This window comes from Prinia subflava, chromosome W, assembly GCF_021018805.1.
Source record: "Prinia subflava isolate CZ2003 ecotype Zambia chromosome W, Cam_Psub_1.2, whole genome shotgun sequence".
Classification (NCBI taxonomy): domain Eukaryota; kingdom Metazoa; phylum Chordata; class Aves; order Passeriformes; family Cisticolidae; genus Prinia; species Prinia subflava.
In genome coordinates, this window is record NC_086282.1 from 8252366 (window position 1) to 8396544 (window position 144179).

Sequence of the window (144179 nt, forward strand, 5' to 3'; positions counted from 1 at the left end):
TGACAGTACAGAACAACTCGAGATGCCGTGATTCCCATTCACAAGATGATCCGTGAGCTAGAGAGCCAAGGAGTGGTCAGCAAAACCCACTCACCCTTCAACAGCCCCATTTGGCCTGTGCGCAAATCTGACGGAGAATGGAGACTGACTGTAGACTATCGTGGCTTAAATGAGGTGACTCCACCGCTGAGCGCGGCTGTGCCGGACATGTTAGAGCTCCAGTATGAGCTACAGTCCAAGGCAGCCAAGTGGTACGCCACTACTGACATTGCCAATGCATTTTTCTCCATTCCCCTGGCAGCAGAATGCAGACCTCAGTTTGCTTTCACATAGAGGGGAGTGCAGTATACCTAGAACCGACTGCCCCAGGGGTAGAAGCACAGTCCCACCATCTGCCAGGGACTGATCCAGACTGCACTAGAAAAGGGTGAGGCTCCAAAACATCTACAGTACATCAATGACATCACTGTATGGTGGAACACTGCAGCTAAAGTGTTTGAAAAAGGAGCGAAGATTATCCAGATTCTCCTGAAAGCTGGGTTTGCTATCAAGAAGAGCAAAGTTAAGAGACCTGCCAAGAAGATCCAGTTCCTGGGAGTAAAGTGGGAAGATGGACTGCATCAGATTCCCACTGATGTCATCAACAAGATCACAGCAATGTCTCCACCAACCAACAAGAAGGAAACACAAGCTTTCCTAGGTGCCATAGGTTTTTGGAGAATGCACATTCAGCCAGATTGTGAGCCCTCTCTACCTGGTTACCCGCAAGAAGAACGATTTCCACTGGGGCCCTGAACAGCAACATGCCTTTGCCCAGATCAAGCAGATCGCTCATGCAGTGGCCCTTGGCCCAGTCAAGACAGGAACAGATGTGAAGAACGTGCTCTACTCTGCAGCTGGGAACCATGGTCTGTCCTGGAGCCTTTGGCAGAAAGTGCCTGGTGAGACTCGAGGCCAACCACTGGGATTCTAGAGCCAAAGTTACACAAAGTCCAAAGCCAACTACACTGCAATAGAGAGGGAAATCTTGGCTGCTTATGAAAGAGTTCAAGCCGTCTCAGAGGTGATTGGCACAGAAGCACAACTCCTCCTGGCACCCTGACTACCAGTGCTGGGGTGAATGTTCAGAACAGAAGTTCCCTACAGCCACCATGCCACCAATGCCACATGGAGCAAATGGATTGCTCTCATCACACAGTGCGCCGGTATTGAAAAACTGAATCGCCCTGGGATTTTAGAGATAATTACAAACTGGCCTAAAGGTAAAAACTTTAGTCTCAATGATGAAGAGGAACAAGAGCAAGTGACACGTGCTGAAGAAGCTCCACCATACAACCAATTACCAGAAGCAGAAACACGCTACGCTTTTTTCACTGATAGTTCCTGTTGTATCCTAGGGATGAAACGAAAGTAGAAAGCAGCCAAATGGAGCCCCACATGACAGGTTGCCCAAGCCACTGAAAGAGAAGGTGGATCAAGCCAGTTCGCTGAACTCAAAGCTGTCCAATTGGCCCTAGACATTGCTGAAAGAGAGAAGTGGCCAAAGCTCTACCTCTACACTGATTCGTGGATGGTAGCCAATGCTCTGTGGGGTTGGCTGGAAAGGTAGAAAAAGACCAACTGGCAGCGTAGGGGAAAACCAATCTGAGCTGCTGATGAGTAGAAAGATATCGCTACTAGAGTAGAGAAACTACCTGTGAAGGTCCGCCATGTAGATGCCCACGTCCCCAAGAGTCGAGCTAATGAGGAGCACCAAAACAATGAGCAAGCAGATCAAACTGCCAAGAAAGAAGTGTCAAAGTTAAACCTAGACTGGCAACATAAAGGAGAGTTTTTCCTAGCTCGATGGGCCTATGATGCCTCAGGTCATCAGGACAGACATGTCACCTATAAGTGGGCACGAGACTGAGGGTGGATCTAACCATGGACAGCATTTCTCAGGTTATCCATGACTGTGAGACATGTGCAGCAATCAAGCAGTTCAAGTGGGTGAAGCCCCTATGGTATGGCGGGCGGTAATCCAAGTACAAGTATGGGGAGGCCTGGCATATTGATTATATTACACTACCCCAGACACGCCAAGGTAAGCACTATGTGCTCACAATGGTGGAAGCCACCACAGGATGGCTGGAAACCTACCCTGTGCCTCACACTACGGCCCATAACACCATTCTAGGCCTGGAAAAGCAAGTTCTTTAGAGGCATAGTACCCCTGAAAGAATCGAGTCAGACAATGGGACTCATTTGAAAAATAGCCTTATAAACACCTGGGCTAGGGAACATGGTATTGAGTGAATGTACCATATCCCCTACCATGCACCAGCTGCTGGGAAAGTAGAGCGATACAATAGACTGTTAAAAACTACCTTGAAAGCATTGCGTAGGGGATCTTTCAAAAATTGGGAGCAGCATTTAGCGAAGGCCACCTGGTTAGTGAACACCCGAGGTTCCACCAACAGAGCAGGCCCTGCCCAGTCTGAGCTCCTATTTACAGTTGATTCCCAGGTACACAAACAGATGACGGTAGATTTCCCAGGATGAGGCAGAGGCAGAGTGATGGCCGTGAGCTCTTCCTGCAGCGAGGGGCAGCTTGACTGTCTTCCTCAATGCTGAGAGCAAGAGTAAGCCCCCCTCCCCCAGCTCTGTCTTTTAACCTTTCCCAAAGCTCAAGTTCTCTCTCCCCTCTGAGGGACACTCCCAGAGACTTAAAACCAATAGGTGTAGCCTTGTGCTGCCATGTCCTTCAACTACTCTCTTTGTTCTGGCTAAGTACTGTCATTAGGGTTTCTTAGAAACTTATGGGAAAAAATCTGTAAGTGAAAAAGAGGCAAATCAAACCCCCAACACCCATTCAAAAGTTTCCTCCCAAATTTGCCCTAAACCAAGACAACCCTGAACTGGCCAAAGCTAGCCTTTGCTTAAAAGCACTGCTGATATCTTCTATCTTAAATACCTCTGGAAAACACTGGGCATACCCCTGGGAGCAGGGTTTTTTCCTGTTCTTTTGAGGCACTGGTGCTGTGCTGTGACCTTGCCACCGGCCAAATTCTACCTGCTGGTGAGAGTAGTTTTGCAGAGCTGCTGGAAAGTGCCCAAGAAGACAGCAAATGAAAATCACACTGCCTCACTGTTTCCTCTCTGAAAGTCTTCTTTGCCAGTCTTTGGTAAAGTATTTCCACTCTACTGCTGCTGTTTAGAGGATGACTGTTAGCTCACTAAGCTGCCCCGGGAGCAAGAAACATGAATGGTAGGTGCCAGGGATGGTGGGAGAGGGAAAAACTCAACTCCAGATGCCTGCTTGACCTCATTTTCAGAACTTGTGCTTTAAACACCAAGATAAATATTTATCTTAGCCGTAATTCAGAGGGAATGCCCACTGGCAGGTTTGCAGCTGCTGCTTGGGAAACACAGGAAGGAACACAATTCCCCAGTCACCTTTGTGCCCATGGTGCCAGTTTTCACCTAGATGCAACTGAGCAGGAAGCTGAAATTCTTAAGGGGTAGGGCACAGTTCAGAAAAAGAAAGGAAAGCAGCAGCATGCCTGTTGGTGATCCCTGTAATGTTTACCAAACCAGCCTCTTCTTAAGGGAAAACCGATTGATTAAATTCATTCTCTTCCTGTTTCTTTGCTATAGGCAATGTTTTTTAAATTAATACATTATTTGAGTGAAAGTAGGGATGGATCAGAGCAGGAGTTCTTTCTGCATGCACTTCAGATATTGTTTTAAAGATTCTTGCATTGATTGATTTTGGCGAAATTGTGCGTGGTTCTCTCTTGTGTAGATGTTAAGACTGAAGTTACTTCATGCTATTTGGAACTAAAGCAAGCTGCAATACAGCTATACCCAGCATCCTTGTTATTGTTTTATCCACCAGCAGAAAGCAATGGGAACTGTCCTCAAATAAACTTTTATTCTAGAGAACAGTACCACATGGAGATCACTGAACAGCCAGGAGCCACTGTTTATGAGACATTATTTGATTCTTTTATTTTGATTTCTTCTATTTCAAGCACAAATCTGTGAACCAGAAATCAAATAAAACTTTATTTCAGAAGCACCTGAATGCAATAGATATGAAGCAAAATATTTTACTCAGCAGCTGCTCCAGAGCTGAGTAATTATTTTACTCAGAGATTCTCCATAATATTCCTGTTGCTGGCCATGAGGTCTGTGAAGCAGCAAGGGAGTCCCTGGTGTGTTTGTCTCATGGGTATTTCTGCTGTACAAATTGATTCAGAGCAGCACAAAACTTCCAGCTCCTCATCTCAGCTCTCTCATGGGATCACTGGCATTTTTAGGAGCCCTATGCCCACCTCTTTCAGGATGTTATTGTTCTAGAGGTGGGAGCAGACTGTGGTCAGGTTCTGAACCTTGAATTCATTAACTGGGTACCCAGGGACCCAGAAGAGTGTTCAAGAAATCAAAATATCAAAGTAACTGGAGTAAAGTGAAATGTCAGACTTACTGTCTTCATTACTTGTTGTAAGGCTTCTGCAGACAGCATTTTAAATTATTTAGCTTGGAACAGAATTTGGATGCCACAAATGGGAAATATTTACAGAGTCTTAGACACATCAGGCATAACTTTTTATTTGCAGAGAGATTTATAAAACAAACCAGTTACCTCCAAACATGACACAGCAGTATTGATTCTGAATCCTTCCAACTCATGCCTAGCAGGCTTGACTTTGATTTAAAAGGTAATTCTGAAGAATGGTTTAATTTGGGTTTTCCTTCCTGTAGCTAGACTGCAGGTATATGACAAAAATATTCCTGAGGTAAATGTTACTACTCACAGTCCCTGTATTGTCACTGCAAATTATTCACCTTTGTGTATTGTGAGAGTGGTAAAAAACTGTCGGAAATTATATGGACATTTTCTTACAATAGCATTGTACATCTAATTCCTCTCTTCCTGGTGACATTCTCAGACCTGTAAAGTGACTGGATCTTTTCCAGGCCATTCCGCACAGCTTAGAGAAATCTTTCCAGCAACTCATTACTGAGTTACAATAAGTATGATACACTGATTAAACTAATAGTTGGCTTGTACTATAACTTACAGGCTTTCCTACTTTAATTTAGATATATGCAATACGAGGTGTAACAGCCACACAATTAAACAGATTCTTTCTTAGAATCACCTAACTTAGCTGACACGGCCGGTAAAATCCCACCTAGCTCTGACTCCTGGCTATGCCAAGGACCGATCCCAAATCTGCCAGCAGATTCAGGTAATGGTGCAGAACAAGGCTGTTCTTCTACGTCAACAGGTGTTGCGGTGCCTGGACTTCGGAGCAAGGACTAGAGAAGACTTTTTTTCGTACAATTTCTCAGAGACCTTTATTCCCCAAGAGAGGAGTACGAAAAGGAGCAGGAGACAAAGCCCACGCCCACTTTCAAAACTGAGGGGTGGGGGGTGTGGAACAAGCAGGTGATTGGTCCCAGGACAGATGGACAGGGGTTTTTCCATAACATAGGGCAGGGTCAGGGGAAAGACGGACAGCTGACTGAAGCTTCTAGGGACAGGGCAGGGGTAGGAGAGGTAGACAAAGAGACAAAAAGGGGGACATGCCTGGACAGCACCTGACACATCAAGTGGGGGGGAAACAGGGAAGAACCATTGAGATACAGAACTCAAAACAGCTTAACAAAAACCCACCACCACACTTAGCTTTTTTGATTGTGTTAAAAATTCGGCTATAGAGCCAAGTTGAATTTATAGTACACAGTAAGACTCAGAGATATAACAGTACTTATCTCTGTTGATGTCAAGAAAAGACCTGCAAATGCCATAGGACTGAATTCTGGGTAATTTGGGACCCATTCATATAGTTTTGGAAATTTCAAGGGAAGATCATAGTTTTAAGGATAAGAATTCTACTGACTCCATGATGTAAAACTGCTGCATGTTCTCATTCTTCAGATGATGATGTTTGAATATATAATTTTATTTTTCAGACTAGAATGTTCATAAGACAGCTAGCAAGTCTGCTTCCGATTGCTTTGACCTGCAAGAACATCTTTCACATATTCTTTATTTCATAGCTCAGGACATATTTGTTCTCTTCATCTTCTGGTAGTTTTCATTTTGGTTCTAGGCACAAATGAAGAAACAGTCTTCCACTAGAAAATCTGATGAGCCTGATATAATCTAGGGAGGGACTTGAACACCTAATCCTGAGCTCCCTGCATGGTCTCACCTGTGTATGCTTTCCCAGCTGAGCTGGACTTATGCTTCTAAACTATCAATGCAGAGCTGACATTGCCAAGAAACTAATCAATAATCTACAGGGGATGGGTGTCCCTTCCTTTTCTGTTCTTTATATACGGTCCCACATTTCAGTGATGGGTCCTTCTGTGATGTCCAGTACACGGTATCCAGTTTTATCTTTGCAGCAGTTACCTGGTTGATGATTTCCCATTGTTCTGAAAAGGCTAAGTATTTTCTTCTCTCTCCTGAGACACTTTTACTTATTATCTTTTTAAGCTGCTTCTTTGAGCTGAAATTCTCCAGAGAGTTCTTAGAAGATCAGGTCTAGTTTATTTTAAAAAATGCAGTATCCAGCTAATTCCCAACAGTTGTTTAACAGTTGAGATCTTTTTCTTTCCCCCTCCCCCCTCCACTCAGGCCTGCTCTGGCTATTTCTGTCACATTTAAGTCATGGGAATGCTGAAAATCTGGGCTTGGTTCTCAGGTTGCACCAAGAGTGGGTTGTGATATGGGTGTTCATCGGATGCAGATGATGCTCACAAAATAAGCTCTCTTCACCTCTTTTGGGATTTCCAGGCCCTGGAAGCATCTCTCTAGTGGTTTACACAGGTGATCTAGAGACAAATTGCCTTTAGCTGCTTATGTACCAAGCCAGCCACTTCAGTATCACAATATGACCGGGCCAATATGTAGCTGGGTCCTGGTTTTAACCCCAGTTACTCTTAAGAGTGTCAGCTTCTTCAGTTGAGGTTAAAAAAACCCACAAAACAAAACCAGCCACTGACAAACAGGTTTAAACTTTTGGGGGGTGACTCTTGCTTTTGTTTAGGCACATGAAACTCATTTCTTTAAGGTAAAATAAACTTGGGAATTTTCATTGTCTGCAGAGCGTATAAGACTGGAGTACATTGGGCAAGCAAATTTCTACTTCTAAGTCAAAACCAAATTATTTTAAAGACCTAACAGGTGGTCACAACTTGAGGAAGTAAAATGTTGCAGTGGTCTGTATTTTCATGCTCCATGATGGCATTTACAGACTTCAGGAGCTGGATGTACCTTCTGGTGTCCCAGATGGACAGACTTCAGGAGGAGTTAATGCATACTCCTGGACTAGGAACTTCGATGTTGACCTAGAGAAGAGTTTGGGCTTGCTTTTAAGTAGAGCTGTAATTGTGAATACAGCTCTGTTAGTAGGTTTGGCAGATAATGGGGTTGTTTCCCTCCTCCCCCTTCTCTTCAGTCGAATCTAAACTCTCAGCTTCTAATGAGCATCTGCTCGTTCTTCTTTGAACTCTGTAAAATGTCAAGGTAGGTACAAGTTTGCCATCGTGGCAGCTTCTGGATTTAATGAATTCTACTGACACAGACTGAGGTATCATGAAGGAAAACCCAGACAGACAATGAAAATATAAATTCCATGTGATGTCAGTGTTCTTTCTCCTGGTGTCGTCCTTTTCTTTCCCTAACTGCACTTCAAACTCCCACTCCATAGAGGCTTCCTCTGTGTGTGATTAGTCACAGCTTCTTCATGCCAAAATAAACCTACCTACATTTTTATTGTTATAGTATCTGAGTGCCCTGAAATTCTCTCTGACTCTTTTTTTGAGCAGTTCATCCCTTCTCATTTCTTTCCTTCTTGCTGGTAGAAGGTATTCATTACATTGTATGAGAGAACAGGAGAGGTCAGGGAAAGTTTTAGGTGCCCTTTCATACAACTGTTTAATAATGGTTGGTAAATTTTTTGCAGAGTTGTGCTCAATATGAAATCTTTTCAGGGCAGCTTTAGAAATTGTGCATCTTTTGTGAATTTTTCTTTGCAGAGCTATATCCAGAAAAAACGGAAATGACTAACAAAAATATTTCATCTTGTAACTCTGAAATTTCACCCATCATGTGATTTTGAAGACAGCTTATGGTTATGAAAATACTGCAGAGTCATGCTACCTTAGAGAATGCAAGAAAAAAAGGACCATGTTTAACTTAGGTAATATTTTCTTCTAAATATTATGAAAATTTCTTCTCACTTCCCTCCCAAGAAACAGCTCTGAGTGTTCCAACTGTAATTGCAAATAGTTGTTGGGCTGTAAGAGATGGAAAGGATTGACACAAGTAATAACACAGCTACAGAAGTCTTAGTGGTAGATGATAGAAAATTAATTGCATCCTCAATTGTAGATAGAGGTGGAATCTGCATTCACATTTTTTAGTTCATACATCTTTTTCTCAGAGGGGCTTATTGCTCAAAGGTCTTCCAAACTTAGGGAATATGATCTGAGGTTATTGAGCTTTTCAGAACAAAAATTCTCCTTAGAGGAGAGGAAGGGTGGCCCAATACAATCTAAGCAGCTCATCTGAGAGTACTGGAGACCTCTGGTTGTTGCAAGGCACTTCCAGATGACTGAATCATCCAAAGGAATTCTTAGACATGAATATTCTTGCTGCCACATCTCAGCTGGCCCAAAGGACTACATAGAGTCATAGAATAAGCTGAGTTGGAAGAGATACACAAGGATCATCAAGTCCAACTCCTGGCCCTGCACAGGAGTGCCCCAAGAATCACACCCTGTGCCTGAGAGTCCAAAGGCTTAATGAACTCTGTCAGGCTTGCTGCTGTGACCACTTCCCTGGAAATCCTGTTCCACTGCCCAAACACCCTCAGGGTGAAGAACCTTTTCCTAATATCCAACCTAAACCTCCTCTGACACAGCTTCAGGCCATTCTCTTATGCCCTACCACTGTGGCCAGAGAGATATATCTGTGCCTGCCCCTCCTCTTCCCCTTATGAGGAAGCTGTACACACTTAATGCAAATATTTAGACAGGGTGCATGCAGGAAAAATTGGTGTATTTAGTAATGATTTTGTCTGCTTATATCTTGGAAATAGGTGCGAAAATAAAGTGAGAGATAAATGTCAGGAATAAATCTTGTGCCTTTCTGAAGAGGATCTGTCAACTCTCAGTGGTAAGTAGAGATTTACCTACTGAGAAGTGGGGAGAGGGAGAGCTCAGTAAGGAACTTCCCGACATTGTGCCGCACTTAAAACCATCAGAGGTGCTCGGGGGAGGGCAGTTCCGGCCGCAAGGATGTTCTCCAGGCCATGAGCGTGTCCCATGGGGAAGCTGCCACCGTGCATCGCCACCTGGTGTCTGGTGGAGAGAGGAGCCCTTACACCCCTCTTTGCCACCTTGGCCGCTGCCAGGGCATCTTCCCCTCCGCTGTCACCCCTCTGCCAGCCCCGAGTCCCTCTCCAAGCCCGGCAGCCGGGAGTGAGAACCATCGGGTGTCACCCTGTTTTTGAAGACTTTTCAAGCCTTCTGAATTGTCCTTCATACTGGAGTCAGAATTTTTACTTTATCACACTTTCTACTAAAAGCAATAGCCGTGTTTTGCTAACTGTACTTCATTGTTTACATATTTTTAGGTAGGAGGAGAAAGCTGATTGACAGCTGGCTTGACCAATGTGGTTTGAGAGGTGAGATTCCATCCTCCAATCCACAGGCACCATAGGAAATGTATAAAATTAAGTTTTGTAAATAAACTCACCCCTTTCCCTGCTTTGCTCATCAGTGTGTCCTCGTGCAGTTCTTTTTCGTGTTGACTGTGACATTTGGTGACCCCACGTGTGTGTTATCTTAGTATCTTTGGTTCACTTGCATTCTTGTCTCCTGCTTTGGGTAAGCACTCTCCTTCTTATCAAGCATCCTTGCATTCCTACATATTTCTGTTTTTTCTAAGGGCAGCAATACATCATCTGAATGCCTACTTTTTAATGAACTTTTATAATTTCTGTGAAAAATATGGGATGTTAATTCATATTCTTATAGGTTATGACATATTAAAACTATGAAAATCACTGTATGTATGTGGAATATGAGAATATAAGTTTCAGTCTGCCTTGAAAATTTGTTAAGACAAAAGCAGGCACCACCCTGGAATTTAACATTCAGAAAAGAGACAAAGGGATTTACGGAAAACCGGTCATGTCTTCAGCACCAGGAGAAGACACATTAAGATAAACTATCAGTCTTCTCCTCCCTGGATGGCAGAGTCATCAGATCGTTATCTTCAGCCAACACCCTCGTCTGAGCATCAAACACCACCATTAGAGGAACATCAGCCATATCTGCAGAGATGGACTTGTACCATTCATCAGCCTGGGCTTCTATACACTCAGTAGAAACCAGAAATTGACACCTCGCAGGAGAGAAGGAACTCTTTTCAGCTAAGCCGGAGACAACTATGAATGTGAATAACTAGCTTGGACACAAAGGGACTATGAGGAAATTTTTGCCAGAGGCGGAATAAAGTGTATAAAAACTAAGCCCCAAACAAGGCCAATTTGTGAACCTAGGGGGGACGGCAGTCGGCCAGGTACTGCGTCCTGGTTCACCCTTGACGTTTTCCCAGGTAAAAATAGTCAAGTATCTCTGCTGTGGGTGGTTTTGCCGAAATTCTGTAATTCGATCTTTTTGTTAATAAACCAAAATTATAATTTTAATTGGAATATTGTGTTGGCATTTATAACAATTTCTATGATTAATATCCTCTAATTTCCAATATCATGTTTCAGTAGGTGGGGGGTTGGAGGAGGGTGCGGCTGTGGTGTCAGATGCGGGAGTTCTGTCCAATCTCGGTCTCCAGTCTCCGAGGTCGGAGGACTCCTTCCCTCCCCCTCTGGCTGCTGCGCTGGAAGGTTTCTCCCTCTCTGATTCGGATTTTGAATTTTTGGGGGCACGGGGGATCCTGAGCCTGCCGCTGCCGCTTGACCAGCGAGAGGGCGGGGCCTTGGAGTCGTCACAGCTGGCCCTGCCCACTCCCGCACCGCGGCACTGACGGACTGGGGTGGGATCACCTCCCCTTCAAGCCTTTCCGGCACTGATAGGCAGGGAGGAACCTGTGGCACGGCCTCTGCCTCTTTTCGAGCATGATTCCATTACCATGCTCTGTCTGAACTGTGGAACTTTCATGACGTATCCTCTGGATACATCAGGACCAGGGCCGCTCGCCCCGCCGCCCGAGTTGAGCACAGGGGGTCACCTCCGGCGCTTCTGCGCCTGCGCTGCCTGTAGAGTGCACACAGGGTGCGGAGGCCGCTGGAGGCAAGGCTTGTGTTGGCTTTTTGCTGGACCCCCCTGGTGGGCGAACGGTCCGCCCATACCCGCTCAGGTGGGCTGCTGGCTGCTATGGGCTGGTGAGCCCCTGGGGGAACATTACTTGAAACTGTTCCGGATCGCTCTCCCCCACGCCAGCTGTACCTGCGCTGTTGACCATGGCACGCGGCGAAGGTGCGGTCCCTCAGGCTGCACCACTGCACGCCCCTCGCCCCCCCTTGCGCCACTTGCACCTGTGCCTTTGACCATGATGCAAGGCGGAAGGACAGCTCCGCCAGCTCCCCCCCTCCCTGCACTGCGCAATCGCCCCACATTGGTTTCAGGGGCACTGTCAGTACCCACGCTTGTCGCAAAACCCTCTGCCCGTGCTGCGGCAGCGGCTGCCGGTACTGGCCTGCTGGTGGGTGCGGATGCTGCAGGGCCTGGAGCGGCCCCGGTGGTGGTTGGCCTGCCCTTGCTGCCCCCGCTGCCCCTGCCACCTCCGGTCCGGTCTGCAGAGGGTTGGCCGGCAGCGCCGAGAACCCTGCCGACTGCGGGACCCTCTGGGTGCTCCCCGGCCACCGGTGCCACAGTGCTTCCAGCGGGCTGCAGCCTGGCTGGAGCGGAGCTGGCGGCGGCCGCTCTGGCCTCCCCCCTGCAGCCTCCCGCCAGCGCTGCCTCTGCGATGGGGGCAGGTGCTACAGTGCTTAACTTCAGCGCAAGCGGCGATGCAGCTGGGGTGCGGCCAGCCCTTCCCAGGGGCAAAGAACCCTGACTCCTGGATCCTCCTCCTGGACACTCCCCCCTTTTAACATCACAGTGCAGCCATGGGACCACGGACAATTTTGGGGGGAGGTGACAGCCAAGGTGGTGGAAATGGATGAGGGTGTGTGTAGACATCACCCCCTGGAGCATGAAGAGAGTTTCTCTAGCTCTGCTGCTGCTGTTACTGATGCTGCTGGACCTCCAGTGTCTGGTGCTCAGCCGGCTCCCAGCCAAGTGTCTGCCCCTGTCCCTGTGGAGTCCACAGGATGGGATGTGGTAGCTGCTGCCACCCCGCCAGGAGGTCTCCAGGCTTTTCCTGTCCTTACAGGTGTTACCCATAACACCTACCAACCCTTATCTTAAAAAGCCATGTTGGAGCTCTGGGATAAGGTGGGGAAATACGGGCTGGGGTCCATTGAAATCATGCAAATCCTTTGCTTTTTTAATGCTAATTTATTAACACCATACGACATTTGAAGTCTGGCTCATGTTCTTTTTCCTCCTGTCGAATATGACATTTTTGAGTCTAAATGGACTCAGCAGCCAGAGCTGTGGAGCAAAATACTACATCAGGTCCAACTGATCCCAGGCGTACAGTTAATACCTATAAGCTACTGGGCATTGGCAATTATGCTGATGTCAATGGGCAAGTTGGGTTTGAGCCCCTGGTGCTTGAGCAGTGCAAGCAGACAGGCATGGCAGCTGTGGTTCAGACCATAGAGATGACTGCTCCAGAGGAGTCATTTGTTACACTTGTCCAGGGAGCTGATGAGTCTTTCCTGAACTTTGCAGGGAGGCTGACTGCTGCTGTGGAAAAGCGGATTGGTGATCCCGAGGCTAGGAAGCTTTTGCTTAAGCACCTTGCCTGAAGTAACTGCAATACTGATTGCAGGAAGATCATCGACACGCTTCCTGGCGATATGTCCATCCCTCAGATGGCGGAAGCCTGTGCAAAGATAGGCACCTCCAGGGCAGTGCTCAGGCCAGGAAGAAACAGGGGAAGAAGGTGCAGAGCCCACGGCTCCCTTGTTTTTGTGTGCTCGGTGTGGAAAGCCAAATCACACCGCAGATGTCTGCAAGGTGACGGCACATGCTAATGGCCATCCTTTGCTGGCTTCGGGAAACGTGAAATGGAGCACGAAGCAGAGATGTGGTCAGACACAAGTATCTCTGCCCCCAGCCGAACCAATGGAGGTCTGCTTAGCAGGCTTGCAGCCAGCACCCACAGCTCAGCAGGTGCTGATGTCTGCACAGCCAAATCTGTCATCATAGACTTTAACAAGGTACACAGGGTCTCTCTGGATGCCTTTGGTCCTTTGTGTGATAGCATGAGTACTTTCCTTATGGGGAGGTCTAGTGCTACCATTAAGGGTATCATTGTGCACGTGGGGCACATTGATACCGATTTCTGCGCACAGATTCATGCTATGGTCTCCACACTCACCCCCTGCTTTGACTATCCCAAAAGGGGACATGTCTTGCCCAACTTCTGCTTTAAAGTTCTCTGTTTACAGGACAGATGACCGCTCGAGAGGTGACAGCAGCTTTGGATCTACTGGGCCGCCTCAAGTGAATTGGACCGCTGTCCTGTCCAATGACCATCCCATGATGCTGTGTACCGTGTCCATGGCTGGTGCCCCACCATCAGAGATTTACCTCCACGGGCTTCTTGAAACCGGGACCAATGTGACCATTCTCTCCCTGGCCACCTGGCCTCCACAGTAGCCTTTGGACCCAGTGGGGACACCAGTTGCGAGCTTGGGAGGAACAAAGCGGTGCTACGTGAGCCAGTAGCCTGTGATCATCACACACCCAGTGGGACAGACAGCCATGGTTTGGCCTCACATCAGCGAGACCACTCATAACCTCTGGGAAAGGGATGTTTCGGCCACATGGAGGGTGCATTTGAGGATGGATTTTTGATGGGGGCCGCTGTGATGAAGGCCACAGACTGTCCCATGCCTCTGTTACGGTGGTTAGTGAACAAATCTGTCTGGAAGAACCAGTGACCCCTCCCTCATGAAAAATTAATCCCCCTTTGAGACCTTGTACAGGAGCAGTTGGACCAGGGTCATCTGGAACCATGTACCAGTCCCTGGAACACTCCTGTTTTTTGCATCAAGAAAAAGTCTGGGAAATGGAGGTTGCTACAAGACCTTTGAAAAGTGAATGCCACAATGGAAAGCATGGGAACATTGCAGGCAGACATGCCATCGCCTACCATGCTTCCCGCGGACTGGCTGGTCCTCATTGTGGATCTCAAGGATTGCATTTTTACAATCCCTCTGCATCCCGATGACAGACCAAAATTTGCCTTCACGGTGCCAGCAATAAACAATGCTGAGCCCACACAGAGACATCGATGGAGAGTTCTTCCCCAAGGAATGCGGAACGCACCCATGATATGCCAATGGTATGTGGCCCATGGCTTGTCTGGAGTCCACAAGCAGTTCCCTGATGCTCATGTCTACCTCTACATGGATGACATTTTTGTGGCTGCGTCCATCCAGAATGAGCTGCTGAGGATACAGCCTCAGTTGTTGAATGCTCTGCATTCACATGGACTGCAGGTGGCTCCAGAAAAGGTGCAACAACAACCTCAGTGGAAATATTTGGGGGTAAAAATTCTGGAACTGACAATCCGTCACCAGGAGATGCAATTTGTGCATTCAGTGAAGACACTGAATGATGCCCAAAAATTGGTAGGTATCATCACTTGGTTATATCCATACTTGGGACTGACCACCGCACAACTGTCTCCCTTGTTCGAATTACTGAAAGGGGACTCTGATCTAAAGTCACCTCGTGAATTGACCCCTGAGTCACTTAAAGTTCTGGAGGAGGTTCAGCAAGCTGTTTCTGCTTTCCAAGTTCACCCCATTGAACCTTCCATTGATATCACTGTGTTCATCACCACTCCGGATTTACATCCTACAGGTATCATCGGTCAATGGAATGAAGATTGGTCTGACCCCTTGCATGTCTTGGAATGGGTCTTCCTGCCTCATCAGCTGCATAAGACGGCGACTGAGATTTTGGAGCTGATTGCTCGCTTGATAATCAAGTGCTGGTAACAGGGTTTGCAATTGATGGGTTTGGATCCCTCAAAGATCATTCTCCGGTATAGCGGGAGGATTTTGATTGGAGCTATGCGAACAATGTTTTGCTGCAAAGTGCTCTAGAGGGTTTTTTAGGGCAGATCACTTACCATCTGCCTAGCCATAAGCTATTGCAAGTGGCAAAAGTTACTCAATTTTCTTTGCGACCCAAAAATAGCCAAGAGCCAGCGCAAGGACCCACTGTCTTCACTGACGGTACGGGAAAAACAGGGAAGGCCATTGTTACCTGGCAGGATGGATCTGAGTGGCAGGTTTTGGAAGGCCGTGAGGACGGGTGTGAGAGTCGGTCCGAAGATCCCTCATCTGCCTCACGATTGTCAGAGGCTGAGACCCCAAGAACCCCAAACCACAACACAGGAGTTCTGGCCTGGCTAAGGTGGGACCCAGGTTTCTCCCTGCAGGTGCACTCACTGGACCAAGACGCCCCCCTCAGAGACCCGTGCAGAAAGAATGGGGACTGTCACGGTATCTGGGCTGTGTTTGCGGAGACTGTGTTTGCTCCAAACTGACTGTGCTGACCAAGTCCAGCCTGCCCTGCTCCTTCATTCTGCAACACTCACGAGATCTCCCCCGCTTCCTGGCCTGTTGCCTCTCACCTCGAAAAAGGACTATAATAAGCACCCCGAAAAGAGAGCCTCTGAGGCCTCCCCAACAGACAAGACGGATCTATTGGCGTGCCACGAGGACTGTGAAGGTGGTCTATTGGCTCCACGCCACAAGGACTCACATCTGCTGTTGGTAGCTATAACCCCCCTTTTTCTGTTTTCTGCTTCTCTCTTTTCTTTCCCTTTTCCTCTATCGCATATTGTAGGTATCAATAAAAGATACATTGATTTTACTTAAACTAAGTTCTCTTTGCCTCTTTTTGCACTTTGAAATCAAAACGAACCATCATGACCGTCCATCAGATTGTGACATTAAATTGGCGTCACCGTGACAGGGTCCTGATAGACAGAGGGGTTGCAGGTTGTCTATAGTCTGTAACAGGAGGAGGAAGATATGCTCCAGCCGCACCTAACTTGTCACCATGGTGAATGACGCTAGAAAGCAAGGGGGGCTTTCTGAATCCTCACACACTGTAGACACCTAGGTGAAAAGCATCCTTATACTCTATTGAGTACTCTTTGCCTCTTTTTGCACTTTGAAATCAAAACGAACTATCACGACCATCTAATGGATCGTGACAATGGGTCAGCACAACTGGTTTAACTAAGGGCTGCCATCATAGCATTTGAAAAGTTTTCCCAGACACCCTTCAATTTGGTCACGGATTCTGCCTATGTTGCCGACATTGCACAGCGGTTGGAGTATTCAGTTCTGAAGGAGGTCAGTAATCCTGCCTTGTTTATTTACTGAAGACCTTGTGGTGTGCAGTTCAGTCCAGGGTTCATCGCTATTACATTCTGCACGTACAAAGTCACAAATTTGCCAGGCTTTGTAGTGGAAGGTAATGCGAGGGCTGACAAGTTGGCTAACCCAGCGTGGGTAGCTCCTCAGCCTGACACACTTGGCGCAGGCCAAGGCATCGCATGGGTTTTTCCACCAAAATGCGCATACTCTGCAGAAGCAGTTCCAACTGACGGCCACTGAAGCTCGTGAGATTGTCATGTGACGACTGTCACGCTCTTGGTGCACCATTGCCTGCAGGGGTTAAACCCCAGGGGGCTTAAGGCCTTGGAGCTTGGGCAGACCAATGTCACCCAGGTCGCCGAGTTTGGCCGGCTCAAGTATGTGCATGTCACAGTGGATACGTTTTCCTCTGCGATGTGGGCTTCAGCTTCCACTGGGGACAAGGCCTGCGATGTCATTGCCCACTGGAGGCAGGCCTTTGCCGTTCTTGGCATACCTTCTGCTGTGAAAACTGACAATGGTCCTGCTTACGCCTCTCAGCAGGTACGGCAGTTCTTACAGTTGTGGGGTGTGAACTGCAACTTTGGCATCCCTCATTCTCTGATGGGACAAGCCTATGTAGAACGTGCTCACGGTACACTCAAGCATGTTCTTCAGAAACAAAAACAGGGAATGCAGGGTGAAACCCCGCACAGTTGGTTGGCAAAGGCTCTGTACACTATCAACTACCTTATGGTGCCACAGAACTTGGGTAACTCTGTCTTTGTAAACCACCTCCTCTCGTTACAGACTTCGGATGACACGCATCAGCCTCCAGCAAAGATTTGGGTCTGGAATTTTTAGTCACCAAACAATGGGAAGGACCCTGTGACCTGATCGTGATGGGCCTTTGGCATGCGTGCGTGTCCACAGATACTGGGACACGCTGGATACCTTCAAAGTGTGTCTGTCCTGACCTGCTGCCGCAGAGGCAGAATCCAGCCAATAGGCAAGGTGGAAGCTGTGACCAAGCTGAAGGTCGTCAAGTGGATGAATGTAGCAGGATGGCTTATATCATAAGGTAGAGCTATCCCAAACTGGGCCTCAGACCAGGCCTCAGGCCTGGGCCTAGTAGGCCTCATACGTCCAACATACATAGTACCAGATAAGGTTATCTGGTATTGGGAATGTGTTAAGGTATGGACATTTACAGAATAGAAGTAATTGCACTGAAACTCCGTAGCTGCCTTAACTCTAGATTGTTTGCATATTTCTCTACTCTCACTGCCTATCAGAATGCACCTGTTCTTGCAAACCATTCTGTCTGTATTTAACCCGCCATCTCAAGGAATAAACCGGAGAACCTGCGATATACCCACATTGGGTCGGACCCTCGTTTCTCTAGTCCCCGATCTTATCTGATCCCAGCAACATACTGGCGCCTGAACCTGGGACAGTGTTTTCTCTTAAATGAGGGGTTTTTTTGTTTTTTCTCTTAAATGAGGTTTTTTGTCGCTTGAATGCGGAGTTTTTGCTTAGATGCAGAAAAGTCCTTGTGCTTGGAAAGTGATTAGTGTGCTTGCATACACCTGTTCTGAGCTCACAAGGCAGATCGGGGAGCGATTGCTGACTGGGTTTTGTTTGGAAGGTCTGTGGTGCCCCCCCCCCACTGCTGACGGGAAGAAGGTAAGCAGCGATCGCAGAAGGAGACAAAAAAGACTTTAGATAAAAACGATGGCAAGAGATTACCCTGCTGTTTTTCAGCTTGTAACCATCGGTGCCTCCCAGAGGGGTGAAAAGATAAGAACTAATATGGGACAGTTAACCCTATGGGTTCAGAAAAAACGAAGGCTAAATCAGCCATCGCTTCTTTTCAGTGAAGCAGGATGGAAGGAAAAAAGAAAATTAATATGGGATGCTGTGGTTTTACAAGGAAACAGAGCAAAGAATCATTCAGAATTAGGTGTAATTTGGAAAAAAGCGATAAATACCTTGCAAACATTCTCTGCGAACTGTAAAACTGCAATTTTAGTCACAGAAAAGACGTTTCCCTGTCTTTCTGTTTCAAAAACGTCCCTCTCTGAGCCAAAAGAGATGAGAAAGCTGTCTAAAATAATGAGGTTTTTTGGTCTGCATTCCGTGCATTCAGCGCATTCCGAGAGTGAGGACGTAGCTCCCTTTTGTTCGTCCCATGCAATCTGAGGGCAGGAAATGCCTTCTCCAGCTCCCAAGCAGAATGAAAGCAACCAGGAAGTGCCTCAGCTGCCAGACCCAAGGGGCGTGGTGATAGACGAGAAGGCAGGCGGGGCCGAAGGCGGAGCAGGGAGGGCGCAAGTGATGCAGCAAGGAGGTGGATCTCAGGGCGGTGCTGGAAGCAGGGTGGTGATAGATTCCTCCTCACAGGAAAAGGAGCTGACGTCATCACATGTGATCACAACAGAGATGGCTGCGCCTATGTCAGCCCCCGAGAAACCGGACCCAGCTCGATTGAAAGCTCCCGCACCCCTGCAGTCTGCATCAACGAAATCTATCACTCTGTCAATACTTTTCAACACGGGTGTGAGCAATCCTACTATGAATCAACTACACTGGCCGACGGACTGGTGTTTGAGATCTCCTTACCCCCCTTCAGTGAGTGCAGATCCTGTCAGTATCATCTTTGAAGACAAGCAAAGCATCGTAACTCGACCCTATGTCATGCCAATGCCCAGGGAGCTTCCAGGATTGTTAGGCAGAGATGGTCAAAACATACAGCAAGTGAACATTGCAAGAAAACACCAGAAAAAGAAAAAGCGGTCATCTGTCCCTCTGTTGTAAAGCAATCCATCATTGTGCGAGAAATGCAATGTGAAAAAGAAACATCCTATCATGAAAAAGATAAAGTGAAAAATGTAGTAGAGATGAGTTTTTAGCTAGTTATTAATTTTGTGTAAGTTTGAGTTATATTTTCACATTTTAATATTGGTGAAAATTGATTTTTGTGTGATTTGAGTTTGAGTTACTTATTGCTAAACATATAATTTTAAAGTTTAATTTTAAGATTTGGGCCCTGATAAGTTTAAGTTTAAGTTTATATTTAAGTTTTGAAAAGTTTAATTAGTAACGAATTTATATTGATTTACAACATATAGATTTTATAAAGTTAATGCAAGTTGTAGCTTTTGTTAAGATTTACTTATGTTAGATTTAAGAGTTAGTTGATTTAAAGAGTGATTTATAATTTATAAAAGGTATAGTTGTTTAATTTGTAAGGTTTAGTTATTAAAAAGGGAAAGAAACAGTTTTAACTGAAATGATAATAACAGAACATTGATAAAGAAGATTTAAAACGATACAATTTGTTAGATCCTTGATTTTATTGTTAGTTGTGAGTTGTTTTAGTATATGAGAGTTTTAAAATATAATTCGTTGACATGCTAAGTACACAAATTGGTAGCACTTGTAAGTTGATGTTATAGTTAAGGTTTTATGTTTTGTTATTTGTCTATAGGGTTTTCCAACAAGCATTTGTTATTATAAATGTTTCTATCTACTTTTTAGCCATTTAAATATTTCATAAATGTTATTAACAATTGTAGCTGTATTGGTAAGTGTAAGTTAGAATTTTTATTAAGTTTCATTTTAAGTATTTCCTTTATGCAAAATATTATAGCAGTTTACTGTATTTTAGGCATTTTGTGTTTATTGTTGTTAGAGATTGTCTTTAAAAGAGATACTAAAGAACACACTCCAACTTAAGGTTTGAGTTCTGGCCAAACTCTAATTTTAACTTGGATGGATGTGGTTTGTCAACAAAGCCCAGAGGTTTCTGCTCCAAAAATAATATGCAAGTTATCTTAACTTGACAATTTGATCCGATTAGAATGACAGCTAAATCAGCTTTGAGGTGAAACCTGGTATTCCTTGCCCGGGAAAGGGATATCAAGATTTTCACTAAAGAAAAGCGTTTCAGCAGTTTGCAGTCTCTGGGGTGATAGCAGAAATGATTTGATAATCACTTTTCACTTTCATTAGTATGCAAAACTTCTATTCTGTTCCCTTGCCTTTGAAAATGCTAATTCACATACCAGGTCTGTTTTAGTTTCTCTTCTGTAAGCTGTAGAATCAATAAGATACTAACAAAAGCTGCCAAAGCTGAACCAGACAAGGAGACAGCAATACAGACGCATCATTGCAGCTGCGTTTGCAAGAGGTAACATCAACTATCCCAGTAACAACAGAGAAGCTTGTAGCCATGATGCATCACCTGATGGTGAAGAAGAAAAAGAGACTACAGATATCTTGAGACTTTATATTCAGAACCTGTGTAGGAATGAATGGCAAAGACTGAACACTGTGCCTTTATCTTTTTGCTTTTAGTAGCTAGGATCTTAGGGTTTTTCCTGGGTAATTCAGATAGCGCTTGCTTGTAACGATATATGTGAAAGTAGCCAGCCGTGTCACAGACCCAGTTTGGATAGCTCTAAAGAAGAGAGGGGATTTGTAGCAGGATGGCTTATATCATAAGGTAGAGCTATCCCAAACTGGGCCTCAGACCAGGCCTCAGGCCTGGGCCTAGTAGGCCTCGTACGTCCAACATACGTAGTACCAGATAAGGTTATCTGGTACTGGGAATGTGTTAAGGTATGGACATTTACAGAATAGAAGTAATTGCACTGAAACTCCGTAGCTGCCTTAACTCTAGATTGTTTGCATATTTCTCTACTCTCACTGCCTATCAGAATGCACCTGTTCTTGCAAACCATTCTGTCTGTATTTAACCCGCCATCTCAAGGAATAAACCGGAGAACCTGCGATATACCTACATTGGGTCGGACCCTCGTTTCTCTAGTCCCCGATCTTATCTGATCCCAGCAACAGATGAATTGTCCGGTAATGACTTGGACGCAGACATGAGTGATCACTCTGATGATTCCTCCCCAAGCAATGACTGAACATTGTACAGTTTTTTCCCATTGTAAAAATTGTTCATTTTTCTTTTCCCGTTTTCTTCTTTTTAAAGATAAAAAGGATGAGATGTCACCCTGGTTTTGAAGACTTTTCTAAGCCTTCTGAATTGTCCTTCATATTGGAGTCAGAATTTTTACTTTATCACACTTTCTACTTAAAACAATAGTAGTGCTTTGCTAACTGTCCTTCATTGTTTACATATTTTTAGGTAGGAGCTGATCCATCTGTCAATCAAAGCTGATTGACAGTTGGCTTGACCAATGTGGTTTGAGAGGTGGAATTCCATCCTCCAATCCACAGGCACCATAGGAAATGTATAAAATTGAGTTTTGTAAATAAACTCGCCCCTTTTCCTGCTTTGCTCATCAGTGTGTCCTCGTGCAGTACTTTTTCGTGTTGACTGTGACAGTCGGGAATTGTTGCTAAAATGCCGTGGATAACTTTCCAAGGGGTATTACAGGTATTAGCTCTGGCCAAGGAGAATGATGGTCTTGGGCTCAAAACTGGTGTTGTTTGCTGCCCTGTCTTCCCAGTTTAAGGGTCTTTTTCCTCTGTCAGCTTTGAAGATGGTCTTCTCCACATTCATTCTGTGTCACCAAATCTAGTTTTTCCCTTAAAATGTAGGGGTAAAGTGGAGCTGGTGATCTGAGAAATATAAACATATATATACATTTAAGCATTTGGTAAAGCATTGCTTAATGTTGGAACAAATCCCTTATTTTCACCTACATGATCTTTTTAATTGCATAAAAAGGCATAAATGATGCAAGAAATTAAGTGAAATTAAGAAAAAACATGTCATTCTGCTCATGCATCACAGATGATGGCACTCTGTGCCAAGAGAGGAAGACAAAGCCCAAGTGAATTGAGACAATCTGACTGCAAGATGCTCAGTCTGACAGGGGTAGGTGGCTCATTCTGACTACCAAAATGACTCAGGATATTTTTTCTTTGTTCAGAAAAAGACAGACAAGCAAACAAACAATAAAAATAGAGCCCAGTACCTCAGCATATTAAAATAAAGAAATCATTTAAGCTTTGGGATGTCTAAAGGAATTGCTAGAACCAGAAAACACTCCTGAGATTGTGGATCTCAGAGATCTAAGATCTTAAATAGAGGAGCTGAATTGTTATTTTTGCCAAAAGTATCTAATCTTTTAGAATGAAGGAAAAACTCTCTGTGGGGTAAAGTTATTATCTGTTAGAAGACCAACAACAGGTATAAAATATATTTATACACTGATAATTGATTTTATCTACATTAAGAGCACTGTGAAAGCTCCTGGTGTTAACTACACTTCAATTTGAGCACATTAACTATGCTAATTAGAAAATCAGCATGATAGGTCTTAATAACAAGTGGCAACATGTTTTAAAAATATAGTAATATTTTATTTTTATAATAGTTTTGTATTAATATTTATTTTATTGAGTAAATAGTCATTTTTAAAATTTGGTCTGATCTTCATGTATGGTAAAGTTAACTATGAGTACAGATGTTTAGCTGGAAAGATTTCCTGGAAGTGCAACATTAGCAAATCGTCTCTCTTTTAATCTGGCTGAACGTTGTGTAAACACCTGCCAGTATAATGCTCAGTGCCCACTGCAGAAGAAGCTTAGAATAATGGTCATTGTTTCATACACCCTTTGGGAAATCAGAACAAAGGAAACCCCTTTGGACTAGTTGTATAAGCATGAGGCTACAACAGACGACAGTTGTACTGTGAAGAGCCAAACAAAAGAAAGATACTCTTAGGGGAGATTAATTCTAGACCCAAATGAACTAAGAAACCATCACCTGTAAAGAATGTTATTGGTTGAAAGAGAGGTGCATCAGTTCATTGTCTGAGGCACAAACAAGTAATATTGGTGGTCAAAAGTCTGGTTATATAAATAAAAATAATCACAGAGGGAGCAGTGAGGAAAGAGCCATGGCTTTTCAATAAATCTACATAGTCCTGTAATTTGTAAATATGCTGCTTAATTCTGTAAGTCCTAAGTCCTGCATTATTTTAATGGCAGTTAATGAACTCCATATGTAAAAGTAACAAAAAGCAAAATTATTTTTCATCCCATAACTTGCAAGTCTTTAAGTATTCAGAGCATTAAATTTCAAAGATGAATAACTCCAAAACAGCCTCTACTGAATTGAATGAGCTTTAAGTATTTGCAACTACACCCTCCTCTGTTTCTGTTTACAAGTCTGATTTTTATAACTAATTAGAGGGTACTTTTTTTCCTCTATACAGAAGATGACAAGAGAAATGGCTTCTGTAAGATACCTTCATGATTAAAGGTGAGTAGGATGAACCCTGTCCATGATGAAGAGTGAATCTGCTAAGTGAATGGATGATCACAAACTCAAGGAGGCTCCAGGGAGCTGGGTGAAGGTCACCAGCACATCATAGCTTGTCTTGCGCTAGGGCACTTTTCTCAAGATCTGTCTCCAAACATTACAGAGGTTTAGTAGAGTAAAAAAATTATTTTAAAAAAAGTTTGAAAAACAAAACAAAAAAACCCCACCAAAAACTCCTGCATGTAGTTTACGGAGAAAGTTTATCTAAACAGCTGAGCACTAGACTCAACAAAACAATATTGACTTTCAGCTTAAGCTTGTAAGGCTACAAGTAGCTGCAGACATGTACTGCTCGGTACTGTGTTGTATTTGTATTAAGAGTACAAGTCAGGTCCCTAAAATGTAGGCATCATCCAGTCCAAAGCACCTGTTAGGGTCTCCCTGTAACCAGTGTCCTTTCCATTCTTTGGTTTCACTGGCACTTAAGCTGTGGCTGAAGCATCCATGCACAGACATCCCACCTCCTCCAGAAGATAAAGTGATTACACACAGAAAGGCACTTTCTGCTCTTAACAGTACCCACAGTCTCTCATTTTCAGGTGGTTTTAGCTGCTCAATTGCCCAGTCATCATGAGCCTAACAAAGTGGCAGGGTACTTGTGTTCCCTGGGCAGAGCCAGATGTGCTCTCCTAGACCACTTGCTGTTCTCTATTTTGCTTTCTCAGTTGTTTTCATTTCACAGCTTTACTTTAAGTGTAATGGAGTTTTGCTCTCTTACTGCTGGGACACCAAGGAATGGAAAAGACATAGCAAAACCAGAATAAAATAGCTGTTCAGGAATGAGACTACAAAGTTTATTTTATTTTTCTTTTCCGTTCTCTCCTAAAAGGGGTTCCTACCAGGTAAAATTTCAAGAACAAAAGCACCAGCCTAATTGCACAAAAAGCAATTAGGGCTACTCTGTGAAAATACATGCATCTTAGAAAAACTTATTTTAATGTGTAGTGAAACTGTCATTTGAGCTGTTCATAGACCCATGACTCAGTTTTGCTGTTAGCAGGTTGCTTACTCCTGGTAGTTTTCTTTTGGAAAGACCAAAGGTACAGTATTGCATGGCTGTGTCATGGTGTGGCACAAGTCTTGGAACAGGGCCTGCAACCCTCACCTGGGGAAACAGCATTGCTGAGAAAGGATAGCTGGTGGATTATCTGTCTTTAAAAAGTCTGTGCAGATTACTACAACTAGGAAGACTGTAGTTTCTGTGACCTCAAACCTGCCTCGTCTTTGGGCTAGCACAAATATTTGTGTAGTCAGGTGACAGGTGAGACTCTGGGAGCTGAAAAATAGCCTTGCCAAAACCAACGAAAAGATTTACTTTTCAGTCTTCTCAGTACTGCAGAATACTCAAGAAAAGCTTGTGCTAGCACAAGGAAGGAGTATAGAAACAACTGGGGAGAAGGGCAGGATTGCCTCTTTTGGTGGCTGTGCTTGTTTCGGTAGGCTGCATGTGTTGTCTGAAGTACAGCCGAAGGCTACTCATCTGAAAATGTTTGAGTCACTGCACAGCCCAGATTGATTCCCTCTAATTTGGAAAACACGACTCAGGCTGTCAGACCCTCCTTGGTTTTCTGCATATCATGCTTCCACAATTGTTGATACTGTCCTGTACTACAGCTGTGCCCTGTCATCACTGTGTTGTACTTGGATCAACGGGAAGGAGTTACATGGGGATTTTGTCATTGCTTGAAAACCAGAAGAGAATGTAGGAAAAGTTGGGCATTTTCCTTTTTTTTTTTTTTTTAATGTGTTTTGATTAAGCAATAAAGGTTTTAGAGGCCCTTCTAACGTTAAAATAAATGTCTGAGGAAAAAAAATTTAAAAGAAATAAGAGGACTCTAAAACATTTTTGAACAGAGATGAGAACTACCTACAATGCTTGCACAAATGCAAAATAAAAAAACAAGTTCATATTTGGAAGTAAATATATCATGAAAAAAGATCCATTTCACTCAGAGGCTTAAACTTCTGTTTTTTTACACAGAAGTTAACTATATCTTAAACAAATTATATTTCCAGGCAGAAGGTGTGTCACAGAAGTAAAACTAACCAAGTGCAATTTGCATTTTGAACAGGTAACATGAAAGAAAAATTGCATTTCAATGGCTTATTCAACCTTTGTTAGATCTTTTGCAGCTCTGCAGACAGCATCAATGTAATACCATTATTTTCTGTAAATGTGCTATTATCCTCTGCAGTTACTACAGAACAAAATGATCTGAGTATGCCTTTTGCAGTCAGTGTTTTATTACACCATGAAGCTGCTCGCTGGGTATAGATGAAAAAGTGGGACTTTTGCTTACAGTGCATATTGAGCTTCTGTGATTTACCAGAAAACCAAGTAATTGCTTTTGTTTAACATATACTTAAATGCATGTCAAGCAGAGCAAAGAAAGCCATTCCAACCTCTCTGCTTTGAGGAACAATACAAAATCCTTGACCATCCATATATGGGGAGAGGATTCCTAACCTGAACTCTTGGTTGAAGGAGATAGGTAATTTGGAAAAAGCCAAGCTGATGACAGCAAGAATGTCACACTAATCTGCCCGAAAAATGGCATTTTATTTATAATACCTTTTATTTCAATTTTATTTGCCTGCTTATTCTCTTTATAGAATTTATAAATGTATATTCTTTATAAAATTTAATAATAATAATATTCTGATTGCTATTTATTTTAGTAAAAAAGGATAATAAAACTTGCACTAGGAGGATATTAAGAAGAATATTAGGAGATTATAGAATAATGATAAAGTAAAAATTGCTGCTGCTCAGGCAGATATTAGCCATGCAAAGGAAATTGGAAGAGTCTCATAGAGGAAAAAGAAAGAAAGGGGACAGTGGTGTAAAGAGACAGATTAAATTCAGCACAGCTGGCATCAGTGTGTTGGGTTGCAATATCTAACTAAAAATGTGTATTCTATTTGACATCTGTTGAAACCAGTTGAGGAGGTGATTTTCTTTATCTCTTGTATAAGTCATTCCTCATAACTCTGGGGTAGAGGGGGCAGGTGCTTTCTGCTAATGGGCCAGCTGTGAAAACCAAGGGGAGCAATGTTCCTTATCTCTTCCACGACCCATCCTCCCTCCAGGGGGATATCTGCTGTTAATGAGCCATTAAGGATCACCACATGACTGATAAAATTAAATTATTCCATTGTGAGATGCTCCACCCAGTGGGAGGAGCCAAGCGTTCCTACCAAGATAAAACCTGAGATTCAGAACAGCAGAGCATCCTCTTCTCCACTGGATTCTCAGAGGAAGATGGGACTCATCTCACCGCCACTGAACCTGTTTACAGTATCATCTCTACTCCAACAGAACCATGTCTGTCACTCCAGGAGGACTTATTTGGACTGCTTCCAACACCCTGGCCAGCAGGGTGGCAGGTCGTATGCCTGACTCCATCAGGGTTTTCTAGGACTTTTGTTTGTTTGTTTGTTTTTTTGTATTACTGCATTTGCATTCTTTAATATTCCTAGTAAAGAACTGTTATTCCTATTCCCATATTTTTGCCTGAAAGCTCCTAATTGCAAAATTATAATAATTTGGAGAGATGAGTTTTTACATTCTCCATTGCAAGAAAAACTCCAGTTTTTTGTGACAGGTGTCTGTCTTGCCAAACCAAGACAATCAGTTTTTAATGAAGATTGCAGCAGAGGCTTCTCTGGCCTAAAGAAATAAATAGTTGAGCATTGAACTGGGTAAAAAAGATTCTACAGGTTAAAAATAAGGGAAATAGGATATTCTCCATCCCAGAGGTCTGGCTCAAGGTGCCAAAGATTTATTTTTTTATTTTAAATGAACATCAAATCAAGATGCCATAAACACCATGACCATCAAAAAGCAAATTATTAGTTTTTCTTAAAGGGAAACATTTTTTTAAAAATTGCATAAACATTGCATCTTGTCATCTCACCTCAGAATGCACAAAATTCTGAAACCTGGCAGAGAAAAAGAAAACTCTTGAGCAGTGGTGTATGGCAGATTGAAGCAAGATCCATGAGACACATGATTTTTTTTTTAGAGATGACAATGTAGAACAGTTTTCATCTACTTACACTTGGAGCACAGAATTTGATTTTGTACCACCAGAAAAAGAATCACTATTTAAACTGAGGGAGACAAGATTTAACAAATATATATATAAAGCAGATAAACTGGTCAAAGGACAGAGGGAAATGGGCAGTCAAGAGACAGCCTGGTGGGGAAGGTAAAAAGAAAGGAGCAGGTTTGGGGATGATGTGTGTGGGCCTTTATGATTGTTCAGATGAGCTGCTGTCACATAACCTAAAAATTATTGCTAAGCATTTGGTACTGCATGACATGGACTCTATTTGTGTATTCCAGGTGCTCAGCACGCAGAGATGCTCCTGTAGCAGGTGGCATGTGTGGCTTCTCTGGTGGCAGTGCCGTGACTGGCCACATGCATGTTCTTCACAGAAGCCACACAGCTCAGTGGGACTTGCTGGCTGAGTCAGAGCAAATGCCGTGCTAAACAGCCAATCTCTTAAGCTCAGAGCCACTTCTTGACCTCCGTGGAGAAGCTGAGGAACGTGAACAGCCTCTGGCTTGATACAGGTGAGACACAGGTGGCTCTGAAACAGAGCAGGTCAGCAGTGTCACCATACCATGGAGTTGGACAGATTGCAGGGTCCACACTCAGCATTAAAGAAGTCTTTGTCTGTGCTGCTCAGTTATTAGCATCTTTGTGTGACTGGTGTCCCTTAACAAAATGAGACAAGCATCTCCCCATATATTGTCCCTTTTCCACACATTACAACAGAGTATGAGATTTTTACTAATCACTTAATGTGACTTAACAAGATGGTTCCAGTGAATGGTAAATAAAAAGACATAATATAACAAAGGAAGGATTCTGTAAAGCTATTAGCACTGAGTTTGAATTTTAATAAATGTAAAAACAAGGAAAGGCAGACTATTAATTCCATCTGAATGACTGGTTTGCTAAATGATGTGGGATAATTCGTGTTTATAATGTATGTATAATATAAATCAAGTTGTGCCCTTTAAAGTAAATGGTAAAAATTATTCGAGACTGGGGTAGACAGATTTGGGAATTGAAAAATGACTCTGCCGGGAACTGGGGAACGACCGAATTTACAAGAGAAAGGACAGAAGGTCCGAGGAAGATGGGTCTTCTCCAGAGATGAGACTGCAAATGACCCAGCCATTACCACCAAAATGGATCTTGCTCTGGCATCTGGGACACACATCTCAATGCGCTGTTCCCAGAAGTCGTAGTTAATATTCATCTCCCTGCAGAAAAACTATTCAACCAACTGGATGGCGAAGATGAATCTACATGAACATGAAGAAAAACTGAAGGGACAAAGAGAGTATGAAGTAATGCTCTGTCCTGCTAAAAAAACTGTATATAAACAGGACTCACAGAACCGAAGGTGTGAACAGGGGAGCTACGGTGCAATAGAGGCTGCAGCTAAGGTTCACCCAGTGTCGATCCTGGGATTCGACACTGATTCTCTGGTTGTTGACTTACCCGAAATTCTGTTCATTGATTTAAAAAAAAAAAAAAATAAAATCATTTATTAATTTGGAATTGGCTTTACATTCATTACAATTTTGGTGCCCAACGTGAGGCCAGTTTTGGGGTCTGTGGTCCCCCTTTTTCCGTCTGGGAGGCACCCCACTGATTCAGCAGCTAGGCGGAACGGGGAGATTTCGTAGAACCAACTGATCAACGAACCAATCAAATAGAAGCCACAATCAAAGGGGTTGGGATAAAAAGCTAACTTGGGGGCTCTCTGGAACTCAGGAAAGATCCAGGGAAGGGATCTTCGGGAACCATGGTAAATTTTCACTCATAAAACTCGAGGTTGCACAAAGAATCCATGCAGGAAAGAGGAACCGTAAGTACTGTGTGGTTGAGTGGGGAGTGACTGGGTGTGAATGAGACGTGATATTACCACAAAGTGAGTGAGGACCCCGAGATCACAGTTCCACTGTCCCGCGAGGGAGGCGGTTGGTCGACAGGAAAGCAAATGTTGTATATTTGTGTGAAACACCGAACCTTGGTAGGTTGGAAAATCGGTCACAGGGATGCTAAAAGGGAGGGTACGTCCTTAGGAGTTCAAGACTGGTAAACCTTTTAGCCTGTGACCAGGTAAGGTCCACGAAAAACAAGGGAATTGAGAGCCCATTGCCAGATGAAACCCCACTGGTCGGTCTCCTGCTGGGCTAGTAATCTGGTGATACCAAAGTTGCAACTTGAAGAATAGGATATTGACTAAACTCTGGGTTATCTAGGACAAGGACAAGCCATTTCATGGTAGTCTGGGCAAAATGGGATTGTACCAGAGTGAGGTTCAGGGAAAAGCTGTGGAAGAAACTGCTGAGGGAGGCATTCCCGAAATCCCATGGAGAAGCCCACTGGGGTGGCTGTTGGAATGTTGGGAGGAGTGTCCCATAAGGCGGAGAAAGTCTAAGGAGAGGATGGTGCATTTCTGCATGGAAATCTGGGGGGGGAAGGAGATAAGGAAGCATGTAACTTGGCCTATATTTGGCACATTTGAGCAGTGGACTTGTCAGACCTTGTGTGCTTATTTGGCAAACAAGGAGACATGGGAGTACAAGGAATATGAGTATGCTCAGATATGGGGAAGAATGCATATCAGGCTGTACCCGATAAGAACTAACAACCCCGTAGAAACTCAGGGGGACGAATAGGATCCCTTAGATAACCTCCCTCCACCATACTCGATACTTGTACCCCAGCCCGCACAAGTCTTGGTCCCTCCCCAGGTATCTTCAGGAGACCTACCTCGACCCTTGCAGACAGCTCAAGCTCCTCCGGTGGCAGCCTTGACGCTGCCGCTTGAGTGCCAGCCTCTGCAGGCGGGATGCCAACCCCTGCCCATGCCCCCTCCTCCACCCCGAGATCTCCCGCCCTCGGAAAAGCCACCTCCCGGGAGGGATTCAGTATCCCTTCCCAGCCCTAGCCCCCGCACACGCGCTGACTTGCCTAGACCAGCTGCCACCCCCCCAGTTAGGAGGACACAGTGGAAAGGGAAAAAAGTAAGTGAGGAAGACAGTGAAAGTGCAGAAGATAGGCACAACTTATTCCCCTTAAGGTAAGTGCTGACCGCCCCCAGTGTTATTGGATAAGTGAATGTGCCTATTAATACCACGAACGTGAGAGCGTTTAAGAAAGAGATGGGAAGACTGATGGATGATCCTTTAGGGGTCTCCAATAGGCTTGATGAGTTTCTAGGCGCAAGCATTTACTCGTATGATGATATAATGGAAATACTACGGTCATTATTTAATGATGAAGAGACGGAAATGATCAGGCAAGCAGGGATACGAGAGTGGGAATGCCAAAACCCCCAATCCTCACCAGGGAGTTTAAAATGGCCAAGTCAGAACCCGGGGTGGGATGCCCAGACAACGGTTGACGAAATATGAGGGATCTAAGGAATATGGTAATACAAGGTATAAGGGAGGCTGTACCAAGGGAACAAAATATTAGCAAGGTGTTCAGCAAGTGTCAAGAAAGGGATGAAACACCTTCGGAATGGCTGGACAGATTAAGGAAGAGCCTGCAGGTATACTCAGGGACAGACCCCAATTCTCCTGTGGGAGAGGTGTTGTTAAAGATACAATTTGTAGCAAAATCATGGGAAGACATAAGAAGGAAATCAGAAGATAGAGGATTGGCAAGAAAAAGGGTTGCAGGAACTGCTTATGGAAGCTCAGAAAGTTTATATGAGGAGGGAGGAGGCACAGCAAAAAGTACAAGCAAGGGTGCTAGTAGCGGCCGTCAGGGAAATGCAGAAGCAGGAGCAGCCTCACGAGTTCGGGGGGACAGGGAGGAATGGTACTAAGAGGGGACAGTCGCCTCCGCTGAGAAGGGACTTGGGAAAATGGAGAGAGAACCCTAAGTGTTATTATTGTGGGAACAGGGGGCACATCAAAAAGGATTGTCAGAGAAGGATCAAAGATGAAAAGATGTTTCAGGAGGATGCCTAGAGGTGCCTGGGGCTCTTCATTCTGGGGTCTAGAACATCTACAGAGCCTTTGATAAAGTTAAAAATAGGACCCCATAGGGAGGAAATATCCTTCCTGGTAGACACAGGAGCTGAGCATTCTACAGTTAAGAAATTACCAAAGCGATGCACAAAAAGCCGGGATACCATGATGGTGATAGGGGCTAAAGGGGAACCCTTCAAAGTTCTGGTGATTAAAAATGTAGAAATAGAATCGGAAACTAAGATTTGTTTGGGGAATTTGTTACTGGTACAAGAGGCAGATTACAATCTGTTGGGAAGAGATTTAGTCGTGGTCCTCAGAATAAACTTAATAGTTCAGGGACCGAACTTGGTGGTAAGCTTATACCAGTTAACAGAGGAGGATGAAAATAAGGTAGACACAATAGTCTGGCATACCCAAGGAGAAGGGGAGAGACTAGAAATGGAAGTGATTTCTGTTGAAATCCAGAGACTGGAGGAACCCATCAGAATAAAGCAATACCCCATTTCCATGGAAGGAAGAAAAGGACTGAAACCCATAATTGATGACCTAGTGAAACGGGGAATTTTAGAACTGTGCCTATCCAGGCATAACACCCTGATTCTGGCAGTAAGAAAAACTGATGGAAGTTTTAGGTTGGTTCAGGATTTGAGGGCAGCGAATCAGAGGACAAAAACCAGCTTCCCCGTAGTTGCTAAACCCTGCACCCTCCTGAATCAGATCTCCCCTGAGGACACTTGGTACAGCGTAATAGACCTCAAAGATGCCTTTTGGACTTGCCCCCTAGCTGAGGATAGCCGGGACTATTTTGCTTTTTAGTGGGAGGACCCAGAGACAAATAGGAAACAGCAGTTCCGATGGACATCCCTGCCCCAGGGGTTCCCCGATTCCCCCAACCTGTTTGGGCAAGCATTAGGGCAGTTGTTGAGCCAGTTCGCTCCAACGAAGGGAACAAAGCTGTGTCAGTATGTGGCTGATCTATTGATCACCGGTCCTAGGGAGAAGGATGTGAAGGAAAGCATGATAGCACTGTTAAATGTTCTGGGACGAAAGGGGTTGAAGGTGTCAAAATCAAAGCTACAGTTCACCAAACAGGATGTAAAGTACTTAGGACATTGGCTCACAAAAGGAAAAAAGAAATTGGATCCTGACAGGATCGCAGGAATTTTTGCATTACCTCCTCCACGGTCAAAAAGGGAAGTGAGGCAGCTGTTAGGACTCCTGGGGTACTGCAGACAATGGATTGAGGGATACAGTGAGAAGGTGAAATTTTTATATGAGAAGTTGACTACAGATAGAATAAAATGGACAGAGCAGGACGAGACACAATATGAAGAGTTAAAGGGAACCCTAGTTACAGCTCCAGTGTTGAGTCGTCCCAATTTAAAGAAGCAGTTTCAGCTGTTTGTGGATGTTAGCAACCACATGGCATACGGAGTGTTAACACTGGATTGGGCAGGAATCAGGAAGCTGGTGGGGTATGTATCAAAACTTTTAGACCCTGTGAGCCGAGGCTGGCCCACTTGCTTGCAAGCTATAGCTGCAGTAGCACTAATGGTAGAAGAGGCTAAGAAGGCCACTTTCGGGGCACCGTTGGTGGTGTACACCCCACACAATGTTAGAACTATCTTACAACAGAAGGTGGATAAGTGGGTCACCGATACCAGGTTGCTAAATTATGAGGCAATATTGATCCACTCAAGCGATTTGGAGCTACAGACAGCTGCTGCCCGAAATCCAGCTCAGTTCATGTTTGGTGAGACATGAGAGGAATGTAATCATGATTGTGCAGAGGTAGTAGAATTACAAACAAAAATAAGACCAGACTTGAAAGAGGAGGAATTAATGGATGGCAAGAAAGGGTTTGTAGATGGGTCTGCGAGGGTCATAGAAGGGAAAAGAAAGTCACGGTATGTAATAGTGGATGGGAAATCAGGGGCAGTCATAGAGTCAGGACCCTTAAGCACGAGCTGGTCAGCGCAGGCTTGTGAATTGTAAGCTGTTTTGCAAGCACTTGGGTGTCTGAAAGGGAAGCAAGGGACAATTTACACTGAGTCAAGGTGCTCCTTCGGGGTAGTCCACACATTTGGAAAGATTTGGGAAGAGCGAGGGTTGATTAGCACCCGAGGGAAAGGGTTGGTCCACCAAGAATTAATAAAACAGATTTTAAAGGCAATAAGGGGGCCTGAGGCCATTGCTCTTGTACATGTAAAAGGGCACCAAGTGGGTATACAATTCAGAACTCGGGAAAACAATTTGGCAGATAAGGAAGCAAAAAGGACAGCCCTCCTAGTAGTGAGTACCCCAGAAGTCAGAAAAGAAAATACCCAAGAGTACCCCTCCCATTTGTCCCCAAAAGAGATTGAAGGGTACAAGAAATTAGGGAGCCAGTGGGAGGAAGGAAAGTGGAAATTGCCAGATGGGAGAGAATTATTATCAAGGGAATAAGCAAGGAAGGTTCTGAATAGGCTTCATCAGCAGACACAGTGGGGAGCACAGGCACTGGCAGAACAGTTTTTGAAGTGTTTTGGATGCAAGGGGATTTATGAACTAGCAAAACAGGAAGTGCTGGGGTGTATGATATGCCAGAGAAACAAGATCATGGCAGACTCCCTTAAGGGATTGGCCCCTGGCATATTGACGGTTTGGAAGAATTCAAATAGACTTCACTGAACTACCCAAGGTAGGGAGATATAAATTTCTGCTAGTAATAGTAGATCAGTTAACTCACTGGGTAGAAGCCTTCCCTAATGCTAGGGCAACAGCTCGAACAGTAGCCCAAATTTTATTAGAAGAAATTATCCCTCGCTATGGGATAATAGATCACATTGACTCCGACCAAGAGACCCATTTCACCTCAAAAATTATCGGACAATTAGCAGACACCTTAGGAATTAGATGGGACTATCACACTCCTTGGCACCCTCAGAGCTCAGGGCGAGTAGAAAGAATGAACCAGACACTGAAGGCACAATTATCCAAGCTGATGTTGGAAAAAAAAATGTCCTGGGTTAAATGTCTCCCTTTAGCCTTACTAAATGTCAGGACTATGCCCCACTCCAAGAGCAGTTTATCACCCTTTGAGATGTTGTACAGAATGCCATATTGATGTGGTTTAGATTTAGGGGGGTCCCCGGGAGCCCCCCAGGCCTTATGTTCATTGGTATTTGCATGCAGGCAGGCAAGGAGACTCTAGACGGCTGGTGAGGTGCTGATGAGATGAGGGTTTATTTGGAGTTCGACCCCGGGAAGGCAGCATGGTCACTGAGGGAGAGGGGGAAGGGAAGGGGAGAGAGGGAAGGGAAGAGGAGCAGAGCCTTCAGAGACCTCCAGGACAAAGAGGGCAAGCCTTCTTCCCCCTACACTCTTAACACAGAGCTTCGAAATGGGCGCGGTAAGATTCTTCAGCCAATGGGCTTAGAGACATGATACTGAAGGGAGGTTACAGACTTGGGATAAACCATACACTTTCCAGGGGTGAGCCAGAGCATACCATTTAAATAAAATGCAATTCCACACCGTATGAACATGGAATGCCGGTTGAGCACCCAAGTCTGGAGGACGAGCAAACCCAGCCTTATTTAGTAGCAATAAATAAGAACCTGCAGGACCTTAGAAAGAAGGGAATAGTTATGCAAAGCACCCCCCTGGGGTTCGCAATTCATAAAATAAAACCAGGGGATGAAGTGTTAATAAAAGCCTGGAAAGGAGTTTCCCTAGCCCCACAGTGGGAGGGCCCATTTCTTGTTCTCTTAACCACAGACACTGCCGTGAGGACAGCTGAGAAAGGTTGGACACACGCTTCTTGGGTGAAAAAAACTGAAAGACAAGAAGAGAAGCCTGAGTGGAGAGTCACCTCCTCCCCTGGAGACCTGAAGATAAAGCTTCACCAACGCGATAATTGACCAAGGAGGACATGATAAGGTGTTCAAAACCGGTATGTCCATGCTACCCATTTATTCATTTTGAGTGTGGTTATTGTCAGGAGGTTTGGGTTGTGCATTGTAGACTAGAATACAGACCTAGTGGCTTGTGTGATAAGTGCCTAGAAACGGAGCAAGAAATGACTAGCTTGATCTTAGAGCTTGCCACAAATTTAGGGGTACTGGAATTAGATTCTATTGAGTGGTTTCGCATTTTCCAAAAGGGGATAGGGGGAAAATTAGATTCAAGAGCCCAGGTCCTAGCAGTCGAGTGCTGAAGGACTAATAAGGTACCCTGCAGCGCAGAGATGGTAGAGCTATCCATGTGGGGTGCCTTTAAGAGGAGGTATGCAGCTCGGCCCAACTATGGAACCCCAGAAGAATTTCCCTGCTGCCTAGAAGACGGATTACCTTGCTGCTGGTGGCAACCCAGTGGGCAGTGATGTAGGCAGAGGGATACACCTATGGGGGATCCTAGTGGTCCTGAGCCTAGTCGTGTGCCCAATGGTGGGTCAGCCTCAGGGAGCTCAGCTTAGAAGCAAAAAGGAGCAAAAAGCTGTGGAAACCACTGCATACCGAGCCCTGAATAGCTGCCAGAATGGCAAGGGAAATTGGTACTATGCCTTTAATGGCACTCAACACAAAATGTTTACATCAGGTGGGGAAAATACCTAAGAATGAGCGGTCAGACTTGCTACCGAAACAGAGACAATGTGAACCCTTTGGAAGACAATAATGAAAGAATGTGCTTAAAAGAAACCTTCAGCTTATCAGATAACAAGGAATTAAAAGGGGGAGCCCAACAAGTGAATAGAAATAAAAATTGGGGTAGTAAAGACTGGCCAACAGAAAAGATGTTACCTGCAACCTGGGCTCGAGATGGAAACGGGAAATATGAAACCCTGATCCATTTGCAAGATAGGCGCCTAAGGTTGCAGGCAGTAGTAGAAATCATTTCAAACCTTACTTTGGATGTCCTTGAATTACTGGCTAAACAGCATCCTCAAATGGGGGTTTTTATATATCAACACCAGGCAGCATTAGATTACTTGTTGGCTAAAGAAGGAGCCTCTAGAAAATTAAAAGGAATTAAATATCAGGCAGGGATTGACGGGTACGGGGAAACTATAAAGGACCAAGCCACAGAAATTAAAAAGGCGGCACAAGTACCCATACAAAAAGGGGACTCAAGGCTTCAAACCTCATGGTGGAATTAGCTATTCGGGGAAAGAACATGGTGGGAGAAAAAAGGACTCTTTCACTATGCCCCATAGCTGGAATAATAGTCTTGCCTTGCATAACACCTGGCCTCTTCCATTCAGTATATTTGATAGTACAAGGCATGCAAGTACTGAAAATAATGAATTTAAAGGGGAGAAAAGGGAGCAGGACAGCAACAGCATTGACTAACTTTGAGGCACAGGCAAGAACAGAAAGGGATAACCATAGGGGTAACCTTCAGCAAGGATACTAACAATTAGAAATCAGAAGGGAAAGAGAAACACAAATTATATGTTAAAATTATAAGGGAGGGGGATTGTGATAAATGATGTGGGATAATTCATGTTTATAATGTATGTATAATATAAATCAAGTTGTGTCCTTTAAAGTAAATGGTAAAAATTATTCGAGACTGGGGTAGACAGATTTGGGAATTGAAAAATGACTCTGCCGGGAACTGGGGAACGACTGAATTTACAAGAGAAAGGACAGAAGGTCCGAGGAAGATGGGTCTTCTCCAGAGATGAGACTGCAAATGACCCAGCCATTACCACCGAAATGGATCTTGCTCTAGCATCTGGGACACACATCTCAATGCGCTATTCCCAGAAGTCGTAGTTAATATTCATCTCCCTGCAGAAGAACTATTCAACCAACCAGAAGGCCAGGATGAATCTGCATGAATATGAAGAAAAACTGAAGGGACAAAGAGAGTATGAAGTAATGCTCTGTCCTGCTAAAAAAACTGTATATAAACAGGACTCACAGAACCGAAGGTGTGAACAGGGGGAGCTACGGTGCAATAGAGGCTGCAGCTAAGGTTCACCCAGTGTCGATCCTGGGACTCGACACTGAATCTCTGGTTGTTGGATTACCTGAAATTCTGTTAATTGATTTTTTTTAAAAAATTAATAAAATCATTTATTAATTTGGAATTGGCTTTACATTTATTACAACTGGCCTGATTTCTATTCTAAGAATCTATTTTAACTCCATGTAATCACAATATTGCATTGATTAGCTCACTGAAATGTAATCTTAGTGGTTCAAAAGGTTACATTTAATCTAGCTGATTATGCAAGTGCATCTCTGAATAGTTAGTTCTCTATTGCTATGGCTCCTAATGAACTGACTGTGCATTAGAATACAACAAAAAAAAGTTACTACCTAGCTTATTCTTATTTGTTCTAGTGTTCTGCACACACTAGTTGCTTGTCCTTTATTTGAAGTCTTATGTAAACTTTATATTGCTAAAAAGCCACCAAACTCCTTATAACATATGCTTTCTGTATTTCAGCATGTATTTGCAGTCTTCATAATTAAAAATAAACAGGTTTTCTTCCCCTGGATACCAGTGTAGTTTGTTTCTGCACTCACTCTGTTGATTACCTACTCAGTGAAGTGCCTGACTTAGTAGCTCCACAGTTCTATTTGCAGAAAGAAATTACAGCTTCAAGACAGGCTTTGCAGTGATTTCACTTTCTTTCAATGCTTATTTCTTATAATTATCCCTATTAAGACAACTAATTGTTTACAGAGAGCAGCTTTAATATCAGTGCTATTTTTTTTAACTCTGCCTTTGCTTGTGCATTGAAAGCCACTCAACTGTGAAAGATTACATTTCTATCTGGAGACTTGTGGTGAGAGAAAAGGAAGGTCATTGTTGTAGTTTAGATTTTGGGGGGTCCCCGGGGAGGGTTCCCCGGGAGCCCCCCGGGTCCTAGGGTCATGAGTGTTCACATGCTGGCAGGCAAAGAGACTCGGGACGGCTGGTGAGGTGCTGATGAGATGAGGGTTTATTTGGAGTCTTACCCCGGGAAGGCAGCATGGTCACTGAGGGAGAGGGGGAAGGGAAGGGGAGAGAGGGAAGGGGAGAGAGGGAAGGGAAGCCTCTGGAGACTTCCTGGGCAAAGAGAGCGAGCCCTCTCTGTTTGCACCCTTAACAGAGAGATTCAAAGTGGGCGCGGTAAGGTTCTTCAGCCAATGGGGTTAGAGACATGATACTGAAGGGAGGTTGCAGACTTGAGATAAACCATACACTTTCCAGGGGTGAGCCAGAGCATACAATTTCCATAAAATACAATTCTACAAATTCACCCTTTTTTTGTTAAAATGTGAGAAGAGAAATATGACATGACAATTAACATTTTAAAAATGAAACAGTAATTACACAGTTTTGCAGCATAAGAACAAATACAAATGCAGTAAGGATTATGTTATACTGTGAACTGTTTATCTGATTATGTAATTGCAGTAAACGGGTTATGTGGGTTTATATTACAAGATTTAAACAAATTAACAAATTTGTTTGAGCCTTTTCAGCGTGACTGGCCTAATAGTGTCTAGCCTTTTCCAACTGGCTTTTCAGACCACCACAGCCCCCACTTCTAGGCTGTGGCGCTGACTTCTGCTCCCACTCTAGGGACAGGAAAACACTTGGAGTTCCCCGGGCTCCACACAAGGCTTCAGATTCTCACCCATGGATCTGAGTCAAATTATTCCTTTCACTTTCCAACTGGTTCAACCAAAGGACCCACACTCTGCATGCAATTGTTTACATTCGTCCATATGTACCCATTGGGGATTTTTTTCGTCCATACTTGCACCAGAAGTGTCGGAGACCTAACAGAAGACCCCCAGTTTCAGGTCATCAGAAGAAAAACAAAAAGAAAAAAAACCTACAAAAACAGTCAAAATACTTTCTCAGACACCATTTTAGGTTATCAGTCACCCTCAGAACCTACTGAGGACAGCATAAACCCAAGAGTGTTACTGATTCAGTAGTCGAATACTGAATCACACTTCACAAGAAAACAATTCAAAAACTGCTTCCCATGGATTTACCCTTGTGACCTGAAAAGGCCGCGCCAGGGGGCGGCCGGGGCTTCCCGGCTGCTGGGGCCGCACAGCCTGTGCAGTGCTGCTGCGGGCCAGGGCCCCAAGGGGCTGGGACCTGGGCCCAAGCCGCGCTGGCTGGTGGTGGTGGGATGCGGGATCTCTGTGTGGTTGGGGAAAGGCCGCCCGGGGCCATGACTGCAGCCCCGGATGGCAACTCCGCATTGCCGGAGATGGCGCTGAAGTGGTGTTCCGCGGGGTTCTGTGCTGTGCTGGTGGTGCTGTGGTCAGTCTTTGTCTCAGGGTCGTTGGTGCTGTCGGGCCCCACGTTGGGCACCATTTGTTGTAGTTTAGATTTTGGGAGGTCCCCGGGGAGGGATCCCCGGGAGCCCCCCGGGTCCTAGGGTCATGGGTGTTCACATGCTGGCAGGCAAGGAGACTGGACGGCTGGTGAGGTGCTGATGAGATGAGGGTTTATTTGGAGTCTTACCCCAGGAAGGCAGCATGGTCACATGGTCACCCCTTCCACTTTCTGTGTGCATAAAAGCCATCCGCAGGTGGGTGATAGGGTCTTGGATTCCACCATGCGTTGAATAAACCACCTCTGTTCAACCGCCAAGACCCTTGCTTCTGTTCCATCTGTCCCTGTGCCGAAAGCATTGATAACCGGGACCCGCAGAGCTCGTAAGGGGGGTATGTCACACTCCGTTCAGTGCCACCTCAACTAAAGCACCCCTGGGGTACTGAGGTACCCCAGGAGAACGCTTTAAATGGTGCCCAAGTGGGGCATCCCTGCTGCTTCTCGAAAAACAAATGGGCAAATTTGTTGGCAAATCATCGGGGGGGCCCGCCTCACTGGAAAAGAAATAGGGAAAAAAAAGAACATCGACAACATTTCAAGCTTAGCTTCACAAACCTTAAGAGAAGCCAAGTGGAAATTAAGGCTCCTGGACTTCCTTTTGCCTTCGCTTTTAGCTCTTCACCGTGGGGTGAACTTACTCCAGGATGAAGGAAGAAAACCTGTCCGGACCAGACAGACTTGGTCAGGTGCCCTGAATGAAAGCGGGAGACATTTCTCAGGGCAGGTGTTCGGCTGGAGCGAATACACCAGGGACTGATAGTGGCCGCGTTCGAGGATTCTGGGATGAGCCTCGAAACACCGGGAACACCTAAGTCCCTGGAGGAGACAGGTCGTGAAAGAAAAAGTCCCCGGTTTATCGAAGTTCCATCTCAGAAAGCATGTAACTGATCTCCTGGCTGCAGAGACACGTTGGCATAGGATAACCTAGGCAGGAGAGGAAGCTGGACCACGGAGCCGGAGGTGCGAGTGGCCAGTCATAGTCGGAAGCCCGCACCCGAGGGTAAGGAGCTGAGCGGGAGATGAGGACTCCCGGTGGGTTGGGAAACCTTGGAGGGAAGGATCCCCCTCCTAGGGAATCGGTCTAAGTGCCTTGGCCAGGCTCTGAGACCATCGGAATTTCTCTCATGCCACAGGAGAGCCCTTTCTGTTCTCCACTCTCCCCCACCCTTAAGGTTAGAGAGGGTAGAAAACACGGAGGATGGGACAAAAATTTTTCACAGAACAGCAGTACATTTTTAAGTTTTAATTTCTCATGGGTGAAGATTTCTGGGATTTTTAAAATGAAATAGAGATGTCACGTGATCACGTGACTGTGTCCCCCTTAAAATACAAGCGGCTGGCAGCAGCGCGGGGGGGGAAGGGGCAGCGCGCCGCAGCAGTGGGCTTTGCTGGCCCCTCCTGCCCTAGTGCGGCTCTCGGAGGCGTGAGCCCTGCCTGCCCCCTCAGCCCGAGCGGCGGTGACGTGCGGGTCCAGGCCACTGGCTGCGGTGGCCCCGCGTGGCAGCGATAGATATGAGGTGGCAGAGCAGGGTGAGCACGTGGCGTGCTTTGTTTAAACCGGAGCCCAGCGCAACAGAGCGAGCAGCGAGCTCTCCCCTCCCCCCTCCGCCACGATGACTCGCGGACAGGTGCCCGGTGCAGAGGAGCGAGAGGCGCGTTTCCCCCCCACCCTCAGCTCCAGGAGGCACCTTAGCAGCAGTGGCGCCTGCTTGCCACCCTTAGCAGTGGAAGCACGGCGGAGCACAGACGGCGCAAGCTTTGTTCTAGCAACGTGGAGGGGCAACGCGCAGTGACACACCCCCCTCCCCCCCATGGGTTTTTCCTGCAGCTTCTGCGAAGCTTCCCAATCCCTCTAACCCTCAGACTTCCCCAGATCCTTCCCTGTCCTCCCTTGGGGGTGACTCTGGCCATGCCACCCCTGAGTGCCCAGTCGCTCACAGTCCAGGCCCTACGGCAATCTGTTGCCATGCTTGGACCCTATGGGGGAACTGCTGTGAGTGAACCCCCTTCCAATATGGCCGTGGCCACGCCATTTGGAGCCCTCCTCTCCATGCCAGTCATTCTTTTCCGGTCCCCCACTTCCTCGCTGTGAAAAATGCATATTATATGGCTCTACGCAGATATTTATTATATGTATTATGCTAGGTTGGAAAGTTATGCTGTATTAACATTTCAATAATATAGTAAATGTAGTGGTGTAATTAAAATCAAGCTTTAGTGGTTAAAATAGAAACTATGTGTGTGAGATATGCTTTTTTTAGCTCAAGAAAAGGAGAAGATAATCAAGAAATTCTTTGCACAGAGATAATTACAGAGACCCCTAAATTTTCCAGTGGAGAATTTATGTCTCTCCTTATCAACAGAAATGAACCTCTTCAAGCCTGACTTAGACTCAAAGGCGCCTGGGGATTAACAGAAAGTTTTTGACAAGTACCAGGCGAATTTCTTGTTTTAAATAAAATATGCATAATCATGAGGTTACTCCTCTTAAGGGGTAAATTCTCTTTTAACGGGGTCCTTTTCCTCGCTCACCTTGGTCCAGGAAGAGGTACCCAGCCCGGGCTGTAATTCTTTGCTGGTATTGTCTCATTAATTGTCCTAACTCTAATTGTTTAACCTTTATTACTATATTTGTATTATTATTTTTATAACCATTTTATTTTTATTAAACTTTTATAAATTCCAAAAACAAACGATTGGAGTTTATTACACTCGCCAGTCCCGCCCCTTCCTCAAAGGCCACCCTCCGCAGGGGAGGGTGGGCCAGTCCCATTTGAATGAAGACAGAACTGGGATTTCCTACATTCCTTCCTCCAGTCTCTTCTCTGAGGGGAGAATGGCCAGTGAGCACCTCCTGTCAAAGGGCCTCCCTCTCTAAGAAGCCCTTCCCCTTAACAGAGAGGTTTCTTTCCGAGGAAGGTGAAACTGGAGACCCAAACCCGGAGGTCACATCCTACTACCCCCCAAGACAGCGGCGCCCAGGTTAACCTTTTACCGGGACTTGTACAGATACCAAAGTTATAGTGCTAGTGTTAATATTTCCTCCTGTGTATCAAATTTAATTTTGATTTAATTTGCTTTTGATTTTTAGAAAAGTATACCAGAAAGCTTTTATACTTAAAAGCTTTTTGCAGAAGCTTTTCAAATCTTTAAAATTTTTCTATAATTGAAAATATAAGTAAACGGTAGTTAATATTGTTTTATTAAACTAAGAAGTATCTGCACAAGTCTCTATCCATTTCCTATCTGTTCCCTACCCTGTGATCATTTCAAACTTATACTACATTTATATATTAGTTTAAAGAACAACTTAACCATATTCCTTTGTATTTGTTTTATTCAGATTTTAGAAGCAGCTAACTCTTTATGCCCTGATTGTTATTCTCCTGCAATGGGCCCAGCAGAAGAAAGACACACATGGTTCCATCATAAAGACTTGATTTTTCTTAAACATGCTTTGTCACACTATTCATTTTAGTCTTTTATACTTAAGAGATTTATTAACAGGAATTTATTAAGTGTTCCAAATAATATATCTGTAAGAACTGAAGTGTTTTTTGCATTAGAAAAATTATTTCAAGTCTTAAGTAGATCTAAAAGCCTCATTTAATATGAAGTACTGACTTATTAAAATATGAATATTGATCTAATATCAATATCCAACTGTGACGGACAAAAAAACTCTCTAACAGTTGAAGTTAGAAAGTGTATATGTAGGAGATCAGGGAAATGCGGTTAGAAGATTTAGCGCTGTACGGGTAGATAGAGCCCCTCTCCCTCAAATAATCAATGCAGTTTAACCCCCTCAGTTACCTAGTGATGTAAGCAGACAGAAATTACATCCTAAACCTAAGCTATTTAACCCCCATACCGTCTGCTAATAAATGCCATTTTCTGTCCACCACATTGCTGTCAGCGAGCCGATGGTCCGAGCGGCCTGGGAAAGGCTGTCGTGCTGTTCCTGAGCCAGGTTGTCAAGCCTCAGAGAAGGCAACAAGTGGTGCCGAAACCCAGGAGATCACTCGGGTAACGGGAATCGCCTGGACGGGTGAATAGCGGCCTGAGGGGCCGGGCCAGCTCAGCGGGGAGGACGCTCCTGGACCAGCGAAAGAGAATGGAAGCTCTTGCGAAGGTCGTATCTCAGATTCATAGGCAATGGGGTATTGATTGTAAACCAAAATACTTCAATCTCGCCGTCACAAGGCTTTTGGAAATGGGGGTCATCGACAGGACGGTGGATATACTCCACCCAGAAATATGGGATAGATGTACTAAGGCTTTAGCTGAGGAGACCATGTCCTCAGGGTCGGGGAAAAACCTTAAAGCGTGGGGGAAAGTTGTGCAGGCTTTGCAAAAAACCTTCCAGGAGCAAGAGACCTGGAAAGCCGCAAAAAACTGCCTGTTGGCCATGCCGCAGCTGGGGTGTGGGCATCTACGCAAACTGAGGGCGAAAATGGTTCTGCCCGGGGCAAAAGCTCGCAAGAGCGAGAGCCCTCCCCAGAGCCCCCGAACCCAGGCCCGTCTGAAGAGGGCCGGGCACCAGGACAGTCGCTCTGGGATGAGCTAGCAGAGGAAGCCAGAAATGCCACCATTAATTCGGAAATTCGGAGAGCGGGGGGGGAGCAGACCTCCGTCCTATTCAGCTCAATATAGCGCTGGGCGGCAGAGGTGGGAGTGGGAGACAGATGCGGCCAACGAGAACAAAGGGGGTCTGTTAAATGTTGCAAACTCACTCAAGCTGGGAAGAGAGGGGGCCACACACGCCGTCGGCGAGAACAAAGGAGGTCGGTTAGAAGTTTCAAACACGCGCGGACCAAGAGGGGAGGAGAATTCGGAAGGGGGAGAAAAGGCCAACCAGAGGGCTCGCCTGAAAGCATACTCTTATATGGCAAGATCCTCCCCTAGCAGGAGGCGGGGCGAGCCTAGGGGGAAGGAGGAGTCCACCCACAGGAGGGGTAGGAGGGGTCGGGACCCGACAAAAAGGTATCAGAGCCAGGAAATGCTGAGTCACTCCACATCCGACACTGACTCTGACACAAGCGGCTCAGATGAGCTGTCAGAAACTGACACGGATTCCGAAAGAGAGGGAGCAGGTCAAGCGTGGTTTAAAGCAAAGTCAAATAAAGCCTCAGCCTACACCGAGAGGGAATTGAAATATGAACCCACCCAGCTTACAGACTGGAGGAAAATCAAGATAGCATGTGCGGACTGGGCTCCGTCAGCCAAGCTGGCATTCCCGGTCCGACTTGGGGGTCAAGGTGGGAACCAAAGGATTTATTTGCCGGTAAACCCTCTGGGAATACACAAGACAGAGAGTCAAACAGACTTGATTAGCATAGCTAGTTTGATAACCAAGATGCCATGGCAGGAACAAACAGAACTGTGAAAATTACAGGAGATGGGAATACACCTGCTTATGGGAAGAGAGAAGATTCAATCAACCTCTGCAAGCAAAGAATTACTGTAAAATTCATGAGTTGTCTGTGTGAGTTTTAACCTGATTATTGTAGTAGAAATCATTAACCTGTTTGAAATAGTATATAAGCTTTTGGGAAACCTGAGTAAAATCGAATTCTGATCACCGAATCAGTCTTCCCGTCTCTCATCAATCGCCAATAATTGGTGCTCCGTATGACTGGAGAAGAACCGGCTATCTGCTGGCAATTGGTGACGACCCTGGAAGTGATCGTGACGGTGAAAGAACCGCGTTTGGGCCTATAATCATCTGTACACCGGACGTGACAGGTGAGCCAGGGGAACTCAAGGTATGGGACAGGACGTGTCCGACGAGAGAGACGTTAACAAAACCATGCAGCGCTTGCTGAGCAAGCATGGATCCCCGACCCTTAAGCAGGACCTTAAGTCGCTCCTACCATGGGTGTCACGTATGTTCCCCAATACCACCCCTTCCTCTGTTCTTACTCTCCGCTACTGGGACAAGGTCGGCGTAAAGCTCTACGACCTGGCTACGCTGCCTGGCCATGAGCCAGAGCTGCGCCTGCTTTCTGCATGGAGGGCGGTCATGGAAGAAATTAAAAAAGGGGGGGGAGGGAGGCAGCCTGCGATACCACGGCAGAGACGGCCCCGGAGGCTGTGCCAGACTGAAATCTGCCCAGGTCCCGCTCTCCGTACACCGTCCCCTCCCCCTCCCGGATGAACGCCAAAGATAGAGCCCAGCTGCCAGCTGCACCCCCACTGGGATCCCACCAGCGACAGAGACTTTGATACTGCAGCAGAAATATTTGTAGTCCCTGTGCGACTCGGCCCGAGGGGGGGGAGTCCTCAATGGGAGCCCTTGGGCCACTCAGAAATTAAGGAACTGTGCTGTACGGCGGCAGAATATGGTCTGGGGTCCCCTTACTTCAGTAATTTGTTGAGAGCAACTTTCACTACTCACCTCATGACCCCTCATGATGTTAAATCCTTAGCAAACCTTTTGCTCACCCCAACGCAATATGCGATATTCATGGCACAATGGAAAAGGAGACTGAAGAACTTAATTGTAACATATGCAGGGCAAGTAAACCAAGCCCTGGTTGCTTTAACTATTGGCCACTTAGCGGGGGAGGGAGCGCATACCAATCCCAATGGCCAGGCTGCCTTGCCAAGAGAAACCCTGGAAGGGATCATGGAGGCAGCTCGTTTTGCATTTCTTAAAGTCCCTGATGCAAAAATCCCGCAACAGTCCTTCATAAATATTAAACAGGCTCCCCAAGAACCCTATATGCAGTTTGTGGACAAATTGAAACAAGCACTGGAGAGACAGATTGATAATGATCAAGCCAGGGAAGTTGTGCTCCTAAAACTGGCTACTGAAAATGCTAACGATGACTGTAAACGCCTCTTGAAAGCCTTGCCCCCTGTCATGGGTTTCCACTGGCCAGATGTTGATGCACCCATGAGTATATGTTTTTCCTAGCAACTACTGTGGGATGTGATGAGGAACAGAGCAGAGCAGGCTCAAAACTTGAAAACAGAAGACAAAACTTTATTACATTACATAAGAACAGAAATAGGAAAAAAAAAACAAAAAAAACCACCAACACCTTAAACACACACACCAAAAAAACAGAAATGAAAACTTCCCAGAGCATTTCTTCTCCTCCTCCCAATTTCCACCCCTCACACGTTACCCTCCATGGCACTAAAACCTTGGGTTTTAAATCAAACAATCACCACTCAAAAAACTAATCTTCAATTCAGCAAGGGAGAGAGGAGTCTTTCTCACACCACAGACTACTCCTCAGAAAAACACAGGTCCACCCTTTATGTGTGTTTGTGTCACTCGTGGCACCACCTGGCTGCCGTGGTGACACTCTCTTCTCCATGTCCAGTGCTCTCACCACTGTCCATGGGCCAAAGCTGCATACAGGGCTCTTTTAAGGATGCTTGCATGCCGGGCTCTCCCCATTTTTCCCCTGGGGCCGAGGGTTTCTTCTCTGAGGGCAGAGGGCACCACCACACCCTCTTCCTCTCTTCTCTGTTTGCTCCACTGCAGCAAGTCGAGCTGGCCACATCCACCCCAAAATGCAGTATATGTTCAAAAGAGACTCAAGTTCATTCTATGGCTAACATTATGCAAGAAAAGTCCAGCTCAAAAAGCTACTCTTCTTCATCCCTGCCCATCTGGGATTCTTTTCATCTTCTTTTATCATCTCAGTCCCAAGCTGTTTCTCTCTCCTGAAGCCACTAGCCATGAGAATCAATGTCTGGGCAAAAAGTTTCCTTCTGCCAAGAAAGGGTTAACAGTTTCTGGCTCCTGGCAGGGTGCAGGCTCAGGCACTCCCAGGCTCAGCAACTCCCATGCGGCTGGGCATCTTCTCCCGGAGGGGGTGGGGAGGGGGGGACGACACACGGAAGGCACCTCCACAGTTTTCCACCCCTCCATCCTGGATGGGGTCAGCTCAGCTCCAGTCCTGTCCATTCTCTCTCCCCCATCCCCAGGGCCCCAGCTAACTTCAGTTTGGCCGCGTGGTTCTCCTCAGGCCGGCCACGTGGCTCCCCTCCCGCACTCAGCCTAAAGCTGAGCAGGGGAGAGGAGATGTTTCCCTGCTGAAACCGGAACCCAAAAGAGGAGGTCCCTCCGTGAGTCCCTGCTTTTAACCCCTTCTGTCCTTGGAGGCGTATCCAACACCTCAGTGGCCACTGAAAGTGCCAACATTCAAACCTGACCATTGATTGGTTTGCCCACAACTCCCTGAAAAATTCACCTCCCCCTCAAACCGAGACACCCCCAGAACCTGAGCCCACATTGCTTCAAATGATAGAAGCCTGCAACCACCTGGGGACAGTGCAGCACACTACAGCAGTGACCTATCAAGCTGTGGGACAAGGCATAGCCGATGCTTTTGCCACTTTAAAGATAATACCCAAAAAGTAGTCTGTTTGTTTCAGCTCTGGGGAGCCCGGGCACATTAAAAAAGACTGTCGAAAGGCACAAAACCCGAGAACACCGAACATGTGCCCTCGCTGCCAGAAAGGTCCTCACTTTGCTAATTCCTGTCGCTCTAAATTTCACAATAAATGGCCAGCCTTTGCAGGGAAACTCATCTCACAGCGCGGGATGGCGACGCGTGAAGACACAAGTCCCACAGCCAACCCAGCAGCTGTCGGAACCGGAACCAACCTTCAGCTTCCAGCCAGCGCAGGCCCTGCCCTCCAGACCATCTCCGACCTATGTCCAGCAACCCCAGGGAGCGCCGGACTGGACATTTCAACCCGTGATACAGTAACATTGACCAATTCCTCAGTGTTTTGTCTCCCCACAGGAATTTACGGACCTTTGCTACCAGGTCACCATGCTTTGCTTTTAGGTAGATCTTCGACCTCAGTAACAGGATTGTTTGTTTTACCGGGAGTTATTGATTCTGACACGGTTGGAAAAATAAAAATCATGGCTTGGACCCCACAGCCCCCCTGCGTGGTCCCAGCAGGGACCAAAATGGCCCAGCTTGTACTTTTCCCAGCAGCCCCCTTATCCACACCCCCGATAACAAATCAAAGGGGAGGCGGGTTTGGTTCAACAGGGGTACCACAAATTTTTTGGACCCAGCGTATAACTCCTGAACGTCCTACGTGCCGATGCAAAGTGTCTCTGAGAGGGAAAGAGTTAATTTTAACTGGACTCATTGACAAGGGTGCTGATATTAGTCTTATCTCCCTAAATCAATGGCCTAATGATTGGCCATTAATGCCTGTCCCCCAGGTCCTCTCAGGGGTGGTTGGAAAAAGTCAAAGCTATCAAAGCCAACACCCGGTACAGATCACAGGGCCTGAGGGGAAGGTAGCAACTGTCAGGCCTTATGTGTTGTCTGCACCGCTGATTTTGTGGGGGAGAGATGTTCTATCTCAATGGGGAATTTTTATGCAGTCAAATTTTGTATAAGGGTCATTGGGGCACGCGACACCCCCAAACTGACTTGGAAATCCTCTGATCCAGTTTGGGCAGACCAATGGCCCATGTCATTAGAAAAACTGCGCATATTACAAGAACTTGTATATCACCGCGAGGCCTAACCGGAATTGAGACTGGAGAGACAGATCTGGGTGGACAGAGCATGCAGGGCAGAAGACCAAGTTTATTTACAAAAACCCACTTTTATACATTTACCTATGAGGCCTGTGGATTGGAGGATGGAATTCCCACCTCCCCACCACACTGGTCAAGGGGACTGTCACACAGTCTTGTTTGTCCCAGCATGGAATGTAAAAACAATGGCTATGTTTGTGGAACATAGCTGGTGTTTACATTAAAAGAGCGTGAGAAGGTACACACTTCTCCTTTAATATGAACGCTCAGGCAGCTAGGAAAAAACCTCATGGCAACACTTGTACAGGTACAGCTGGAAAAGGGACACATAGTCCCATCTAACAGCCCTTGGAATTCACCCGTGTTTGTAATTAAAAAGCGGTCTGGGGGGTGGAGGCTATTGCATGACTTGAGGAAAACAAACAAGGTAATTGAGGGAATGGGGCCCCTACAGCCAGGCCTCCCTTCCCCTTCTGTGATTCCTAGAAATTGGCATCTAACAGTAATTGATTTAAAGGATTGTTTTTTTTGACATTGCGCTGCATCCAGATGATGCACCCAAATTTAGCTTTTCTGTGCCGAGCATTAATATGCAGGCACCACTAAATCGATATCATTGGTTATCACTTCCCCAAGGAATGCAAAATAGCCCAATTTTGTGCCAGTGGTACGTGGCAAAAACCCTGAGCCCGATACGGGAACAAATGCCTGATGTTCTATTGTATCATTATATGGATGATATTCTTATCTCTGCAGAAACTGTGGATCGAGTGGAGGAAGCAGTGCAGACTGTCTGCCAAGCTGTTACCTCAGCGGGCCTCACCATTGCTTCTGAAAAGGTTCAAAAGACATCTCCCTGGAAATATTTGGGCTGGCGAATAGGCATGCATTCTATTTCTGCACAACCCTTGCAAATTTCAACTGAAATCAAAACTTTACATGATGCTCAAAAATTGCTGGGTACTATAAATTGGGTCCATCCCATGCTTGGGATTTCAAATGCAGATTTAGAGCCATTGTTTGCCCTCCTAGGAGGAGAGCCCAACCTCTTATCACCCAGAGCTTAAACAAAGAAGCACAAGTTGCGCTTCAAAAGGTAGCTGATGCTATCTCTCAGAGACAATCAGCCAGGTGGGCTCCTGAACTGCCGTTGTGGCTAATCATTCTGAATCCTAACAAACAGCCTTATGCCTTAATATTTCAGTGGGACTCAGGAAAACCAGACCCTCTGCTAATTATCAAATGGGTCTTTTTGCCTAACAATATGCCCAAGACTATTTCCATGCAAGATGAACTTATGGCCATGTTGATTGTCAAGGCTCATCAAAGACTGACCTCTTTGGCTGGGAAAGATTTTGATCGTGTCTATCTACCTCTCACAATGTTTTATTTGAATTGGTTGCTACAGATGTCTGAAAAATTGCAAATTGCTTTACCAGATTACCCAGGGCAGATATCTATCCATCTGCCTAAACACAAATTATTAAGTTCATCTTTAAATTTAATCCCCAAGCAAAAGAGAAGTGAGACTCCTTTGCAAGCTGTGGCAATATTCACAGATGGGTCTGGGAAAACCCATAAATCAGTGATTGTATGGAGGGACCCTGAAATTGGAACTTGGCAATCTGATATTGCTGTTGTTGAAGGGTCTCCACAAATAGTGGAACTAGCTGCTGTGGTCAGTGTTTCAGAAATTCAGCACACCTTTTAATCTGATTACTGACTCCGCATATGTTTCAGGTATTGTACAGAGAGCAGAGAATTCTGTTTTGAAAAATGTTAAAAATGTCATTCTGTTTTCCTGGTTAAAACTGCTGGTCTCCCTGTTAGACCAAAGGACAGCTCCTTACTTTGTGATGCATATCAGGTCACATTCCAATCTACCCGGCTTTCTCACTGAAGGTAATGCCCAGGCAGACTTGTTAACCTTATCAGTGCAGCATGTTTTGCCTAACAAAATAGAGCAAGCTAAACTGAGTCACTCCTTTTTTCACCAAAAGGCTGGGGCTTTGGTAAGACTTTTTAAATTAACTCAGCGCAAGCCTCTAATATCATTTCTATATGCCCTGACTGTCAGCATTGCTCCCTTCCTAATGTGAACACAGGGGTCAACCCAAGAGGTCTACAGAGCCTGCAAATTTGGCAGACAGATGTGACACACATTGCTGAATTCGGCCGCTTGAAATTTGTGCATGCTTCTATTGATACCTTTTCAGGTGCTCTGTTTGCCTCAGCTCACACGAGAGAGACAGGGAAAGATGCCTGCCGCCATTTCGCTGCTGCCTTTTCCACCTTAGGAATTCCACAACAGATTAAGACAGATAATGGACCCGCATACATTTCCTGTAGAGTTGCAAACTTCTCATTATGGAGTATCGCTCACAAAAGAGAGATTCCTCACTCACCCACAGGACAATCAATTATAGAACTGCCCATGGCTCTCTCAAACGTCTTCTGTTACAACAAAAGGGGGGAGCCGGGGACACTCCTGCTGAAAGATTATGCAAAGCCCTGTATGTTTTTAATTTCTTGAATTGTTCAATGACAGACTTAAATCCTCTCAAATTATTGAACTTGCTAGTTTTGTCAGAGGTATTCAAAAATTTTTCTCTTCCTTTTAATCTAGTAACAGATTCAGTTTATGTTGCAAAATCATGAAGCCTCAGCCCTAAAAGAAAGTGTAAAACCTGCAAACAGATGATAGATTTGAATAGCTGAATAAACTCCTAAGAAGCTAAAGACTCCATAAATAAATTAGAAATTTAGTTAAAATAAGATTATATGTATTAGACATTATATTATGTATTGTTACAATTATTCCTTATATTTTACAGTGTGTTTAAAGGTAGAATCTGGATCTTGGCTAGATAACCTGTTTAGTGGCTGGGGTTTGACACCTTGGCTAAAGGATTGTCTTAGGATAGGAATGCATGTAATGATTTTAATAATAATTGTATTGGTTATGATACCTTGCTTGCTTCAGTGTGTGCAGAGATTAATTAATAAAGCCATCAAGGGGGTGTTCTTGGTTAATACAGAAGGGGGAGATCTGGGAATAAACAAGACAGAGAGTCAAACAGACTTGATTAGCATAGCTAGTTTAATAACTGTGAAAAATGTAGTATGTTAATTCATGTTCTTATAGTTAATGAAATATTATTGAAAACTATAAAACTATATATATGTGTGTGTTGTATGAAAATATAAGTTTCAGGACACCCTGTAACATTTTGTTAAACCAAGTTATGAAAAGGCAGACACCACCCCAGAAACTCACATTCAGAAATAGACAAAAGGTTTACGGGAAAACCGGCAGTCTCCTCGAGCACCGGGAGGAGACCCATCAAGATAAGGCGGCAGGACCCTCAACAGCTCCCAACTACACCCTCACCGATCATCAAGCATCATCATCCATATCTCGACCATTCATCAGCCATGAGGATCTATAGAAACTGGACATTAAGATATGAACTGAGAGAAAGAACTCTTTTAGGCCTAGCCAGAGACAGCCTTGGATTTGAATAGCTAGCTGGGAAACAAAGGGAAATATGGGGAAATATTGCCAAGGGCAGAATAAAGTGTATAAAAACTAAGCCCTGAACCGAGCAAATTTGTGAACCAAAGGGGAGGCAGCAGACGGCCAGGTTCTGTATCTCATGGTTCACCCTTGGCATTTTCCCTGGAAAAAGACTGTCAAGTATCTCCACTGTTGGTGGGTTTACCGAAATTCTGTAATTCGATCTTTTGATTAATAAATCAAAATTATTTAATTGGAATATTGTATTGGCATTTATAACAATAACTAAGATGCCATGGCAGGAACAAACAGAACTGTGAAAATTACAGGAGATGGGATTACACCTGCTTATGGGAAGAGAGAAGATTCAATCAACCTCTGCAAGCAAAGAATTACTGTAAAATGCATGAGTTTTCTGTGTGATTTTTAACCTGGTTATTGTAGTAGAAATCATTAACCTGTTTGAAATAGTATATAAGCTTTTGGGAAACCTGAGTAAAATCGAATTCTGATCACCGAATCAGTCTTCCCGTCTCTCATCAATAGCCAATAAACCCCAAGGATGTGCAGGCAATTATTAAGGCAATTGCTGACAAAGATATTAACTCCGCCATGGTCTCCACCCTCATTGACGGGATTTTCGGGGGGAATGACATGCTCCCATTTGATATTAAACAAACCTGCAGACTGATTTTTGGCGGGGCAGGGATAATTGTTTTTAGACAAGAATGGGAGGACAATTGCACAAAGCAGCTGGCTTTAGTGACAGGGGCGGATCACCCACTGCACGGCTCCAGCCTGCAACGGTTGATGGGCATGGACCCAGAGTTGATAACGCCACAAGCGCAAGTCGAGAAATTACAGGCCCATGAAGTTATAGCAACTACTCGTGCTGCCAGAGATGCTATTAGCACTGCTTCCAGGGTTATTGCCAGACCATCCCCATGGTCCAAAATAAGGCAAGGCGAGGCTGAAAGCTTTACACAATTTGTAGACCGCCTCCAGGCAGAGGTTGATTCCTCAGCTTTGCCCTCAGAAGCAAAGGGCCCTGTTGTGGCAGAATGTCTGCGCCAACAATGTAATTTGGCCACCAAAGACATCCTATGGTCACTGCCAGCCGGGTCCAGTATTGCAGGCATGATTAAGCATGTCACAAAAGAAGAACAGCTAGCCCCAATTCAGGCAGCCGTTCGCACTGCAATATCCAGTGTAATGGCATGTTTTAGGTGTGGTCAGGCAGGCCACGCTGTGGGGTATTGCCCCCAGGCAGGGCATCCGCCAGCTGTAGTCCCCCTGAACCAGACGCTTCCGAGGGGGCCATGCTGGGCGTGCGGAAAAAGGGGCATTTTGCCAAAGAATGCAGATCTAAGCTTCAGGGAAACGGGAGGGGGAGGGAACAGCCGGGCCACACACAGCTCCCTCCTGCTTGGAATGCGAAGCGGCCTAACTATGCCAATCCCCAATGGGGTGCAGAGCCCCCGCACCCGCTGCCCCCCAAGGGTATGACCAATTTTGCAGCTCAACCAATAGCTCAATCAGATCCGTCTATGCTCCAGGAGCACCAAGAACAACCCCTCGGGAGCGAGATCCCTGGCTGGCCTTGGCCATGAAGGTGGGTAAAAACCCACTGATAGTGTGGGGGGTCTGATATCTCCACAACAGCTCTGACGACACTGCTATTAGTCTCCCCTTCTGGCTTGACACAGGATCAGATTTAAGTACTGTTCTGGAAATGTACTGGCCTCTGCACTGGAAAACAGAGGAGGCCCCCATGGTGGGCGGGATCGGGGGGTTGTCCCGAGCCCGTAAAAGCACCCAGTTGGTGGGGATAAGGCTTTACACCAAAAGGGGACCAGAGAAACCCATCACCCTTTTCCCATATTTTCTGTCAAATTGTCCACCCCTGTTGGAGAGAGATGCCCTAGCCCTACTGAATGTGAGAGTGACAAATTTATTCTGAGGGCCACTGCCACATACACGCAATTCCCTATCATACTAACATGGAAATCAACTGACCCAGTGTGGGTCTAGCAGTGGCCCTTGTCAAAGCCTTGAATGATTGCCCTCCTTGAGCTGCAGCGGAACCATATACAGCCCTCCACCAGTCCATGGAACATCCCGGTTTTTGTAATACCCAAGCAGTCTGGAGAAGGCTTTTGCCTGTTGCATGACCTGCGGGAAGTGAACAAGAAAATCCAACCAATGGGTCCCGTTCAAACTCTGTTGCCCATGAACTCAATGATACCACGGGGGCAACCCTGTGCTGTGCTTGACATTAAAGACTGTTTCTTTTCTATACCCCTGCATGATGAAGATAAAGAGAGGTTTGCCTTTTCTGTTGTCTTCCCAAACAACCAACGGCCCAACCTGCGCTTCCAGTGGACAGTTCTTCCCCAGGGAATGGTCAACTCAGCCACGATATGCCTGATCACAGTGGACTGAGCACTGGCGCCCATTCGGCACAGCGACCCAGCTGCGACCATCGTTCAATACATGGACGACATCCTCAACAGTGAGCCAGGTAGACCGACTAGTATCAGCAGTCTCAGAGACCCTGAAAACAAATGGGTTTGAAATTGCAAGCGCAAAAATAAAGAAGGGACCATGTGTGACCTTTTTGGGGGTAGGAATTACAAGTTCCTACGTTATCCCTCCCCAGATAAAAATCCGCCGAGACATTAAAACGCTCCATGACATGCAGCAGCTGGTGGGATCCCTGCAATGGCTTTGCAACATCATCCTGATCCCTCCTGAGGTCATGGACCCCCTGAACGAACTCTTGAAAGGGAAGAACTCATGGGAGCAGAAAACTCCAACACCAGAAGCGATAAGTTTGCTCGATTTTATCGAGCAGCAGATGTCCGTGAGTACGCTCGCCAGGTGGAACCCGGGCTCCCCACTCAATTTGTACGTCCACTTCACGAAGAAGGGAGGAGTCGGAGCGCTTGCCCAAGGGCCCCCCGCAGAAGCCCAGCCCATACAATGGGTAGTCTTGGAGAAACCGTCACGTGCTTTTTCCCCAGGAGTCAAGTGCCTTGGCAACCTCATCATGAAAGGCAGGAAACTTGCCCTCAATCACCTGGGCATCAAACCCACCACGATTTACCTGCCCTTCCGCAAACAGCTCTCCACGCAATCAACGACAGTTTCAGACCATCTAGCTCTAGCCCTTGCTGGCTTTGGAGGGGAGATCTGCTATGCAGCAAAACCCCCTTGGACTCAGCTGCTGGCAATTGTCGACATTGACCTCCCGCCAAAGATCATTGACCAATCCCAACAAGGACCAACGGTCTTCACAGACACGTCCTCAGTGACCTCAACCACGGAGGTGGTCTGGCAGTCGGGAGAACAGTGGCAATGCGTCAAAACAATCAACCCTACGCTTTCAGTCCAGCAGCTCGAAGCAGCGGCCGTGGTCCTGGCATGGGGTTTGTTCCCAGAAGAACACCTCAACATTGTAACTGACTCCATGTTTGTGGCCAAGCTTTGTCTAGCCATGTCAGGGCCTGGCGTCGTGACGTCCACGGCAGTCATGATGCTTGAAGAGGCACTCTTTTCGCAAAAAGGCACCATATCCGTCATCCATGTCAACAGCCACAATCTGATCAAAGGATTCTTTCAAATTGGCAACGACAAAGCAGACGCCACAGCCAAAGGACTGTGGACACTGAAAGATGCCCCACAGTTGCACGAATCCCTCCACATCGGAGCTAAAGCACTGGCAAAAAGGTGCGGGATCTCGACTGCCAATGCAAAGCACATTGTTGCTACGTGTCCTCACTGTCAGAAATCACCACTGTGGTCCAGCGGAGTCAACCCCAGGGGCCTCAAAGCCTCAGAAATATGGCAAATGGACTTCACACTGTCAGCTGCTGAAACCCAGGGCATGGCTTGCAGTGACTGTGGACACATACAGTGGGGTGATCTTGGCCACACAACACCTGCAAACTGACTCCAAAGCAACCATCCAGCACTGGTTGACAGCCATGGCATGGCTGGGTGTTCTGAAACAGATCAAAACAGACAATGGCCCAAATTTTGTTTCGAAATCGGGCCAAGCGTTTGTTTCAAAGTGGGGTATCACCTTAGTGCATGGTATCCCGTATAACAGCACGGGGCAGGCCATTGTTGAGAGAGCAAATCAGACCCTGAAAGCCAAGTTAGAAGTATTGGAAAAAACAGAGGGCTTTGCCAATTCCGTTCCCTCAGGAGATCAAGCGCGTATACTAGCAACCGCTTTGCTAGCACTGAATCAATTCCCTAGGGGAGATGAAACAGTCCTGTTCAAAAACACTGGGCCACCCGAGCACTAGAGGAGGGCCCAGAGGTTGTAATTAAAAATGAGCTGGGTGAATGGGAACAGGGCTGGAGACTGGTGCTCACAGGGCGGGGATATGCAGCTGTCAAAAAAGAGTGCAGAATCAGGTGGTGTCCACTTAAGTCAATCAAGCCAGACCTTCAGAATGAGACTAATGAAAACTCGTAATGCGTACACCCCTGTTCCAGAGGAAAGTGACGAACCGCCAAGCCGCCCGACAGCACCCAAGAGTCCTGCACCGGTGAGACCCAAACAACAACGGTGTTTTTGTGTGATTCTGCTGTTGGAGCTTGTCGCTGGAGGGTGAGCCAGCCCAGACTATTACCCCCATCAGCCATTCAGGTGGGTCATGCAACATCTTTCAAGTGACAAGGTGTTCAAAGAAATCACCACACCGAGCACCCCATTCTTTGTGTTCCACATCACCGACCTGTTCCCAGGACGACCAAAAATAGGCCCCTATCACCCATTCCTCATGCACATGTACCTATCCTACTGGTGCCCAGCCTCCAACCCAGGGAAAAAGTACTGCAACTACCTGGGGTGGGGGTATTGCAGGTGCTGGGGCTGTGAAACTACTGTTAAAGGTGCCAGACCATCAGGAGAGGGGTGGCCACCGCAGGAGCCCGATAAATTTTTACAGTTCATCTGGGCACCCACCGGCTGTAGAAAACCCGCCCTCAGGAGAGGATTCTATCGAAACTATTATAAAGACCCTGAACTTCGGAGATGCACTGACTATAACATGACCGTTTTGCAGCCAGATCACCCTAGTTGGGCCACAGGCAGAAGGTGGACTGTAGTCCTCAAAGCGCCAAAAGAGTGGGTGAATGTGTGAATTATCAGGCTCCAACTGCCAACGCCTCGAGCTGTCGGACCCAATTTAGTTGTTAAATTGAAAGGGATAAACACAACCAGCCCCAAAGCCTTGCCCACGAAGGTCACTGATATCCCAACCAGCCATGCGGATGCCCTCCAGATAGGCCGCTTAGTCGGGTCTGACTCGGACCCAATCTTTTGCATGCTAGAAGCTACCTTTTTATCTTTGAACGAATCCAACCCAAACCTAACTGATTCCTGCTGGCTTTGCTACTATGTTAAACCTCCCTTCTACGAAGGAGTTGCTTTAAACACCCCCTTCAGTTACTCCACAGCCTACGTCCCCCACCAGTGCAGGTGGGACACTCCCCACAGAGGAATCACTCTGAGTCAAGTCACGGGCCAGGGCAGATGTTTTGGCAATGCAACCTTAGCAAAGCAGAAAGGCAACATCTGCACTGAAGTTGTCAAGCCCAACAAAAAGATCAATAAGTGGGTGATCCCATCCGCATCTGGGATGTGGGTTTGTCAGCGATCTGGGGTGAGTCCTTGTGTGTTCCTTGCCAAATTCAATGACTCTGCTGATTTTTGTGTCCAAGTTCTAATTGTTCCTAGAGTCCTGTACCACTCAGATGAAGAGTTGTATTGCCTTTTTGAGGAACCCGGCTGGCTCCGCAAAAGAGAAATAATAACAGGTGTAAATATTGTGATGCTGCTCGGCCTGGGAGCAGCCGGCACAGCCACAGGTGTCTTGGCCCTCGTGACCCAACACCAAGGACTTTCTCAGCTGCAAATGACCATGGATGAGGACTTGCAGAGGATCGAGAAATCCATCTCCTTTCTAGAGAAATCAGTTTCCTCGCTCTCAGAAGTTGTCTTGCAGAACAGGCGAGGACTGGACCTCTTGTTCATGCAACAAGGAGGCTTGTGTGCCACCTTGAAAGAAGAATGCTGCTTTTATGCTGATCACACTGGAGTCGTGAGAGACTCGATGGCTGAATTAAGAGAAAGATTAGCCCAAAGAAAAAAGGAGAAAGAGGCTCAACAAGGATGGTTCGAGTCATGGTTCAACCAGTCACGATGGCTAACCACCCTGATTTCCACCCTAGTAGGGCCACTCGCCATGATACTCCTGACACTGATTCTTGGGCCTTGTATACTAAACCAAGTAGTGTCATTTGTTAAAAGCCGTTTAGAAAGAGCTAACATATTGCTGGTTGACCGCCAGCAACTGCTTTAATGCACAACTACTAACTGCATGTCATACTACCTTTTTAAAACTTGATACGTAGATTCTAATAGTTTTACATTTTATAGTTTTTTGTAGTCAACCATACTGGTCTTCTACTTTTGGCTGCTGTACCAATTTTATACCTCTTGTACTTTTATATAGCATTTATAGCATTTATATTTGTCACGAGCCAAAGGATGGTCGTGATGGTTCGTTTTGATTTCAGAGTGCAAAAAGAGGCAATGATAACTTAATTCAAGTAAAATCAATTGTATCTTTATTGATACACACAATTATGCGATAGTAGAGAAGGGGAAAGAAGAGAGAGAGAGAGAGAAAAGGGGTAAAGGAGGGGTAATAGCTACCGACTGGACAGACGTGAGTCCTCGTGACGCTGGTACCAATAGACCACCTTCGCAGTCCTCGTGGCACGCGTCAATAGATCCGTCGTCCGCCGGGGAGGCCTCAAAGTGTGAGTCGCAGGGGGAAGTTTTTATAGCCATGTCAGAAGCAGGGGGCACCCGGCCAATGCAGGCAGAAGTGGGGGGCACCCGACCAACATGAGGGGAGCACCCAAGAGTCACTGTGAGGAGGCCCGTTGCTCTGGGCAGGTAGGTTTGGGACAAGCAGGTCTGGGACAGCACAGTCGGTCAGAGCAAACACGGCCTCTGCAAACATGGCCCAGGAACCGTGACAGTGTCCATTGTTCCTGCACGGGTCCCTGAGGAGGGCGTCTTGGTCCAGTGGGTGCAGCTGCAGGGAGAAGCTTGGATCTCTCCTCAATCAGGCCAGAACTCCTGTGCTGTGGCCCAGGGTCCATGGGGGTCTCAGCCTCTGACAGTCGTGAGGCAAATGAGGGATTTTCAGACCGACTCTTACAATATTTTATAACCTTTTTAGTTAATCATGGGGGGGGAGATGTAGGAGATCAGGGAAATGCGGTCGGAAGATTTAGCACTGTACGGGTAGATAGAGCCCCTCGCCCTCAAATAATCAATGCAGTTTAACCCCCTCAGTTACCTAGTGATGTAAGCAGACAGAAATGACATCCTAAACCTAAGCTATTTAACCCCCATACCGTCTGCTAATAAACGCCATTTGCCGTCCACCACATTGGTGTCAGCGAGCCGATGGTCCGAGTGGCCTGGGAGAGGCCGCCGTGCTGTTCCTGAGCCAGGTCGTCACGCCTCAGAGAAGGCAACAGTATGTTTATTGCAACGCTGGGCAGCGTGTGGGATAGCTCCCTAATGCGCACTGCAGTCGTATTCTAATTGACAAAAAGGCTATTAAGCATGCGTAGTTTGTTCCCTGAAATGGGTTGATGGTTCTTTTGTGAGGAGTGGTCACCAAAAGGAGGAAGTAAAACCAGTCTTCCTTGTTCTAAACTTTCAACCTTTTCAATGCAGATGTGATTAATAGATGGTAGAACTCCCTGTTTCCTGTTTTCCAGGACTATTTCAGTGGGTTTCTGGAAACAGGAGGTCTGGTGTTGTATTGATTAGTTTCTCTGTTTGACAAGCAATGAGTTATTAAATCCAGGGTAGCTTATCTTAAATCCGGTTTCTTCTAACCATCCTCTAAATTTTAACTGATTTCAGCAAAGCTTATCTATTCATTTCAGCTAAATCAGCAACATCTATTGTTAACTGTAACCTTAGCTTTTCTCAAAGCTTCAAAATTAGTGTCTCACTACCTTGTCTTTAATATGCATAGATTAATTCAGAAACTTTGATCCTGTTATATTATTGATAAAGCATTTTATTAATCTCTCTCTCTCTGTTATGTTAACAAATTTCTTACATTCTAAATTTGTCATGCTATTTTATTTAAACTGTGACTGCTTTTATGCCTTAAAAAATCTTAAAATAACTCATATGATTTAGTGTTGCAAAAAAGGTATTCATTATTTTGCCTTGATAACAACATCCACTGCTAAAGTTGAGTCCTTTTGCTTCTCCTTAATAAGTATGTGCCTGCTACATGCATGTCTTAAGTAGCAAGAAAAACATTTCAAATGTCTTGTAAGTATAAGTGAATTTTAGTTCCTGCTCTGAAGAACAGTCAAAGAAGTAAAAAGCATCTTTGTTTTGTCATGTTATTATATGCTTCAATTTGCTGTACTGGTGTAGCCCTAGAGTCACTTGATTTCCTCTGTTCTGTCAAGATTGCCCCTCAAGTTATTCCATGTTATAATCTGGTTACCTCGAACTTAAAAGTACTAAGTTAGTTTAGCATTGTCAGTGTTCTTTCTGATGTTTTAAGTGAATCTCCATCTAACAATACTTATAGTCATTTTGATTTTCAATTTTGTAATAATACATTCTCCCTTTTATGTTCAGAATTCAGCTTCTAAATCTGTTTTAATAATTTGATAAAGCTTTTATAATTAATTTGTTCAATTTATTATAAAAATTTAATAGTGTTTTAAAATTAAGTGTAATAAAATTAATATGTTTAACCTTTTAAGTAGTTTTTTCTGTAGAAGTAGAAAAGAACTGGCCGCACAGAACAAGCTCTTTGCAAAGTACAGAAAGAAGATTGAAGCCTTTGTGAAGTCATCTACTATCCTGATGTCATCAGCTGCTGAACAGAACTTTTCCAGAAAAACTGTTGATTGCCTCGAGTCATCAGAAGACTTCTCATCAAAAAATAGACCAGAGTTTTATTGATTAGTGTTGTTGTATTGTCAGCTTTAATAAGTAAATTGTGCTTTGCAAAAAAAAAGGTTGTAGTATTCGAGAACAAATTAAAATATAGTCAAATTAATTAGAGAAAATTTTAAAGTAAAAAGAGTTTCTTTAATTCAGTGTAGTGAGTTTGAGCCCTGATCCTAAGTAATTAGCTTATAAAATGAAATCTTTGTAATTTTAATAATGTTCTCAAGTGCTAGAAACCTCACCCTCTTGTAAACATTGTTTCCTCAGATCCTTATATTAAGTACAGCACTGTCCTTCCCTTTTTTATACAGTAAAAGGACAGATGTTGCAGCCTGCTTTTTTTAGGTCATATTTATCCATATTCTCATTTTATGGTTTAACCCAGCACATCCCTGTTTCTTTCCCCAGTTTTTGGTCCAACCCAGGTGTTGCAATCCTTCCCTTGTCCAATTCATTAGCATATACCTACGTTGCTTCCCCTAATTACCCTTTCATGCTCTGCCATCATTGGGTAATCACCCTGATCCCTTCCACTTTCTGTGTGCATGAAAGCCATCCGCACATGGGTGATAGGGTCTTGGATTCCACCATGCGTTGAATAAACCACCCCTGTTCAACCGCCAAGACCCTTGCTGCTGTTCCATCTGTCCCTGTGTCGAAAGCATTGATAACCGGGACCCGCAGAGCTCGTAAGGGGGGTATGTCGCACCTCGTTCAGTGCCGCCACACCTAAAGCACCCCTGGGGTACAGAGGTACCCTGGGAGAACGCTTTAGCTACAAGTGTTAAAAGCCAGGACAATGGAGCTATGGCTGGTTAGGAGAAAGAAAATGTAGAACAAAAGCACAATTTTTGCCTGGTTATAAAGGAGGTTGCAACTGAAGCTGCTGTAATTACACCAGGGCTGAATTGAGCCATGCTGTCTTCAAAGAAACAAGCTGTATCTGGGAAGAATTTAAAAAGTGTCAATATTTGGTACTTCATCAGAAAAAGTGTATTTGGTACAGCCTTTTGAAAGTGCATTAGCTGAACAGTGACACCTTTTGCCATCCCTCTCTCAGCACCTAACACCACAGAAAGTTGGGAGAGTGCAAATGTATCCATCTTTCTGCTGCCCTCCTCACTACTGGTCTAATGTACTTTCCTGAAAAGGATGCACTTGCCCCTACCCTGGCCAGATGAGGCTCAGCCTTGCAGGTCCCTGTGAGGGGGAAGAGTGTTGTGATTCTAGAGCTGTGCAGTGATGCTTGCACACATTTTTCAGATGTTTATTGCTTGTCTGTTTAAGGGTGCATTTACTATGGCAGTTCCTGAAGCTGTTCTAGATATATCTGAGGGGATGAAGAGTTAGACATTTAAATGACAGTTTGCAGTTAATGAAAATGGAGAAAAAGAAGGACTTGGGGTAATGGGCTGGTTTTCAACCTCAACATCCACCTCCACCTACCAGTGTGAGATGGCCTAAACTGCTCAGCACTTCCTCACATTTCAGGGGAGTATTGATTATGAAACACTGCCAGAGTGATGCTCGGTGCACCCTCTGCTCACTTGCTAAGATGAGGTATCTGTTAGCATGAGGCCCCGTTGCCATGAGATTTTACTAGTTTGCTGAGCGTTCATACTAAAGTAGAAGCGTGCACCTTCTCACGCTCATTTCATGTAAACAAAGAGAGTGTATGTGTAAATATTATCATTGTTCGCATTCTTATCCTTGGAGAAGAATGACTGTGTGACAGTCCCTTTGACCAATGAGGTTGAGAGGTGGGAATACCACTCCAATCCATGGTCACCTTCCTAAAAGTATATAATAAGAAGTAATAAACAAGGCGGGGAGATTCTCCCCTGCTGTTCTTCTGCTCTCCCAAATTCTTAGCTCCGTGTGTCTTTTCGAGCGAGGCTCACAGGGACAAGGCCCAAATGCTTTGTGTCAACATACACCTGCATTTAGCACCACCAGGATGTGCTCCCATGCATGGTGGTTGTGTGGTGTTAATGTGCATTTTGAGTGCTCAGACTTTTTTCCATCCATCTATCAAATTGAATGTGACCAAGAAGGCAAAAATCATTACAGCTGTTGTTAAGGTGGTATAAACCTAGAACTAAAGGACATAAAATTGCTTAAATTTACTGCTTGTAATTATTTTGTACTTAAAAGAGATGCCTTATACTAAAGGGTGAATAACAATTTCATATCTGTGTGAGCCACCTCAGGCTAATTTTGTTTCTAGCTTATGGTGATGGGAATAAGCAGCCAAACCCTGCTTCCATCTCTGGGCCACCCTGTATAGATACTCAGTGAAAATACTCTCTCTTTCCCCCTGAGTGAGGAGGCTGTTAGAGCAAATGCAATATTATGATATTAGCTGTAAGCTGCCTCTGAGGTCACAGTTTCTTGACAACCTTACTGAATCAGAGGTTCTCTGTGCCTTAGGAGCAGCTTCAGATGTAAGCAGATAGCCCAGAGGATGGAAGAAGGAGCTTCTGCTGTGCCATCTACAGAGAAACAGCAAGTGGACACAACAATAACAGTAATAATCTTGTTGAACAACAAATCACAGAGTGGCTGAGGCTAGAAGGGACACATGGAGGTCATCTGGTCCAATCCTTCCTGCTAAGCAGGCTGCCTTGGATCACATCCAGATGGCTTTTGGGAATCTCCAATGATGGACACTCCACAAGCCCTCTGGGAAAACTGTGCCAGTGCTCAGTTGCTGTCATACTAAAAAATCTGTCAAACTTGGCTTCTGTGTAATGGGTCAAATATCTAATTGTATCCATCCTTGCAGCTGATTTAGTCTGCAGTCCACTCTTCTGCTCTGTACTGAGTCCTTTCAAGACTCTGAATCTGCCATTCTCTTCTTGGGGTGTTATGAACTGCCCCAGGCTGACAAGATGGATGGATGTTTTCAGAGTGGAAGGAAACTTTAATGGGTTTTTTCCTTCTTCCTACATGTTTTTGAAAAAAAATCCCTAAAAGTCATTACCCAAAGTCCGGGTGTCACAGTGCGATGCCAAGTGGGGAAACCAGCATACCCAACATTCCTCTTCTGCTGACTCCCTGTGGTGCAATTAAAAAAGGACAACAGTTCATGATCATGCTTCAGCTCCTGTATCCTCTTTCCAAGCTCCATGGGAGAGGGGAGCATTTATGGGACTATCAGATATATCAAACCCTCTGTTTCCATTTCTTCCCTTTGACAGCCCCTCTGCAGCAGTGCCGGGTGTTGGCGCAGCACCCGAGGAGCTGAGGTGTGCTCCGTATGTGCCTACTCTCCCTGTGGCTTCCCACTGCTCCACACGGGCTCCCGACAAACAGGAGCAAGGGAAGGTCTCCTCACAGTGAGCTACAGCTATGAGCATGTCTCTCCACCCTGATTAAATGCCTGCTTTTCATTCATAGCTCCTTCCTCTCTGATAAACATCAGAAAGAGACTAATTATGTTTTTCTCTCTGCCCAACTTGTATTCATTAATCTTATCTACGTGCATCTCCACATTATTCCATAGAGACTTGGAGTTAGATTTTTCAAAGGCTTTTAAGCACCTCATACACAATGATTTCTATCAACCATGACATGGGCAATTTCTATAAATTCTCATTTTCACCAATCAATGTAAAGAAAGCAAGCAGCCTAGAAAAACATAACACAAATCATCTGAGGAGAAGTGAGGTAGAGAATGGAAAGTCTTATTGTCTGGGTTTTTTCAGATTTCCAAATTAAGTTTCATACTGAACAGAAAAATGACCTTGAAACCAAATTGATTTAAACACTGTGTTCCTTTATACCATAGGAAATTGCTAAATAAAACAACTAAAACTAAATTCTTATGAAAAGTGGCATGTTGCATTATTGTAAAAATTCTTTCCCTCTCAGGCAGTGTTTTGCCAAATTAGTACCATTTCACAAAGTTCAGTTTCAAGAAAAACGCATTTCCAAGGGAAATTAAGATCCTGATCACAGCACAGCCAACCTCACCTGAACTGATATTTGTATCAGTTGAGCATGTCCATGAATTCTTTTCTGGGTTTCTAATGAAAACATGACTTAAGTCCTCCCTCTGGGATTATGTGAAAGTTTCAGCTCCAGTTCTCTATTTTGGTATACTCACTGTGCAAATATGGACACATGGGCCCTTCTTTTCTTTCGATGAAATCTTCATCAGTAGAAATACCCTGAATAAAGCTGACGTGAAATTTTTTTTAGTGGAGCAGCCATCAGGCTAAAGGTGCACATTAATTCCATATGTCAGTAATAGCCTAGAAAGCAGGTATCCTGTGTGCTGTCATATACACAGACCTTTCAACAGGGCCTGTTCCTATAGGACAAGTTTGGCTCTAAATGGTTTTAGTCTAGAAGAGTGTAGATTCAGACTAAGATATTAGGAAGAAATTTTCACAATGAGGTTGGTGAAACACTGGAACAGGCTGCCCAGAGCGGTGGTAAATGCCCCATCCCTGGAAACATTCAAGGTCAGGCTGGACAAGTCTCTGAGCAACCTGATCTAACAGGAGAATTTGACTAGGTGACTTTAAAAAGTCCTCTCCAACCCAAACCATTCTATGATTCTACATGCTCCAGAGATATGTGGCTGAGAAAGAAACTATAGAACTTCTCTCAGGCATGGCTGTCAAGATGATGAATATCCTCAGTTACAGAAATGAGGAGGATCACATGGACAAGCTGCTGCAATGTTCTTTTGCCAGATTGGAGAGGCTTTCCTGCACTGTTGTTAGTTTATATTTGATGTTCTGCTGGAAATCTGCTCCAGGAAGGGAGTTTAGTGTTACCAAAGGATATTTAGTAGCATGGGGAATATCCTGAAAATCCTGCTACCAAACATGAAAAGAAATAAACAAATTCATATTATTTGTGAAGTGAGATCTTCATGTAAGGGAAAAGCTAAAACCATCTAATACCACTAAGGCACTGAATATGGCAGAGATTATCAGAGTTATCAGTAATATTGTACCCTATGTCCTTTTAATAAATCTGATTGTCTTCACCTACTTAGAACAATTTTAGATTATTTACTATCTTTTGAGACAGCTGCATGAATGTTAGCAGACTTCTGTGTTCAAAGTGACTTTCAAAGCTAAAATGGATGAAATACTACGAATTATCAGTTACTACAGCTGAGGCTGTTTTCAACTGTTGATTTGTTGGAGGTTTTGTTTGTGGGTCTTTGTTTGTTTGTTTGGGTTTCTATCAGGGCAGTAGATGGTTTGTTTTGGGTTTTTTTTCAACTTTATATATTATTTTAAAGTTTTTATGTCAGAGAATCCAGAAGAAAAAAAAACCAGAAACAAAAAACAGGCACACGGTTTATAGCTATGTGCATTCTTCAGTGTTGAGGTAAAATGTGTATGTAATACTGAGTCTCATTTTGATAATAATTACATAAAATTACATAAACTGGGAACTATAACAGCAATTTCCTGAAAATTTGACACAGTGGTGGGCATAAGACAGGCTGTCTTTCTCCTGAAAGTTTACATTTGAAAAATCTATGTTCCTGCACATGCTGCTGTTATAAACTATGTGCAAAGTTAATCAATTGCTATTAATTGACAGTGTGCTACGTTGCATCCACCACAGAATTACCAGTGCAGAACTCTGGTTGGTAGTAACCCAAATAAGCAGATACTTTACACAAAGAGCTTTCTACAGCCCTTAAATTACTTTCCTGAGACAGTGTCTTGAGGACACACTCTTGAGGCAGCAATTTCTCCTAATGAAATCCTAGCTTACAGATTTTCACTCCTTTAGGTCCCTACGGAGTATATTTCTTTTTGCTTGAGTAATCCAAGGAGAAAACTAGCCTTTGTCAGGAAGCCAATAGACAATTTAATTTAAATGCGCCCCAAGCAATACTGAGACCCTGAGTTCTGCTTCATCTCAGAGCCATCTGCCCAAGCCTCTGTGTCTGGCAAGCTGTCATGAGCATTCAGGCTCTCCATGAAATTCCAGGCTGTGGCTGATGTGGTGCCACAGGGGAGAGGAACTTGCATGACCCATGACTGATTTTGTTCACAGACAGAAGCTGTGAGCTCACACCTCACACCTCAGTGCTGAGGCTTTAAAAGCTAAATTATGTGTTCAAGTAATATAATTAAATTTCCTCATGCTGTGAGTCAGGAAGCAGGAAATAAATTATATGCACACAAATCTCAGAAGATCCTTACCATGTTCAAAATATTACCACATGATGCCAGTAAGTTGGAAGGACTCTGCATGCTATTTAGATTTAGCATTAAATCCAGATTCAGTGCCAGATGTGGCAGAGATGATGGACTTTTGACACAGTTGGACACAAAAGAACCACGCGACTCACAGATGTCCCAGCAGGAAAGAAGGGGCAGAACTTTACTTTCTTTCATATTTATACATTTTTAGCACCAGTTGTGGATTGGAGGATAGGATCACGACGCCTCCAACCACACTGGTCAAACAGACAGACAATCAGTTTTTCTCCTCCTCCAGAAAGGAATGTAAACAAAAAACAACCGTTAAGTAAACAGAGCTATATTTACATTGAGACTGTTAGAAGCGTGAGAATCTGACTCCAAGAAAGTAAATGTAGGAATACACAAGACAGGGAGTCAAACAGACTTGATTAGCATATCTGGTTTGATAACCAAGATGCCATGGCAGGAACAAACAGAACTTTGAAGATTACAGAAGATGGGATTAAACCTGCTTATGGGAAGAGAGAAGATTCAATCAACTTCTGCAAGCAAAGAGTTGTTGTAAAATGCATGAGTTGTCTGTGTGATTTTTAACCTGATTATTGTAATGGAAAATTATCAACCTTTCTGAAATGGTATATAAGCTTTCGGAAAATCTGAGTAAAATCGAATTCTGATCACCGAATCAGTCTTCTCGTCTCTCAATCAATCACCAATAAGTAAACAATCAGAAGGCTAAAAAAATTTCCAAAAGAACAGGGCGACAGACTTTAGATGGGTTTTTATCTCCAGGTTTAACTTGACATCCCAGATCAGGAGAAGATGTTGGGAGGATACCAGCATGATACAGCTGAAGTCCCAAGGCAGTTTGCTACCAATGCAGAGAATTTCCTGACTGGAAAATGATACAGCTCAAGTCCCAGTTTTTTCTCTTACACAGTGACCTCCATGCCTGAACTGTAGTAAGCTGAAAACTGTCTCCAGTTTTAGGCCTTTACAGAGGATCCCAATAATGATGTTGTGGCAGAGGTGTAAATTCGGCAGTGGAAAAGCTGTTCTAATACTTGAACAAGGCCTAATATAACCTTGAACATTGCTGGCATAAGTCAATTAGTGATTAAGATGCCATGTATTTGGACAAGTGCAGCGTCCTGTGTCAGTAAAAAGGCTCTACGTGTTCTTAAAATGCTCTTCAGCTGAGCCTTCTATCTTCAAAGGAGCCTCCCGGTGTGCCCACAGCACTCACAGCACCAGATAAGCACTGGGGAAAAAAGAAAAAACTCAAAGGCAGTAGAGTTATGTGGATTTTGATCTTCAAGGAAAGAAATCCATGAAAACCTCTAGAATCTAATAAGGACTCAGTGCTTGTTACTTGTTCCTTTGAGGGGTTTCAACATTTTTCATAACCGACACTGAACCAGGAAAAGTGGGCAGATTGCCACAAGTGCATAGGAATTTTAAATTGTCCCTCCAGTGGGCAACTGCAGAGTTATAGAAGTAGGGCTGGGAGCGGGATGTATAGCTTTCCAGGGAGCAAGGAGAAAGGAGTGGGGAAACAGACAAATGGCAGTAAACAAAGCCTCTGGAGGAGGCTGATGTGTGTGGATTGCCACTGCCATTGGCTCAGGAAATCAAGTTGTGAAACGGAGTGACAGAATGCAAATCCAGAGATGGCAACCAGACACACATTATTTTGCTTTATAAAAAATTATGTCACTTGGTCTGTAGATGCATCTCAATGAGAAGTAGGAATGAAAATCTGTCTTAAAATGGCTTGTGACAATGGACAGAAGAGTTGGATATTTTATAGCAATCTTTCTTGCTGATGTCTGTAAATACTGGTTCTTAGTTCTTTGAAATCCTATATATTCTGTTCTGGCATTGTTATCTCTCCATCATTACCAACAAATGTGGAGTTAGACATCTGGAAAAAAATAAAAGCACATTCTAAATTATGTTTCTCTCTCTACTGTTGTGTGAGTATTAACCCAGATAAATGAATTTAAGCTATTCCTGGATCCATTATCAATCCACTGGAGAATGACAGTAGATTACTCTCCAGCTTTTTAAAAAACATTTTGAGATATATGTAGTGAGAGCATCAAATACTAATCCACTCTTCTGAAGGATAATACCAGTCTTTACAGCACCTGTTCTCACACTTTTATCTGTGAGTCAGAACTGCAGTTTGCCACAGCTTTTCCCAATGATCTACAGGGAGAGGTATTTTGGGGGAAATGCTTTTTAGTCATTATGAAATGGGTCATTTTTTTTTTGACAGCTCTTCAGAACTGGTATGAATTTGTTTCAATGCCTGTCAAATTTATTTTACTGCTGACCACACATAGATATTAATTGCAGCTTTCCAGAATGCTTTTGCTCAGATGAAGCATAGCATTCAATGAGATTCCACAGTGTAATGCTACAGTGACTTGGGAATTGTACAAAGTGGACTATGGTTCTAATTTTAGCAAAACCATAAGATCTGAAAAGAAAGTACAAATTGTAAACCTAAGGCATCACATTCCCTTTCCCTTACATCTCATGGATTTTTTTTCTTTTTTTTTTTTTTTTTTTTTTAGCATTTTAAAGAGCCTCCAGGGCTCTGCACCATAAATTTTACATAGGTTTTGACATGAACTCTTCTGTAAGGAGTCACAAACATTGTAGCAGTTCTCTCATTAGAGATCAAAGCAAGGGAAGATGCTGAGTTTTTCTGATCCCTACCTGCCCTGTCTTCATAGATTTGCCAGTGTTCATCATTTCAGTTGATGTAGAAATGGATAAAACTCCTATTTTTCAACTCTACCAGAAATCAACATGATCTTTTGAAAAATTTGATCCATATCCCGACTTTTTTTTATGGGGAGAAGGAATGAGGAATTTTTTCTTCCAAAAGCTTGTGTTTAACTTACACCTTAAATGCTAATCATCCTCTTGCCTGAGCTCTACTCTTTCTAAGTGTAGAAAAGCAGTTAGTGTACTCATTTATGCAATACTAAGTCTTTTGGTGGATGTATCCACAAGACAAACTATTTTCTGGCCTTAGTTATGCAGCAGTATGATGACAGCAACATTTAGTCCCCTTCTGCTGTCAGGGAAAACAACAGTAAATAAAGAAATCAAATTCCAAGTGAAACTCCTAGTGAACTAGTAGAGAACGCTTGGTGAACATAAAACCAAATATGTAATTTCAGTCATGGCCATATCTAGCATAAAAATGCAGAATTAAAAAACAAATCATTAATTAGATTACTCCCTATAACTAAGTCATCAGGTCCTGGGGCCTCTCATAAATCAAGGATTAATTTAACAAGGCTATGAGATGTCCTCTAACACCTCAAGTCTCTCCAGGCTGTCCTTTCTTTTGAAAGAGATTGCAGGGGTACACCTGCTTGCATGGGTGCCCTTCCTACCTGCATTTTGTCTGGTGCATGTCTCTGGCTCCCATAGCTTAGATTTCCTCTAGTGCCCTGGAGGGGTTCCAGTATTCAATTGACTGCTCACATCCTTCCTCTTTCACCCACTCCCATGAACAGACTAGGACTCCACATCCCAGACACTGGATATTATTTTACTGGTGTAATCACTAGGTCCAGCTCCAAACTTTACCAACGTTAGTGAAAAAATCCTATCACTGTAGGGCCTTTGGATAAGCTTAGCATCTAAAGGCAACAATCTTAGAATGTATGGACTTGCTAGTGAGCATGTTTTATACAGCACTTCTATTCTCTGCTCCATATAAATAGTGGGGTGAATATACCAATTTATTTTTGCTGCTGGTGAAAGGTCAATAGCTATTCTCTTTCATTTAGTGGAAAGAAAGCATGAAGAAGCACTATGATTTAGCCCTTCTATCTCTGCAGTAGATTAATTATAGCTAAAATTATCAAATTCTCAAGTTCACAGGCAGCATTCACTCAAAGGAGAAATCATCTTTCTTGCTGTTTTTTGTTTGGAGGTGTGCTAACCAATATTTTTAATATATTATAAGTTGGGAGGGTTTTTTGATAACAGCAGCTTGTAATAGTGAGAAAACTAAGTGAAGCTGTGCCAGTTCAGTACAAGACGAAAATTCAAGACTTTCAAAGGGGAATTATTGAAAATGCAATAAGTTGTGTCTAATATAGTTCTTCAGGTGCTAAGCCCCCAAGCTCTTTGGCAACTTCTGAAAATGATGAATAGCACTGATCTATTTTTTTAAATTGGCTGGGGAAAGCAAGAATGACTCTGTAGGCAATTTGCGCTGATGGGATGAGAAAGACTCTGCAATTGGATTCCTTGTTGGTGCAGAGTTGCTAAGATACATGATTAATTCCTGGCACTCTGACTTGCTGTCACTATGTAATTCCCATGTCCTGCCTAATGCCTGAGGAAGTAATGAACGTGGTAAGTCTCTCTGCCTGATGAATGTGCAATTACCATATACAAAATGCAACAGCAAGGGAAATTAGGCAATCCTGCTACAGGGTGAGATAGGGAAATATGCAGAGTGAAACTACCTCAAGAAGGGGAAGGAAATGTACTTGAGCTTCTGGCATCCCGGACTATTAAGTCAGTAGCTGAAAGGCTGAGGTGTTGCAGTAGGATTATCGTACTGCCTTCACAGAAGCCTTTTGAATACATGCCAGTTTTGACACCAAAGACTAGGCAGGTGGAAATGAAACATCTAGATGTGGAGCACCTCACTGCTCTGCACTTTAGAATCTTAATTGCACTGGGTTTTCACGTGTAAAACCCCTATCTGCAGAAACCTTACAAACCTCTGGAAGGCATGTGGTCAACTAGCAGGAGTATGAAGCATTGACTTCTCAACTCACACTGGGCTTTTAGGCAGTACTACAGTTTCTAAGTGCTTTTGTAGATATAGTGCTTCATTAAATATTATTAATATAGTATAAATGGGGTTTAAATTCCTGTTTGGATAATAGACACATTATTATAATTGATTTAAGGAAACTACAGCCCTTAATACTAAATGCTGTCTGCCACTGTGTGTAATATTAAGGTCTTCAAATTAGTACCTCATCTATACCTGCCTTAGAAGGGTGTGAAACAAATTTATTAAATTTGTTGTTTTAAAACAAGGTTACCAAACAAGAAAAATAAATACATATACCTTTCTAATTAAATGAGTGAGGCAACCTCTACTTCATTAAAAACAATATCAAAGGAAAATCTCACAGTCAATAATTCTACCCTGGGAGAAAAGAGAGGCAAAGATTAATATGAAATTCTGTTAGTACATGCTCATATATATGAGTGCGAGAGTAATTACCTCCTATAATGAAACCGGATAAAATTATATATTTCTGCACACAGTAGACGGAAAAAATATGTCTCTTATTCAAATACATTTTCCAAGACAGTAAATTAGTGCATTCCTAAATAATGTCTGAGTAATATTTCTCTATAATCTATTTTATCATTTTCTTCCATAATTTTTATTCTTGCAGGTTTCCCTGTACATTGTGTAAATGTGTATATAAGGTTTGTTTGTATATTTTCTTATCCAGAATCAGAGGAAAGAGTCACATTTCTGAGCATATCTAAAACAATGATCCAATCCTGTTGTAAAGGGTACCAATATTTTTGCCCTAGATAAGACGGAAAAATAAATTGTGTGTGAATTCTCCTTTTATGCTATTCTTACAGTTCCCTTCTTCTCATATAGCTATGGGATGAACCTGAATATAGTGAGGAGGAGGAGATTACAGTGCAGAATACTTTATTAACCAAATGTGTGTCCTAAGTTTGCTATACCAGTAAGGAATAGGAATGTTGTTTCTGCATCAAGTCTTTTACTACCTTTCCACTCTGTTTCCTTCCTGCCCAAGGGAAAAAAGAAGTGAAAAACCAACTGAAACATTTTCTTCTGGATTGCTCTGCTTGAAAGAATTTTGTTTTGTGGAGTTCTCAGAATATTTCAAACCATTCCCCCCAGCTAATGGACCTGAAAACTGCTGAGCACCGACTGCTGTGCATCAAGGCACATGTGCAGGTAAGTTTAAGCATGTATTGAAGTGTTTTGCAGGATCAACGGTAGAGTTATCAGCATTTTGTTGTACAAAGGATAACAAAGTACCCAGTCCAGCAAAGGAACATTGAAAATTCAGATTTGGGGCATCCACTCAAGAGCAGTGAAAGGAATCAGATTTTATTCAGATGATCCTACAACACATTAAGATGCAGAGGGTTGATCTGTGGATACGAAGCAGTCCAAGGTCTTTTCCCAGAGAACAGGAAGGGGTTTTTCTGAAAGCTAATGGCAAAGAAAACCATTCTTGAGTTTTGCACCTCTTTCTGCAGCATGCAGGTGTTCATGACAGAGCACAGTACCAAAGTCTTGGTGGTCTTAGATGAAATAGAAGCTGCAACGTACTGACATTTTTAATAGCCACAGGTTTTCCAAATGGGTGAGTACTCATTGGGAGTACCAGAAAGAGAAGCATGAGCTTTCCATTTGTCTTCATTAAAAGATTCAAGTCACCTGAGACCATTTAAAAACCTCACCCTATTCTCTTCCTCCTTTTCTCTTTCTCTTGCTTTTAAACCTACCTGATCCTAATAATAAATAATTCTAATATAGGCACATAAGAATAGCTGTCATGCACAATTTTGGGATTTTAAATCTTCCTTTCATGGAATTTTCACAGGAGCTGAGATAAAACTCTCTGACTATAGAAATTTTCTGGCAATGCATTTCACAGTCTATAAATTCTTGTTGAACCGTTGGGATCAGAAGTAATCCAGGAATACAAAAGAGCTACTTATACTCCTGGAATTCATTTGCTTGCTCCAAAACCCTGGCTAGGAACCAAGGTTGTAATTTCAGGACACTGGAAGGATGAAATATACAGCAAAAATTATTAATTTTGAAGTTTGTGACCTGAAGGGAATTGCACAGTATATATACACATATTTAACATTTAGTTTTACATTCATTTCTTCAGCATGCTAACACATACAATTTATAACTGACTTCTAAGACTGTAAGTAAAAAAGGGACAATCTAATAAATTATTTTAACACATATCCATCTCGTCTTCATGTGTAAAACTAAATAAGAATAATAATCATGTAGTATAATAATAATAATAATAATAGCACTGAACTTAAAGGCAATCTCTAAAAAACATTGTCATTCTACAGGCTTATAAGAATATGCTATTTATTACAAGTAAGTGCAAATGATAAGTTAAATGTAAATGGAAGTCACCAAAAAATTTCTACTGTACTATCTAGGAACAGCGCACCATCAGAAATAAAAGAAAATAAAATAATCTATCCTTATGTCTAGTGCAGGAGTAAAGGAAACAGAAGATTATATGAGATGTCTACAGTATTTGAAGTGGCATGCTGTATTCACACTAGTAGTGGAAAGAATCCCTGCACGGGAATCCCTGCACAGGAATTATAATGAAATCAGGATGTGCTTTTTTCATTTTCTCAGAACCTGTTAAAATACTTGCCAGGACAAGCCAAAGGTAAAGATCTGCCTGAAGCAAACATTTTCTTTGAAGTGTGGATAAACAGCAATAACAGTTTTCCATGTTCCTGGTCACAGAAACAGAATCAATGCAAAATACCAGGATAGGTGAGAACCTTTGTCCCACATAGACAGCTTACTGAAATATTGGCACAACACAATTTGGCTGCCCTTTGTTGCTTTTCCTTTTCCTTTTTTTTGTTTGTTTTTTCAAGGCAGGTTCACTGCCTTGTTCTTTCCAGATCCTGCACACATGCTCCTGTTGCCCTCACACACAGATGTCAAGGGAAATTACTCCCCTTACAGTGTGTCTGGGTATCCTTGTTGTACTGAGTGTTGTGTAGTTCAGCGCCAGACCTCCAGGGGTCAAGATTTTACTGGAGAGTTCAGGTTGCAGAAGTTAATATTGGGCAATGAATAACCACTGCCCAACCTGAGAAACAGAAAGTATGGAGATGTTGATATTCTGGCCAACATCCCATTGGCTTTCCTAGATACAGATGTTTAAATGGGTGCTGATGTCGCTTTCCTAGACAGCTAGGGTCTTTCTCCTTCCAGGATATCTGAGCTGATATGTACTAATACACTCAAATATATGAATACTAATATATAAATGCTAGCATAATAGTTTATGTCTCTAATATATCTGCACAATTAAAACAGTCTTTTATGACATCTGATAAGGTCACATTTTCTGGAAATTCTTGCATCATTCTTGAAAGAGGCTTCAAAGACATTTTTAAATGTACCAAAATTCATATTACTAAAATCTATCTTTGGGGATGTTCCAAAGGCATAAATGATAGCAATTAATGCAAAAAAAAAAAAAAAAAAAAGTGTTTTATAGTTTTCTTTATAAACATCTTTATAACTGTGGGTATATTGGATAATTTTGCTTGCAATAAGGAAATGCATCAGGATGATTTGGTTTTTTGCTTTCCCACCATGGTTTTTCATCAGACAGTGAAAACAGTGAAACAGGCAAAACCTGGTTTTTCTGAGTGAGAAGTGAATCTCATTTGGCATCTGATCTGACCTTCACACCTAAAATATCTAAGTGATTCACATTCTTTAATACATTTATCCTCACAATGAACCTTTGTGATAGGACACAATCTCTGTCTTATGGAACTGTGCTACAGCAAGGTTAAAATACTGCTCACATAGACAGGAGCCTGCTCTGGGTTTCCTCATTATATCATCCTAATCACTTGGTGGACTGGATATACCCATCCAAATTAAAGCATTTGAACTTCCTTCTGCAAAGAATTACTCTGGCATCTCTGAAAGACAAAATTCCATGGACAATCATATGCCCAAGAAACAAATTTCTTTTTTACATTTTGCTGAACTTTCACTGCTCTGCTACATTTATACAAAGCAACACTTATGCTTTGCACACCAAGGGTGCTCTGCCTTTCACAAATTGCAATATCATAGAAGAGGGGGAAATCTGCCTTTCTAACATCAACATTTTGTTCTTCCTGTGAGAACTATGATGACCACCAAATACAAATCAAGCAACAATGTTACAGTAGAGGATAGCATCTAATCCAGCATCAGAGGACAAACATTTTCCCATAAACTCTAGCTGTGTACATCCTCCTGCAGTCATCAGAACAGATTCTGTTACAAACAGATTTTCTATTTTACAGTGACACCTGCAGTGTTATGAAGAAAGTGCCACTAGCAAGAGCAGTGCTGTTCAGTTGTTTCACATTAAGACACATGCTGATTAGCTTTTAGGGCAGGCTGTGATCCAGCACCACACGATGTCAGGCTTGGATGACATTTCCCAAAAAACACAGATCCACCACAAGCTCATTTATAGGCTTGATTAAGAGCATGGGCTGATTACTTGGTGTTACTAAGGAAGCCACAGTTTTTCTTCTCCACTCTCTGGAATAGGAGGAAATCACATTTCCTTTTGAAGATTCCTGAAGTATTTCAGCTTTCAGATATTTAATTAGAATCACAGAATGGATAAGGTTGTAGGGGACCACTGGGGATCATCTAGTCTAATCTTCCTGCTCAGGCAGGGTCCCCTAAGAGCATGTTACTCAGGATTGTGTCCAGACAGCTTTTTGTCTCCCCAGGGAAAAAGAATTTGCAACTTCTCTGGGTACCTTGTTCCATTGCTCAGTCACCTTCACAGTGAGTTCTTCCTCATGTTCAAGTGGAACTTCCTGTGTTCCTTTTTCTGCCAGTTGCCTCTTGTCCTATTGCTTGGCACCACCGAGCAGAGCCTGGCTTCGTCCTTTTGGCACCTTCTCTTCAGATACTTAATGACAAGAACCCTCCTCTATCCTCATAAGAGAGATGCTCCACTCCCTTAATCATCTTTGTTGCCTTCCACACGGACTCCAGGAGCTCTATGTGCCTCTTGTCCTGAGGAGCCCAGAACTGGACACAGCACTCCAGCTGAACCTCACTAGAGCTGAGCAGAGAGGCAGGATCACTTCCCTCAACCTGGTGTCAATGCTCTTCCTAATGCACTCCAGGATAGCATTGGACACCAAGGCACTGTTGGCTCATGGACAGCTTGTTGTCCACCAGGACCCTCAGACAACTGAAAAGGAGAGAGAACAATCCAAAAATCCTCTGAAGAAATCAATGCATCAAAACAGATGTTTCAGGCCAGTACATGCAATTTACATTGTGCAGTTGCCCAAATTTCTTTCAAGAGACAGTCCAGTTCTTTAATTTTCATGTTGTTGCTGTAAGAATTCCTTCCTATGCTTTTCTTCTATAAGACAAGTCACAAAGCAGTAAAAATTCTTTCATATCATCCAAAGGAGGTTGGGGATTTGGGAAGCTTGGTCACACTTCCTGGCTTTACTGAAAAACCTTTTCATTGTGTTGAATAATGCCTTCTCCACTGCTTCTTGCCTGTCCTGAAAGCCCTAAAGGTCAATGATGTCTTGCATGTTTGTACAACACTGAGCATTCTACAGCCCTTATCTCCATCTGTGTTGTGTGATTCTATACCAAATGTGGCAGTGTGGATTTAAGTTTACATAAAGTTTATAGAATTCTGTTTGTAGAATGGTTCGTTCTCTGTACCCCATTGTTCTTCCCAGTTGGTATGCTCCTGAAATCTCCCTAGTTATGTAACCGTCAGTTATCTGTCAATTCTGTGTGAAACCCCTCCCCAAGATTATCGATTGGTTTCTGTAATGTCACCCCATGTTCTTACCACCTCTTTGGTTGAAGCCCATTGGTTGTAACCTCCTTACCACACCCCATGTCACTGCTGTATAAAACATCATGTCACAAGAGCCTAGGGGGCACAGTCTGAGGATTCAGCAGGTGGTAAGGAGGTCCCTTGTGACCCCCAAATAAACCTTCTGTTAGTTTACTCGACTGTCTCCTCCCTTCGTTTCTCTCCGTCATTGTCAGCACTTCTCCACCACCTAACACAGCCTCTCAGGAGACAAGAACTCACAGGGATCAGGCTGCTTGCGTGACTCGCCTGGCTGTACCTTTTAGCTTGCCACGGAGCCTGACCTAGCCTGGGCAGGCAGAGAGACTGAGTTCTCTAAAGGCACCGCGACAACCAAACATAGTGTTCATTGCTTACCTGCAAGACCTTTCTGACAACAGTTTGGACAAATGTATAATCCTACAAGGTCCTAAAGGGCCTGGTTTAATAGCACTTTGTAAGAATTTTTCTGGTTTTCCTACATAAAAATGTAGTAGTTCTTGTCCAGACTTTGATCAGCTTTCCAAGCTGTACTCTATGTAAGACAGCATCTCTGTGTCCCTCCATTAGGTCTGTCTGATGATTCAAGCCATACAATTTCTGTGTGACTCAAAGTATGAACTCTTTTATATCCCTTAACCTTTTTATATTCACCAATCGGCCCCAAAATCCTTCCTAACTTGTGGTCCCACCGCATTAACTTCCATAGACTATCCCCAACAAGGACCACCGACACGTGTTGTCTTTGACTATTCTATTCTACATTATCATCATCATCATCATCATCATCATTACTTACTTTATAATACTTCACATTTACCCAGTTACTCAGCCACATTTTAATTTCTTGTTTTGCAACATATACATAATCTTCCACATAATCTTTCACAAAACACAGGGTAATTTTGATAAATATATCATGAATCAAAATGTATATATGTTCTGTCCTTGTCTACTGATTTGACTTTCAAGTCAGTGGTGCCATTTGTTACCAGGCACTGACTGAACCTGCTTTTCTAGTCTATTCTAGTGAATAAGCACAACTGGGTTTGGCATGGGGAAGGCAGGAATAGCTACACCCAGAGGAGCTATGTCATCTTTTTCAGGTCAGAATTCAGCTGAATGTGTATAAATCACCTGCCCTTTGGTTCTGAAATTATAGTGGTTGGAGTATTTGCCTAATCTAATCCTTTATAATTTAAATTACGCTCTGCTGTTTTCTACAGGTCTCAGATACTACAGGATTAGACTAAAAATGTAAACCCCTTGCTGTTTCAGCAGTGTTTCACTTATTCCCTGAAATAATTATTTCTGTTCTCCTGGGGAGGCTGAGGTGGGGATCCAGGCAGGTTGTGAGGACAAGGGGCAAAACAAATCATTCATTCTGAGCACATTGCAGAAATCCCAGAAGGAAAGAAAATACAGTGAAAGCTCATTTCTCTCCTGCATGCTGTATGCCCTATCGCTCAGGACATGGATAAAAAGACAGAAGGAAGTAACTGACTTCTAAGAGCTACTGAGCAAGTTAATGACAGTCAGAAACAGCTTGGCCCGGCACCTGGAGCACATGGGCAAGGTGGGAATGTCAGCACCTCAAGTGCAAGCCTGTGAGACCCTGACCTCACCCCTGGATAACCAGGAGAAAGTGCATTCATTCTGGATGAGAAAAATCTTTTTTCAAGTGTGACATGGAAGAGCTCTCTAGAGTTGCTGTGCGAATGAAGTAAAGCTTAGAAAGCAGAGTAAAGAAAGCAGAGTAAAGTTTACAAAGGGGCCTCCCAGACACATGCTAATTTAAAAGCACAGAATATGATGCTAATGGATTACTTCTTGTAACAATGGGCTTTTTTGTTTCCATTCTTTTTCTTGTTTGGTTGGATTTGGGGTTTTTGTAGCTAGACTACAAACAGTGTGGGATGATGGTTATGACAACAAACATCCTACTCTGACAGTCACTTGGTGACAGTCACTTGGTGACAGTCACCTCCTGCCAGAAAAAGTGACCCTTTTTGGAGCCATACAGCACTGCCCCACAGGTTGGTGGAGACAAAATTGAGAGCAGAGGGCATCAAAACTAAAGACAAGTCAAAAAGGAAGTGGGCTGTAGAATTTTCATCTGATGATTTCAAACTGGTGAAAACTTAGGAAATTCCTTTATTTTTCTTAAAGCAAATTGGACAGGCATTTTTTTCTACTAATTTATGGCTCATGTCTTTGATGGTCAGAATCACATAAGGAATTAGGATGCCTAAAAGAATTGTGCATGGCTGAGAGCACATGGTTATTCTGGTAATACAAAGGAAAGCTATAGGCACCCTATCAGCTTTGCATGGCTCCCAGTCAGAGGAGACAAATGTGAACCAGGACAGGCATATGGGGCAGAAAAGAGCTGAGGATGTAAGGCTGAGCTGGCCAGTTCAAAGGATGAATGAAACCTGAGGTATTGTTGAGCAGGAAAGGAATGAAAGCAATATTTTGCATCAACTTAACACTTTTAAAAATTAAATAGCTATTTTCAGTCAATAGCAACGTTCACCAACTATTTACCCTGTGCCTCTATTTGTAGGCTGCAGCTTCTGTTTCATGTTAATTAGCATTAGTGTGCTCCATATTTACCTCACACCAAAAGCCACTAAGTCCATCTCTGCCTGTAGTCACTGGTAGCTGGATATTACAGCAGTTTCCTTTGTGATGCTTTACATGACAAAGCAAAAAAAAAAAAAAAAAAAAAAAAAAAGGAATAAGCCCTTATTTGATCTAGGAACAGGTGTCTCTGTCAGCAGTAGCCTAGTATTTGGGTAGGGATGTGCCCTTATTTCTGTAAATCACACTTGGATGTCAACTGAACCCATAAAGAAAACAAATTCAAACAGTTAAAGCAGCACATTTTAAAGGCATTTAGTATAACTCACACAAATCCCCTCTGTACCTTGGTGCTGTGTTGGGGCAGGAACACCAGACACTGGGACTGCCAGGAGTGGTTTTGGCCCAGGACCAGGTCTCACTGCTTGGCTCCTTCAGTGGCAGCCCTGTGCAGCTTTACCAGCCATGAGCTCCATGAGCCATGGAGAGGCACAGGAAAATTACTTTCAAATTCCTCTAGATGGCACAGCACCTTGACAAATCTGGGAGAGAACACGCTTGGCAGTGAGAGCCATACAGCCTCCTCTCCTTTCCAGAGAATGGCTTTTCCTGCTGAATTGTGGTTATTTGTTCTAATTCCACTGTCAGGATGGAGCTCCTTAAGGCAAGGCAGGGTTTTGTGCCCAAATTCTTGTCTTCCCCATTAGCCTTCCAGGCACATGGGCTTGTGCTGCCATCTCTGGGCACTCAGGCAGCGATAAGGCAGGGATATAACATCCCCCTGGAGGTTATGCCTTGGGTAACATCTGGAAAAGATGAAGACAAAAATTTTGGGTGGTGTCTCATCCTTACTCTGCAGCTATGCTCAGAATTCAGCAAAAAGCTGCTATTCAAACACCTTGCTCTCTGAAACAGGCTTTTTTTTTTCATGAGAAAACAGATTTCATGAAGCCACTAAGTGGCATTGCTGTCCTCTAAGAGTAGACCTGAGAGAGAGATACAAAATTGTTCCCATAGAGCTGCAAGCCAGGTTGGTCCTTGTGTTACTGGAGCAAAGCAGTCAGACCAAGCACATCCAGCTTTCAATAATGTGAATAACATGACCTCTCCAATGACAAATTCCCTTGCACTGGTTAGCTCATCTGCTGAGTCCCTACTTTCTTCTGTAGCTTGTCTCATATTTAAGGGTGGATCATGAATTGCTTCAATTCTCACCCTTCTTGTGGTGACAGAAGAGCTGTGGGGTTTTTATAACCTCTGAGCTGAGGACTGATCCTAATGCCAAAATTTCTTGGCTTTATTAGTAACCCTGCTGTCATGGGTTAACACTGGCCAGATGTTAATGCACCCATGAGTGTATGTTTTTCCTAATGAGCTACTGTGAGATGTGGTCAAGAACAGAGCAGAGCAGGCTCAAAACTTGAAAACAGAGAACAAAACTTTATTACATTACATTACATAAGAACAGAAATAGAAAGGAAAACTCTAAACACACACAAAAACAGAAATGAAACCTTCCCAGAACATTTCTTCTCCTCCCCCAATTTCCACCCCCTACATGTTACCCTCCATAGACCAAACCCTTGGGTTTTAAATCAAACAATCACCACTCAAAAAAAACCTAATCTTCAATTCAGACAGGGAGAGAGGAGTCTCTCTCGCACCACAGACTGCTCTTCAGAAAACACGGGTCCACCCCTTATGTGTTTCCATGTCACCCATGGTACCGCCTGGAGAAGTCTGCCAGGGTGACACCCTCCTTTCCATGTCCAGTGCTCTCACCACTGTCCATGGGCCAAAGCTGCATATAGGGCTCTTTTAAGGATGCTTGCATGCCGAGCTCTCCCCATCTTTCCCCTGGGGCCGAGGGTTCCAAGAGCAGGTCTCCCCTGAGGGCAGAGGGCGCCACCACACCCTCCCCCTCTCTTCTCTGTTCGCTCCACTCTTAAAGTGCCAGTCACTGTAGCAAAAGCAGAGGCAGCTGCATCCACCCAAATGCAGTTTATGTTCAAAAGAGACTTGAGTTCAGTCTATGGCTAACATTATGCAAGAAAAGTCCAGCTCAGAAGCCACTCCTCTTCAATCTTTGCCCACCTAGGGTTCTTTTCAATCGTACTTTATCATCTCGGTCCCAGGCTGTTTCTCTTTCTCTTCTGAAACCACTAGCCATGAGAATCAATGTCTGGGAAAAAGTTTCTTTCTGCCAAGAAAGGGTTAACAGTTCCTGGCTCCCGGCAGGGTCCCAGACTCGGCACCTCTTTACACAGCCGGGGACTTCTCTTTTCCCCTCCTCCTGCTCTTTCTTCGCTGCTGCCTGCTGCCAGTGTTCGAAATGCTGAATCAGCAGTCTCTCTCCTTGGGGGAGGGGGGGAATGGGGGATGGTGATGGGGGGGGGGGGATGGAAGGCACCTCCAAAGTTCTCCACCCCTCCATCCTGGATGGGGCTGGCCCAACTCCAGTCCCGTTCTCTCTCTTTCCCCCGCCTGGGGCCCCGGGCCTACCTCAGCCCAGCCACGTGGCCCCCCTCCCCCACCCAGCCTGGGTAGGGGAGGAGGGAAAAGGTGCTCCTCTCCTGAAAGTGGAGCCAGAAAAGAGGAAGTCCCTCTGGGAGGCCTCGCTTTTAACCCCTTGTGTCCTCAGAGGCGTGTCCAACCCCTCAGTGGCCACTAAAAGTGCCAACATTCAAACCTGACCACTGATTGGTTTGACCACAGCCTCTTGAAAAAACTCACTTCCCCTCAAACCAGGACACCTGCCTAGAACCTCTGCTGCTGAACTCCGGTGAGCATCCAACTACTTTTATCTCCTAGAAAAGTTCTAGGGACTGGTCCTAATTAAACAGTTAGCAATTATATATTTGCCCTCAGCAAAGTCCCCTGCCAGGCTCTCTGCCTTCCCAAATATTTTGTTTACAGTTAAAACCACAGTAATCTGGGGGAAGGATCCTTCCATACGGCAAATGGACTAAATCATACCCTCACTGATACAGAACATGGGAAATGTACAGAAGGCTGATCAAATTGAGATATGCACCAAAGGGGAAAGTACGTTTCCCTTGACTACACAATGCTCATCAAAAGATAATGGATATGCAAACGACTTTTGACATGCACAGAAAGTTGTGAGCCCTAATTGCACTGGTTGTACTCTAGCAGTCTTTTCCTCCCAAAGTCACCTTGACCACTTTGCTGGTCAGGGAATGGATATAAATACAAATGAGCAAAGTGTTCTTCACCAAGGCCACTGCTGTTCTTTAATATGCAAAATGTTATAGATCATTTCTAGAATGATCACCTCCCCTGAAGTGCATGGGGGACCTTAATGCAGAGTATTTTTAGATGTAATATTTCTCAAGGCACAATAGATCTGGAATCAAAACCAAGCATAGGTTGTTAATTTGTGATTGAGCTGGCTTCCTTGTGAGTGGCAGCTTGTTAAGGTACAGAGACTCTTGATGTGTGTCATGTATGAACTGAAGTGTGAACCAAGATCATCATGCTGATTCTTTCTAGTTTACTCTGCTTATTTTGCTCTAGATGTGCTGCTATACAAGCACAGAGAGAAAAAAAGACATTCAAGATAGGCAGGAGAAGAGTGACTTGCCAAAATCTGTCTACTTAGAGCGGTTGCAGTGTTTGAAGACACCCAAATTTTACTGCACAAAGGCTTCCCTCTGAGTCAAAATCATATTATCATTTGTACTTACAGCTTGTAAGCTAAAACAGTCATGCATTTTCCTGTATGGTCTGTCTGGTTATCGAGAGCCCCATCTGCTATAGCTCTTTTCCTTACACCACATAATGATGGTGTATTAGTAACCAGAAAGCAGCTATGAGCTGTCATTCCAGGCACCACCTGTTTTCAATCATGTATAGGGAGATTTTGTATAAAATGAATAATTTAAATGCTCATCTTCTTGTGCACTGCAGTCACCAAAGTCCTTTATCTTTGACCTTCTTTCTCAAGGTGGCTAAAAAATGGAAGATCTTCCAGTACTTAAAGGAGTCTTAAAAAGAGGGGGCAGATAGTGTTAAAACAAGGCAGAATAGTCTTAAACTAAAAGAGGAGAGCTTTAGATTAGATGTTAGGAAGGAGTTCATTACTGTGAGGGCAGTGAAGCACTGGCACAGATTGCCCAGAGAAGTTGTGGATGCCCCATCAATGGAAGTGTTCAAGGCCAGGTTGGATAGGGCTTTGATTCTAGCCTAGTCTAGTGGAACGTGTTGCTGGAAATTCTATGATTCCATGATCTCTGCATCAGGACTTCCAGCAAAACTGCATCAGCCCTAGTAGCAGAAGAGAGATTTTCGAGGAAAAGCATATGTGTTTGCAAAGTCTAACCATGTCATCCTGCTGTTGTGTATAAACCTGCTCTGTGTACACTGTCCTCAGTAATTCTGAGAAGTGAGGAACAGTGTGACTTCACTTGCAGGATTCGTTTTGCATCCGTAATTGCCCAGGTTGCATGTACGAAGTTGGTCCTACAGCTTTGGAGAGCTCAGCCCGCCACCTCTCTGGATTATTAAAGGGACTCGGGGGTTTAAAAACAACACTACTGACAGAAAGCTTTGCACCTGTTATTGCCATAAGGAACAGCTCACATCACCCAGGCGGGGCAGCAAACACTGAATCAGCCCATTTCAGGCTCTGGTGAGTGAACAGATGGTTTTCAAGCCTCATATGCCCCTACTTGCTTGTCTTCCACCATGCACAGCTCAGAGCCATCGTACAGCTGGGACTCACTGGTTTTATTCAGAGACGAGCTAAGCACAGAGATGCAGCACTGTGTCTCCCCTCTGCCCCCACCCCGAAGGCATCAGAAGAGCTCTGTACCTGTCAGGGTTAAATCATTCATGCCATTTACCTTGCAGCGATAGGTCACTAATATATGTAGAAACAGCAGTGGAAAGGAAAACAAGATGGACAGGTACGTGCTGCTTTGGCATAACACTAGAAAGAAAGTGATGCTAAACTGCTGAAAATATTACTCACTAGCAAAGCAGTTGTGATGGGGCATGTGTAGTTTGTGTATTGTCTAATTTTTGCCTGGTCTTTAGCAGTACCATAATAAAATGGATGAATAATTAAAACTGTGTCCCAATACACATTTATAGTTTCAATCCTATGCTAATCCTAGCAGTACAGTCTACTGTACCTGAGAGGAAAGGGGCAAAAAAACCCCAACCCTGTCTACGAGCTAAATAAGTGTCTCCTCTGAAAAGGTAATTAACAGCTAGTTTCCATGGAGCCTTTATCACAAAATCAATAGAAGTCAGTTCTGATTTGCCTTGTTCTTCTCTACTTTGTGTTGCTTTCAATGTTTATAAAAATGTTTGTATGTTTGGCTATCAGACTCTCATTGGAAAACTGAGGCTAAGAGGGTTGTGTCAACTGAGTACATGAAATCAAGTAAGTTTACTTTGTTCAGAGAGGTTTTGACAAATCTTCCTTTCAGAATTTCACCCTATCTTCACTTTCCTGAACTTTCTATGGCAAACTGCCATTTTTATCTTCCTTGTGCCATCACAGAAATCATATCAGAATTCTGACTTTCTATTGATTCTGAAATCAATAATACAACGTGAAACTCTTTTTTCTTTTAAGACTGCTGTGGAAGAGGGTGTCCAAAAACCCAAGAGGATTTGGGAATAAAATCAATGTCAAAGTGGAGGATGGAGCTGTTTCTATAGCTGTTCACACAGCCTAGGCTCCCTCTACGATCACCTGGAAAGGCTTCAGAAACATGAAGTGGCACGGTCAGCATGACTTGTAGCTCACTTTTCATATATCTTCCAAGAAAATAGGACTCTGTCTTAGCTTGCGCAGAGTCCACAGAGGACTCAGAAATTGTCTGACTTCCCACACCTTTCCACATCAGCTAATGATCTGTATCTTCCCTCTCTCTACCCTTTTCTTGGCTCTTCTAATTCTCATTCACCCTGACCTTCAGAACTGTAATAAGAAGGGACTTGAAGGTGGATTATGTTCCCTTATCTTTTGGCTGCATCCCAAGAGAGCAGAGCTGCCTGGGCACGTAGGCTTTATGGGGTACCAGGGTGTTAAATATTTATTCTATAGTGTGCAACCTAGACACCATAAAGGCCTCCTTTCCCTCCTGCCCCCCTTTCCACTTGTTTTTTTCACCCCTAATAAACTTCCTTAGCTACAAACAGGAAAATCAGAACTAAAAGCAAGCTCTGTTGCTCGTACCATTATTGGCAGGGAGCAAACTGTTGTCGATAAAGCAGGAGGATATCAGGGGGACTTTTTTTCTCACACGCAGTGTACAGCGCCCTGGATTTTTTTCCTATGGATTCTGTGTTTGTTTTTCCCCTTACTGTTTGTAACAAAATGGGGAAATGAGATTTAAAAATCAATACTGAATGCAAACAGGCCATTTAGGTTATACTTTGTTCAGAAGTGCTCCATGTTTACCCATATAACCTTTCCAGGCATTAGCCCCCTCTGGTATTATAAATAAATATTATCTTTTAAATAGAAGCCTTACATCACTGCATACGTAATAGGTCTGAAAACATGGACACTTTCTTATCACCATAAATAACAAATGGCCATTTATAGGTATTAAGCTGCCTGTCAAGTCATGAGCTTTCATACACACAGGAAGACAAAGAGTGAGATGAGTGAGAACAGGCTGACCCAAACCTCATCTGTAAAAGCACCATCTCCATGGACTCTGAGGTACTCTATGGAAGTAGTCTAGAGGAACTGTCAGATGTGGGGTTTTATTTTTGAAGTTCAGATACTGCTTGATTGTAGTCGTGCATTTCTGTACCCGAGCAGGTGTTTCCATATAAGGAAGTGAAGCTAGAATTTTCTATAGCCTGCTCGCTGTAATTGGCTCAGTCCCAGCACAGACACAGTGATAGGGCTTTGGAAGTGCACCTCAAAGCCCAGTGTCCATCTCATTGGGCCAAGAGCCAAATAAGCCCACCTAGACCATCGAGTACTAAAGGGCCTGCATAAGGGTACACGAGGCTTTTTGGGAGTGCCTTAGCCTGTGTAGCTGTGCTTGGTACACGGTGCTCGGCTTATCTCTTTTCATTTTGTAACGTTTATTATTTTTCCTGTTATTAAAACTTTATTTTACAAAGCATATCCTGGGAAGCCGTCTCGCTATTTTATTAAGCCATTACTCCGCTGGCTGGACCCTCGGAGTTATCGGGAGAAATCCCGATAAATGGCACCTTCGAACACGGACCCTACATTAGGGTAACTGAATCGAAGTTTGCTGACAAGCCCTCATGTTCAGCTAGGCCATTTTGCTCTTGGTTTTCGTTTTTTTAAAAGCGAGCTCGTGGTGGTTTTTTTGGTCGTGAAAATAAAACCACATTTTTGGGTCAAAAAGGCTGAGAGGGAGCCTTTTGACTGAACCCCTATACCGGTGAGAGGGGGTCTTTGCCGGACACCAATTCTGGTACAAGGTGGATTACTCTTTAGAAGAGAGAAGCTACAGTCTAGCAGAGCTGGAGGCAGAACAGCTAATCACCGAGTGACCTGAGAGAGTCGGAGACAAACCAAGAGCTGCCGGGGGATCACAAGAGCCATTCTGGTGAGTGACAATGGGGACCCGGCAATCCGTAGAACAGCGAGACACCTTTTGTTATTTTAATTATAAACTGACTATTCAAGACTATAAGTTTGAGAGGAAAGAACTTAAAAAACTTGTGAAATGGGTCTATAAAAAGTTTCCGGACACTAATACAGCTGAAACAGTAACAGTGGAATTTTGGGACAAAATAGGATTGAAGTTGTATAATTCAAAGAAAAAATCTGTGTTAAAATTAAGACCCATCTTTAAAACTGTGTTAGACTTTGTAACAGAAGAAGGTGAAAGGCTCAGCAGTGAAAAAACACTTGAAACTGCAGAAAGAGAAACCTTGGGAAAAGCCTCTAAAAGCAACCATAAAAAAGGAGCCCAGAAAGTAAAATGCAAAAAGGCTCCTGCTCACCTTAGACATGAAGATAAAAATCCAAGTTCTGATGCCCCAAGTCCCAGAAAAAAACGGTTTGATTTACTCCCGAGAAGCAGGCAGGGAAGGACCTTCCCCCCGAGCCGTCCTCAGTCCCCCGGAGTGGGACCTGTGCCAGCTCTGGCCACGCGGGCTAAGGTTCCATTCCAACCACCCTCCCCACCCCCTCAGTCACCCAGTACGAGATTCGGGCGATCCCAGATCGTTAATTTTGAGCGCGCGAGTTTTGAACAAAGCCCTGAAAGCGCAGGCTCACAGAACAATGAAAAACGTGGAATTCTCCCCATCTCTGAGGCAGAAACTGTAGCTCCACGTGGGCGGGCTCAGTACAGCCCGACCCTGCGGCACGCCCCATCTGATGTGTCGCTCAGCTCCTCCCACTCCAGCACGGGAGGCTCCCCCTCCATGGGCGGTCCCAAGCCTCGGGCACCGCCCCGGGTTGCCACCCACAGCCTGGACAGACACGCCCTGGCTGTGAGGAGCGTGGGAACCGGATGTGACATCCCGGAACTTGCCCTCCCCAAGATGGCGGCGCCCATGCCGGAGAAATGTAAACAAACTCCGATGAAAAATCAGAAGGTTTCCCACACGTCCTGCAGTTTCTCTGATGATTCAGAAGATTCATCAGCCAGCATAAATCCCTGGCACAACATAAGGAAAGAAACCAGCACCCCAGAGCCAGCCCGGCTCTGGCGACAGGAGACCAAAACAAAACAAAAACAAGGACAGAGCAAGACTGAAGCAGTGAAAGTTTATCATCGTCTAAAACCCTCCAAGAAAACAGAACAGAGACAGCTAACAGTTCAATTCCAGCAGCCAAGATACAAAGTAGACTTCGTCCAAAAGAAAACTGTCATGAAAACCACCACAAGAATCCACCAAAGCAGCAGGCTCAAAATACCTTAAAACCCTGACCTATTCTTTTATTTTGCAGTTTTAACAAGAAACCCAGAACTTTATAAGTTAATTTTTTCATTAAGATCTCACAAAGACTACCAAGTAATTCCAAAACAAAAGGTTTTTCTTTTCTGTTTTGTCAATTAAGCAAGAAGATTGTAATAACTTGCCCAAAAATTTATATTCCAAAATAATTATAAAAGCGAATTCCTAAATAATTTTTCCTTTACAGGAAAAGATTCTGCAAAAATATTTTGCTTGCTCATATCTTTAATTGAAATAGTTAATTCAAAATTCAAAAGTTTTTAAAAATGGCCCGTATAAATATTACAAAAAAAAATCTCTAATTATTAAATTCATCTCTATAATTAAATTGAAAACCTTTCAAAATTCATGCTCCTCTAAAAACAATTCGTTTTATAAATAAGTCAAGAAAATCTAAAATCTCATAACCATGTAGTAAAATCCTAACACCAAAAAATAAAAATCAGATTTTAAGAAAGTCTAAAAACTATATCTCAAAACCAAAAAAGAACAACTGTCTACATGTTTTTCAAAGTTCATATTTTATGTTTACAAATTTTTATGTTGCAAGTTTGGTAGAGGGAGCGGAGACCTCTCAAGAAAAAGTTCTAATCAATTGTAAAATTCACATTAAAACACTAATCTTTTTCCTTTTTTCTCAACAGCAACTGTATTGTGTCACATGTTAAAGCAAACACTAAACTCCTAAGTTTTATAGCAAATAGCAAGGTAACAGCAAACTTTTAACCATACATCAAAATACATCAGCTAAAAAGTGTCGCATATATCTCAAAGTCAAATTAAGACAATTGTGCAACTATGCCCAAACTACCAAACACTAACTACGCCATCAATAGCAGCAAAAGTTAACCCTCAAAATTAAAAACAAGTATCATGCAATATCAACCATTTAAACAATTCAAACAAATTCACTTGTCTAACCACACACTTTTTAAAGTATGTTCTACCTCAACACATAAAGGAGAAAAAGACCAAAAAAGACAATTAAAACATCTCTTGTAAACATTTCTCATTCCTAAATGTACAGTTCTTAAAATTACAGAAGTTTTTCAACATATCAAATCTACCACATATTATAACTAATTCATTCAAAAGCCAATCTATTGTTAAAAAGCACACAAATAGCTAAAAAGGCTCTTTAAAAGATAAAAATGGGAGAGGGTGTAGTGCTTTCTATTATAGAAAGGTTGAACAAAGTTATATATATGTTTTTTAATCTCTCATATTCATAAAAATTCTGAAAACAAGACAAATTTTAGAGCCTGTCCTTTATGGCAGGGAGAGAAGTTTTGTTTATCTCCACAGGTACAGACTCTAAGAAAGATCTCTGCAAAGAATGTGAAGCCGCAATTACAGCAGATAAAAGAGCAGCAGAGCACACCTGAAGAAGAACACACCAAAGATGCTAGATGACCGCGGATGGTAGCTTCAAGAGGACTTCTGCATTCTGACACAGCCCAGCACTATAGACACTGAAATACATTTGAAGCAGAGACTTAAGTTTTATAAAAGTTGCACTGTTAAAATTTCTGAAGTTATTATTGTCATGTCAAAATTGTTCGTTGTTGTATGTTAAAAGTTATCAAATCTTTATGCTGAAGAAAAAGAAAATATAGTTCACTTGAAAAAATCTCCCCAAACAAAAAGTGAAATAAGATTCATATGTAATTTGAGACTAAATATTCATTTTAAAAGATTGGCTAATAAAAAGAAAGTACCAAATTTAAAATTTTGTAATCCATAAAACTACAGCTTAACTATAAACCAAATTGTTAAATAACAATAAGTTATTGACGCAATCACAATTATGAACAAAAGTGAGAATTTTTTCAAAGTAACTATTTCTCTTTTTTTTTCCTTTTTTAATATGATTTTACAGGGTGAGATGTAGTCGTGCATTTCTGTACCCGAGCAGGTGTTTCCATATAAGGAAGTGAAGCTAGAATTTTCTATAGCCTGCTCGCTGTAATTGGCTCAGTCCCAGCACAGACACAGTGATAGGGCTTTGGAAGTGCACCTCAAAGCCCAGTGTCCATCTCATTGGGCCAAGAGCCAAATAAGCCCACCTAGACCATCGAGTACTAAAGGGCCTGCATAAGGGTACACGAGGCTTTTTGGGAGTGCCTTAGCCTGTGTAGCTGTGCTTGGTACACGGTGCTCGGCTTATCTCTTTTCATTTTGTAACGTTTATTATTTTTGCTGTTATTAAAACTTTTATTTTACAAAGCATATCCTGGGAAGCCGTCTCGCTATTTTATTAAGCCATTACTCCGCTGGCTGGACCCTCGGAGTTATCGGGAGAAATCCCGATACTTGATGTTCTTTCTGCAATATAAATAAATACATAAATAAACAAATAAACAAATCACTACTGTTACAGAAAAAATACAGAAAACAAATGCACCTATTTCTAGATATATTGATAGCTTTTGGAAGAAAAAGTAGCAGCTAATCCAAACTGGGCATGAATAAGGATTTCTAGGTCAGGGTCCAAGCTGCCACCATATTTGGGAATGGAAGCTGGGACCAAGACTCACTGGGGCAAATAAGTGGTCCCCTTTTACCACTTACCCTCCATCCCAGGAGTTTTCATCCCAGCACTGTCAGTCAAGGGTTTCATTTAAAGAAATAGAAAATATCAACAAATTAATCCCTTTCTGTTCCAAAGTCAATATAAATATATATTTAAATAATTTAGTGCAGCCAAGTTCTCACAATGCAAAAATGAATTGACATGACTCTTTCACTTTCATCTCTGTAAATTATGGAGGATTTTTATAAGTTCATCTCCAACCATGCAATTCTGCAAGATCTGAAGGTTTTTCTATACTCTTGGATGATTATTTAGTCCCTAATAATATGCAAATATTATGTTTCTTTCAGCATTAGAGGCACAATGCTAGAACAGTCACAGCCCTCTGTTTTGTACTGCAAATATCTTCAGCTAAGAAAGTGGCTTTTGAAACTGCTGAGTGTATAGCTGATTTTTCTCAATTTACTGGCCAAACTGGAAAATGACTACTGAGATGGAAGAATATTAGCAAGAAATGTAGCCTAACAAAAAAGACTGAGCATAGTAATCCGCAGATGAAACTGAGGGAGAAAAGTTTTCCTTTATGTTTACCTGCTATGATAGGGTGACTACTCCCCATAAATTAACTCTATGAAGTAATGAATTTAATTTTCATGTCAGAGAAAGGATGTCTTCTTTTCTTTTCTACTGAAATTACTCTCTCACTACTCTTCTCCTATGTCATACTCATTTGTGTTCTGTTTCAAGCCAAGCTCTAAGAAGCAGATGCTCCTTTGGAGGAGACAGGTTCTTTATTCTTCCAATTTAGAGTGTTCTGCAGAAAGAGATTCTGGATTTTTAGTGTGTAGCTTCTGGCTTATCTATTAATTCAGCACATCTGTGGTGGATATCTGAGCCAGAACCAGCTCTGATGTGTAGACCTGAATCTGTTTTGACATGAAGTTTGCACTTTGATTAATTCCACTCATGGTTTTGAATCCTCTGGCCTTAAATAGCAGGCATGAGATGAAGGTGGTAAAGGACAACAGACTATTGTAGCTGTTATTTTTATAGCAGCAGCTAAGTAAATTATAAAAGCAATGTGAAATTAGATAGAACAGAAGAAAAGGTGTTGCGGTGCGTTCTCACTAACAAAAAGGCAAAACACATTTCTATCTATTGACTCCCTTTCAAGATTTTCCAAGGATAACTTTAAATGCAACCTTTAGTTACTGCCTGTGTACAGGGGCTCATGTGGGTGCCTAGGGGAATCCAGTAAAGGCAAAAATTCATTTGGTTAAACAGTTTTGTCTAGCTATGTGACTGTTTTATTTTAAACAAGTTTGGCTGGAATGAATTAAGTCTAATTTTGAAGGAACTATCAATTTTAAATGAGATTTTAAAATGGCAGAACTACATGTAAACTCTCGATCCAGTTTAAGTTCATTTAGCTGGTTGCTATTTGAAGAGCTACAGAATAAATGATCATGCAATTATAGCCTAGGAATCAGTTTGAGGAAATAATTTCCTACAGCAAGTAATAGAGGTAGTCAGAAAAGGCATATTATTTTCTTTTCTCTTTTCATCATTTGAACATTGAAATACTAACAATCAAATAGATAATCAGGCAGATAATTGAAGCAATTTTAACAAAAAAAAATTCCAAAGGTCTCATCAAAATTCACAACTTCATAACCAAATTTTATTAACATGCTATATTTAAAATTTTTGAATAATCTTAGAAAGCATCAAAAGATTCCCAATTACATGAATGAAGATAACTGCTCAAAAACATGGAAAATCTGCAGTTTCCATTAAAAATTGTTAGGAAGATTTAAGAAGCACGAAATCACATCAGAACAGGGAAAAGGGAAATTGCAGCCCATTCCATGCAGTTACAATTCTGAATGTCAAAATACTTTGATTGGAAAATATTGAAAAATATTCTCAGGTTAGAAATTCATTTCAATTTTCTCTCCTAATGCTCTTCTTGATCGTCTAAGTGCATGAAATCGTGACAGATTGGGCCCTTTAGCAAGTTTTTGAATTGTCTAGGAGATAGTTTTGCCTGGTTCCACGCACTTTAGCAGGCACTGGGAATCCCTGAGGCAGCTTTTACAGTTTTGCTTTAGGCTTTTCTCTCCCTCTCTAAATAAATACCGTGGGGCTGCCATTGCTGGAGAAGATTAAATAAATGACAAACACAGAATGTCAGCACTGGTCAAAAGTTAAGGTGATCTTGAAGCCCTTGCATGCTTTGGCAGGAGTAACCAAGCAAAGGGCTGAAGGGGACACTTGATGGAGACAGCAAAGACTTGGAACAACTGCAGGTGTGCAGCACAGAGGGGAGGGGGGAGAACAGCTTGGGCAGGTAGGGACACCCTGAGATAATCAGCCTGGAAGGAATAGCAAAGGTCCCAGTGCTCTAGGGGAACACCATGGACAAGAGGGAGCTGGATCACTCCTGGTGCCTGTGTATCTAAAGGTTAAAAATATTCCACCGCATCTTCAAGCAGCAGCAGCGACTTAAACCAGAGCTGCATTGCCTTAAGTGAGGACGGAAAAGAGGGGATAAAAGGGTGGAGGTGTTACATTGCTCTTGAACCAAGCAGACTGTCCAAATGTGCAGCTGTCCCTCTGCTGCCTAATGTGACTCCTCCTCCACATCTCCGTGAGACAGAACCATCTGACTACTCTGCCAGTGGGAGAGTCTGGCTGTTAAAAATGATGCCTCTCAAAGCGTACCTAAAGGAATTTATATGCAGGTATTAAAATGTCACTGTGTTGCAAAATATTCTGTGCTTCTACCACAAAGTATATTGTTCAAGTAATATAGGTCGGGGTATTGTGCTCTTTTTTTTTTTTCTTTTTTTTTTTTTTTTTTTTTTTTTTTTTTTTTTTGGTGATGCTTTTTGAGGACTACTACAATCCAGAACTCATAAAATACCATATTTTTGCACTTCATACCTTTACCTTAGCCAAAAGGCCAATTATGAGGACCACATATATTTTGTCTTGTTATGAATAAAACCAGAATGTACTAAATAACATTACTGATTATAAAATGAAAGCCAGTGTCCCCTTTGCAAAATGACAGTTCAGGTTATACAAATGAAATATGATGAAGGCAACAAATCTTGAGTAACATGTAGAAACTAAGCAAGACAAAGAGGTGTGTTGTTTGCACTAAAAGCTTAATGAAATTGCCATTTCCTTCCTCTGCACAGCATGCAGACGTAGCACTGAGCCATTGACTTGATATCTTTGGATTACTCCCAAACTATATTTGAATTTGTTACACACCCACAGAGAAATGACTGCTGCTGCTTCCACTGATACCAGCAGCATGCAGCCAGATCCTACACTCACCACATGGATCACAGACAGGTCTTTCCAGGATCTTGTATTGCTAGTGTATTCTGAAGCTGTAGTTGTTCTTCTCACAAGTTACCTGCTTTATGGCTTAGCCCATCCACAGTTCTCTCTTGGCTGGAAAGGCATGGACCAGCTTTGCTAGGAAATGAACCTTTCAGAAGAGATGACACCTTAGACTTCTCTGGCTATGGCCTATATGTGGGGTTTATATAACATATCAACCCTGGAACACATGTAGGAGTCTTGGAGACAGAGAATGCAGTTCTTCTGGAGTAATAACTTTCTATACAAAATGAAGAAAATTCCATTTGCACATACTGAGATACAATATCCATTGTCCCAAGATGAAAAGGTGGTTCAGTCGTCACTGACACCTGATTTGAATGAGGCCAGATAAGAGCTTCAGGTTCTGGTGGCCTGCATGGCACCAAGTGATAGAACCACAGGGTGCAGAGTCCATCTTGATCATGATCCCTGTGGTCAGTGAACTGTGAGCTGACCCAGCACGACAGAGCTCCAACTGAGGAGCAGAACAGACCAACTACTGAGTGGCAAGGGAGGTGAACAAAGGTCAAGTTGCATTTTCATCTGAGTGGCACAGCTGGGTCTCTTGCACCATTAGAGCAATCTCAGATTTGGGGGCCATTTGATTAAAGGGAAAGATGTCTGTGTTTCTGTCTGCTTTTTTACTGGCTTTGTTTTGTTCAAAATAGTCATTAAGAGCCTATGGCTTTGTTTCATGTGCAAGAGAAGACTCCTAAAGATTCACAAAATGAGAAAAATCATTAATGTCCAAGGAATGTCCATTTGAAATAAGAGACAAAATTCTAAAAGTAGGAAGAATTAAAGCCTGGTTAGAGATAATTGCTGTTGAAAAAATAGCCTACAATGTTACCCTGTGAGGAAAGCTGAGAATGTGATTTGAACAATTTTCAGAACCCTTTGTCCCACAATACAGTTTAAAGTGCTTGCTTTGCTGAGAACTTCCATTTTCATCTTCATACAAAAGGACACTTCAATAAAGATGTGAGTCTGTTTCCCCTATGCTTAAATCAGAGGAAAACCTAATTATATTTGGACTGTCTCCTGAGCAAGAAATGCTCAGATTTAAATAAAGATGGTAGACTCTGGCCCAAGAAGAGCCACAAAATATTGTTTTATATATCTGGTGTACCAGATATATTTTCAGGATATTTAGTGTTGGTGTGTTTGCAGTGAAATTTCTATTTCCTTTGTAAGAGGAAGAGTGAAAAGAGGAATGCTAGAAATGGTGAGAATACCTATCAGTATGTATGGTTACCAGATGTAATGATCAGGAACATTTCACATTTGTTTGAGAGCTTAAAACACTATATTAATGAGCATGAAGACTGAAATTTTTAGTTCTCAGAAAATACAGGAATTGAGATTACCTGTGCAATTGGGTCCTTGTGTATATCTCTTGTGTTAAATCCTTAGCATCAACAAGGAAGCCTGCAACTAACCCAGAACCTCTGACGCATTTTCTAATGCTTTCATCCCAGAACAAAACACTGTCTTTGTGAAGAGTATAGACCAAATCAGAGGAGCTAACTCAGGATTACCCTGGTTTCACATACAGGTAACAGGAAGAGGTTTGTGGCTGTCATACAGTTCAGAGAACCTGCATGAGTTGTCTCACATCACCTGCTGAGTGGGAAACCAACCTGGCATGAGTACAAGGTAGCTCAGTGTACCACAAGCAAGAGCTGCTTGACAGGCAGAGCTAGAAACTGGCTTGCCCTACATTTTGTATACAAAATGTCCAGGCACATATGCATATATTTCAGTCGGTACTATACATTACCACACAAAAATGCTCTCCTCTTCCACATCATGTCCCTTTTTTCCTTAAACCTGAACCCTGCAGATCAGGGGTTGTCTCATACACTTGCCATCCAGGAGTTACTGGAATGCAGATTAGAATAACTCAGAGTTGTGCTGACAGATGCTGTTGATTCTTGAAATCTTGCCATGATGCCCAAACCAAGCTTTTTGATCCTTTCATCAAAAATACCTCTTTCCATTCTGAGAGCAAGGCAAGGCTAATCATTATCATTATCCTGTAATGGAATGATAAAACCCAGTGACACACATGAAGCAGCTGTCACAGTTCCTCTCAGGCAGCCCATCAGCCCCATCTATTTTTTATGACAGTTTTACTGACAGTGATGTGCTAATGACAGGGACAGGAAGGGCTGTAGGAGGGGCAGAGAGTAACTTACATTGTCCTGTTGCCCAAGGTAACTGAGTGTGCCCAGACTTTTGAAAATATATTATTTTCATGGCCCTTGTCTTGCTTAATTATCACTTCAGCAAGATCATTTCTTCCTCCCCTGCATCCATGCTTATTCTTTACAAAGATCTCTCTTAAAGTAGAAAAGGTCAACTACAAAAAAAGTCATAGCAGAAACTGTTGCTGGTGCCCTGCCCAGGCTAGCTCAGGCACCGCAGCAAGCAGCAGGTACGGCTGGCGAGCAGCGCAAGCCAAGCCGATCCAGTGGGTCTTGGTTCCAACGAAACATCAAGGGCACAGATGGCAAGGGGCAGACGACGGCGGAGAATAAAGGGTGTTGGGAAAGATGAAGTAGAAAGACCTTGCAAATATGGTGGTTTAGATTCTGGGAGTATGAGTTCAGCAAGCGAGATAGAAATGAAAGCAAGCTTTGAGATTTAGGGTGTGGAGTACAGGGCCATCAGCTAGTGAATAATGATGTGCCAAGCTGAGGGCCAGCTCCCTTGATTAAACAATACCCTTCTGCTTGCTGAAGGTAATGGGACAGTTCTATTGGCTGTATGTAAATGTTATCTTGTATTAGATTGGTTGGTCCAACACAGACTATTCAACTTGGAAAGATATTTAATGTACGGTATTCGGGACCTCGCTCTCTGTTCCTGCTCTCTTGGCCTGCTTTAGCTGTGCCTAGCAGCTACAAGCAAGGCCCTCACAATAAACCACGTGCTACCCCTGCTACTTTGCTTATAGAGATACTTTGTCGCCGACTCTACCATCTCGGAGATACTCCTTCAGGGAGGAGCCGGCCAAGTAAGTCCAAGGGGGTTTATTTGAGGGGTCAGGCGGAGCCTGCCCACCTGCCAAAAACTTGCTCTGACCGAGCCACTTTTGGCTTTTTGGGACCCTCCCCCCCGCTTTTATGGAGGGGCAGTACAGAGGGTGGTGAGGAAGGTACAACCAATTGGGTTCAATACAGGAGAGGCTAGGAAGGCGACTGACACAAACGAGGACCACACACAAGGGAGAGGAGGGAAATTTCCCCGAACCTAGCCTATCACTAGAAGCCCCTCACAGAACTTTCTAGCTCTGAGGCAGGGCTCTGAGGTGACAGGCAGGCTCCAGGGAGGAAGGGGGAAAGGACTGACACCTAACAGTTACTGGGGGATTACCAGGGACAACTATCAGGAAGGCAAAACCGGGGGTACAAGGAACAAACCATCTTACAAAGAACTTAGAAAAACTTATGAAATATAAAGAACTCATTAACACACCACTACATCTCCCCCTTTTCTTTTTAAAATTATGAGAATAACAAGGGTGGTGGAGGATATTCAAATTGTGGATATGATTCAGCAACCCATTCTGAAGTGTCCTCATAAGGAGGGTAAGGAGGGTAGGGCTGCTCCTCTGCATCTTCTGTCCCACGCATTTCGCACTCTTCCAGAGCACTTGGAATGATAACTTGATTCACAGAAGGGGGAGAGGTAGCACCCAAAATCAATTTACTGATCATCCTCTTAATAATTCCAAAGGCAATTGCAACAATGATAAAGATAAACACAACTAACAAACAAGTTTTTAGAATAGAACTTGCCCAACCCAAGAGTCCCCAACCTTTGAAAAGTCCACTGAACCAATTGTTTTCCTGCTTGATTTCATGTACCAGGTCCTGCATCTGATTAATGGTCTTACGGATGTTTTCTGCTTTCGAGGCTAGATTAAAACAACAGAGTCCTTCAAACTCCTTGCAGTGATGGCCATGGAGGAGGAGATAATCAATCACAGCTCTGTTTTGGAGTGTCACCTGCCTTGTAATCTCCTCGTCTGCCAGGAGGTCAGCCAGGGCGTTGGAAGTAAAGTTTGCCTGTTTAGCCACTCAGCACTCTAGATGGCCCAATTCTCCAAGTGCTTATGCCGCCGAGACCCATGGCAAAAAGACTGTGATGGCGACACCTTTAGGTCTAGACCAATGAACAATTTCCGAGTCACAGTCTGGGTCCAAATTAGCCAGATCTCTCTTTTTGATCCTTTCGGAGGCCAAAATAACAGTAGGCCGTTGTACGGGTATAAAGTATCTATAAGGTCTTACAGCATTTTAGTCTCTAAATAGAATGGTTTATTTACAAGCATGTATCTGAAGGTGCGAGAGTTCTAAGAGCAGCTTTACAATACAATCAATTACAAACCTAGGCAAACAAAGTCTAAACAAGACAATAACCAAAGCATAGAAATCTTAACACACAGAGTTCTAATGAAACAGCAAGCAAAGCACAGAATTCCTAACAAGCAGAACTAGTAAGACTATAAGCAAAGCACATATCTGACATTACAGCCTCTAGGTAAATCAGCCTCCCATCTGATCCCAAGCAGGATTTTCCAACCGTGGGGTCACAATAACAGAAAGGGAACACAAGATCACAGATCCCAGACAGGGGTCCCGACTGCAGGGATCACAGTGGCAATGGAGGGGTCCCCAACTTGGCAGAGTTCCCGAAAGCAGGGCCGCAGGGACAAGGAAGGGTCCCGGGGTCCCAAACCCTTGCAGTTCCCGGTTGCAGAGACAGGAACCCTCACAGACTCCCCAGCAGCTCCGAACAGAGTCCCGGGGCAAACGCCGCAGGGGAAAAGGGAAGGGATGGGATCGCAGGGGCCAGGAGAGATCCCTGGGGTCCCGAACCCTCACAGGAGGAAGGGACGGGACCCCAGGGCCCAGATCCCAGGCTACCTTTGGATGATACCTTTAGAATCCCATTCGGCTCCCTGGCAAGGCTCCTTCCTCAGGCTGCAGGAGGTGGAGGTTGGATCGATTGATCAGATTGATCACTCGACCAATTCCTCCAATCCGTCCGACTGACTGACTGACACAGAGGCTTTTTATCCCAAATTGCAAAATGCATATTCATATTTTTTATCTACACACTAACCAATCTAGGTACAATTCTAAAGTTCGTAAAACTACTAAAATCAGCGTCAAAACCTACGCACATAGCATATCTATTAACGTAAAACTCTATCTTACTAGCATAAGGTTCTACCTTGTTGTACATAAAACTCATACTAAAAATTATAAACAGTACCCTACTCTATTTTTGTTATGTCTGTACTCTATCACTAGGCCTAAAGCTGTGTCCTTCTACACTGAACTAGGACTTAGGGCATGTAAGACTTAAGGCTCAGGGTTAGATTTCTACTTTATGTATCTAAAGCTTTTATATATTCTAATTTTTCTAAAGGTTTTAATTCTATCTCTGTACTTTTCACTCTCTGTGGAGGATCCATGGAAACATGGACTCCGACATTTTGCCAATTCATAATTTCGGTTTTATTTGGGGTAAACAGGCTCAAATGGCCAAGGGTGCATAGACCTCCTCTCAGGCAAGGGGGGATGCCTGCCCATGCTCATTCACCACAAATAAGGAAACTACCTTTGGGGAGGGCCAGGGGCTTATAATTTAGAGTAGAGGCCATCATTACATGGGCAATCCTGTCGCACCACATTCCAGCTTTATATATTTCCTTTATCTGGAGAACTGGGCCGAACAGCTTCTCCTGGCCTTTGGGTGGATCAAACATAAACTGAACACACCTCGTGGAGCTGGAGAAACCAAGGATCTCAAACTCAAACGGGACTTCAGACAACTGAGGCATGGTGGCAACATAATCTCTCCACAAAACTAAGGGGTTATGGACAGGTATATCTAATTTGTGGGAAATGGAGGACCGAGCGACTCTATGGGGTGGTTTCAATCTGTTAACGTCAGCCATAATTTTCATCAGAGGAGGGGGGAATTCCTCAGGCTTAAAAGGGATCCCCACAAGACAGGTCGACAATGGATCGGCTGCTGATGCCGAGGACAAACAAATGTGGTCTTGGCCCATTGTTCTGGCAAGCGTGGCCCACACATTGGCCTTCGGCTGCTGCACGATCCACCCTCGCATTTGCGGGACAAAACAGGCAACCAGGAACAGTGGTATCCACATGGTGCTCTTTTGGATTGAGGCTCGGGTCTGGGCTTGATGCAATGTAACTGGAAGAGACTTAAAATAAAACACAATCACCTGGACAGGAACTAGGGGGAAAGGGAAGTTCTTCTCACGTGTTCTTCTCTTTACATTTTCTCCCAAAGGTTCCTTTGCAACCTGCAGAACTCTGTCATTTTTCCCTGAGACCTTCGGGGCGTAGGGCCTCACCCACTTGGATGGGATCCATTTCAGGCCAGTGGGGGTGGACATGCAAGCGTACCCACATCCCCACGTAACAAATTCATGAGGCCCTTCCGTCTGTCTGGTCTCAGGGACCTTTACCAGAACTGGTGGCCTCTCCTTGATCTGCAGCTGTCCGTTTGCTCCAGAATGACTGGTGGGTTCAAAACCTCAAAGTAGCAGTTTAAAAAATTGATGGTATATAATGCCCTGGCCAATCGGATCGGGGGTGGTTCCACCTTTAAAACTGTTTGTTGCTGATCAAGGACCAGCTTGATCTTGCAGTGGGTCCTTTTTACCATGGTTTGGCCCGTCGGGGAATGGGGGATGCCCGTTTTGTGCTCCACTCCCCATTGTTGCAGGAAGCTGTGGAGCTCCTTGGAGCGGTACGCAGGGCCATTGTCGGTTTTCAAGGTCTTTGGGATGCCCATGAAGGAAAAAGCCTGTACTAGATGCTTGATAGCATCCTGGGCTTTTTGCCCTGTGTGGGCAGAGGCAAAGACTGCACCAGAAAAGGTGTCCACAGACACATGAACGCATTTTTGTCTACCAAATGGTGGAATGTGGGTAACATCCATTTGCCACAGCTCACAGCTGTTCAATCCTCTGGGGATTTACCAGAGATCCAGACAGTTTTCACAACAGGCTTTTGTCTTTTCTTGTCTATGTTTATGCAGCACATCACACGTTCAAGCTGGTGGAGAAAATTACCTTACACAACGGAAAGCAAGAGTGAGCCCAACTGCTGTGCTGCTCCAAGGCAGCCAATCCACAGCTGATGCCTTGTTGCTAAATTAGGCAACAGGCCAGGGTCTGAAGCAGACATGGACTCAGGGCTTCATAAATCAAATTTCCCTGCAGCAATAGAAGCTTACAGGGAAAAAGCAAAGAGCAAAAAAACCCCATAGCTATTAGTAAATAAAGTTGCAAAGATTTTTACTACATGATAATAGACCACTTCTGCTATTACTGAAATATTTACTGAAAAGAAACAGTCTTATGTGTGCAAAACCCAAATCTCGTCTGCAGGAAAACTGAAACACAAGTGTGGGAATACACAAGACAGGGAGTCAAACAGACTTGATTAGCATAGCTGGTTTGATAACCAAGATGCCATGGCAGGAAGAAACAGAACTGTGAAGATTACAGAAGATGGGATTAAACCTGCTTACAGGAAGAGAGAAGATTCAATCAACTTCTGCAAGCAAAGAATTACTGTAAAATGCATGAGTTTTCCGTGTGATTTTTAATCTGATTATTGTAGTAGAAATTATTAACCTGTCCGAAATAGTATATAAGCTTTTGGGAAACCCGAGTAAAATCAAATTCTGATCACCAAATCAGTCTTCCCGTCTCTCAATCGCCAATACAGAAGCACTAAATATTGGATCAAAATTATCCTTGATTGCAAAAGCTTTGCATTAAGAAAGAATTGAACCCTTCTACTTGCTGAGCTTGATTTAGCACTTCATTAGTCAGATTTTGCACCAGTTACAGAGCTGCTTTGGAATTCAGCTGGAGTAGCACAGAAGTGAATAATAGGCATGCTTTACAGATGTACTGCTTGTGGAACTGGAGATTTTAGAGCTTCTAAGGTCAATGTCTAGAGGGCTACCAACCAGGCATCACCTGAAGCTCTTCCCAAGGGAAGAATCGGAAAGCTTTTGCTTTTCTGGGTAAAATCTGAATGGGTATGTTCAGCTTATCAAGCTGTCCTGCAGGGATGCCTAACCCACTTGACATTCTCAGCTGGAAAAGCTTTGGTGAATTCTGTACAGACACTTGCCTTCCAGTGGCAGTCCAATGAAAAGTAGGCAGGGCCCTGGATCCATCTGCCTGATTTCTGCAGAAAACACTCACTTTTCCTGTTCAGCTACTCTGTGTCATATTATGGTATTACTTACGCAGCAACAGAGAATGAGATTTCATTTGTAAAGCCTTGTGCAAATATGGAATGAGGAGTGTTGTACACCAAATGAGTTTACAGTACCTATCTCAAGTTATCCACTTGTATGGGACCACTCAGCTGCTCAAGGACAAACTGTTTTCCTATGTACACAATTTTTCGTAAAAGCCACTCTTCCTTTTGAATTAAACCTTGGGATGTGATGGCATATTGTAAGAAGGGCAGGATTTTATTTATAGAAACTGAAAGGCCCACTTCTTCTTTCTCAAGCAGAACAAAGAAACAATTGCTTTTCATATCAGCATTGCAAAGAGAAGTGGTAGAGGAGTCCTAGGACCTTATTCACAGCTTAAGTACAGTTCCAAAACAATTTAGGCCAAGACTATGACCTGGAGGTTTCACTCCTCTTCCCACCCTTCACTTGAGGTGCCCGGAGGTCCCTGTACACTTGTGGTAAGATGGTTTGGAGAGCTGGTATCGATAAAATTAATAATTTGAGGAGTGATACTTTTTGCCTTCATTAGCCCTCTGTTCTAGCTCACCATGGAGGCAAAGGAAGTGTTTGTGCTGGTCTGAGGAGGCAGGCAGGGCACTGAAAACTGCCTTGAAACTACATTCCCCCACATCCTTCTGGGAGTCCTCAAGCAAATACTGTGTCTGTGGCCTCTCTGCTGCAGGATGAAACCAAATGTCATGGATCAAGTGCCATCAAATTTTGTAAATTTTTGTGTCCTCAACTGACACGGATGGTAGAATCCCAGCTAGCTCTGATTCCTGGGTGTGCCAAGGGCCATTCCCAAATCTGCCAGCATGTCGGAGTCTAGAACATCCCTCTGGCCACCCTGGAGGGTTTGGAGACCGGACAGGGGGGTCTGGGATCTGTACAGGGGGGTCAGTTAGACCCACACAGATCCCAGGAGGACACTGACTCTGATTGCTGTCCATGGGAGTGAACACTCACATGCAGGAAGAATCACAAATCCTAAGAATTTAAAATAAGTAGTGGATGGTTTATTATAGAATATAAATATAGAAATTAGAATTCTTAGTATATGGGGCTGAAGAGGCAAGATGGAGGAATTGGGGAGTGGCCCCTGTCCTCCTAGTTCTTGCTCTCGTCCCCCATCTTGTGCTGAGTTGGGTTTTAGAGATTGGCTTAGAGTAGAACTGACATGTTAGTAAAGGTAGTAGGTATTGGTAAAATTTTGTAAATAAAAAATACGTCTCGGACAGTGGTTGGGTCAAGGGGACCGTACATAAGGTACGGGGCTCTCTGATCCGCCCAGTCTGCCACGTGTCCTGCTCTGCAGAGATACCTTGCAGAGCTGAGAAAGAACTAAGATAAGGTATCCTGCCAGGGAGGCCTGGCGGAGTTGAAAAAGGACTGAGATAATGAAGAATAAACAACCTTGGAAATGTGCACCGGCAGACTCAACTTGTCGTCTCTACCTCTGGTGTGTAACACTTAGGGCAAAGAGAAGACGAAAAACCTTATTACCTCTGGAAACAGCAACCCAGAGGAAACCCTCAGGGAACAGCAACCCTGGGGAAAAACCTTATTACCTTGGGGCCAGCAACCCCAAGGAGAATCTCAGGGAAACAATAACCTTGAGACCAGCAGATTCATGTAACAGAGCAGAACAAGGCTATTCTTCTACGGCAACAGGAGTTGCTGTGTCTAGACTTCAGAGCAAGGGCTAGAGAAGACTCCTTTTCATACCATTTCTCAGACACCTTTATTCCCCTAGAGGGGGATATGAAAAGGAGCAAGGAACAAAGCCCGCACCCACTTTTAACACCAAGGGGTGGGGGGTGTGAAACAAGCAGGTGATTGGTCCCAGGAGAGATGGACAGGGGTTTTTCCATAACATAGGGCAGGGTCATAAGAAAGATGGGCAGCTGAAACCAGGGTCTCTATACGGGGTTGGAATCGGAGCAAACGCAGATACAGCCGGTGTGGTTAAAACATACGTTCTCCTCTTTATTCGCGAAATGGCTGGTTTTATACAGTGCAGAGTAGTTTACAGTTGCAGGTGCATTCTTATTGGCATTCAGCATGAACAAGTATGTAAACTATTTCAGTGTAAGGCAGCTACCGTATCTTCACTCTAATTGCCCTATACAGTCTATGCCCACACCTTAACCCAATTTCTAACTGCGCCACAAAGCTTATTTACTTCTACACAGGCCAAAATCTGAGGCCTAGCAGGCCCAAAACTGAGGCCCAGTTTGGGATAGCTCAAATCTCATTCCACAGCACATTGTGCCCACGATTTCTAAGAAATTTGGTTACAGTTCCCTCTTTTTCTTTTTGAGCTATCCAAACTGACGCTAAGGCACGGCTGGCTAATTTTTGCATACATCGTATCAAGCAAGGCACAATAATTAAGATAACTATAATAACAATGAGTACCACTATACTAAAACGGATCAAGTCCTTGATCCACCCAGTAAAACCCCATGATCCAAGCCATTTGTCAAACAGAGTGTCTACAACTACAAGTTTTTTCATGTTATCTTTTAACTGTGATAGCTGCTTGTAAATTGATTGCGAATGATCTGATAAATTCATGCAGCACATCCCCTCAAATTCTTCACATCCATGCCCTTGTGCTAAAAGGAGGAAGTCCACAGCGGCTCTGTTTTGAAGCACGGCATGACTAATATCATTAACATCTTTGGCAAGCTCACTTAGTAAATTGGATGTTATATTAACATGTTTTCCTGTCCAGCAGGACAAATTTTTTACGTGTGTGAGGGTTTGCGCTGAAGCAACTCCTGGGCCAAAAAATGATGCTGAGATTACAGCTGCAGGTTGCCATAACTCAACTCGATCGCTACAGTTAGGGCTTAGTTGAGAGATACTGAGTTTGACTCGTCGGGTCTTTTGAGACAATCCTAAAACCTGGTGAATGCTAGGAGCAAACAATGTCAACTTACCGAAATAACACGGTCCCCCTATACCTTTTTGGGGCATTGCAGACCAGGCTCTATCTCCACAAATGAGAAAGATCCCTGGTGGTAATTTTCTAGCAACACCTGTTAATGGTGTTACGGACTCAGTCCAATTGTTGCAATATTCAGTGTAGTTATAAAAAAATGGGGACTGGGGAGATAACCCAGTGTTGTCATTTTTCTGTTGCCATTTGTCTACAATTAGCAAACTTGAATTTATGATAAAATGTCCAAAGATTAAACAGTAATTCCCCAGCACAGAACCTAAAAGATCAAGTTCTTGGGGCTCAGTACTAGCAACCTTAAAATTTTGTGCAATGGGAACAGCTTGTGTTCCTAAAAAACTTTTTGGATTAATTTTGATTTGAGGCTGGGTTCTGAACTCTGTCATGGAGTCCACTGGGACCCCAATAAAGCATGTCCGAAAAGGATTAGATGGCGTAGCTAAAGACAAGCAAAAGGAATCTTGTTTGCTCTGATTGGCCCAAGTGACCCACATATTTTGTCTTGGGTCATCAATTTCAAGCATTCCTGATCCTCTTTCTATTAAAGCATTAACTAAAATAAACATTCCAACACCTTACATTCTGCTCATCATTTTAGTTGTCTCTCTTAAACAAAACAAATAACACTTGCCTATTACTTAAATCCTAACAATGACTTATCATAACCTAATCATATAACTGTAACAATATAACTGTTTTTTCTGATTTAACAATTAATTTTCAACAGTCTCTGTGTCTTCTCGAGGTGCTTCAGGTAAAACACTGTTGTCACCGCGGTTACCACTGCTAGTTGGTATCTCTGACTGCGGACACGCACGGGTAAATCGGCTCGGCACCCAAACAGGTCCTGCTTCTCCTGTGGAAACACACATATAACCGCGACCATTAAATAACACAGGACTGGGTCCCTGCCATTCACCCATTCGCATGTTTTTGTGATATACATAAAGCCCTGGAATTGCTTGCGGTCTTCCTTCTTTCACTGCATGGTGGTGGATGACGACCGCAGGCTCTTCTCTTCCTTCTGACAAACACAAATAGTTTAAAGTGAACAGTACCTTGGATAATCGACTAGTTATGTCAGTTTCATCACTCTGTTTTTGCTTTGCTAGATATTCTTTCAGCGTCCGATTAGCCCTTTCTACGATGGCTTGACCAGTGGGAGAGTGAGGGATTCCGGTGGTATGCTTGACTCCCCACTTCTGCAGAAATCTAGCAACTCGCTGACCGACATAGGCTAGACCATTGTCGGTCTTAAATTCTACAGGCACTCCCATCACTGCAAAACACACAGTTGGGTGTCTTTCAACATGCAAAGCTCTTTCTCCTGATTGCGCTGTGGCCCAGATGAATTTAGAATAAGTATCAACGGTGACATGGACATATTTCAATCTTCCAAATTCTGGAACATGAGTTACATCCATCTGCCACAATTCTAAAGCTTTCATTCCCCTTGGGTTCGTGCCCAGGTCAAGGCCAGGCCCATGATGATTACATTGAGGGCAGGCACGCACAATCCCTTGTGCATCATTCAGGGAAATCTGAAATTGACGACGCAAGGCCCTAGCATTTTGATGAAAATTCTCATGTCTGTCGGGAGCCCTCACAAATTTGTTTTCAGGAGGGTTATGGGCAACGCAACTGATTGCAGCGTCTGCTAGTGCGTTGCCTTCTCCTAAACCACTGTTGCACCGGTGGCTGCGAATGTGCATGACCCAAAGGGATGCTGAAGCTGTTTCAGTACACTTCTTAGCTGCAAAAACAGTTCTCCAAGGCGCTGATTCTGGGTGGTCCTGATGAGTGAATCATCAATTCTTTGCACGACTCCAACCACATATAAAGAGTCAGAAACAACATTGAGTGGTTTGTTGTTCCAGGTCTGTAAAGCCCAACACACTGCTCTCAGTTCAAGGGTTTGCAGACTGTCTCCCACTTCGCTCTGAAGTAAATGTTGCATCCATTCTCCTTGCTGTTGTCATACACACACAGCCCTTCTTGTTTTTCGGCCGGCATCTGTAAAAACTGTTCAGCCATTAACTGGTTTCAAGGAGCACAAAGGTCTCTCTAGCCACTGATAGCGTGTGATTAGAGTCCACATCGGTCCTTTTGGCTGCTGGTTGTGAACCACACCTGTGAAACCCAGCAATGCTTCTTGCAATGTGACAGAATGCCTCAGCTTCCACTCTAGATCTTCACTTCTGACAGGAACACTGATGTCTGCTGGTTCCTTTCCATCTATCTCTATAATTTGGTCTCTGCCCTTCTTTATCAACACAGCAAGAGCATCTGTTCTGGTCATAACACGACTCTTTGGTTGCACAGGTAAAAACACCCATTCCACCACACTTGCTGTTGACCTCAACTTAGACAGGAGTTCCCCTGTTGCCATGAGGTTTTTTCCTGGTTTGCCGAGCGTTCATATTAAAGGAGAAATGTGCAGTTTCTCACACTCGTAAATGTAAACACAGGAACATGTTTTGTAAACACTGCCCTTGTTATGAATTCCTTCTCAAGGAGAAGGGGAGGTTGAATGACAGCCTCCTTGGCCAATGTGGTGGGAGGTGGGAATTCCATCCTCCAATCCACAGGCCTCATAGGAAATGTATGAAGGTGGGTTTTTGTAAATAAAGTTGTCTTTCCTGCCCTGCATGCCCGATGAACCAAGATCAGTCTCCGAGTCTCATTTCTGGTCAGGCCCCGGGGTGATAGTTCCCCCTTTTTCTTTTGCCATAGAAAGAGAATGGCAAATGGACAGGCATCAGCGTTGGAAAGGAAAAGTGACAGTGGAAGATGCTCTATGCGGCGAATGTTCCAACCACGTTGTAATTTTTCTGATACCTGACTTAAAGCTCTTTGTTGTTCAGGGGTACACATTCAGGGACTGCTGGCATCACTACCATGAAGCCAGGGTAAAAATGGTTGCAAATCATCATTGGTGATTCCTACAATAGTACGAACCCATTGTAAGTCTCCAAAAAGTCTCTGGGCATCATGCAAGGTGGAAATGCTGGTGTGTAAAGTGATCTTTTGTGGGCGAATTTGTGCATTTGTGATCAGCCAGCCTAAGTATCTCCAAGGAGCTGATCGCTGTATTTTTTGGGGGGCTACAGACAATCCACGATGTTTCAATTGTACAATCAACCAGTTTAACTCTGTTTCTGCCAATGGCTTTTTGGTGGCAATAAGAATGTCATCAGCATAATGATAGATCATTGGGCTAGAAAAATGCTGACGAATGGGTTGCAAGGCCCAGTTAACGAATAATTGACACATTGTTGGTGAGTTCCCGCCCCCCTGGGGTAATACAGTCCATTCATATTGCTGTGCTGGGGCTGCCCTGTTGATGGATGGCACAGTGAAGGCAAAGCCTTGAGTGTCCTGTGGATGAAGCGGGATGGTGAAGAAACAGTCTTTTAAATCGATGATTACGATGTTCCACCCTTGAGGTATCATAGTTGGTGGTGGCAGGCCTGGTTGTAAGGCACCCATTGCTTGCATTTGTTCATTGACTTTGCGAAGATCATGTAATAATCTCCATTTTCCTGATTTTTTAGGGATAACAAAAATTGGTGTGTTTCACGAACTCACTGAGGGCCAAATGTGACCTGCTTCTAGTTGCTCTTGTACCAATTGCTTAGTAATTTGCAGCCTTTCTTCTGTCATTGGCCACTGCTCTACCCATACAGGAGTTTCAGTCAACCAGGTGATTTTTAAAATGTGTGGCTGATCTGCAGTGGCCATCAAGGAAAATGCTGGTCGGTGGTTAGCATCATCCCCATTTGAGAAAGCACATCTCTGCCTAGCAATCCTGGAAGCTCGTCGGGCAACGGCATAACATAGGGTTGAGCCACAATGACTTGATTGTCTTCAAAGATAATACTGATAGGGTCTGCGCTCATTGAGGGAACACTCATTCCGCCCACCCCTACAACGTGGTTGTAGGGAGATTGCAGAGGCCAATCAGGTGGCCAGTGCAGTTAATTTATAATGGTAATACCTGTGCTGGTGTCGAGAAGTGGTGATCGGGTGACAATTTGGTCACCGTGTTGTAATTTCACTGTGATTCGTGGGCGATCTTTCAGGCTTACTGTAAGAAAGACATTGTGGTCGGTTGATCCAAAGCTTCCATCTCCTCTTTCTGGTTCAGTTGGCTGTTTTGGTAGCTGACGATGTGGTAAAATATTTTCAAACAGGATAATTTGAGCAATTCTGCTCCCTTTTGGAATAGTCACAGGTGGCTGCAAAGCATAAGCCATTATTTTCACTTGTCCGGTGTAATCTGCATCAATGACTCCTGGAATCACGGTTACACCTTGTTTGCCTGTAGAGGATCTTCCTAGCAATAAACCTCCAACTAGAGAGATCGTGCTATACATTGGTCCATATACCTTGGTGGGAATCAGGGTTACTTCTTTGTCTTGCAGGGTAACTTCTTCTGCTGTTGTTATATCTACACCAAGACTTCCCCATGTGGTAGGCCTGTTCTTGTTTAAGAAACCATTTTTGGGGTCTTATGGGTCAAGGCATTGATTTGTGTCTTGGTGAGCTGCCTTAGCACGCTGGCTTTGAAGTTTCCCTGCTTCCGACAAGCTTCAGTGGCATGGGTGTCTGCATTACATTTGTGGCACCACACAGTCTTTTGACAGGTGCGTTTGAAATGGCCTGTATCACTACAGTGGAAGCAAATAATGCCAGATGCTGTTTTTTTGTTGTTGCTAGAATGGCTGATACTTTTTCCTGTCAATGCAGCTGCGATATGTCCCCGTTGCTGCATTGCATTTTGCATAGCTGCTGTGAATGCTGCCGTTTGGTTGTTCTGCTCTGCTCTGGTTGCTCTTACTAACATTTCATCGACCCCACAGCCTCGGGGAAGGGAAGCTAACACAGTCCTGGTGCGTGCATTGGCATTTTCAAAAGGAAGGGAACAAAATAGATGCTCTTGCACATCTGTGGGTAGATCTGGGGCATCTTTCAAGGCTGCAGATAGACGGTCGATGAACTGGCCATAGGGTTCAGTAGCTCCTTGCTTAATATTTGCATATGACGCAGGCTTTTTCTTATCTGGCACTAGTAGCAAAGCTTTGTGGGCCAATGCCTGAGACAGATGATGGATTTCAATTGGAAATGTTAGTTGCACATTGGTAGTAGAATAAGGGCCCTGTCACGTTAGCATATCTGGCTGTATACCATAAAATGGGTCTCCTACTGTTTGGTGCTTATTTGCCTTTTCGGTGGCTAGACACCTCCATTCTCTTTCAAAAATAAGAAATTGCTAGGGCATCAATAGCAAGGTTGCAATGCTAGAACAGTCTGCTGGGCAAAGGAGATTGGCTGTAAAAATGTATTGTATGATGTTCTTGGCTGCCTCGGATCTAATTCCATGATTTATTACAGTTTGTTTGGCAGACTGTAAAACTTTCCACTCGTGTGGTTGCCATTTAGCTTGATTTTGCTCAATTAAAACTGGGCAGGCAATGGAATTTGCAGCCGTAAAATCCCCGTCCAAAATTGCATCTTTTAAAACACCAGCCCAGCGCTTTTGAATTGGGTCTGTTTAAGTGGCAGGCAGCCCCATCTGCTGGGCAGCAGGCAGCAATGCCTGCTTCGATTGCAGAGAAGGAAAAGCTGGTAGATTGTGTATATTTTGTGGAGAAATCCTGGATGCTTCAATTGTTCGTTGCTCTAATTGGCTCTGGCGATTAGAAAGCTCAGCGAGTTTAGCTATTATTTGTTGTAATTCATCCGACCGCTGCATTTTTTCTGGTGGCCGGGGCGTGCAACAAACGTCGGGCTCAGAAACCTCTCCCTCTGAGTCGGATTCTGGCAGGGGGCACTGGGATGCCTGAGGGTGGGTGACGGGCTGCGCTGGTGCAGGCTGCGGGGGCGCAGGAACGTCGGACCAGACCAGGTCCGAGTTTCCGGAAGCCGGCATGGGGGCCGCCATGTTTGTTTTTGTCACATGTGCTGGTGACGTCAGGTCCCCTTCCGGTGAAGACAGAGCTGGCACCGCCCCGGTCTCAGCACTGCCCCGAACTCCACCTCCTTGCTGCGTCACTTGCCCCCGCCCCGCTCCGCCTTCAGCCCCGCCTTTGGCCCTGCCTGCCTCCTCATCTTTCACCACGCCTCCTGAGCTCGGCGACTGGGGCGTTTCCTGTTTGCTCTCATTCTCTTCAGGAGCCAAGGAGAGCGCATCCGGTGATCAGCTCACGTGGCCTGTGTCTGTATCCATTACCTCACGCAAAGAGGAGCACACCGGAGCTGCATTCCCTCTTACAGGATGCGTGGAATTTTTACCAAAAAATCTTGCCACTTTAGATGGTTTTTTCAGCTCTTTTGGCTAGGAAAGAGACACCCCCGCACCTGAGGGAGCGGAAGCTGCCCTTTCGAGGGCTAGGATGGCGGCTTGTGCTGCTCTGCATTCCACAGCGAACGTTTGCAAGCTATTTATCACTTTTTTCCAAATCACCCCTAACTCTGAAGCAAGCTTTGCTTCTTTTCCTTGCAAAATAACAGAATCCCATAATAATTCACCTATTTCCTTCCATTCTGCTTCACTAAAAAGAAGCGATGTCTGGTTTAACATTCCTTTTTTCTGAGCCCATAGGGTTAACTGTTCTATATCAGTTTCTTTTATCTTTTCACCCCTTTTAGAGGCAATTGTTGCTAAGAGTTGCACTGCTGAGTGAAGATCTTTCTCCATACTTTTAATTCTTTTCTTTCACTCACCCCAGCAGCTTACCTCTTCCTTCCACTGCGTGTCTCTGCGAAGCAGATGAATCACGCTTTCCAACCCCAGCTCTGTAAGCTCAGCGCTGCTCGTGGGCCGTTCTAATATTCAGTCCGAATTTTGCACACCGAGCAAACCCAAGTGGCAGAGACTTTCACTGCATCAAAGCGAAATTCATATTTATACGAAAAATTTAAAAATCAAAATAAAATCCGCATTCAAGCATAATAAAATCAAATAAAATCTGCATTAAAGCAAAAATAAAAAGCAGAAGAGGGGTCCCGGTTCCAGAGTGCCAGAATGAAATCAGGGTCTCTATATGGGGTTGGAATCGGAGCAAACGCAGATACAGCCAGTGTGGTTAAAACATATGTTCTCCTCTTTATTCGCGAAATGGCTGGTTTTATACAGTGCAAAATAATTTACAGTTACAGGTGCATTCTTATTGGCATTCACCATGAACAAGTATGTACACTATTTCAGTTTAAGGCAGCTACTGTATCTTCACTCTAATTGCCCTATACAGTCTATGCCCACACCTTAACCTAATTTCTAACTGCGCCACAAAGCTTATTTACTTCTACACAGGCCAAAATCTGAGGCCTAGCAGGCCCAAAACTGAGGCCCAGTTTGGGATAGCTCAAATCTCATTCCACAGCACATTGTTCCCACTATCTCTAAGAAATTCGGTTACAGACAGCTGACCGAAGCTTCTAGGGACAGGGCAGGGGTAGGAGAGGTAGACAAAGAGACAAAGGGGGAGGCATGCTTGGACAACACCTGATCCATCGGGCAGAAGGAAAATGGGAAGAACCATTGAGATACAGAATTCAAAATGGCTTAACAAAAACCCACCACCACACTCCACAATGAGGTGATTTGGCATAGACTTGGAGCATCCTACCTGCCAGCCAGCCAAGCACAGGAATTTCTCAGCAGAGTGCTAGCTGGCCCTGGTAAAGTGATGAAATACATGAAGGCACAATGCTCTTGTCTAGCAGCTTACATCCTCCCCTGGACCCTCCAGGAGCTTGAACTTTGATCAGCATTAGTTCTCCAGAAAAAACTTTGTCCAGCTGCATGCCCTGTATTGTATGAGCCCTCTAGGCTGCATGAGGATCATAAAATCCATATAAGGGAAGAAAAACATCTCAGGTGGCTGCCTTTTTGCCCCTGTTGAATCCCTCACTGCACCTTTATTTCATGTGTCAAAAATGGCTGTCCTTGCTCCTGTATCATTCAGGCAGGGAAAAGTCCTGGAGGAGAAAGGGCTAAGTCTCAGTTCAGTGGCTATACATAGCAAGCACATTGTTATCCTCTGTGGAAAGACAAAATGAGTCAGTAAACAGCACATGCAGCACAAGAGAAAAATTCACACACTGCTGACTTATACAGAAAAGCAACATGTTGGTTGCTGTACAAACACACCACATCTCTTCTGTGTGAGAGACTTGAAATGAACTCATTTGTGTCCATTTCCTACACAATTTTCTTTAACTTCTGAGGAGTCAGTAAGCTAAAGCTGGCATATCAGTGCTCAGCACATGGGGGAGGCTATGCTGTATTTTCCAGAAGTTTAACCATTTGAAAAATATAGGGGCTTTAACGTTGTTGTGAGATTTCTAATGGTTGAGGTCTTTTCAGAGGTTGGGGTGCTGACTTTTTTATTAACTACTCAGTTCTGCTCTTTCTGGAATATTACAAAACTCCCAGTGAGTTTCAGAAAAGGAGCTGACTTTGTGTTATAAATGAATCAGCCCATTTAATAATTAAAAGGAATTTATTAAATAATCAAAGTAAAATTGGAAAAACTACAAGCAAAGACACAGCACTGAGGCCGACAGTCAGCTCTGGGTGATACAGGGGAACTCTTATCACTCCCTCTTGACTCACAAAAGACAGCTCTCACAGGGTCTTTTTTATACATTTCCAAGCTTCATGTGTTGCTGGGGGGGGGGTTCTTGCTTTTTTGCTTTCTTATTGTTGATCTTATCTTCTTTTTTGTATGCTAATACATGTCTCCTTCCTTGTCACTGGTGCCAGATGGGAATATCCTTTTTGCAGATGAATATTCATCTCTTATCACTAGTGCATATTGCTCTTTTTTTGTTGCTGGGAGTTCATTCTTCAGAAACACTGTAGTTTTAGCATGAATTATATATAACATATATTACATTTGTCTTACCTTTCCCTAGCATGGGGTGCATCTTGCACCTTCTTTTCCCTTGGATACTCTCCCTTTACACATTGCTAGCCTGTGCCAAGCAGTTAAAAAAAACTTTAAAAAAATTTTGAACTTCAACTTTGTCCAGTGATGAGAGCCTTTTCATCTAAGATGAGCCCTGATAAACACTGTGGTGCCCCTTAATGGAGGCCACACCGTAGCATGGGGCAAACAGGCAGGCACAGAGTGTGCAGATTCTCCTGTGCCCTGCTGCCAGAAGGGCTCACATCTGTGATAAGGAGGGGACTGTCCCTGAAGGTGGCATGGTTAATCTCTCCAGTTCTGAAATACAGCTGAACACAGGAGGGAATATTCCTTTCATTTCTCTAGCCTCTTCTCATCAGTCTTGGTAAATAAATAGCTTTTTCTCTTCAGTTCACCTTTAACTTAAGAAAATTAGACTAAAAAGAATCTGTTTCTGACTGTGCTGACTTAGCAATGCCACTGAGACCAGAGGAGCATTGCCAACCATTAAGCTAGAGTGAGAGCACAATGGGATCCAGCTTTGATTACAGTTTTTAATAACAAGTCTAAACCCTTTGATGGATTCTTTAATGCTCTTGGGATATAATTTTTTCTTCTATTCCCCACCTTTATTTCAAGAGAGTGATTCAGTGCATTGGTGATGTCCAATTTATTCTTCTAGATGTGAGTAATATCCTATGTTAGCAGTATAAATTGTCCCCTTTGCCCTTGGCAGAATTCTCAACAATTCTCCTGCTGCCTATTAAAGTGGTTTCTTAAATAGACACACTTCATTAATATACACTTTTTAGAAGACCAATTGAATTTTTCCAATATATCCCTCAGCAGCCATTGAATTATTTAGCTGCTGGTGAATGTGTGCAATCTCATGTGCAGTGATGCTGAAGAATCATCAGTGGCTAAGGGAAAGTACAGGACGGGCTCTGCTTTTGTGTTGGTTGAGATGCTTCTGAAGGCCTCACTCCTTAGAAAACAGGCAATGTAGGAAGTTCTTGTCAGCATCACCTTGTTGTGACAGTGATGCTTGTTTGTGGGTCAAAAGACTTGCCAAAATCATCTGATGAGAATACACTGGGACAGCAAAAGGCAAACCTAAGCCAAGAAAGGAAAGAATAGCACTGGATTGCTCAAAACCTGGCATGGCATCACAGGGAGAAGGAGATCTGCAAAAGGTGTAGATTGCACTGTGATCTTTGATAGAAACCTTGGCAATCCAAGACTTCCTTGGAAGTATTCTGCAGTGATGTGTTCACACACAGGTAAGTAGCATAACTAAAAGGAAACGCAGATAATTGGTACAGGAAGAGAAAAGGGAACCAGTAAAGGGAGCCAGTGAGAAAAACTCCAGTACTCCACACAGGCACAAATTTCAAAGGTAAGCAAGATAATCACTATTCCTACAATAAAACTAGCATAGACAAAAGCATGTCTGAGTCTGACAGGAATGAATTAAGAAGTTCATGTCATAGGTTTATCACTAGGAGGAAAGAGCCACTTTAACATCTGCACAAGGGCTCTTAGCATGATCCCATGCAGAGACCCAACAAATGTTTTCAAGGAATTCAAAAATGGACTTGCAACTCTTTCTGGTGCAAGTAAAGCAGGAATTCACTTCTCTGTCTGGGGTTTTGTTTTTTTTTTTCCCCCACTTCTTCCTCTGCCCATTCCACTCCCTTACTAAAGTTTACTCTATGTAGAATGAAGTCAACACAGGGAAAGATTTCCTTGATTGCCTGAGGCTCCAAGGATTTTTTATTAAAATCACAAGAAAGATGGCTTTAAGCATCACATACTTTGCTCTCTCAGGCCTGAGGATGGAAATTCCTGCCGGGAAGGATGGATCACAGGAAGAAGTAGCTTTCAATCACTCAGCGAGGATTTCCAGGGCTCATTTAGAAAATCTCCCAGCAGCCTGCCATTTATTCTAGCGTGGAGGATTCAGCTTGGTCAAAAATAAAAGATGGGCTGAGTCAGGTGAACAGAATCTGAAGTGAGTTTTCTTCATGTGTGACTAGCTGATACTGCTCTTCAGCTAAGATAAAAAAAAAAAACTTTTTTTCCTTTTTTAATATAAAGTATGAATTCTTTATAGGTACATGCACAATAGACAACTGTTGACATGTACAGGAAGGTAATTCTATGGCCATCAGTATCAATAGCAAATTAATTTGCTTTAGTGGAAATGATAAGATTTAGCGATACTGAGTGTCTCCATTAATTACTGAAGTTTCTGTTTATTTTTGTCTCTGGTAAAGTTTGATGCTGTGCTGAGCTCTAAAGGAGTTACATGGGGGTAGAGTTTCTTCCAAAGGGCCTGCCAGTGATGAGACTATTACAAGCTGTGTTATCAATGTGGCTTTACACTATCTGTAACAGGCTGCTGCCTTTGTGTCAACTAGGATAAGCCACATAAAGACCAGTCACAACCAAATTTTCTATGCTGGAGAGAGTTCTCAGGCTGCTATACCAATGAGCAGTGACCCTTTCCAGCAGAGCAGAAACATGTGAAGTAATCACATACTTTTAGAAAACTGGGGACATCACCAAAAAAAAATCTCTGTGGTGACTTCTGAAAGAGGGTATTGGATTCTCCTGGAAGGAGGGTACTTCTGCATATACATTCAAGTTAAAAGGAATTAGACCAAATCTGAGATGACTACAGCTTCAAATAACATTCACCATATACAAATCAATCTTTCAATTACACTGAAGATATTATCAAAGAATTCACTGCCTTAAGATATTCTGGTTTGAATAGTAAGCCATAATATATAAAATTTTAGTGGCCAAAAGCCTCTCATACATCACAAAGTTCTGTAGAGTATATGGCTTCTATGGTAGTTATGTCAAAGTCAAGTGAAAAATAGCAGTCATCCATCCTTTGCAATCTGGCAGCTAATGTACTATAGATTCATGGAGATTAGTTTGACTTACATCTCCCAGACACATAAGGTTGTCTCACAGCTAAGCTTTTCTACATGAGCCCCTTAACTACAGGAATGTTTCCCAGAGAACAACACAGTAAATCTTTTAGTTGGGGAATGGAGAGATGATAAGAATGTCAAGTCATATTTATGCTTTTCTTCCCCTGTAAAAAGGAAAAGTTATTTATACTCAGCAAAGAGCTGATATAAAAAGACTCCTATAAATTTAAAATGCTTGTTATTCCAGTGACATAGAAACATTATATTTTTTTGGAAGTAAGAAACATGCCCTCTCTGAGTATTACAAAAAGGTAACAAAGAAAGAGAGTTAATTAATTTACAATTGTTTTTGAAAACTGAGGAATTTTTCTGACCAGACTTCCATGTGTCTTTCCAGGACTTGGCCTGGCTCATGTTATCACCTTGTTCCCCTGCTATTTACAGCTCTCAATGCCCACCAAAAGCAGTTTCTCGACTACTTTGTGGCAGCCACCTACTTCATTTCTCAGGGGTTTTGCATCAACCAGGGGGTTGCTGTATATGGCAGTCCCATTCTGTGAGTCCCATGATGCCCACTTAACCCCAAGCTTTTAGCTTAGGCTTATTATGACAGCATTATGGCTGCTGAGGGTTGCTCTGTCTTACTGTACCTCTAACACAAGCTTCAAGGCTTTCCCTCTTGCTAAAGGCAGATTCTCATCTGTTATAAACTGCCAGAGATTCAATGATTTCAGTTTACTGATAATGATTGCTTCTTACATTTTTGCTAGTTGGCCTCACTTTGATCAAGATGCTGGCTCAGAGCACTCTGGCAGGAAAAACAGGTACAATTTGCTCATTTAAATCCAATATGGTTATATCTTGGGGACTAAGCATTAAAAAAAAATTGAGAGCTCCAGCTCCTTTGAAGCAACCAGTCATACAGCATGAGGACGTAGGCATGGAAAACATTATCCTGCATTATGTCTTTCTCTGTGTGTGTGTTTGTGTATATAACCACAGAAAGCGTTGGTCATAGTGGCTGAGAATTTTGCAGTTTTTCATCTATTATATAGAAGCAACAGAGGAAAGAGGATTTTTATTTGCTTTATGTGGGAATACACAAGACAGAGAGTAAAACAGACTTAATTAGCTTAGCTGGTTTGATAACCAAGATGCCATGGCAGGAACAAACAGAACTGTGAAGATTACAGAAGATGGGATTAAAACCTGCTTATGGGAAGAGAGAAGATTCAATCAAGACTTCTGCAAACAAAAGATGTTTTAAAATGTATGAGTTGTCTGTATGATCTTTAAACTGATTGTTGTAGTGGAAAATTATTAACCTTTCTGAAATGGTATATAAGCTTTTGGGAAATCTGAGTAAAATCGAATTCTGATCACCGAATCAGTCTTCCCGTCTCTCTATCAATTGCCTATAATTGGTGCCCTGTGTGAGAAGAACTGACTACCTGACGGCAATTGGCGACCCCCCTAGAACTGATCATGACGGTGAGAGAACTGTGTTTGGGCCCACAATCGCCTGTACGCTGCAACATGACAGGTGAACCAGGGGAACTCCAAGCATAAGACAGAACGTGTCCGACAAGAGAGACGTTATGAAACCATGCTAGCCTTTCTGAGCAAGCATGAATCCTCTATACTAAAGCACAAATTTAAGTCACTTCCACATGTGTTTCCCGATATTTTTACTCTCCGCTACTGAGACAAAGTCAGCATAAAACTCTATAACCTAGCTACGCTTCCTGGCCACTAGCCAGAGCTACGCTTGCTTCCTGCTTGGAGGGCGGTCATAGACGCGATTAAAAAAGAGGGGAGGAGCAAGGCAGTCTGCGATAATACTGCGAAGATGGCCCTGGCAGCCATACTAGACTGAAATCTGCCCAGGTCCTGCTCCCCATCCCCCATCTGCACCCCCTCCCTGATGAATGCCAAGGATAGAGCCCAGTCACCACCTGCAACCCTAACAGTATCCCACCAGTGACCCCAGAGCCACCAAATGCTTATCGCTTATGCAGACACTGACCCTAGTAGTGACGGAGAGCCTTTCAACCCCAGCCCTGAAAATGATTCGGACTTATTCCCTTCAAATATGCATAACAATTGGTTACAGATAAAAAAGAAGGCCCTTAAAAATAGAGACTTTGCCTTTATTTTGCTAATCAATGCCTCTTCAAGTTTCACCAAAACAGCCAGCTTTTACAGAGAGGCATCTCACAGCATGGAACAGCAACAAGTGCAGACACCAGTCCTACACCCAATGCAGCAGCTGCTGCAGCAACCAGGAGCAACCTTTAGCTTCCAACCGGCTCAGCCCCCATCCACCAGACCATCTCCAACCTACGTCCAGCCAGCCCAAGAAGTGCAGTATCGTTGTCTAATTGCTCAGTTTTTGTCTCTCTGATAGTGGAGGGTTAAAAAATAATAATTTCTGTATAGCTAACTGAGGGTGGTGGGGGGAAGGTAGAAGACGCACGGCTTGAAACCTGACGTAGCCTGGCCTTGGAACAAACGTCAGCTTTCTGCAACCAGCCTCCTACTATTGTTTTAATTGAATCAAGTGTGACTCCAGCCCAGGAGATAATTGAGAAGCATTGTTTTAACCAAATCAAGTATAACTCAGGGTGAAGCATAGGTATGATTTAAGATAGTAACTAAGAAATAGGATAACCAGTATCTAGGGGTGGAGGTTAGTTAACATATGTATAATTTGAAACTATAAAAATCACAAATTGACTCTGTATTCTTGGGCACAAGATTTGGGCATTCCATGCCCCTGTGTCCCGAGCGCTCGAATAAAGAACCGCATATGATCGCCTTTGCGTGGTTATATGTTTTCCTATGCTAACATCCCTACAGGAAATCTGTGGAGTCTTAGTACCCAGTTACCATGCTTTGCCTATAGGTAGATCATCTACCTCAGTAACAGGACTGTTTGTTTTGCCAGGAGTCATTGACTCTGACACAGTTGGAGAGATAAAGATCATGGCTTGGACCTTCAGCCCGCCCTGTGTAGTCCCGGCCGGGGGCAATATCGCCCAACTCGTACCTTTCCCAGCAGTACCACTATCCGCACCCCCAACAGCTGAACAGAGGGGAGGCAAGTTTGGTTCCACAGGAGCCCCACAAATTTTCTGAACACAAAGTTTTACATCTTATCTTCACACATGCTAATGCAAAGTGACTCTAAAAAGCAAAGACTTAATTTTAACAGGTCTCATTGATACCAGCGCAGATATTAGTCTTATCTTCCAAAACCAGTGGCCTAATGATTGGCCATTAATGCCTGTCCCCCAGGTCCTTTCAGGGGTGGGTAGAAACAGTCAAAGCTATTAGAGCCAACACCTAGTGTGAATTACAAGGCCTGAGGGGAGAGTAGCTACTGGCAAGCCTTTTGTGGTGTCTGCACCACTAGTTTTGTAAGGGAGAGATGTTCTATCTCAGTGGGGAATTTTTATGCAGTCAAATTTTGTATAAGGGTCATTGAAGCACATGACTTTAAAACTAACCTAGAAAAAAAAAACAAACAAGAAACAACAACAGTTTGGTAAATTAATGTCTCTTAAGTTCTTAACAGGAAAGGGGGAGCTGAGGATGGCACCCCTGCTGAGAAGACTGCAGAAAGCTCTTTTATGTTTTCAATTTTTTTAATTGTTCTTGATGGACTCTAAACAAAGGGTTATAGCCTTTGAGTGAGAACTTCTCTTGGGTTGAAAAAATGTAACCAAAAATGTGTATTCTATTTTCACCTGTTGAAACCCATTGGGAGATATTGTTCTTTATCTCTTGTAACTCCAGGGGGGAAAGAGGGCAGATGCCTTCTGTTAATGGGAAACCTGACACCTGATAACACCAGATAAGGCAGTGCCTTCTTATCTCTTCCTCTGCCCATCCTCCTCCGAGGGACATCACCTGTGAATGGGCCATTTAAGGCCTCTCACATGACTGATAACATTACTTCATTGTGAGATGCTCCACTCAGTGGGAGGAGCCAAAGCCTTTCTACTGGCATAAGACTGTTGCGGTGCCTTTAGAGAACTCAGTCTTTCTGCCTGCCCAGGCTAGGTCAGGCTCCGTGGCAAGCTAAAAGGTACAGCCAGGCGAGTCACGCAAACAGCCTGATCCCTGTGAGTTCTTGTCTCCTGAGAGGCTGTGTTAGGCGGTGGAGAAGCGATGACAACGAAGGAGAGAAACAAAGGGAGGAGACAGTCGAGTAAACTAACAGAAGGTTTATTTGGGGGTCACAGGGGCCCTCCTTACCACCTGCTGAATCTTCAGGCTGCGCCCTAGGCTCTTGCGACATGATGTTTTATACAGCAGTGGCGTGGGGCATGGTAAGGAGGTTACAACCAATGGGCTTCAACCAAAGAGGTGGTAAGAACATGGGGTGACATTACAGAAACCAATCAGTAAACTTGGGGAAGGGATTCACATAGAATTGACAGATAACTGACGGTTACATAACTAGGGAGATTTCAGGAGCATACCAACTGGGAAGAACAATGGGGTACAAAGAACGAACCATTCTACAAACAGAATTCTATAAACTTTATGTAAACTTAAATCCACACTGCCACATAAGACCAGCAATCCCAAACACCAATTTAGCCCGTTTTTCTACTGAATCCTCGGAGGAAGACCGGACCCATCTCGCCAGCACTGGACAGGTTTTTTTTCTACAGGATCATCTCTACTTCACAGACCATCTGTTACTCCAGGAGGACTTATTTGGACTGCTTCCAACACCCTGACAACAGGGTGTCAGGTCGTATTTCTGACTCTCTCAGGGTTTTCTAGGACTTTTGTTTGTTTGCGTGTTTGGTTTTTTTGTACTACTGCATTTGTATTTTTTTAATATTCCTTGTAAACAACTGTTATTCCTATTCCCATATTTTTGCCTGAAAGCTCCTAATTGCAAAATTGTAAAATTTGGAGGGAGGGTTTTTTACATTCTCCATTCCAAGGGAAACTCCACTTTTCCCCGACAGATAATCGTCTTTCCAAACCAAGACAAAACTAAAGGTAGAATCTGGATCTTGGCTAGATAACCTGTTTATTGGCTGGTGTTTGACATCTTAGCTAAAAGATTTTCTTAGGATAGGAATGCATGTAATGATTTTAATAATAATTGTATTAGTTATGATACCTTGCTTGCTTCAGTGTTGTAATGGTTTTAAATTCAAAACTGGGCAGAAACATCAAATTATGCAGAGGTTTAAATATTTTCCTATTGTGAAAATAAGATTAGGAGAAAAGGCAAAACAGGCTCAACTTAAAGATAAAAAAAAAAAGATTTATTAACACACACTAAAAGAAAGAGGGAAATAAAATAAAATAAAATAAAATAAAATAAAATAAAATAAAATAAAATAAAATAAAATAAAATAAAATAAAATAAAATAAAATATTGCTTCAAAGCATTCTCACTACTAATAGTTTACTTTCTCACATATAACATAAAGAGAAAAAAATTGTAATTTTCAGTCAGTTTCACCATTCAAATATAATCTTTCATCAGTTCTTTTAGTAAAGGAGTCTCTCTTAGAAACTTCTATGGAATTTCTCCACTAACAACATAAAAGTTGTCTTGGGGGTCTCATCTCTCACAAAGACAGCCACCTAGAAAACTTGCCTTTGTGAGGTCCTTCTCAAATGCAGCTTTCCCAACACTGCATATGGGCCATATCTGCTTATTAGGGGTACTGTTTAAGGATGCCTCTTCTAGTATAAAACAAAGATTCTCTTCTATTTCTCAAATCTTCTTCATCTCAAAAACTAAAAATCTCCTTTTCTTTAGGAGAAAAGAGCTTCATATCACTTTTAACTAGAGCTTTACATCTCCCCCAACAGCATTTATACGTCACAAGAAAAAAACCGTCCATTATCCATAGTTTACTAGAGACGTCCAGTCAAATTAGGCCACTCCTTCTCCTTTGTTCTAAATAGTCTTTTCACTCACTCTTCACTGACTTGAAGTTTCATGCTATGTCCCTTTATAGTTCAATCACTTTGTCTGTTCTCACTTCAGGAAAGGCTGCTGCTCTGAGAGTTCCATTTGCTGGCAGGAAAGAGTTAAAATGTGCTCAGGCCTTCGGTGTTCATGTGGTCTCTGCTGAGCGGCACCTGCAAAGATCTCAAAGCCATGCTGGTAGAGGTGGCTGGTGGATGCTCTTTGTTTTACCCCTCGATCTGACTCAAGATAGCCCAGCTCAGGGCTGCCATCAGAGTGTGCAAGCTCTTTTTCCTAGCTGTCGGCTGCTCCCAGGCCCGGCCATGGCCTGGCCCCTTCTGCCGTGGCTTCCAGCATGCTGCCAGCCCTGCTGAGCCAGAGCCTTTCATCTCTCTCGCCGGCAGCCGGGAGAGAAGAGAAGCTTGGCTCAGCCGCCCGGGCCGCTCTCTGGGGCAGTGGGTCCTGGAGACCCGGCAGAGTGGGCCTAAGCTGGGCCCCACCGCAGCCCACAATGTTACTTGGTGGCTCACCGGGAGAAAAGAGAGGAAGGGCTCAAACAAAGCCTCAGTTTTATATGGGTATTACCAAAAGTCACATTCTGTTTTCTCAGTGGTCAAACCACATGCCAATAGTCAAGAACTGGCCCTTCATAAGTCTGGCTTTTCTAAAGAAATCCAATGTCCTGACAGGGCAATAGTCCAAATTATTCTTTAACTAAAAACCAAACTGTGTTAACCCATAACAAATGCATACAGAGATTAATTAATAAGGCCATCAAGGGAGTGTTTTTAGTTAATACAGGAGGGGGAGATGTGGGAATACAAGACAGAGTAAAACAGACTTAATTAGCATAGCTGGTTTGATAACCAAGATGCCATGGCAAGAACAGAGCTTCGAAGATTACAGAAGATTAAAACCTGCTTACAGGAAGAGAGAAGATTCAATCAAGACTTCTGCAAGCAAAGAGTTGTTGTAAAATGTATGAGTTGTCTGTATGATGTTTAAACTGATTGTTGTAGTGGAAAAATATTAAGCTTTCTAAAATGGTATATAAGCTTTTGGGAAATCTGAGTAAAATAGAATTCTGATCACCGAATCAGTCTTCCTGTCTCTCTATCAATCGCCCAGAGCTTTATACTCTCACTGCTTTGGCATCCTATTCAGTGACCACATCCAGGATCTCATGTCAGCTGAATTTGATGATGAGCAGAAAGGCAGGACTAGTCCCAGGCCCCTGATTTTGAAGTCATCCCATTAGGATGCCATCACAGGAGGGAAAAAATAGCAACTGACTTATAACCATTTATCACAAAGAGGAAAAAGATGGGAGGGTGAAAGGTGCCATCACATACGGGCCGAGATCATTCCCAATGGGAGCATAGAGGAATGTGATCTGGTGGAGACTCATAAGGGCAATAGTGTCTTTGTTTTTAACAGTGGTGTCAGAAGAGATGATCTTGTGGCTGTTCTAAAGGTAGGAAACTGCAGGAATGAGCAACTGGATTGGGGAAAGCCACTAGGCTGTCCAGAGAATTTTGTCAGCCAGGAAACAGTTTTGTGCTATTTTACAAGTGAACACCGTGACAATATGTATCCCATAATACCAAGCAGCTTCTTCACCAGAGCACAGCAGGACAGATTTTGTCATGCTTGTTCTGTTTTATTGGCAAATGGGTAATTTCCTTTTGCAAAGTCCCAGAGCATCGGGCTGCCAACAGAGCAAACAAATCTGACAAAAATTTATCAAAATAAACCCCAAACAGTTCCACTCTTGTAATTTTTTGCTTTTAATGTTTTTATTTCCCGGGAGACAATAGATTACTTATTTCTTGGGCATACCTTAGGATTCACAGGTAAGGAAATCAGTCAACCTTCCACAGGAAGAATGAGGAGATACAAAAAGCTGCTCTGGTGCAGCAGAGATGTGTGAAATCCAAGGCCTGAGCTGCTTCTGTCATATGTGCCTTGTGGGAAGAAATGTCAAAGCCCAGGAGAAACTGTCAAACACTATCCTCCATTAAAAAGGTGCCATTTTGTAAATGATACAGGTTTCAGGTAGTTGCTATTCCCAAATATAAAATCTGCAGGCTTTGTAAGCCATTGACTGACATATGACTACCAGTGATTTTTCTGTCTCTTCCTCTTTCACACAATACTAGCTCAGAAAAAGCAAACTTTGAGTCTTCCCTGTCAGCTCTGGTGATCACAGTACTCAGGTATGTCCTACTCTGTGGAATCCTCCCTTTTCTAGAAGGCTGAAATCTGATCTTACTTTCGTTGTGTTAACCCCTCCTTTGACCCAAACCCTAAAACTCCACCCCTTCAACACCCTATAAAACCCCACGACTCGGCCCCTGTGTCCCCTTCCATTCCTCCCCCCCCCCCCTTCCTTCCCCTTCCTGGTCCGAGGGGAAATAAAAATGGATCCTTGTGCTTAACAAAAGAGAGACTTGTCTAGTCTGTTTCCCTGCCATCAGCTGAACTTCCTGGACACAATGGTCACTTGCCTTGTGATGCAATAAATGGTGAAGGTGCTGGGGAACCAGAGAAGACAGTACGACCAGCACCCCGTAAGCCTCCTGCTGACTGCTACTCCTTGTGGGACCCTCATCTCCCATCTTACATGGAGGTAAAAGGCTTAGGGGGAAGGAAACTCCCAGTAAGGAGACAGGCTTACTGGGACGGAGCAATAGACTAACATCTACCATCACAAGTCTCTTCATTCTTCATGGGAGGGAGTTTTTAAGACCTTCAAGCAGCTAGTCTGCCTGCAAAAGGACCATGCTGGGGACTTATCAACTCTCCTGACATGGTTGCTGCAGCTTATGGACAGTAAAGCCCTGGCGGCTACTTATGGACGATTATGGATGATTGCGGATGATTGCATGCAAAGTGTCAGTGCCCTAGATCAATGGTTCTGCCTCCTGTGAACTTACACGTTTTTCAGTTTCTGTGAAGCTTCCCATATCTTTCCTTACCCTTTGTTCCTAAGAGTGTGGCACGGAGTGAAAACTGCCACAATGGCTCGGAGCTCTCTGTCACCCCTGCCCCTCTCCACCCTCACCCCCCTTTCCCTGAACGCAGGACAAAGGCCGGAACCTGTCCAGAGGTAACATGGGAGTGCTACCGTCCTCCTGCCATCCTGTGTCCTTCTTTGCCCCTTGTCTTTCTGTTAGAAATGAGATGCCTGACACGGCCAATATATCAAGCAGCAATTCAATTTAATAATTAATTAATTAGCATGGTAAAATGTGAGCAAAAGCAGCACTGGGTACAGTGGTAGGGGTTTTTCCTTCCAACTGCACACCGATTGCTGGACTTGCTGGTATTTTATTTGCTATATTCATACATATTCATAGGCTTTCTTAGCAGTTTCCATTTCTAGTTTTAACTTCACAGTTCAATACTTAACAGCCATAAATCTATAGATTGTCCTGTATAATTCTATAGACTATTGTGATCTATTCCGATATTTCAGTATTCCAGGATGTACATCCAGGATATGTTTTTCCAGATGGTGGGGTCTGGCTTCCAGATGTGGGGGTCCCATTTCTATTTTCCAGGTCCATCAATCTCCTATAGTGATGTCCAGTTTCCCTCTCCGGGAGCCATAAATCAGTAAGCTGAAATCTTGCTTTCATGTCCAGGATGTTTTCCCACCTTCTGTGAAGGCCTGGGGCCCCTCCTTACTTCCTTCTTTTGTCTAAAAGCCTTTTTACAATCTAAAACTACAGTTAAAAATTCTTTAATACAAAGCAAGCTTCTAAGGTTATAATTAAAAGACACTTATTACAGAATAGCTTGAGACTTATAATAGGTAATTGCAAGCAAAAGATTTATTCAACAACTTTCTTCCATGCTTTCCTCAGTTGTTTATTAGAACTCATCTTTATAACTGTCCCATGGCCGTGTTCCACAACTACAATTACACAGATTTTCTTCATTTCCCTGACACGAAACATAACTTTGTATTTCACATTTCCATATCCCCTGTTCCCTGCCCAGAAAAGCAGTGGCCACGCTGTCTTGGGCATTCCTACCAAAAATGGCGCTTACCATACAGTTTTTGAGATCCCCTTTTTCCTGCTGAAGCCCTTCTCTTCCAGTCCCAGATTTTCCCTTCCTGTCCCACCTACCTCCCCCCACTTCCTGCCACTGCTGCAGCTGGCCCTGCCGCAAGCCTGCATGGCAGTGAGCTGGTGGAGGGGCTAGCCCTGGACCTGCACAGCAGTGAGCCGGCAGGGGGGCCGACCCTGAACCTGCTCAGCAGCAGAGTGTCCTGGGGTAACAGGACATTTTCATGCTTTGTATCCCAATCGTGTGTTTCTGTTCCCGTGTTCTCAGTTTGTTTTGTCTATAGCCGCACCCCTCCCCCGCCTGCTTGCTCTCTTGCTTGCTGCTGCTAGCTTTAGGCTCGCTTTGCTGGCTTTGCTCTCTTGCTTTTTGCTTTTTGCTTGCTTTTTGCCATTTTTCTGCTTTTGTTCTTCCCCTTCTTTCCTTCCTCCCCTTTCCTGAAGACATCGGACCTGCTTTGGACCTTGATCTGGGAACGTCAAGGAACTCCCCCAGAGTTTGCATCTGAAAAAATCTTTGGCACCCTCCCCAGCAGACTGCCCAAGCTGTTTGGCCTCTCTTGGACTGGTGAAAATGTTTGTTGTCATCTCAGGCTGTTTTTCTTGTGTTGGGGAGTGTTTTTTGTTGTTTCTTAATAAACAAGTTTTTTCCACTTTTCCTCCGAGGAAATTCCTCCCGAACCCGGTGGGGGGGGGGGGGGGGGGGGGGGGGGAAGGAGTTGTGGAGGTTTGTTTCCTTTAAGGGGCTCCTTTGGAGATTTTCCCCTAATTTGTCCTAAACCAGGACAAATGGTGGGACTAGTCAGCCGTGTGAGGGCTGGGCCTTGCCGTGCTGTTGCTAGCCCCATCATCGCCGCTTTCACCGTTCCTCGCTTCACAGTCATCATCATCAATCCAACAGAGTAACACCACAACACCAGCACCAAAGCCGAGAACAAACACCAAGGACTATGCCCCTTGTCAAGAGGAGACCAAAGAACTGCACCTCTTCTGGTGAGAAGACCAAAAGCCAAAGGAGATTGAACTATTAACTCATTAAGTGAAAATGTATTCATTTAATTCAGTATCATCATTTCTGTTACTTTATCCTCTGTAATTAAGCATCAAATGCCCTTTTATTACTTGTTAATTCAGCTTAATAATGTTCATTTTAGTTTTGTAAACTATGAAATCATATTCCTGAGAATCCCCTTGTTCTAACCAATTTATAAATGGAGGAGCTGAGGAATCCTCCCTTTTCTAGGAGGCTGAAATCTGATCTTACTCTCCTTGTGTTAACCCCTCCTTTGACCCAAACCCTAAAACTCCGCCCCTTCAACACTATAAAACCCTACGAGTTGGCCCCTGTGGCCCCTTCCGTTTTTCTCCCCCCCGCCTTCCTCCCCCTTCCCGGTCCAGGGGGGAAATAAAAATGGATCCTCGTGCTTAACAAAGAGAGACTTGTCTTGTCTGTTTCCCCTGCTGGAGGCTGAACTGAAGTCTGGGACTCGATCTTGGGGCTGGAGACAGAGCAGCGCAGGTCGAACCAATATGGTTATAACATACGTTCTCCTCTTTATTCACGAGATGGCTGGTTATATACAGTAAGAAAAGTTTACAGTTGCAGATGCATTTCTATTGGCAGTGAAGCATGGACAAATACGTAGACAATCACAGTTTAAGGCAGCTACCGTGTCTTTACAGTAATTGCCCTATTCTATTGATACCCATACCTTAACCCAATTTCTAACTGCGCCACAAGCTTATCTACTTCTACACAGGCCAAAAGCTGAGGCCTAGCAGGCCCAAATCTGAGGCCCAGTTTGGGATAGTTCAAATCTCATTCCACAGCACATTGTTCCCACGATCTCTAAGAAATTTGGTTACAGTTCCCTCTTTTTCTTTTTGAGCTATCCAAACTGATGCTAAGGCACGGCTGGCTAATTTTTGCATACATTGAAATAAACAAGGCACGATAATTAAAATAACTACCATAACAATAAGTACTATTATGCTAAAACGAATTAAATCTTTGATCCACCCAGTAAAACCCCATGATCCAAGCCATTTGTCAAACGGAGTGTCTACAACTATAAGATTTTTCATGTTCTCTTTCAACTGCAATAACTGCTTGTAAATCGATCGTGAATGATCTGATAAATTCATGCAGCACATGCCTTCAAATTCTTCACATCCATGCCCTTGTGATAAAAGGAGGAAATCCACAGCGGCTCTGTTTTGGAGCACCGCATGACGAATATCATTAACATCTTTGGCAAGCTCACTTAGTAAATTGGATGTTATATTAACCTGTTTTCCTGTCCAGCAGGCCAAATGTTTTAATTGTGTGAGAGCTTGTGCTGAAGCAACTCCTGGGCCAAAAAATGATGCTGAGATTACAGCTGCAGGCTGCCATAAGTTAACTCGATCTTTACAGTCGGGGCCTAGTTGAGACCTACTTTGTTTGACTCGTCGGGTCGTTTGAGACAATCCTAAAACTTGATGAATGCTAGGAGCAAATAATGTTAATTTACCGAAATAAATACCTTTTTGGGGCATTGCAGACCAGGCTCTATCTCCACAAATGAGAAAGATCCATGGCGGCAGTTTCTTAGCAACACCTGTTAATGGTGTCACAGACTTAGTCCACTTGTTGCAATATTCAGTATAACTGTAGTACAATGGTGAATGGGGAGACAACCAAGTGCTGTCATCTTTTAGCTGTTGTTTGTTTATGATTAACAAGCTTGAATTTATTATAAAATGTCCAAAAATTAAACAGTAATTTCTTGGTGCAGAGCCTAGAAGATCAAGTTCCTGAGGCTCTGCACTAGTAACTTTAAGATTCTGTGCAATGACAACAGCTTGTGTCCCTAAAACACTTTTTGGATTAATTTGAATTCAAGACCAGGTTCTGAACTCCGTCATGGAGTCCACTGGGACCCCAATCAAGCAAGTCCGAAAAGGATTAGATGGTGTGGCTAAAGACAAACAAACGGAATCTTGTTTGTTTTGGTTGGCCCAAGTTGTTGCAGCCGGGAAGCCTGGTAGGCTTCCGTGGCGGTCAGTTGCTTAAGGGCAGAAATGCCTAGTCATGGTGACTAGGCCAAAATAACCCTTCTCCCGCGCTTGGACCCTCGCTTATCTCCCTGTAAGACAATAGGTCACTTTGTACCCCGAACCATACCATTGGACACCTTTTCAAAACCTCTGTACCCTATAAAAACCCCACTTTCCCCCAGCTCAGGAGAAGCCGCTGTCCCTGGAACCCTTCACCGAAGAAGCTAATAAAGATTCATCTGTGGAACTCCATACGGCGCTTCTCCTCTCTCTCCCTGCGTCTGCCAAGGCACCTTAGCAAGCTTATGAGCTGAGAATCACTGCTAAAGAGCTGATCACTGCTAAGAGCTGAATATCACTATAACTAAGCTTGCTAAGTGTTGCCTGGGCCCGGGAGCTTTGCCGGAGTTGCTTGGACAGGGGGGTACGTAAGTGCACCCCTAACCAGGACCAACAAAGGCAGCCGAGACACCGACTGAAGCTACCGGGGAAAAACAAAACCTGGCGAACCAACGTGGGTGAAAAACCCCTGGAGAGCAGCCTTCACCGCGAAGAGTTACTGCCTTGGTTCGCTCAGAGTCCTTCTGAAGGCAACTTCTCCGTTATAGAAGAATTTCTCTGCAGAAGGCGTCTGACGACCCTCCCAGTCCAGCTCTGAGGAGTCAGACGTTGGCAGACCACCCTACCAGCAGCTTTTTGACCCACATTCGGCTGAGGAGTAAGTTGATTACAGCCTTTTTTGCGCGCAAAAAATTCTTTACTCGGGTCTTTTTCTTTTTCTTTTTATTTTTTTTTTCTCTTTTTTCTGCTGGGAGGGGAACGGGACCACATTACTATGGGATCAAAAAAAAGTAAATTTAAACGATCCCAGAACGAGAGAGACTTATATTTAGAAATCTTAGAAATTCTATCTCTTAACAACCCTTCTTTCTCTAAAAGTAAAATCTTAAAAACTAACTTGAAAAAGTTTATCAAATGGATCATTTCCCAGTTTCCTGATACTAATACACAATCTATCACTTTAGATTCTTTTTGGGACTCGGTGGGGATAAAAATATACACTTCCCAACTTAATGGAGATTTCTCTGTTACACGATTTCTGCCCATTTTTCATATTACCAAAGTAGTAGAACAAGCAAATGTTAAGAAGTCTCCCAGTCCCCCCGGAGAGAGCTGTCCATCCTTATCTCTCCCGCCAGACTGTGTCCTTTCAGATGCTAATCTCCTCCCCCTCTCTCCAGATGCCGGCCACAGGGGGGTAGGGCGCGGATGCGCCGCTCCTGCCCCGCTCCCGCCCTGCGCCCCCGGGACCACCGCGGCCCCCGGCACCCCCACGCCCTCTCCCCAAAGCCCCCACCCCCACCCCTCGGCCCCCCCTCTTCCACCTTCAGCCGCCCCCCCGGGGACGGAGAACACGGACTCCGTGCTGTCCCCACCCCCCCTCTCCGCGCCGCCCTCACCTTCCCCCTCCCTCGCGCTGATCCCAAACCCTTCCTGTGTGCCTGCAAAGCCTGCAGGACCTGCTTATCTCATGTGTGGCCATCACCCTTTCCCCGCAGTATCTTCGAATGCAACTGTGCCTGCTCCTATAGACTCTGCACCCCCACACCTCACCCCCCCCACTCCCTCTGTAGCGAACGTGGCCCCATGCAATCCCACCCACCCTTCGCTACCTTATCTCCAAACCCTGCAGCCACTAAACCCTCATGGTACTTCTGAGACACCCCATGGTAGCATAACGCTTTTACAGGCCTCACAACCCTGTCCCAGCTGCGCCTCCCGTAGCCAGGTCTTGCAGCCCTGTCTACAGCACCCCACACCCCTGCAAAATGCCACTCCAAAACGCCAGAAAAAGCACTCCTCATCTGAGGATAGTAGTGATACTGAGCTCAGTTCTGATGAAGATGACATTGATCCATGGGCTTTAATTAAAATGGAAGCCACTCACGCAGGTGACTGGGAGTTGGCTCAGAAAATTTCTGCCTTCCCTGTAACTTATATAAAGGGAAAAAGAGGTGGTGCCTCCACTAAAATTATGTGGGAACCTAATACAAACAAAGAGCTCATAGAACTTCGAAAAGTAGCCAAAGAACATGGCAGAAGTTCACATATTTTTTAAAATTTCCTAGAAGCTATCTTCTCGGCACATGTTTTAATACCCCATGATGTTAAGAATATTGCTCACTGCCTCCTATCCCCGGCAGAATATATGCTATGGGAAAGGCATTGGAAAAAACAATTAAAAACATTATCAGACACATACGCTAAAGATCCTACTAGGCAAAATTTTTCAGGTGAACAGCTGGCTGGAGAAGGCAATTTGCAGAAACCCTCAGATCAAGCTAAAACTTTGTCTGAGGCAGCAATACGAGATTTGGCTATTGCAGCTAAGACTTCCTTACTTCTTACCCCAGATGACTCTATCCCTACCCTACACTTCTCTAATATTAAACAAGGAGTAGATGAAAGCTTTATAAAATTTGTGGACAGAATTAAAGATGCTCTGGATAAACAGATAGAGAGCATAGAGGCAAGAAAAGAACTGTTATGCAAACTTGCCATGAGCAATGCTAATGAACAATGTAAAACTATTCTGAGAGCCTTACCCTTGGATACAGAACCTACCATAGAACAAATGGTGGAAAGCTGTACACGTCACCTCTCCACTGAAAACACAGTAGCCCAAGCAGTTGCTAAGGGTATTGCAGAAGGAGTTTCTGGTGCATTTGCAGTAGTGACTTCCCAAGACCAGACCCGCTGCTTCCACTGTGGAGACTTTGGACATTTTATAAAGGACTGTCCACATAGGTCACCTATGCAAATTCCCCGTAACACTTACCACAGACCCCAAAATCAGCAGCGCTTCCAGCAGCGTTCGGGAAACTGCCAGCGGAGCGTGGTCAGGCTCCACGCCAAGACAACAAATCAAAAGCCATCCAGACCCAACCATGCATCATTCCAGGAGATGCCACGTCACAAGAAGGGGATCCAACATACAGAGCAATACAGACGGGAACCCGGCGCCAGCTGGTAACTGCTTTATCCATTGACTTAAAAAAGAGGGATGTTTATCGTGTCCCTACTGGCAAGTATGGGCCAAAAGGAGGTCCTTTTGACATTTTAATTATAGGTGATACCGTTAATGGGCCGGATGAAATTTTTGTTTTTCCAGCAGTACAAACAGTGCACCCAGGTCAAGAAATCTTGGTCCAGCTGTGCTGCACAGACTTACCATTTTTTCTTTTAAAGGGAACTCCAATTGCACAAGCCTTTCTACTCCCAAAAAATCACAAGGAACAGCTTCCTCTCAACCCTATAGCAATGTGGGCACAAATTTTGGGATCCAATAGGCCTACCATTGAGTGTGGCCTATCCTGCAAAGGTGAGAAGATCCACCGACTGGGACTCCTGGACTCAGGCGCAGACCTGAGCCTCATCGCACGCTCAGAATGGCCTGCAAACTGGGAACTAGAACCGGTACCAGGTATGATTTCAGGGATCGATGGAGCCACAATGTCCATGCGAAGCAAGCACAACGTGCTCATCGAAGGGCCTGAAGGCAAGTTGGCAACTATCCGCCCATTTGTGGTAAGGGCCCCCATCACCCTTTGGGGAAGGGATGTTCTATCCCAATGGGGAGCTTCCTTACAAATTCCCAGTCGGGATTTCTAATTGGGGCCACTGAGGAGCGCACACTACCAGATACCCCTCAGCTTACCTGGAAATGCCAAACCCCGATCTGGATTGAACAGTGGCCCCTCCCTAAAGTAAAACTGTGCGCACTACAAGCACTTGTAGAAGAACAGCTTGCCAAAGGTCACATCGTCGAGACCACCAGCCCTTGGAACACCCCAGTCTTTGTACTGCAAAAGCCTGGAACGGACAGGTGGAGGCTCCTCCAGGATCTGCGTAAAATCAATGAGGTAATTGAGGATATGGGCCCCCTTCAGCCTGGACTGCCTTCACCATCGATGTTGCCTCGAGACTGGACACTTGCCATCATAGATATTAAAGACTGTTTCTTCAGCATCCCGCTGCACCCCCAGGACGCTCCAAGGTTTGCTTTTTCTGTCCCCTCTCTTAACAGAGAGGCTCCACTCAAAAGATATCATTGGCTTTTTCTTCCCCAAGGTCTCAAGGTCTCACCTACCATATGCCAATGGTATGTTGCTCGTGTTTTGTCTCCCGTTCGGAGCCTATTTCCAGATGCAGTCATCTACCACTATATGGATGACATCCTGATCTGTGCATCAGACAAAGCCTACCTAGACAAAGCGGTTACAAAGACTATTGAAACCATAGAAAAAGCAGGGTTCGAGATCCGTGAAGACAAAATACAGTACACCAACCCATGGACTTATCTTGGATTCCAGATCCGGGAAAGGACCATCGTACCCCAGCAGCTCGTCATCCGAGATGACCCAAAAACTCTGAGAGACTTACATAGTCTGTGTGGATCCATCAATTGGGTACGTCCTCTGCTAGGAATTACAACAGAGGACCTCGCTCCCCTGTTCAACCTTCTCCGTGGCAACGGAGACCTGGACTCTCCACGCACTCTTACAACAGAAGCCCGAGATGCCATCACCAAAGTCCAAGAAGCCCTATCTTCACACCAAGCCCATCGCTTCGAGCCTAGCCTGCCTTTCCAGTTTGTCATCCTGGGAAAAGCACCCCGGTTCCATGGACTGATTTTCCAATGGGATACTCAGCTTCGAGACCCTTTATTGATAATTGAGTGGATCTTTACAAACAACCAACCTACAAAGACAATTACCACCTTCCAAGAAATCATGGCACATCTAATAAAAAAGGCCAGAACTCGCCTCCGTTCCCTTGCAGGGTGTGAGTTCACATGCATATACATGCCATTAACCGGCGGAGACCTGGAGCATTTGCTTCAGACCAATGAAAATCTCCAGTACGCCCTAGATAGCTATACAGGCCAAATTTCCATCCATATCCCAAAACATAAACTTTTTAATATAACCTTTAATCTGACCCCAAAATTAGTACAGAGTAGAACACCTCTCAAAGCTCTAACAGTCTTTACAGACGGCTCGGGGTCATCCCACAAGTCTGTAATGACATGGAAAGACCCTAAGACCCAAAAATGGGAATCTGATGTCCAAATTGTGGAGGGATCTCCACAGATTGCAGAGTTAGCAGCTGTTGTCAGAGCCTTTGAGAAATTCAAAGACGAACCTTTTAATCTCATTACAGACTCTTCATATGTCGCAGGTATAGCTATGAGGGCAGAACAAGCCCTTCTCAAAGACGTTTCCAATCCAAAGTTACACCAATTGATTTCTGCATTAATACGTTTAATCTCCCACAGAAAACAACCTTACTATGTAATGCATGTAAGGTCACACACTGACTTCCCAGGTATCATTGCAGAAGGGAACAGGAGAGCAGATGCTTTGGCCATGGCACTAGAGACTGCTAACATCCCTGACATCTTTGCCCAGGCAAAATTGTCACATGCATTTTATCACCAAAATGCAGCTGCCCTTATTAGAATGTTCAAGCTCTCAAAAGATCAAGCAAAAGCTATTGTTGCCACGTGCCCGAACTGCCAAAGCTACCAGATACCATCTGTGGGGACAGGAGTCAATCCCCGAGGACTTAACAGCTGCCAGCTGTGGCAGACAGATGTCACTCACTTCCCACGTTTTGGAAGGTCAAAGTATGTGCACGTATCGGTTGACACGTTTTCTGGAGCAGTGTTTGCATCATCTCATCCAGGAGAAACTACACAGCATGCCATAAAGCACTTCCTCCTTGCCTTTGCTACCCTGTGAGTACCAAAAAAGATCAAAACAGATAATGGACCTGCCGATGTCTCTCATAAGTTAAAAGAGTTCTTCAGTGAGTGTGAGTGGGGAATAGAACACAAGAAGGGCATACCTGCAAATCCCACAGTCTGGGAATACACAAGACAGAGAGTCAAACAGACTTGATTAGCATATCTGGTTTGATAACCAAGATGCCATGGCAGGAACAAACAGAACTGTGAAAATTACAGGAGGTGGGATTATACCTGCTTACGGGAAGAGAGAAGATTCAATCAACTTCTGCAAGCAAAGAGTTGTTGTAAAATGCATGAGTTTTCTGTGTGATTTTTAACCTGATTATTGTAGTAGAAATAATTAACCTGTCTGAAATAGTATATAAGCTTTTGGAAAACCTGAGTAAAATCGAATTCTGATCACCGAATCAGTCTTCCCGTCTCTCATCAATCGCCAATAATTGGTGCCCCGTGTGAGGAGAAGAACCGGCGGTCTGCTGGCAATTGGCGACGCCCCTGGAACTGATCGTGGCAGTGAAAGAACCGTGTTTGGGCCTACAATCATCTGTACGCCGGACGTGACAGGTGAGCCAGGGGAACTCAAGGTATGGGACAGGTCATGTCCGACGGGAGAGACGTTAAGAAAACCATCCAGCGCTTGCTGAGCAAGCATGGATCCCCCATTCTTAAGCAGGACCTTAAGTCGCTCCTACGATGGGTGTCACGCATGTTCCACGATACCACCCCTTCCTCTGTTCTTACTCTCCGCTACTGGGACAAGGTCGGCGTAAAGCTCTACGACCTGGCTACGCTGCCTGGCCACGAGCCAGAGCTGCGCCTGCTTCCTGCATGGAGGGCGGTCATGGAAGCGGTTAAAAAAGAGGGGGGGAGCGAAGCAGCCTGCGAGGCTACCGCGGAGACGGCCCCGGAGGCCGTGCCAGACCGAAACCTGCCCAGGTCCCGCTCCCCGTCCCCCGTCCGCACCCCCTCCCCGACGAACGCCAAAGATAAAGCCCAGCCGCCAGCTGCACCCCCACCGGGATCCCACCAGCGACCACAGAGCTGCCGAACACTGATCGCTTATGGGGACTCTGACTTTAACAGTGACAGAAAGCCATTCGACCCCGGCCCCGAAAATGATCCGGACTGACTCGCTTCAAATATGCATAACAATTGGTTACAGATAAAAAAGAAAGCCCTTAAAGACAGAGACCTTGCCTTTATTTCGCTAATCAATGCCTCTTCAAGTTTCACCAAATGGCCAGCTTTTACAGCAAATCATCTCACAGCATGGGACAGCAACGAGTGCAGACACAAGTCCCACAGCAGACGCAGTAACCAGGAGCAACCTTCAGCTTCCAGCCGGCCCAGCCCCCATCCACCAGACCATCTCCAACCTATGTGCAGCCACCCCAAGAACTGCAGTAACATTGTCTAATTGCTCAGTTTTTGTCTCCCTACAGGAAATCTATGGCCTGTCCCCCAGATCCTCTCAGGGGTGGGAGGAAACAGTCAAGGCTATCAAAGCCAAAACCCAGTACAGATCACAGGGCCTGAAGGGAGGGTGGCAACTGTCAGTCCTTTTGTGTTGTCTGTGCCGCTAGTTTTGTGGGGGGGAAATGTTCTATCTCAATAGGGAATTTTTATGCAGTCAGATTTTGTATAGAGGTCATTTAAAACTTAAAAAAAAAAAAAAAAAAAAAATTGGTAAATTAATGTCTCTTAAGTTGTTAACAGGAAAGGGGGAGCCGAGGATGGCACCCCTTCTGAGAAGACTGCAGAAAGCTCTTTTAGGTTTTCAGTCTTTTTTGTTCTTGATGAACTCTAAACAAATGGTTACAGCCTTTGAGTGAGAACTTAATGCAGAACTGCTTCTCTCCTTCTCTTGTCTAGTTTGTCATCAAACCTAGGTTGAATGCAAATGTGTTGAATGTGAGATACTGTAGTACTGTGCATCTCATAAAAGACGAGGTATTTGCTGTTAATGTGATCCATCAAGATGCATCAGAAGCAATGCACAAATTCAGCGATTAATGTGTGTATATAAGTTTGATCCACCTGAAGAATTAGAGCACAGTGGCTTACTGCCACTGAGAATAAGGATATATGATGATTTCCTGACTATCATGATATTTACTGAGAATTGTTTCTAGTGCTCAGATATAGCCTGTTAAACTTAAATGCTTTTGACAACTTACATGCTTTTGACAAAGATTGTGATAACCAGTTTGATTTTTAGTTCAAAAGACATCTCCCTGGAAATATTTGGGCTGGCGAATAAGCATGCATTCTATTTCTGCACAACCCTTGCAAATCTCAACTGAAATCAAAACTTTACATGATGCACAGAAGTTGCTAGGAACAATAAATTGGGTCCGTCCCTTGCTTGGGATTTCAAATGCAGATTTAGAGCCATTGTTTGCCCTCCTGGGAGGAGAGCCTAACCTCTTATCACCCAGACACTTAAACAAAGAAGCACAAATTGCGCTTCAAAAAGTAGCTGATGCTATCTCTCAAAGGCAATCAGCTAGGTGGGCTCCAGAGTTGCCTTTGTGGCTAATTATTCTGAATCCTAATAAACAGCCTTATGCATTAATATTTCAGTGGGACTCAGAAAAACCAGATCCTCTTCTAATTATCGAATGGGTCTTTTTGCCTAACAATATGCCCAAGACTATTTCCATGCAAGATGAACTTATGGCCATGTTGATTGTCAAGGCTCGGCAAAGACTGACCTCTTTGGCTGGGAAAGATTTTGATATTATCTATCTACCTCTCACAATGTTTTATTTGAATTGGTTGCTACAGATGTCTGAAAAATTGCAAATTGCTTTAACAAATTACCCAGGGCAGATATCTATCCATCCGCCTAAACACAAATTATTAAGTTCGTCTTTTAATTTAATCCCCAAGCCAAAGAGAAGTGAGACTCCCTTGCAAGCTATGACAATATTCACAGATGGGTCTGGGAAAACCCGTAAATCAGTGATTGTATGGAGGGACCCTGAAACTGGAACTTGGCAATCTGATATTGCTGTGGTTGAAGGGTCTCCACAAATAGTGGAATTAGCTGCTGTTGTCAGAGTGTTTCAGAAATTCAGCACACCTTTTAATCTGATTACTGACTCCGCATATGTTTCAGGTATTGTACAGAGAGCAGAGAATTCTGTTTTGAAAAATGTTAAAAATGACATTCTTTTTTCCTGGTTAAAACTGCTGGTCTCTCTGTTAGACCAGAGGACGGCTCCTTACTTTGTGATGCATATCAGGTCACATTCCAATCTACCGGGTTTTCTCACTGAAGGTAACGCCCATGGCTCTCTCAAACGTCTTGTGGTAAAACAAAAGGGGGGAGCCGGGGACACTCCTGCTGAAAGATTATGCAAAGCCTTGTATGTTTTTAGTTTCTTGAATTGTTCAATGACAGACTTAAATCCCGTCAAATTATTCAACTTGCTACTGCTGTCAGAGCTTTTCAAACATTTTTCTCTTCCTTTTAATCTAGTAACAGATTCAGTTTATGTTGCAAAATCGTGAAGCCTCAGCCCTATAAGAAAGTGTAAAACCTGCAAACAGATGATAGTTTTGAACAGCTGAATAAACTCCTAAGAAGCTAAAGACTCCATAAATAAATTAGAAATTTAGTTAAAATAAGCTTTCTTGTATTAGACATTATATTATGTATTGTTACAATTATTCCTTATATTTTACAGTGTGTTTAAACTAAAGGTAGAATCTGGATCTTGGCTAGATAACTTGTTTAGTGGCTGGGGTTTGACACCCTGGCTAAAAGATTTTCTTAGGATAGGAATGCATGTAATGATTTTAATAATAATTGTATTAGTTATGATACCTTGCTTGTTTCAATGTGTGCAGAGATTAGTTAATAAAGCCATCAAGGGGGTATTCTTGGTTAATACAGAAGGGGGAGATCTGGGAATACACAAGACAGAGAGTCAAACAGACTTGATTAGCATATCTGGTTTGATAACCAAGATGCCATGGCAGGAACAAACAGAACTGTGAAAATTACAGGAGGTGGGATTATACCTGCTTACGGGAAGAGAGAAGATTCAATCAACTTCTGCAAGCAAAGAGTTGTTGTAAAATGCATGAGTTTTCTGTGTGATTTTTAACCTGATTATTGTAGTAGAAATAATTAACCTGTCTGAAATAGTATATAAGCTTTTGGAAAACCTGAGTAAAATCGAATTCTGATCACCGAATCAGTCTTCCCGTCTCTCATCAATCGCCAATACCACAGGACAATCCATCATAGAGAGAACACATCAAACCCTCAAAAGAGTCCTCAATCAGCAGCGAAGCCAAACAAAAATCATATCTCCAGTTGAAAGACTCTGCAAGGCTCTCTATGTCATCAACTTCCTAAATGGTACAACATCAGAGCCCGACCCTCCAGTACTTCGCCACTTCGCAAATACCACCCAAGCAAAGCTTGCTGAGAAACCACCTGTGCTAGTGAAGGACCCAGAGACTCATCAAATTTCCGGGCCTTTCCAGTTAATTACTTGGGGGAGGGGATATGCGTGTGTTTCACTACCATCTGGTCCAAGATGGTACCCAGGAAAACACATAAAACCATACCTAGGCACTACAAACACTACTCAGTCAGACACTGACAAGAGTTCTTCTGAGTTGAATACAAGACCGCCTCAAAACCAGACAAGTTCTGCCTGGAGACGAAGGCGTCGCCGAATATCCACGTACCAAAGAAAAAACCGACCCATCCCACGACAGCAGAAGAAACAGAAAAGATGAACAACATTCTGCTGCATCAGTCAAGCTATAAGCCAGACATAGCTTGAACACAAACTTGTCCTCTGAATTACATGTCATTATCTTTTTTTAGAAAATTTTTACCCTAAAAACCCCTATTATTCCCTTTCCCAACTCTTACCAAAAACCCCTAACTTCACACCCACTTACCCATCCCTTGCTAAAAAAAAAAAAAAAAAAAAAAAAAAAAAAAAAAAAAAAAAAAAAAAGGGGAGGGGGGGAGGGGGGAAGGAACAGAGAAATGGAATGAAGGAAAAAACCCAAACCCTTTCCTCCCATCATGAAAGATAACAACTTTTGTTTATATTCCCTATCAGAAGCCTTATCCCTGTCCAGAGATGAAAACTGGTGCTCTCCTCACTTCTGTTTGGATGCTCTTCACCGTACCGTATGCCTGCGGCTGGATTAGCCCACAGCCTAGTCATAATGTTTGGGTAACCTTAGCAAAAACATTGAAACAGGATAACATGTGCTTATCCACGGGCAGCGTTGATAACCCACTTTCCACATGTCTAGTAGGGATTCCTTTTGTAGCAGATGACTGGCCCGTCTATAACTCAGAGCTCCTCCGCACCACAGCTAAGAGACCCAATGCAGTAGATACTTGGGATGATTGGACAAAAATGTTACCTAATGCCCTAGAGGAACCCCAAGAATTGGACTTGCTGGGGTCCACCAAAGCAGCATACTGTGTTAAATTTTACTATAGACGCCCAAGGAATAATGGGCCAGAAACTAACCAGTTAAAAAACACATACAGAAAAGACATATCACCCATTAACAAAGCCTATAACTATCCGGATTGGTGCAATTACACC